General features: G+C 32.5%; 5 protein-coding genes and 1 pseudogene across 9 annotated transcripts; 2 read left to right on the top strand and 4 right to left on the bottom strand.

Moving 5' to 3' along the window:
- Positions 1–5,019: 5,019 nt before the first annotated feature.
- On the top strand, positions 5,020–8,149 carry LOC141525775 (uncharacterized). 3 transcript variants are annotated; one of them, XM_074240398.1, is made up of 3 exons: positions 5,020–5,251; positions 5,398–5,649; positions 6,615–8,149. In XM_074240398.1, exon 3 carries the CDS (start codon positions 7,540–7,542, stop codon positions 8,020–8,022), a length of 483 nt encoding a protein of 160 aa, XP_074096499.1. In that variant the 5' UTR covers positions 5,020–5,251; positions 5,398–5,649; positions 6,615–7,539; the 3' UTR covers positions 8,023–8,149. The 3 variants fall into 2 exon arrangements, with proteins under 3 accessions (XP_074096499.1, XP_074096500.1, XP_074096498.1); XM_074240397.1 differs by having other exon boundaries at positions 5,398–5,547.
- A 9,490-nt stretch (positions 8,150–17,639) lies between these two features.
- LOC141525740 (tyrosine-protein phosphatase non-receptor type 9-like) lies at positions 17,640–18,356 on the bottom strand. The gene has a single exon (XM_074240340.1). The coding sequence runs from the start codon at positions 18,354–18,356 to the stop codon at positions 17,640–17,642; it is 717 nt and encodes a 238-aa protein (XP_074096441.1).
- A 1,429-nt stretch (positions 18,357–19,785) lies between these two features.
- On the bottom strand, positions 19,786–20,769 carry LOC141525716 (tyrosine-protein phosphatase non-receptor type 9-like). The gene is given in 3 exon segments (XM_074240279.1): positions 19,786–19,839; positions 19,841–20,623; positions 20,626–20,769. Coding segments are annotated over 3 exon segments (981 nt in total).
- A 4,026-nt stretch (positions 20,770–24,795) lies between these two features.
- Positions 24,796–25,933, bottom strand: LOC141525661 (tyrosine-protein phosphatase non-receptor type 9-like; annotated as a pseudogene).
- A 7,709-nt stretch (positions 25,934–33,642) lies between these two features.
- On the bottom strand, positions 33,643–92,410 carry LOC141525787 (uncharacterized). 3 transcript variants are annotated; one of them, XM_074240411.1, is made up of 5 exons: positions 92,364–92,410; positions 70,471–70,623; positions 37,940–38,097; positions 35,066–35,340; positions 33,643–33,781 (listed from the first exon to the last, which is right to left on the bottom strand). In XM_074240411.1, exons 3-4 carry the CDS (start codon positions 38,084–38,086, stop codon positions 35,068–35,070), a joined length of 420 nt encoding a protein of 139 aa, XP_074096512.1. In that variant the 5' UTR covers positions 38,087–38,097; positions 70,471–70,623; positions 92,364–92,410; the 3' UTR covers positions 33,643–33,781; positions 35,066–35,067. The 3 variants fall into 3 exon arrangements, with proteins under 3 accessions (XP_074096512.1, XP_074096513.1, XP_074096514.1); XM_074240412.1 differs by lacking the exons at positions 70,471–70,623; positions 92,364–92,410 and having other exon boundaries at positions 37,940–38,345; XM_074240413.1 differs by lacking the exons at positions 37,940–38,097; positions 70,471–70,623; positions 92,364–92,410 and adding an exon at positions 35,434–35,654.
- LOC141525662 (uncharacterized) lies at positions 75,758–76,225 on the top strand. Its single transcript, XM_074240223.1, has one exon. It carries the CDS (start codon positions 75,758–75,760, stop codon positions 76,223–76,225), a length of 468 nt encoding a protein of 155 aa, XP_074096324.1.
- Positions 92,411–107,389: the final 14,979 nt, after the last annotated feature.

Here is a 107,389-nt window from a genome sequence, read left to right on the forward strand (position 1 = left end):
TTTAAATGATTATGAAAAGTTTGAAAATCTAAAATTATTGCTATTATAATTATAAAAAGTTAAATGTTTATTTTATAAAATTTAAAGAGTTTTGTCTATTGCTATTGTATTCTGCGAAAACTTATGTATCAATAACTAATAATACATGTATTGATAATCTATGCTTATTATGAATATTATTATAATAGCTAATAAGAAAAAATCCCTTCATTATCCTTAAAATAAGATCTGATATGCAGGTATACGGTAAGTAAGATTTTCGTTTATCAATGGAATTATTTAAGATTATAAATTATATAATAATTAATTATTTAATGCTAAACGGTTAGTGAATATACATATACAAAATATTTGCAAGCTCAGCGACCTTGCGATAACTTACATTACTACTACTACTACTACTACTACTACTACTACTACTACTAATAAGGCATAAAGTGTAGGTATACGATCAGTAAGATTTTCGTTTATCAATAGAATTATTAATATTACAAATTATATCATAATTAAACTTGATAAGTATAAAGAGTTGTAATCAAGCCCGTTGATAACCTTGGCAAAAAAGAATTTGTAAATTCAGCATTATTTCTATAACGGTTATAACTGTATGTATGTAACATCATCACGCTTATAAAAGCAACCACGTCAGTGACCTTGAGTAAAAAGAATTTGCAAGCTCAACGACCTTGCAATAGTTTATATTACCGTATAATTATTATTATTATTATTTAATAAGTCTCTACTATTATCCCTACTACTACTACTACTACTACTACTACTACTACTACTACTGCGAACAACACAAGTTACCCCCACCTCAAAAGAGTGGGATGCGCCAAAGTTGCACCATACTGCTCCGCACTTACCCCGTTCAGTCGACGGCTCGGCACGATGTGAAGTCCAGGAAGCAGATGTCGGCTGTGCTGACAGGCGGCAGAGGTTCTCGGCGATGGCGTCACAACGGAATTTTTCGTTGTCGGAATGACCAAAAAACTTTGGATATAATTCTTGGTTTCTGGTGTACGGCAATGACACAATAAAATTAACTTTCGGCGGGATCGACACTCAAAATGAACAAAATGAATAAATTCAACACGTAAGCGGCTGAATTTCCAATATAATACGTCTTCGCTTGATTTTAGTGTGGCAACAAAAATTTTTCAGCGTATGAAAAGTGCCTTGAACGGTATCCAAATCAGAATTGAATTGAATTCCTTTCTCTTTCGTTTTCCAGCAACATGTGGTTTTTCTCTAGCGCAGCTAAGAAGCTGCGCGTCCAATCAGCCGTTGTCGGATAAATTTCCATGGTCGATGGTTGGTCGATTTCCCACTTTAGTCCTCCATTCAGCGTTCAGGTGGAGCCTCAATGTGCTCCCATCACTTCAACGTCCAGTCGTTCGTAGAATCCGATTCCGGGTTTTCCTCGTTGATCGTTGTCACTCCCAGATGTCTCCCTGGTCGTTGATTGCGAACTGAACTGCGGGTTCGCCCGATCGCTTTTCTTATTCGCTCTCTCTCTCTCACACTCTATTAAATACATCGTACATTTCTTTCGGACGCATCCATCCATACTTAGTATAATTTATTTGGCGCGGTTCGGCTTAATTTTTACCTCGAGCTTCGCATTCTGATCGGAAACCACTTGGAGCGACACAGGCGCGTCGAATCTCAGCATTCCATCAGCTTGGCCAACACTCTAGACTAAATAATACTCGAAAAAAATAATCTCTATAAATGAAATCTAGATGGGAAAAATTTTCCATGTCTCAATGCATACATACATACATACATACATACATACATACATACATACATACTAGGGTGGGTCAAAAAAATCGAATAATTTATTTTTGACTTTATACTCTGAAAAATAGGTTCGTAGACACCTAAAAAGAATTCTCTCCAAGTATAAGCTCTTAATTATAACGGGAAGGTCCTCCGCTTTGCGGGTTTCTATTTTTTTCGAATAATCAGATAAAAAAATTTATATCTCGCTTCCAACTGCTTGGAAAAATATTCCGTGGCATAGATTTTGTGAGAAATTGAATGCTTTACAAAAAAGGTCTCTTATGACTTTTTCAAAACTCAACCGATTAAAAGATATTCATAGTTGAAGTTTGGCTATTTTAAGGAAAATATTCGTTTTTATTATGAATTTTATAAGTCGATGAAAAAAATTATTTCGGATTGCGGAACTCATGATTTTGTAGGAAATTTACTGCTCTACAAAAATGGTCTCTTATGATTTTTGATTAAGTGAAGCCGTTACGAGATATTCATCGTCAAACATTAACGAATATCAATATTTCCAGTTTTTGATCAATAATTCGATAAATTTTAATTTAAACTATGAGTTTCAGGAAAATTTACATAAATTTGAGTTTCGATCGATAAAGAAATGTTATAATAAGTTAGATAAAGAATTATTGGAATTATCATTGATTTTCCTTGGAGAAATGCCTCAAGAAAAGATTTCTTTCAAACGTCCTGGTGCTGTTCATCATGCTAGATGGATGGCTAAGGCCATTTATAGTTTGAAAATGTATCTATTCAGAGATGAATTCAAACTCTCTCAGAAAGAATTGCATGGTCTTCGTCATTTCTGTATTTTTATAGTCACATTGTATTTAAAAGCTTGGTTTTCATCAACTTCTGCAACAACTGCTGCTTATCATGACTTGCAGTTTATGAAAAATTTATTGGAGTACAAACATATCAATCCTTTGATTTCTTCAGCTACGTGTGACAAAATGATTTCGCACTTATGGTATTTGAGCGATGAACTTGCCATTTTATCACTGTTTGACGATGGCGTTCCATTAGAAGTAAAAAAACGTATTGTTGAAGCTGTTAATACTCGTTAAGGTACAGATTCTAAAGCTAAAAGATTTGTAATTGCTAAAAAGATTTGAATTCATTGGCGCAGAGAACTCTGAGTGACTTTGTGTCTAAAAAGTCATTAAATCTTTTCAAAATCTTCGATCTACCGTATGACTTTCTTGATGTCGATGTTGAATTATGGCCTACTAATGAGAGTTATCTCGAAAATAAAGAATACTTTCAACAACTAAAAGTTGTCAATGATTCAGCAGAGCGAGCTGTTGCATTAGTCAGTGAATATAATCAATGCTTGACAAAAAATGAAGAACAATTCCAGTACTTATTGCAAGTTGTCAAAGAACATCAAAAACATTCCCAAATTGTAATAAAAGAAATTATTTATAGTAATAGCGTACTGTTATGTTAAAAATATAGACAATTATATTGCAATTGATAATTCAATAAAAAATTTATCTATAAAAAAGTTAAATACTGGTTGTTTCTCACTTGATTCAATACTTTTCATATTAAATTTGACAAAGAAATATGTCATTCACTTCAAATTAAACTAATCATTGGCTATATGTCGAAAAAATGCTCTAATTTCTTGTTTTAATGCAATCAAACAAGCTCAAGACTGAAAACAATATTAAAAAAATTGTTTATAACATTTCTTTATCGATCGAAACTCAAATTTATGTAAATTTTCCTGAAACTCATAGTTTAAATTAAAATTTATCGAATTATTGATCAAAAACTGGAAATATTGATATTCGTTAATGTTTGACGATGAATATCTCGTAACGGCTTCACTTAATCAAAAATCATAAGAGACCATTTTTGTAGAGCAGTAAATTTCCTACAAAATCATGAGTTCCGCAATCCGAAATAATTTTTTTCATCGACTTATAAAATTCATAATAAAAACGAATATTTTCCTTAAAATAGCCAAACTTCAACTATGAATATCTTTTAATCGGTTGAGTTTTTGAAAAAGTCATAAGAGACCTTTTTTGTAAAGCATTCAATTTCTCACAAAATCTATGCCACGGAATATTTTTCCAAGCAGTTGGAAGCGAGATATAAATTTTTTTATCTGATTATTCGAAAAAAATAGAAACCCGCAAAGCGGAGGACCTTCCGTTATAATTAAGAGCTTATACTTGGAGAGAATTCTTTTTAGGTGTCTACGAACCTATTTTTCAGAGTATAAAGTCAAAAATAAATTATTCGATTTTTTTGACCCACCCTAATACATACATACATACATACATACATACATACATACATACATACATACATACATACATACATACATTCAGACATACAGACATAGTGACACCCTCGCGGGGGTAGTTAGGGAAGCTTTCTGTGACCTCAGAACGTCGTGATCCGATGAGAATTCGATTTTTGCAAAACGGGGTGAAACCAATAACTACGATTTTTCGAAAATCATTGATTTTCTTAGCGGAAAGTTAAAAATCTTAAAAAATACGCTATTATAAATAAACTAAACTAAAAAGTAGAAAACAAAAAATAGTTTAAGAAAACTAAAAAACACTCATTTTATAGAAAACGGAACTAAAAAATAGTAAATAAATTTTGATAAATTTAAATTAAGAATAGTGTTAAAAATTTTGATACATATAAATTAATTATGTGTAAATAAGAATAAAATATATTATATTTTAATAAAAGCGTAGGGTGCATGGTGTCAATAGTTATAAATATTTTATTGACAGATATGAGTAGGATTATCATTTGGATAACATCTTAATAAGCACCCAACGCTTCTTTTAAAATAAAATATATTTTATTCTTATTTAAACTATGATTAATTTATATTTATCAAAATTTGTAACGCTATTCTTAATTTAAATTTATCAAAATTCATTTTCTATTTTGTAGTTCAATTTTCTGTAAAAAGCGTGTTTTTCAGTTTTTTTAAACTATTATTTTTTTTAATTTGAATTTATAAGAGTTTTACTTTAAGGCTGCTTACATGTGTCATTCAGAAATATTTCTCAACGCCATCTATGATCATCAATTCTATGCAAATATTCCACTGTCAGTATCATAGGAAATTGAACCACGGCTAGGTTGTTTTCTTATCGATCTTACTGCTGTATTCGATGAATCATGAGAGTATGCAAAAAAGCAGTATAGATTAATCCATCATGGATATTGCATCAGCCATCCTCAACTAATTAATTCTGGATGACGAAATTGTAATTTATCTTACTGAAATATATTTATTATCTTATCGATCATCAGAATATAGTTATTAATTATAATCTATGAAAATCGCCATAACATTCAATTAATTAATTGATTGTTTTATAATTCATTTCAATTTGCTTTTTCCTATTGAATAGAAAATTTAGGTAACTTTTATGAAAAATATGTAAAATTGTAAAATTATTGTAAAATTGTAAGTATTTCATAATTTAATTTATTCAATTAAAACTCGAAGCTAGTACGGAATTTTTATTTTTTCGTAAATTTTATTGTGACAAACATCGATAATTTATTTTTTAGAGATTTTTTTAAGATCAATTTTTTTTTTTTTTTTTTCAGATCCAAGATGTACACCTTAGTCGAATTAGCCAATAATTCATATGATATTGTTCTGACTGCAAATGTTAGCAGCCTTAAAAACACCAATACATGCGTTGTCAAATATGAAAAAAAAAAAAAAATACAAATGTAGAAGTGTTCTGTCATCAAGTACGTTATTTTCAGCTGGGTAGAATTTTGAAAATTTCATACTTGTGCTATTGATAAATTTGGCATCAAATGCTATCTTTAATGATATTTAACAATCCTATGGTATTTACAGTGATATATTAATAAATTCGTGAAAGTTTTTCCACAGGGTCATGGGTTATATTTTTGAGTTTATTATTATCATAAATTATAATTATTTGAGTTGATAAACAAAAAAAAATTATATCTTTTCCTTTGTGATTGTAAAATTTTTTTTTTAAGCAAATTGATTAATTTTATATTACTAAAGAAAAATTAAATAGAAATTTATGTGTATAAAAGGTTATGTCGTGTAACTCAAAATCATGTTATAATCATTTATACTGGTGTTCTCAAGAAAATTTGATTTTTCAAATTCTTAAACTAGGAATTGTGGTTTTAGTGGAATTATTGGTGCTGAAATTGATGTTACTAATGTTTATGAGAATCTAAAATTTGATTTGGACGATTTTTTTTTTTGAAAAATTCTCTATTAAAATGACAACTATCAAGCAAATTGATCGATTATGTTTTGGATTCTGACATTTAACGTGAATCAGAAATAATTTTAAAAAATAAGCCTAATTATTGAATATTGTTGAAACATTCCGCTGCTTATATCAATTGATGCGTCATACTAAAAAAGTTTTTCAAATGAAAGTAGTTCAAAATGGAATTTTATAGAAAAAATGTTTCTTGAAATTTTTTCGAGATCAATAAGAAAGCCGCAATTTTAAAATTAATAATTCGATAATACGAAAACATATGCATAAAAGTTCTGGAATTACGGTGAAAATATTGGTCGTATAGGAAAAATTAAGGAAATTAAAGTAAAAAGTACTAATATTTTCGGAAAACATTTTGAGCCTAACATTTATAACTGATATTTCCACCGTGATACCATAATTCTGACACCAATAATTATTGATTTTTATTTTTACATTCCGACAAAAATCCTGGTCCTAGTTATAATTGATGTTCTGAAATCTTAACATAAAATTTTATTTTCTTTTTTTATTAGAAAAACTAACTTGAAGTATTTTTTTCAGAATCTAGAAAAAAGTTGGACGTTCTTCGTAGTAAATTAAAATCTTTCAAACTCGTTTTAAATCAAACGGATATGAATCAGCAGATTAAAAAACAAAATATCATTAGTCTCAGTACGGATAATTACAACAATAGAAATACTTCAGTAATTACGTCTACTCCTAATGAACCATTACCATTACCTAAATTAAATATTAGACTTTCAGAAGTCCAATATCCTCAAGAAATAGTTAAGGATTTGTTTAATCAAGAATATCACCACAATTCTGAATCGTCAATAACCGCCGACAACAATGATTCAAGTTGTAATGCTAATGAGACTGAAAGTACCGTACCTAGTGGAGCTTCTACTGTAGCCAAAATAATTGGAGATAGCTGGTTAAAAGACTCTGGTGAACTTGATGTTGAAGGAGACGGATCAAATAACGACAATGAAAATGAAATGTCTGGTAGCTTTCGTAACAGTTTCGATGATAATGAAATTTAAAAAACACCAGAAGCTTTCCAAAACTTTTCAGATCCCAATGTTAATGGCTCGTTCGGTAATTAAGTTGACACTCAATCTGAAGTTATCCGAACTACTGAAACCAGTAGTGTAATTGACAATTCCAAGAATGACCCTAACTACAGTCAAGGAACGAGTCTTACTAATAACGATACCCTCGCGACTTCTTTTGAGGCTACAAAATCTCCATCTAAGCTTGATGATAAATCAACATCATTTGAAGTTACACCATCTGTTGACATCAGAAATCTAAAAATCTTGTGCTCGAAAAAAAATAAACGACAAAAATCTACAAAAATATATTTTTGTCCGTATTGTAAGACAGTGTAAACAAAATTCGCTCGCCATTTAGAATTGAAAGCATTCGCAATGAAGGAACATTTTTGCACAATATCAACAAGGAATTTAATACAGGTCATTTAATGGTGGCTAGACGTCGTCAAAGAGGAAAGAAATTAAAAAAAAAGACAGCTGATGATTACGTATGTTGTGCTCATTGTAAAGGATTTTATTCTAAAGCAACGATCAGGCTTCATTACGTAAAATATGATAATAAGCATGAGAAAGGTGCACGAGAAATTCTAAAAAAAGGTCGGCGTAAAACAGGTTACATGCACCCACGTGCAAATGAAGTTCTTCGTCGTGATGTATTTCCAGTTTTAAGAGAAGGTGAACTTCAAAGTATCATTGCATTTGATGAACTTTTAGTTCTCTACGGCAACCGCCTTTGTGACAAATACACTGAAGCACGTTTTCATGATTTTATAGGAGCTGAGTTGAGATACCTTCCAAAACATCTGATTGCAGCAAAAAACCTAGAGCCCGAAATTACAGATTATGCATCATTATTGAGACCGAAACACCTGAATACTGTCATAGAGGCTGTCAAGCAGGTAGCTAAATAGAATAAAAAAAAAGAGATTTGACGTGCCTGCAAATGCGAGGAAATTAACTAAATTGATTAAAAAAATGTGCAAAAAAATATAGATCAGAGTGTATATAGAGCGAAAAAAAAAGAAGAAAAAGAAAAAGTTGATAATTTTATTGAATTGTGGACCGATGAAATTCCAACCTTAATAAATAAAAAAGCTGTTAAAGATCAACATACTCTACGTAGACTTATTAACAAAGATCTGCCAACTAAGGAAGATATAACGCTTTTACACGATCACCTGAAAGCTAATTGCATAAAAAACTTTAATATTCTGAAAGATGGGTTCGATCGATTAGTATGGAAGTCCTTGGTGAACTATACAGCAGTGTTTGTACAAATTTTTAACCGCCGTCGGCCAGGTGATGTTGAAAAGATTACACTCGAAGATTTTAAAAATTCAGATCAAGTAAACAAGAAAAACAATCCGGATGTTTATGATCAGTTGTCCGTTTCCTCTCAAAAAATTGCTGGACAATTTACTCGCATAACAACTCAAGGAAAAAGAGATCGAATAGTTCCTGTATTACTTCATCGTTTTGTTGTTAAATGTATAAAAATTATTATTAAGTATCGGCGCGATGCAGGTGTGGAAGCAGATAATCCATATATTTTTGGCCGCCATACGACTAATTCATTTCAAAAACCATACATAAGAATTTGCCCTCTGTTAAGAAAGTATGCTATTGATAGCGGAGCTCAGTATCCGGAAAGATTGCGAGCAACTAAACTACGCAAGCATGTTGCGACTTGCACAGCAATGGTTGGCTTGGAAGACGGTCAAGTGGATCGTCTCGCTAATTTTATGGGTCACCATAAAGAAATCCACAAAAATATAAACCGCGTAGATGTGCCTGTTGCTGAAATGACCCTTATAGCTCAATTATTGAAGTCAGCGATGAAAACTGACAATGGATATGAAAGTAGTGATATTAGTAGTAGCGACGATACCGACGAAGAAGATAGTAATGACGAAAATGTTGATGTCGGTATGAAAACAATTCCTGCTCAAAAGATAAGAAAGCGAAAGAGTCGTCGTGGCGACTTTGACGGGGAAAGTGAGGATGATGTTTTTACAAAAAAGCCATGTAAGTAGTAATTATTGGATTATTAAAGTCAATTTTTACAGTATTAAGGTAGAGAAGTTTATAAACTCTAATATCAGAAGATTCACTATGATCATTTAATGATGAAAAATAGGTAAATAAAAAATTTTATGCTAGAGTACATTGACAATCGATTTATGACATATACAAACTATGCAACTTTTTAAGATATTACCCTCAGTTGTAGAATAGATTCTAGATGTTCGAAAGTTGATGAAATTTGATACACCAGTAAATTATAGTAAGATAATAAGCCCACTGAATTTTTGAAAAACTCAAGAGAACTTTCAAAGAAATATTTAGCTCTTAGAATTTTAGTGTTAGACATTAAGTCATATGAGAAATGAAAGTTTTTAATTTATTTTAAAAGACGCTATGTTCATATTTCAATAAAACTTAAAATGATACAAAAAAATAACATATTAAATATTTTACGCAATTAAAAGTACAGATTCATAACATATGATATTAATATTTAATAAACAACTTTCGAAAATTATCTGTCTTTCTTTACTGCTACTGTTTACAGTAAAATCAACTACATGAATCAAATTAGACTTCGTATGAATCATTCGATAGTTAAAATGTTGAAGATATTAATTTAATCACTTGGTGAAAAAATTTTCGAACCAATTTTTGCAATAGTTCACGGTTATTACACTAAGTCGAATTTTTGAAGCTGAAAAATTTATTATCATTAAATTAACTATCTATGAGTAGGTAGATTATGTTAATGTTGTGTACTCATATAAGTGTAATAATTATAAATAGTCGCAAAAGTAGAAATAGAAACAAAAAAGTTGTTAAAAATATTAAGCTATTAATATGGTTACACAAACTTCTCGTTGTAGCAATTAAAGAGGAATATAAAATGAGTGTGATCAGATTTTCAAACCAATTACGTCAGTCATTCTAAAAAATTAAAAAAAAAAAAAAAAGTAAATGAAACGAAATTTCTCAACATATTTCAATATGAGAATTTTGAGATTTTCTTATTTATGTAAGACTATTTATACACGTTTTACAGTGATCATGTATATTTCAAATTCCTCCAAATATATCGCAGTTTAACAATGTAATGAAAAGATATAGCAAATATATTTTGCTTAGTTTTAAAAATTTTTCGATCCGATCATTCTTAAACACAATAAAAGATAACTTTTTTTCAGTTGTTAATTTTTATAATTAATTTATTATATATAATTTTAATATTTTATTGTTTTTAGCTCCCAAACGGAAAAAAATCGTCCGTACTACTTGGACAGATATTGAAAAAGAAGCTGTTGTTACTGAATTCGGTGAGCTTTCTCGGTTAGACAAAGTACCTTCTGAAAGAGAATGCCAAAAAGCAATCGATAAAAATCCAGCATTAAGTCGTCGATCGGCTTCGAAACTAAGGATTCATATTGATAACAAACGACGTAAAGATGATCGTCGTGCAACTAATGCAAAAAAAAAAACTCAAGGCTCATTCGAGTATAAAATTAAAATGTCAACAAAAACTTAATTTTTATTGCACATTTAATGTTGCAAAATAAGTACTTGCACTATGAAAAAGCAGCTACGTCATAAAATATTTTAATATTTATCAGTAAATAATTTCAAGATTATCAATTCTAAAAATTGATACTATGTTCGAGGACGAATATGCTATGTTAATAACAAAAATAATCATCGAACTCTGATAACAAAATTGAGAGATGAAAATAGAAATTGAGAAGTAAAATTTTGATGAATGTCGCTTAATTTAATTAATAGTCTTGATTATTAAATAACATCTGTATTAAAATAGCTATTTACAATAGATTAGGAAAAACACAGATTTTAGAGACCTCAATCTTATTTTCCAAGAACATAAGAATATTTTCTTATCAAAGTTATGAAAAATGATTACTAAGAGAAAAAAAGATTTATATAATACAATAAACGTATTATCTGTTTTTCCTGTCAACTTGGTTAATACGTTCGGAAAATAATTTATAGAATTCATAAAAAGAATTTACCGTATATATAAATTCGCACATTTAAGATTTTACTTCTTACAATAGCAATTGATGGGACTCAATAATATAAAAGTTCCACATTTATATGAACAAGTTTTATGTTTTATTTTTCTTTATTTTCTTCCAATATTTATGTTTTGTTTTTTTTTTTCCTTTTTTTTGTTTTTTTCTTCAAATATTCATTATAATTTATGAGATTTATTAATATAGAAGTTAATCTTCTATGACAAAGTTTAATAATATTTTTTTTTATATTATATTTAAGTATTATCACTGCAATGTTATTACTAAAAATTTTATTAGAACGCATACAATGAGAAATTTTACATCGTTGCGTCTAAAAATTTTATATAAAATATTAAACACTCCCGTGTAAATTTAACATTTTTTGTGTTATTTTCTACAATCAACATGAAAATGTGTTAAGTATGTGACCAAAAATTCCCTGATGCAATGATGCAAAGTTTGTTACGGTGCACTTAAAAAAAAATATATGTAGTTAAAAATCTCAGATTTTTGTATTAATTAGTTTGTTCCAATAAAAATAATTAATAAAAAGTTAAGTTCATTAAATTTTTTAATTAATATATCGTAAACAAATAACAATAGATAAAATTGAATCTTATAAATCTAACTTATCTTTAGTAAGAATATTTTTATAAAAATGTACGAACTGCACTGATTCTCAGACAAATCAACCGATTCAATTGTGTTCGGGAGCATGTTTGATCTTTCTGTCTGACAATTGGGATTTTGACTGGTCTCTTGCTCTTGAAAAGAGGAAGTTCCGAATAAAAAATCAAACTCTCTACATTGTTTGTTTCTAATATTTTTCTGTGGGACCAGTATAATTTTGGTCATTGAAAAAAAATTATTAAATGTGAAATGTTTTTTTACGTCAATAATCTCTTCCTTAAAATAAAATTTCGACTTTTCCTATCCTTTTTATATCCGATGGAAACATTGGATATGAAAAAGCTAATTTTCTTACTAAAGTTATTAAAAAAAAAGTTTGTAAAATCCAAATATGCATGCCTTAAGCGCTCGTATTGATTGTAAATTTTTCAAAGTAGATGAAATATCAATTAGACTGGAGAAAAAAAAAAAAAAAAAAAAATATTCTGTTAGATTACAGAATAATAAAATTCTCGCGGATAGAATGGAAATTTTTGCTAACGCCATCTAGCACGCTCCGATAGATGAAACAGGTCTTTACTAACTCTGTTTATATATTTTTAACTTCCCGCCAATAAAAAAAATCGAAAATTTTTTTAAATTGGGGCAGTTATTGTTTTTACCCCGTTTTGCAAAAATCGAGGTTTCAACAGATCTCGACGTGTGAAGCCCTAAGAAGCTTTCCTGACTATTTTTACGATGATGTCCGTACGTCTCTATGTGTGTATGTGTGTGTGTATGTAAACCTATTATAACTTCTCAACGGCTTGACTGATTTGATCACAGCTGGTATCATTCGAAAGGGCTTCGCCAAACTTAGATTTTCTGTAAGTTGGAACCAATTCGGACCGGTAGATTTTAATAAATTGCAAAAAAAGTGAAAAAAAAGTAGAAAAAAAGTAGTATTTTCTCAAAATATCTCCGAATTGGCTGAACCGATTGACCTTAAAAACTAATCAGCTCTTCATCTTGAAAACCCGCATCGATCGCCACCAAATGCGTCCGAATCGGTTAATGCGTCCGTAAGATGTTGAAAAAAAACGAAAAAAGTGTTATTTTGTAATAACTCCGAAATGTCTCATCAGATAATTTTTTTCGTAAGAAATTTTTCACAGAGCTCAAAATACTATATCGATTGCCGGCAACCGCATGAAAATCGGTTGATTCGTTCAAAAGTTACAGCAGTTCGAAAATTAAAAAGATCGTGTTTTATCGAACTTCTATCAGATTTTTGAGCTCGAAGAACTCAAAAGCACACAAAAACTATTTTTTTGAGCTCTCAGAGCTCAAAATAACAGATAAATAGTATTTTTGAGCTTTTCGAGCTCAAAAAAGTAATACGTGCAATTATAAGCACTTAGATATGGAATTAGTGGAAAGTCGCTGGGATGGCCTTCAGGGTCAACCGTTATCCTAATTTTTTTTATATATGGCATATAATTTTATACATGGTATATAATTTATTATTTTCCTGCGCGATATCTCTCGAACGAATCGACCGATTTTGACCGGATTAGGGGCGATCGACCGCTATATTGAATTATATTCAAAATTTAAGTTTGGCCAAGCCATTTCGAATAACACCAACCGTGATGAAATCGGTCTAACCGTTCAAAAGTTATAAGAGGTTCACACACACACACACACACACACACACACACACACACACACACACACACACACACACACACACACACACACACACACACACACACACACACACACACACACACACACACACACACACACACACACACACACACACACACACACACACACACACACACACACACACACACACCCACACACACACACACACACACACACACACACACACACACACACACACACACACACACACACACACACACACACACACACACACACACACAGGCATAGTGACACCCTCGCACGGATAGTCAGGGAAGCTTCCTGTGACCCTCAAACGTCGAGATTTGATAAAATCTCGATTTTTGCAAAACGGGGTAAAACCAATAACTTCCCGATTTTTGAAAATGTTCGATTTTCTTAGCGGGAAGTTAAAAAACATAAATGCATATTTTTTAAAGATATTGAAAGCCCTACAGAAGAAAACTTCTAAAATTTTGGGGGAATTTGTCATTTTTCATAATTTTTTTTTAATTTTCTAGCAATATTATCAATTTTTTTAAAAAACTTTACGAGACTTTAAGTGTAAAGCGTCGAGATTCTTGAAAATTATCTTCTCTATATTTTTCACGATATCTTTGTGACCATAATTTCATTTCATTTTAAGGTGAACTATTTTAAAAAAATTGCATCCTAGTTAATTCATGAAGTGCAAATGTAAACAATGACTGCTATGAAATATTGAAAAATTCATCAGAAATAATTTGTAGAAACTTTATAGCTCTAATGTCTAGCTACATTAGTGAAAATGTTTTACAAGATGAGAGTTTGCTTATCAAATTCATAAAATTTCCAATCTCATACTCTCCGCTTTGAAGACATATTATTTGTAGATAATTAATATTGAAATTTCACGAAATGATTATTAGGTAGTTCAAACGGTGAGAATCACATTACCAGTGATTTTAAAATTATACTTGAAGACGAGTTTTAGAAGAGACATAATGACTCTCTTCAAAACGGAATATGTGGTTAGAATCTTTTTTGGAAGCAGTCCCCAAAATATACGATAAGCTAGATGAGGACTTTAAAGACAGTCCCGAAAGTAAGCGATAATAGTAGTGCATAATTTCGGGACAGTATGAGGTAAAAAGTATAAATTTTACAAGTCTCCAAATAATACATTAAGAATAATGAATACTTTAAGGACATTGTCCTTGTAGTATACATTTAGCTGTGCGCATTATTCAAGGACTGACCTCAAACTATGCAATCTATTAAATGTATAGTTCGAGACCAATTTTGAGAAAAAATGAACTGTAAATAAAATTTTTTTTTGGAAGTCCAATCAAAGGCCGAATCATCATTCAAGTCGGATTCGTAATAGTAAGTGGAGGTTATTATCACTATTTCCGAGGTCGATTGTCTATTCCAAGGGGCCCTCTCCGGGGTTTTCACCTTCGCAAATCCATAAATTAAAAACCTAACTATCCTTCGTTAGGGAAATTCATCTGTTATCCGAACCTCCGATAGTCCAGCTACCGAATTCTAAGATTATATTTTTCGGACATAACAACTTTTACAAATTAAATTTTTCTAAAATTATTAACTTTTATTTTTCAAATTAAATCTGATTAACTAATTTGCTGAATCTAAAATTCTCAATTTATTCCTAAACCAAATTCCTAAGGCGATTAACTTCCTTATTAAAATTCTTAACTAATTTACTGCCGTTTTCTTAATCATACAACAATAAATATTTAATACCAACAGGTCTTTGTATCTTGTATTAATAGATTAAAATCTGACGACAGAGGTCTTAATAATCTGCCGACAAAATATTCGCTATGTTCTGGTATTTTACAATTTTATTTTCTCTTCTTTAACTTTTGTTAATTTTTTTTTTTTTTATTTATTTAAAGTCGCATAAACTACTAAGGTCATGAGCGACTTTCTAGGGGGGAACTTTTGAGATTGGAACTCGTTTTAACTTTTTTTTTTATAACTTTTGGGATTGGAACCCGTTCTTAACTTTTTTGGGCTCAACAGAATAATACACTTAAATATTGAAAATATTCATTGGTGTACGTCGGACTCGAACCCGGTCCAATGCATTTTGGAAAGCAAGCGCCGGATCCGATAGGCTACTGCGCGCCCTTGTTAATTTTATTTTGCCGGAATTTTTTAATATGATTCTACTTAACTATTTTAGTCCTCATTGATTTGATTTTATTTTAATAATTGTTTTATGTGAATTCAATTTTGTCGAAATTTTTAAATTATTTATTTTACTTAAATTATTTTCGTTTTGCCCAAAACATTTTGTCAGAGTTAACTAATTAATTTATTTAATTTTTTATATTATATATTTTATATTTTTATATATTTTTTATTTTAAATAAAATAAACTGAGTTTATTTTATTTTTACTAAATTACTTTATTTTACTTTCTTTGTGTTGCTTGTGTTATGTCCACCCGCAAATTTTTCTAGATGGAAGACTTCTCCATGCGCGAAAGCCACAATAAAATATAAGCTACGCGACTGCTGGTTGACTAGCGGGGACTTCTGCAATCTCAGCACCGCGAGTTTTTAAAAAGGCGATCAACAGCCAACGCCTTGTCTTTGTTAATTTATTCGACTTTCGCGTTTAGTTGACGGGCCCGTGCCTTGTAAAAGTCCCTTATCTTAATTTGCACTGCACTTAAGACGAGTTCAGACTCGGGTCAACCGGCAGGCCACGTATTAGTTATTAAATATAACCATAGAGAACCGGAATCTCAAAGTTCTAATTTGCTCTGCACTTAGGCGAGAATCCGGCCAATAAGTTTAAATAAAATATCTTTAAAAGCTAAATTTGCGCACTTTACCCTACGGGGGACTGGAGGACGTTAGCTCAAACAAATAAAATTCATTAATATAATTTCGATTAAATAAACTTTGTGAAAGTGTAAAAGCTTTGGTGTAAAAAAAAAATAAATCTTAAAAAGAAGTGAAATTCCATTCGAGTTCGTCAATTTCATAAGATAAGAAGCCCTTAGAATAAGCAGCCCAAATCCATCCAACTCCATCCGCTGCGAGAACCAACCAAAGGGCCCAATCAAGGAACAGGCGCTAACAGCTGCTCTGAAACCACGGATCTGACCATCAGTAAGTTCCTGTAACAGTAAGTACATCTACTCTCATAAAAATCCGTCAGTCTTAAACGAAGGCGTGGTAAGTTCCTACCTCGAAAACGTCCCACATAAATAATTAAAACAACGGAATTAAAACCTCCGTTGCGTATTCTTTAATTCGTCAGTCCAATCCTCCACCGTTTACGCTACCGCTCTAAAAATGCCCTTGGACATAACATAAAGAACACTGGTGGCAGCGGTGGGGTTTCGAATACGAAATTATTTAACTTTTGTTTGAGAAAATTTTATAATCTTTACATATTTTCTATGTTATTTTTTTTTATTTCAATTTAAATTCCACTATCTAAATAAATTCGAGTCTAATTGTGTTCAATTTTGAAATTGTAAAACTTTTCCTAAATTTTTTTATTATTCTTTATTTTGTCTTATTACCAAATTTTTAATTTTTCTTTAAATTTTTATATAAACTAATAACTCCTGAAATTTTATAAAATTTGCTTGAAAAATTTTTTTTTCTCAAAAAAATTTTTTTTTTCTATAATTTGTAAAAGAACCTTTTCTTTTTTTTTTTTCTTCATCTTTCTATTCAGTATTAGTTTCCATGTCGAAATTTACAAACAAATCGAGTTTGAAAACTCAAAAAGAAATTCTACGTGAAAATTTTACGAATACAATGTATTTTTGCGTATATTCAAACCGCACTAGAATTCAAATTTGCGCGCGCAACTTTGAATTTGAATTTGAGCGCGCAAATTTGAATTTGAATTTGCGCGCCTGAGTTTAGGGTTTACATATATTTTCATGCTTTTGATATATTTGACCAATCACGTTACGAATAGTTTGCTTACATGATATATTTTCATATTTTTCATATAAATTATAAGAGTGGATCTTAACACTACGACAGTACTTAAAATTTTATGTTGTCACTTATGCTACAACGATAATATTATGATGTATCCTTCCTTGTGACAGCGGGATGAAGCCTAATAAGAAACAAATAGTATAGAACTATATAATAACAGAAATAGTATTGTTCAAATGACATAACTTGGGAACATAACTAGCATCGAATGTCTGTCACAATATTCGGTAGCGAAATCCGAGCTATGCGGTTCATTTGGTAGATAGCGAAATCTGACGCACAAAACGTGGCGGCTTTACCACTTCCATCGGTGCTGTGTACGACAATAGGGCCTATAGGAATCTCATGAACTTTGAGCGCTCGTTTGGCGACTTCACTTAGATGGTTTACTTTTAGAACGAATTGAAAGAACTTAGTCACATCACAAGGAACGTCACTCGCAGTCCAGTCGCTGTATGAAAAGTGGCAGAGTTGACGTGAAGGTCCGATTCCATACTTCAGGTGCAATTCAGTTACCACAAAATTATTGATTGTCTTTCTTTTTGCGGTTTTCATCTGGTACAGTCCAGCTTGGAGAACGCCGTCTTCTTCTTTCATCCAATACTGGTAGCACTGGTTAGCATTGTTTGATGTTGGTCTCAATAGCGACACGATGATATAAATGCGTTTCTTCCACAAGGTGTTGAAAAAGTCTTCCACTGAATTCTCCGTTGGGTTTCCAGTGCACAAGAATTTCTTCTCATCTTGGAATCCATTGACGTAGTAGACATTCTCGCTTTTGAATTCGTCTCTGTTTTCAAAAACTTCAGATTTGCTGGCTGTCTGTTCGCATGTTATCTGATAATATTCTTGCTGTACGAGTTGTTGAAAATTTGGATAGCTTGCACTGATGCACAATTGCATAGCGCTGTACATTGTAAACTGCTTTTTTTCTTCCGTTGCTGCTGACACTGAATATTTACTGCAGCGAGCTAGATCTGATCACGGCGGCAAACGTCAACAGAATAAGGCGAGAGCGTCAAATCTAGTGTTTATATATCTGAGCTGAGCGCTAATAAATTTGGAATACGTTAACGCGTACGCACGCGAGAGTGTGCAATGTTAATATCAAGGTCGCGCGCATATCGATCTAGCTATTAACACAGGATGATATTGTTTTAATTACAGTTAAATGAATGCTCGGAACAGTTGAATAACAAGTGAAGACGTGTTTGCAGTCGGAGGAATTTTATATTAAAGATATTGCCTGATTTTGAAATAACATAACTCTATCGCTGGGAATTGAAACAGTAAAAGACGAATCATACTTCATGATATCTTAACTAAAAAAACTCTGCTGAATTCTAAGTATTTGACTTGATGATGACAATTTCTAATCACTGATGCAAAGACGCGCTCACTATTGTTATTATTTCTGGATGTTTAATCAGTTCTGTTAAAAACGTGATTCATTTGTAGTAATCTATTTTCATTTTCTACGATTTCATTTTCGATTGCAATGATCCTTTCTCGAATAAGAGGTGATAATGATTTTCGTTGAAGCTGAAGTTTCGCCCGTTTCAGTGAAATTATGTAACCACGGTGCCAATCTATTTCAAGCTGAATCTGATTAAATAATTGATTCGTATTGAACTGCAACAAAAAATCATGCATTGTGTATCATGGATGACTGTATTCTGTCAATTTTAGAGAATTTTTGACCCAACATTCGCAAATGACATTACATAGGCGTGTAACTTGATTGAAAGTCAAAATGACAATGCTTTTGCCTTGTACACCTGATATCAGGCAACTTTTTTGTCAAGGATTTCCTACTGATGATGTGTTTATATTACGGTCAATTAAAGACTATCTATGATAAAAGGAAATTGTGTACTCACGTGTTGGTTTATTTTTACTTTCGAAAAAAGCACTTCTAAGAACAAGATGACTTGATAAGGAACAGTTTTGAATTGAAGTGATTGTAATCAAATTTAATAATATATGGTGGACGCGTATCCTTGAACTTCAAATTTATTTAAATTCTTAAATCATTAGACATCAAATTTCTTTATTATGATAAGTAATGTATATAGATTCACAGTCACCCATCTTTTGATAAAGAGCGCTATTTATTAGAAGTATAAAATGTAAAATAGAGTTATCTTAATATGACGTTTATGCAAACAGTTTTTCGAATCATAATCATTATGCGCATACAAATGACTATTTTCTTCCTTTTATACTACCAAATCATGAAGGTCAGAAAAAATAGTCTTATCTAAACAGACAAACCTACTTTTGCATAGTTACAAAGACTTGTTGTTAATTAACTAGTTTTTTAAGAGAATCTTATTTGAACGTTTTAATCGGTCAGTAATATTTTTTCAATTTCACCACTGTTCGGTAGAATTTTGTTATCGAGTATTATTTTTTTTCTTTTTCATGATTGTTATGAAATGCAAAACAACGCGATAACAAAAGAAATACTGTTCGGGAACGATAACACTAGAATGTCTCTGCTGTCTTATTCTTCTTACGATTTTTGGTAGAGATATCTGGAGAGTGCTTATCACTTGAAACAAAGCACAATCTACGGTGCAGAAAATCCCAGTTCGTCTGATCCCTGTGGTGCAGTATACAACGATAGGAGCTGGTTGTTGGCGATGAGTTTTCAATCCTCGTGCAACTGCCAAACGTACCTGATTGACTTTTCTTACGAATTCGTAAAACTCAGATGGACTACCAGGTGTGCCGTCGGTCGTCCAGTCAGTGAATGAAAAGTGGAAAATCTGACGTGACTTTCCAGAGTATTTTTTAGTTAAAAACAGATCTGTCATAGTAATATGTGCCAGAGTTAATTTTCTTAACGTTCTAATTTTGTAGTCGCCAATTACGACCATTCCGTTTTCTGCGGGGTGCCAATAAGGATAGCATTGGAGCTCATTGTTAGTTGTCAAGTTGATCAGCATCACTATGATCCGGCTGTTTTCATTCCACACCATCGTCCAGAAGGTTTTGACGGTGTTCATCCTAGGAGCTTGAGTACAAATAAACTTTTTCTCGTCTTCAAAGCCACTAACGTAATTCGCATGGATGTAATCCGAAATCCTCAGATCGTACGACCATGTGAAGACCCTAGAGTGGTCCCAACAGGGGACAAGGCTACTCCAATTTTTATCCCTGTTTTCCAGCTTCGTTTGCGAAGCTTTTGAGCTTTCCATGTGCCTGACTCTTCAGTGGATACAATGCGATGATGTTCATCCCAAACTAAGCTTGAAAAATTTGGCTGATTCGCTTTTGCCCACAAATTTTCCAAGGTAAAACTTTCACAATCGATGAGCTTCATTCCGTCTTCACTAATTATGTTCAACAACACGTCTAGTTCTCACTAGTGATTTCAGAAGTCTGATATAGAACTATAACTCGATTACATATTTATATGACCTTAACTAAATGTTGTTTATACTTCTCCTTATCATGTGTAACCGACGGAAGATGTTGAATGTCAAAAGCATACTACGTTTATTGTTTTTATTATCTATAAGTGAATGATTAATTATCTGGTTCGATAATTAAAACTAGCGATAGTTAGCCTCTATCGAAAGAAACAAATAAGAACAACCACAGCGAGGTTTCAATAACTCGCCACATCTAATCTCTACAGTCATACACTAAAAAAAAAGTATGAGTCCCACACTTATAAATTTCAGTGATATTAAAATACTTAGTATTGCCAATATACTTAAACACTGTTTGAGTCTCAGCGCAATATTTTTAAGCACTACACTGAAACTCGTTTAAGTCATACACATAAACCGAGTTTGAGCGCCCCCGCAAAACTCATATCAGCAATACACTCAAATCCTTATAGTAATAAATTTACAGAATAAAAAAAGAAAGGTTATGTAAATAAATATTGCTATACATTAAAGAAATGATAATAAACCCATTTATTTTAAAATTAAATTTATTTAAAAATTAATAAATAATTAATAATAATCATAATATAAAATACAGAATATTAACATACATGAGACAAGGTATATTAATATTAATATAATTAGTTTTTAGTTTTTAATGTTAAAATAATAATTTTAGTGATGGTTAGATCGTACAATTATAAATGATTGATCGGAATTTTTTGTTATACAATGTGGCCGGGTGTCAAATAAATGATCATACAAAACAATATCATCAGTATTTTATTTTATATTAATTTTTTGAAATTTAATTTAGCAGATATTTGATCATTTTAAGAAATTTTTTAATAAATAAATTATAGCAAAAAAAAATGAGGAAAAAAAATTAACATGTAGAAATGAAAAAAAATTAATAATCCAATTTTTAAAAAATAATTTTTTGGAATAAAGTTGTTTGTTAAATAAAATTAAAAAATTATCAAGTGTCTGCTAACTTTAATGTGATATTAATTTTGTACTTATAAAAAACTAAAAGAGTTGTCAGATATTTATTGATAAAAATTTTTAAAAATTAATATCAAAATTGTTCCTGGTGACTCAAATATGTTAATTTTTTTTATTTTTTAATTATTTATTTTATTCTTTTTTATTTATTAAGAAATAATGATTAAAGATTAATGTTAGGATGTTACATTTATTATAATAAAGGTTAACCTCGGTTGACAATGTGTTTAAATTTTACAATATCATAAAATTACATACCTTCAAACACTTGATGATAGGATGACAAATTCCACTCGGTTAATTTATTTTTCACCCACGGATCCATAAATTATTATTTTTAATGTCAATTATATAAATATTTTTTTAATGCTCTTGAGAACGATGTTTAGGTTAAAGGTATAAACACGGGGAAAAAAAGAGCGAAATACGCGCTGAGTTTTACGCGGGAACTTTTTTTACTATACTCTCTAGACTTGCAATAGTATCGTACGGAAAATATAAGTCACTCACTTAAACAGAGTATTGCGATAATACTTAAACTTTTTTATCATATTCGCAATACCAATCCTCTTCTAAAAAGTTGATAGCCGGATGTCGTATCGTTTTACGTCACTTCTGTGACTATTTTATTCGGTTGTTGATTTGTCGACTGAGATAGTGGCGGGATTTTTAAAATAATGAGGGCGAGCGAAGCGAGCGTGTTAAATCTAGTTCATTAAAAAAGTGTATACCAATAGGACTTAAACTTTTTTTTCAGTGTAGCGTTACAAGATCTTTTCAATGCGTTAGTTATTTTTAACGTGATAATTTACTAAAAAATACTATTTTTCCGCAAAAACTACCAATGCAAACAAGATTTTTTCAGTCTTTTAAACTAAGATATGAAAATTTTGCATGATTTCAAGTTTTTGACTTGGTAAACACTTCTATTGTATCTTCCAACTTTGATTTTGCATTATAGCAATGGTTCTATGAAGCTTTCACCATAATAACATTACTTTTTGAAAACTGGATCAGAATAAATAAAATTCACAATGCAACATAAGATTGTTTAATAGTAACCTTTACAGATGTTGTTTATCCGCACGATTGAACTTTGGTAACTTGCTATTTTACTGTCAATGGTACGTATCTTGGCCCGGATGTCCGAACAATCTGGCTGCCGTTCTAACTCCAACTTAGCGAGTTTCAATGCATTAATTTTATCTTGGTATTCTTGAAGTTCTTGTGAATGACAGCTGTTGACATTTTGGGCTGAAAACAAAGTAATTGTTGTAGGATCACGACTATATCTTCTCAAACTAGTTTCCGCTAGACAATCAAAGGTTTTTAAATTACATTTAAAGCTTCGATCAATTATGACATCTTAGAAGACGTTATTTTTATATCGTAAAAGCTAAACCTTGAATTTTGATTATAGTCTAGGTGAAAATTTGATTTATTGAAATTAAGAAACATATCAGTTTCTGGAGCTAACTACACTGAGAGAAAATTTTATTCAAGAGTAATAAAAAAGTTTATTTGGACTTGAAAAAAAAACTTAGTTAATATTAATAAAATTATATTTCATATAAATAAAATTTTCTTAAAGACTAATAAAATTTTATTAGTATTTAATAAAATTTTATTAAAGACTAATATGTGTTTATTAAAATAACCACGAGTGTCGCGTTCGTTTGCTGTTACAAATTCGCGCAGTTTATACTCGCTCCTGAATTATTACAATAAAATAATAATTCAAACAAAAAATAAATAAATATTTATCGATTTTTTTAATTTATTAAAATACATAAAAATATAGAAGTTAAATGTGCTAAAACACATATAAAAAAGTTGTTAGAGGATTGGCAATTATTATCTTTGTAGTCTATTTTTTCAGGTAAGTTGTTAAAAAAATTATTTTTAATTATTATATACATAATTCATGTTCCATAACAAAATATTAATTTTTATTAATTATAATAAATTTTCACAGTAAAACTTTTTAATAAATAGTAAATAAGATTTTCCAACGAAACATCCTAACCTAACCTATTTGGTTACTCCCGACTTATATCTTGTCTGTATAGAACATGAATTAAACGATTTTGAAACCTTCGACGACTACATCACTTTAAGTAGTCAAGAAGAAATCAAAGAGTTGATTCCAAAAGCTGGACTAAGGGTAAAAATACTAAAAAAATATCAGGAACAAGTGGGTTTAAAATTTTAAAAAATTTTTAATCAATTAGAGTAGCTATGGTTTTCTCAAAATAATTAAAAGCTGTTGAAAATATATTAAAACATTTAATAAGTAAAATGTTGATATCTATTTTTATGGTAAATAAATTTTCACTAAACCAAAGATACTCTAATTGATTTCAATTAAAGTCAGTGAATCAAGTGATATTAATCTCGCTCGTAATGTTGGATGTATATATTATAGCTGAAGTGGTACTTGAGTGTTAATTTCTAATAAATTTTTTTAATCGATTTTATAAAAAATATTATGTCAATTATAAATTTAGAATACGCTAATATTTATAAAACATATTAAAATAGACAACTTCTAATGTATTCGTTAATTAATTATTTAAGTATGATATATATTGAACAAATATCGTAGACATGTGAAAGTTTTTATTATATTTAAATAATAAAAATAAATAAATACTCTATTGAATTTATGAAAACAGTCTTTATTTTTTACAAAAGCTCTTCTAAATTGTCAAGTTTTCTACTTCTCTTTTCATTTTATTTAATAACTTTGAACTCTCATCAGTTCATTTGTTAAATTTTAAAATCTGAGTGAGTAGAAAAGTTTATTGGTATTTAATAAAATTTTATTAGTGTTTAATAAAACGTATATTAGTAGTTAAGAGAATTTTTATTAGTATGTAAGAATATTTAATAAATTTTTATTTGGAATTAGCCAAATAAACGTTTTATTAAATAGTAATAAAATTTTATTACTCTTGAATAAAATTTTCTCTCAGTGTACAGTGCAGAATCGAATTTACTACGCTAGCCCACATCCACACTTTACTCAAAAGCGCTTTTTTCTCTTTGTCACGCAGATGATTATTTATTTCTGCCAAACAATGTAAGATCACACGGTAACAAAACAAATATTGATCTAAAATAACAACACTTGAATGCGTTTGCTGTCGGATGCTTATCAAGATCTTTGATAAAGATATTCTTCCAGTTTTACTCAGTTGATGAAGAGCAAAGTCAATGACACAAAAAACTCCAGTTGTTCCGATTCCCGTGGAACAGTGCACTATGATAGGTGCTATTATTTCACAACAACTCAACATTCTTGTTCGTACAGCCTTGCGCATATGATTAATTGTTAGCACAAACTTGTAAAATTTCCCCACGTCCTTAAAATTGCCGTCTTCCGTCCAGTCAATGTACAAAAAATGGTAGACTCTTCGTTGCCGCTTAATGAATTCATGAGTGACACTTAATTCTGTCACAATGTAATTCGAGAATATCTTTTTCTTCAATCTTCGGATTGTATACTGTGCAACTTGCAGAGTCTCATCGTCTTTGGAAGGCCAATACTGCTAGCAACTGGAAGTCACATTCACCAGCATAATGATGATGTGGCTGTTTTCGTTCCAGACCATCCGGTAGAAGTCGACCAGTGTGTTGGCTTTCGGTGCTTGGGTGCAGATGAACTTCTTCTTATCTTCAAATCCATCGACATTATTAGTGTGGATGTAGTCTGACGGAGATTCATAGGCAGCTAGCTTAACCCTAGTGTGATCCCAACATGGGACTAAGCTGTTTCGGTTCTTCTCCCTGTTTTCTGGCTTCGCAAAAGCTTCCCAGGTCCCAGAAAGTTGTAAGTTGATGATCCCACAGTATTCTTCCAAACAAAGGCTTGCAAAATTTGCTTGACATGCTCTTCTCCACAGACCTTTAGGATTTAGTTCATGCAATTGTTTCAATTCCATTGTACTTTGTGGAAAGTTCTTTCACTTCAAATTGACTTGTCTTAGAAACGATTCACAATGAACTAAGAAGTATTGTTCTTTGATTGACCATTTATATAGTCAACGTCTTTTAATTATTTATTTATACCACTATTGGCATACATCGACTTGCTCTTTGAAATGCCTCCAGAATGTTTATTGTGAAATTATCGCCGGCGCTTCGTGAGTCCAATATAAATAACAGACTCGAACAGTGATCTACGAATTATTTGAATGCAATGCTCATGCTATAGTTTTCTATATTAACTAGTAGACTCAGATCTAGAAGCTTAGGTTCCTTTCAATTACAAGATAAAAGAATGTTAATTTTTCTGAAAGATTTATTGACCAAGATCCTACTAATTCACAACAATTCAATATCTAACGGGTGAAAATTACAGCGATGGTATATTTTTAATATATAATTTTTATGACTCAAAATTACGTTTTTTATTTTACTGATCTCAAACTGGACAGCTGGCGAAAAGGGCAGCCTTACAAGTTGTAACAATATTTCTTTCAAGCCATCGATTTTTTTGAGGTGAAATGTGATTTCTTGCTTCATGCGAACAGTCATTGGATCCATGCATGTCTGTGATAGACAAGACATTCATAAATACACACTTATGAAAAAAGCTATAAACTGAATGAATGAATAAAAAAAAAATAAACTAACATGCTTACTTTTGTTGACATGTTTATTTCCACAAAATAATCATATGCAACTCAAAACCACTCAATTAAAATATCTCTGCGATAAATTGCACTCAACATACGATATATTTTTGAATGAGTCTAGTTCTGACTAAAACGGTTGGCAAACTGGTTGATTTCTGACGAATACATAATCAAAAATATCCCCGACCTATCCAATTGATATTAGAGGGCATGTTTACAGTTCGAACAAGTTTATAAAACCTGAGAGTGATGGACATTAAATCTCGTAGCGGGTAAAATGTGTTTGCGATAAAATAATAGTAAGTCTATGCTATTTTGGTCTCTGATATAATCGTTCTGTGTCGGCAATTTTGAATATTTATTATTTAATCACTTTTTTCTGAAAATTCCTTTATCCTTAATATAAAATTAAGATGAAATGTATGTGGCATCAATTTATTCGTGATGTGATTGGTCGAATATATCATAAGCATGAAAATATATGCAAACTCTATATTCAGGCGCGAAAATTCAAATTCAAATTTGCGCGCGCAAATTCAAATTCTAGTTTGAATATCAAAAGAGAGCTTAACAAATTTGCTTAAGCTTTGTATCATTATCGGTGATGTGATATAGTAAATAAAAAACTTCAATCAAACTTAGGAGTAATTTAATAAGTCACAACATATAAATATCCGTAGGACAAAAATTAGAATTGCTGTACATCCGTAATAATGCATCTTTGTTTGATTTGATTTGTTCGTTGATTCTGTCAATCTCGAGTTTGTTGCTAGGAGAATCTCGTTGTTGCATCAGCCGTGTCTTATTCTGCTTTAATACCCAGATCCTATTACGGTGCACTTCAATCATCCGACGTTGGGCACCAGTAAGATCACGCATAAAAGGCTGCAAAAAGAATTAACATTTTTTAGCTAAGAAGAAATTTCCGAAACTGTTTAGCCTGAGTTGAAAGGCTCAACCCAGCTTCCAAAATGTAGACAGAATATTTGACATATATCCACAGAGAAGCGTATATTCACACTTTGTATCATCTTGATTGGCAAAAATAAAACGGTATAAACTGATATGAATAACAAGCAGCACCTAGGTAGACTATAAGCCAGTAGTACGAGCGTGCGTTATTTATCTAACCCGGCTCGCCTTGAACTGGCAGCGCATATTCTAGTAACGAAAAAACAAAGATGAATTAGTACTGTGTGATAAAATTAATTCATAGCCTAGATATCAGTGATCAGTCGCGCGCATGAAATTCTCTCCGGAGCAAATGAGACGCTACTCAGTTATGCTACTCCATTATACATATCGTGTTTATACTGCAGATGTTGGAGTCATGTGCGTGCTAATCTTCAGAACTTGGAAATTTCTATAACAAACTCAGGTCAAATGAAGAGCATATTGAACGTTTTATCGTATTGCGCAGCGGAATTAAAAGTGAATGAACCAAAGGGCATGTAACGGTCACCTGCACCAAAGTCGCAGTGATTTTGCGCAAAAATACGGCGTAATAAGTAATTAATTATGCATCAGAAACAAACCAATTAAACTTTTTTAGTTGCAGCACTGATAATGTCCATTACGTGGAAATAAAATGTGTAGAAGGGTGCTTGCAGGATATTCTGATTCACCCTTCTCTGACTAGTCACTATTCGAGGATTATCATGACGTTAAAAAGGTGAATTGGCTAATCTGTCTAATTATCGTTAACATACGGGAAATTTGGAAAAAAAAAACAATGCAAAATTGAAAAATATATTTATGCCATAATAATTGTTTTCTATTCACTTTAATTATTATTCACTTAAGCGTAAATTACATTACAATAATCAATTTTATCATACTCTAGGTAATACATTAAACGTTACTTGAGCGTAAGTTCTTGTTTCATTATTGAATGAGTTCCATTATGGTTGTTACACGCCTTAAGTTGGTAAGTCTAGAAGTAAAAGTATTTAAATAATAAGAGAGTTATAAGTTATTACTCAACTTAGTAATTTTGCGGCTTTGGACTTACTTTTTATTCAAGAGAACTATTTTGTACTTTAGAATTGTAATTTCGTTATCAATTGCGATAATTCGGTTTTGGAAGTGGTAAGAATCTATTCATTGCCGTAACTGCTGTTTCACATGACACAATATAATAATTTTATTACGGCAGAATCGAAGTTCTTGTAAGGTAATGGCAATCGGCTGATCCGTGTTTCTCTGCAAGAACACAAAAGTTATTGAATCACAAAGAATCGGAGATTTATCCAATGAACATGGCTAGTTTATTAAAGACAACATAATATTTAAGGGTAAGTTAACTTACATGCTTTTCCATTGCTTTGTCTTGATTTACAACCACTAGGAACGAAGAGTTATGGCAAATGATGCCCGGATACTAATAATGAAGCTTTCTCAACGCAGTTTATATTCAGTCGAAAGATCGTTGAGTCATCGTCTAGTAACTTGACTTTCCAAGCAATAAAAGAATTTAAAAATCAGTCCCGATCTATAAATTTCAATTAATCAAAAACATGTTTAATTTCGAGTTGCGCGATCTAATAGATGTTAGTAGGTGAGAAATAGGTGGGAAAAGCACTTCTTTAGGTGAACTATGCGAACTAGTTCATCGGTTATCTCGCTCTTAGCTCACTCTATCGCTAAATATAAGAACGTTATAATACTAGCTTCTATTCATTAGCAATGTTCGGTTATAATACCGGTACCTTCCCTCAAACTTGGGTAGGTTTTCTTACAAGTAGAATTATTTGTTGGTCTTGAAAAAGACCGTTGTGATCAAGACTACGTAGTAGTCTTGAGATGACTTGTTAGTCACACGCTCTTAAATAAGAGCCTTAACTAGAGTTGATCTTGAAAAAGACCGTGTAACAGGGTAAAATTACCCTTAATCGATAAGTCACCGAATATCGATAATTATTCGACATAGCACTGGCGCGTCTCGATCTTCGGGCCTAAAGGGAGAATAGGAGGGGGTGAGTTTGGGTTAAAATAGGTGAGCCGTGCAGTGGAACAGGGAGAAGTAGTGTGACCGCCAGACTGAGTGCCACGGAGATCAAAAAGGACCGTTCCCGAGAGTACTGACGAGACGAAGGAAGCCAACTACAACTAGGACTTCATCCTCAACGAGTGAGTTAGATCATCGTTTTGTTCGTCAAGGTGTCAATTATTGCTCTGTGGGAAGGAAGTGGACCGGGGTTTATCCAATACCCAGTTACTTCTCCTAGACGAGTAGAACGCTAGTGATAATGTTTTATATCAAGAATTAATTATTAAGAATTCTAATTTGAGAATTAATTATCGAGGATAATATAGAGTGGAAAATTATGGAGAATATTATATTATAAAATTATTCCGTCAAGTATGAATTTAATAATTTTGGGATTAAGTCCGTGAAGTAGTCAAATTGAAATTACTGAAACTTAATAATTATCGGCGTGGACATTAAGTCCTAGAAATTAGTTAATTGAGTCAAAAATTGTCACAGTAAGAGTTTAGTCAGAATTCATTAATTAAACTTGTGTTAATAATTTTGAACGTGATTGAGAATTTTATATTGTGATTTATTTAATTATGAAAAGTTAATTCAAGGTATTAAGCTTCTCGTTCGAAATAATGACTTAAGAATTTTAAACTGTTTAATATTTTAATAGGATTAAAATTAACAAGTGGAATTTGATAATTGGTTGTAAATTGAATATTGGTTGTCGTTTTATTAAATTACTAATGATTGAATAATTTGATTTGGAATATTTAATTGAAATTAGTTACAGTCAATTTTTATTAAAGTAAAATTTATAAAGTAGAGTCAAGTTAGTAGTGTGAGTGTGAGACAAGTGTGGGTTATGTGTGAGTTGCAGAGTATCTAGGTCTATGTTTCGTCGCTGGGCTGTTACTGCTGTAGCTGGTGTGGGTTATGAGAGTGTGCTGCAGAACATCTAGGTCTATGTTTCGTCGCTGGGCTGTTGTTCTGTAGTAAAGTGTGTATAAGCTGCAGGAGTCTCTAGGTCTATGTTTCGTCGCTGGGCTGTTACTCCTGTGAGCCGAGTTAACGATCCTAGTATATGATTCGTCTCTGTGCGGGTGACAGTAGTTAGAAATCGGGTAGACGCCGAAAGGGGCCCGTCACGTGTAGACGCCGAAAGGGGCACGTGTTAGAAATCGACGAGTAGACGCCGAAAGGGGCTCGTCGAGAATAAGTTAGAAATCGACGGGTAGACGCCGAAAGGGGCTCGTCGAGAATAAGGATATTGTTAAGTGTGGGTAGTGTGTGTGTGAATGAAATTTGTTAACTAATTTTAAGCCAACTCTGTTAAGTTTTATTTTTATTGTTAATAAATATCGATCGATCTTGTTAATTAAATTTTTGTTATTTAACAGCAACCTTCCTCCACTCTCTCTACCCTAAGATAGGATTTTCTCAGCTCTGGACCGGTTCCAGGAACCGTGATTAATAATCCTGGTGGCGCCCTGATAATTTTATTGTTGTTAGTTTTGTTGGTAAATTTTAAAATTGATTAGGGGCTAACCTGAGCAGGTAAAACTGTTACAACCGTTATGGTTAAGACTACGTAGTAGTCTTGAGATGACTGGCTATTCACACGCTCTGTAAAAGAGCGATGAATAGTGAGTTCTGAGAAGAACTGTTTAAAATTTAGCTCTTAAAAGAGCTGTTTGGATAGTACTCGAACGTAGCTATCGTTGAAACTGGCTCAGTGTATCTGATATGATCCGAGTTGACCGAAGGAATACCTGGAGTTGAGAATAGACAAGCCTGGCTCGCTTGCTATCCGAAACACTGCACTGTAGTTGTAAGCCTTGCTCGCTTACTGTAGATCTTTGAGTAGTTTCTTCTTTTTCTTCTTCTTCTTCTTCTTCTTCTTAGCTCGATGGTTTGAAGTGGACTGTGAGAGTAGGTCTCCTCGCTTCCTCTTTTAAACAGTCTGGTGATTTGAGAGGGGATTGGCTTATGTGAATGCATTGGCTCGCTAGCTCCGATGGACTGAGTGGGGGTTTCGAAGGTAGCGGCCCAATAACAACTTAGAATAATTTCCCACTATGATTAGAATAATTTTCCACTAGCTCTCTCGTTATAGTCCGTGCTTTTGTTAGTACCATGACTAGCTCTCTAGTTATGGTCCGTGCGATTGTTGATGCCAAATGATAATTTTGAGAGTTTTTTCAACAAGCAAGGTATACAGAGTAGCAATAAGTTATAAATATGTCACTTGATGATCCCATTAAAGAATTTATTTTAAACCAAGGAAAAAGCCTTATTGAATAGAGTTGCTACGAAAAAAATACTTCTAATAACCTGGTCAGAAGATGAATTCAGAGTTATTTTCAGGGTCCATATAGTCTAGAACGTAGAATACATTTTCAACACTCACGCCAGATCTATTTTTGACTCAAACTTGTTTTGATAGCAACGATATCATGTGTTGTTTGACTCACATGCGCAGAATAAGTACAATGATAAAATATGAGCGCCATGGTCAGCTCGTATCATGCATTGATTGCGTGCTGAACGTCTATTGTAGTTGTTTGGGTTGCTTTAGTTCAGTTTATATACAATTTTTAGAACTTAGTGCTTTTGCGCCGTGTCATTAAACAACCTTGTCACGTATGAAGTACCTTAGTATTTTGACTGGAAATATACTATTATACAATTACGTATTTATAAAAGAAAAATAATGTCACTAATAGCACTAGACCACCAAAAAGAAGAAACCAATAAGAAAATAACAATCGGATCGGTATCAACAATCGGAATATTATCGATCATTATAAGTGGATTAGCCATACAAAAACTTATTCGTCGATGCCTCCTAAAAACACAACAAAACAACAAAATCAACGAGAAGCCAGTCGTAATTGAACTAAAAACAGTCGAAGAAAAGACGTCATTACCGTTGAAAGTCAACGAATCACTTCCAGAGCAATCTGAAACCAATGAAGAAGGAAGTCCGCCGAGTGAGCAAACAACGACTGAAGATGCGCCTGAGATCGTTGAGAAACCAAAGAAGTCGAAAACATTCCGACTAAGGGACTTCAAATCACCGATATAGAAGACAATCCGAACATCAACATCGTAAAAGTTAAGATCATTTATAAAATTTTTTCATTACAAACTGATGGCTCCTTTACGGAAAACCGAAAATCAATAATCTAACATTATAATAAATTTTCTTTCCATTAAGAAATTTCATTTTAACAAAATTTAAAATTGCCAAAAATGAGCCAACAGTTTGTATAAATCACCCGATTCAAAATACAGAAATTTTTTTTACAATTACAGTAAATAGTAAAATGAAAATCAGTAAATAAATATAATAATAATAAAAAAAAAAAAAAAATAAGTTTCGTTGCTAAACACTCACAAGACCGAAGATAGGACTATCTCCGGCTTTGGGGGGATGAGTGAGAGTAGAGCAAAACGTCATTTTAAATTTTTTTCCTTGAAAACAAATTTTTTTTCCCCCTTATAATTTTTCATTTTACTATTACTATAATTATATTATATACTATCATACTATATATCACAATCACTATTTACGTATATAACTACTTACCATAAATTTATCATCATATACAAAGAAAAAAATTATATACAAAAACCCTTCTATATATAATAATTAAACTTTATATAATAGTTATACTTTATAAATAATAACTTTAAGAAAATTGAGCTAACGTCAACCAAGAAAAATCGGTTTCGTTTCATAAGATTCTTATTTTAAACATTTAACACCCAATAAGTATAAACATGGTAATTAGAGGTACAGGGAGAGTCATCTAACAAGAGTTATAACGAAGTCACTTAGTCAAGCGGAGTAGTTTACCGACGCTCGCTCAATCGCCTCTCGGCAAGCCACGCCCAGAGCCGTACCGCCTCGGGAGCTCGACGAGACGTACACACACATACGTACAGACGGTATCTCTTACCTACACAAACACGCATACACACCTCTCGCATACTTACTTACCCATACATACTCATCTATAACTCACCTTTCGAAACCCCTGCTGCTTCTTCCCCAATTCCTATTAAACTAAAAAAAAAGGGGGGCGAGGGAGAGAGAGAGAAAAGAAAAGAAAAGAGAAAATTTCATTTTATCAAATTTTATTATATAAAAAAAAAAAAGGAACGTTTTTGTCTCTACAATTCATTATTACTAATTCATTATAAAAAAAAAAAGGCAACTACACACGAAGAGTGGAGAGGCAGAAGCGAAAATCGCTGAGGCAGCCTAATGTCCTCGTCACCGGCCTGCCATCCCACGGAACTCGATGCCTGAAACAAAAAATTTTTTTCATGATTTTTTTCTTTATATTGTTATGTCGGACTCAATGTCCGACATTTTTATTTTATAACAAATAGAATTTAATTATTCATAAACAATTTTATGTTCTTACAACTAATTACATACATTTATTTTATTTTTAAAATTTCGTTATCTTCAAATTTATCAATAGTATTTTCAAAAGAAACTTATTTGAAAAATTTAGTTTTAGTTGGGCCTGACCATACTAAGGGATTTGAGCCTGAACAAATACCCTAATGGAATTTTAAACTTTGTCGAGATCCGAAATAGAAGTTTTCGATAACAAAATAAATGTATATGTAAACAATAGTTTAAATAAAATAAAAGTAAATAAAGATAAAAGAAAAAAATAAAAAGGAATGTTATGATAATTCTAGTATCAACAAAAAAAAATATATGTTGATAATTTAAGGAACAAAATTTAATAACTATAATTTAAGTTTAAACAAAAAAAAATAAATGTTTTCTTTTATTTTCGAATAAAATAACGACTTAAATAAAAAGAAAAATTTAGATCTAAGAAACTAATGATAATTTGTAATCTATGCACAAATTAATTTTTATCTAACTAATTTAATATAAAAATTTGGTCACAGTAAATAATTTAATGTAAAATAGTACACATATATGTCTTTGTCTATGCATAAATGCGCTTACGTATACACAAACACATAGATGTATAATAGAGCATAAGAGTAAAGGAGAAGCTATATAGAAGAAAAATAAAAAAAGGGGAAGCGGAAATAGAAAAATAATTGGATATTATTTCTCCCATCTAGTAGAAATAAGTAACGCCCTAAAATTTGACACCTTTACGATTTTTCAACAAAAATATCTCTCGTTGTCCTGACGTCCTAGTGTTAACATCGAAAAAGTTTTTATAAGTTTCAATGAAACCACGCGTCAGATTAAAAAAAAAACAATTGTTAGTAAAGTAAATTTCAATTATGTAAAGAAACGGTAAGTTTCTTAAGAAACTTACCGTTTCTTTACATAAGTGTTCATTTAAGTAAGTTCTTAATTGAGATTTTTATGTTTGTTTTAATAATTCAAATCTTTGTATGATAATTTTATAATATATTTATTAAATTGAATTCATTTTCTTATATTATAATTTCAACCCCTTCCCATAAAGCTTCAGATTCTTATCTATTAGCCTAACGGCTAGGATAAAAATAATTAAATTTTAGTTGCGTTTTCGACGTAACAATATATAATGTTAATACAAAATTAAACTATTTGTGACAACCTACCATCAGGGCATGTTGACCAAACTGTTGAAGATCGCCTCAATAAGGGCGATCCTCAACCGTTTGAGGTCCTCGAAATTCGGAGCTACCACCTCACAGAACACCGAGGGGTCCTCTACTCGCTCGATGCCTTGAAGGTAGAAAAAGGTGACGGCCTCCACAACTTCCGGCGGAAGACGACCGAACAGGTCCAAAAGCCGCGACGCCAAGCGGAGTGCTCTCCCCGGATTCACCGGACGTGCCACGGCCTCCAGGATTGAAATTCCCGATCTAATATCCTAAAAACAAAAAAAAAAGAGTTTTTATACTTTTCTCCCGTTTCTCTCTCACTCACGCTCTCCTCTAGAAAATACACTAAAATTGAAACTTACCTTCTCCCCGTAAATTCTTACAACCATCTGGTGCCACGTACAGTACCCCTCAAAATTTTTGTTCGTTGGGAACATCTTTTATATATAAAATTTTTTTTGTCTCAAAAGGAAAATATTAAAGTTTTAACTTAATCCGTTCAAGGCTCAGACAATACTGACACTTGAAACGGCTTCGCGAACTCGAGAGGCGAGAAAGATTAGAAAGATCATCCGTCAGCAAATTAATACAATGCGAAGTTAAAATATAAATTTAAATTTAAATACTCGCACCAGATGACTTTCTTCATTACTCTTTTAATAGGTTAAAAATATTATAAACAAAAATTTGTAAGTGGCTTTCGCTTATAGGGAAGGTGGCCATAGGAAAACCGATAAGCTATACTAGCTCCTCGCTTTTCCGGGGGAATGTTATGTCCACCCGCAAATTTTTCTAGATGGAAGACTTCTCCATGCGCGAAAGCCACAATAAAATATAAGCTACGCGACTGCTGGTTGACTAGCGGGGACTTCTGCAATCTCAGCACCGCGAGTATTTAAAAAGGCGATCAACAGCCAACGCCTTGTCTTTGTTAATTTATTCGACTTTCGCGTTTAGTTGACGGGCCCGTGCCTTGTAAAAGTCCCTTATCTTAATTTGCACTGCACTTAAGACGAGTTCAGACTCGGGTCAACCGGCAGGCCACGTATTAGTTATTAAATATAACCATAGAGAACCGGAATCTCAAAGTTCTAATTTGCTCTGCACTTAGGCGAGAATCCGGCCAATAAGTTTAAATAAAATATCTTTAAAAGCTAAATTTGCGCACTTTACCCTACGGGGGACTGGAGGACGTTAGCTCAAACAAATAAAATTCATTAATATAATTTCGATTAAATAAAATTTGTGAAAGTGTAAAAGCTTTGGTGTAAAAAAAAAATAAATCTTAAAAAGAAGTGAAATTCCATTCGAGTTCGTCAATTTCATAAGATAAGAAGCCCTTAGAATAAGCAGCCCAAATCCATCCAACTCCATCCGCTGCGAGAACCAACCAAAGGGCCCAATCAAGGAACAGGCGCTAACAGCTGCTCTGAAACCACGGATCTTATGATTTTAACGATTATTTTATGATTCTAATTTTACTTTTGTTTTATTTTACACAATCAAAATTTGTTCCGAATGATTCATGTTGATTTTAACCAATTTTTACTTCTGATGATTTTATTAAAATATTTTGCTGAAACTATTTCAATGATTTTGAGGGGTTATATCCACTGGTAAGTTCGAAAAAATGTGTTTTTTTGTTAATTTTTTCTGGAGAGGCTTCTTATTGAATATATACATAAAATATATGAACATATAGCGAATTTAACGTATTCAAATAATTCATATTTGATGAATAAAAATATTGGATTCCGTCGTTCCTGTATAAGATCTCCTGAAGGTCCTCCACAAAAAGGTATCTGGCGGTGAGGAAGATATCTTTGATCCAAATTATTTGAAATATAAAAAATCAAAAGGATTACTTTTAGGATAGATAAATACAGGTAATCATCGAAGAAATAGTCAAAATTTTGATTTTAGACAAAATAGCGGCTTCCCAGCAAAAAAAAATCTTTTTCTTGCACGAAAATTTACACTTTAAAATAAATTCAAAAATCGAAATTTTGATCAGAAACTTTACTCCTTTGATCATTACCTGACAAAAGTATCTAAGAAGATCCTGTGAAAATTTCAAGTCAATCGGTCAAGCCGTTTTTGAGATATATTACTCACCGATTTTGAAAACATCGTTTCGAGAAAAACGCATTTGAAGTTTTGGCTATGATTTAAAGTTACGGTTCTGCTTACTTTCAAACGCTCGAAGACGTCTTTACAAATACGCTCATTACTCCGAAACTATTTACCACATTACTTTGAAATTCACAGACAATATTCTCGAATGTATATACATTCAAAGTATGCAAAAAAATTTCGATTTTTTCAAAATTACGAGTGGATATAACCCCTTAATTGACACAAAATCGACTGATTTTACTTGCTCAATTAACAGAGATCTAATTTTCACGTGACACCAAAATCATAAATTAACAAACTGAAATCATTCCTAGTAAGATAAATCCAGACTCTGCCTACGTATTTAATTAATAACCCGAAATAATTCCTGGATTATTAATTATTAATTTGCATTTTATTTCTGACTTGTTCTTAATTTTATTCGTAATTTTAATCTGACTTTTATTCGGACTTTTCTCGAATTATTTTACGAAATTTTGTTCTTAAGCATTTTGTTAAATTGAGTTCTCAAGTATTCGGTTGAATTAATTCTTAGACTTGGTGAAAATAATTACTTAAATTTTGGTTAAACTACGAGTACTTAAATTTTGTCAAAATTAATTCTTGAATTTTGCTTAAATTTTGTTAAAGCTAGCGATTGTGACTGAACGCGAAATGGCAATGACCTTCAGCCGACATAAGGCCTGGCTGATGCCGCTTCACCGAGATATTATTTAGACATGTTAATTGTACCTGGAGTTTCTTTCTAAATTTTGTTCGCAATCCCTCGATGCTGCGACTCCTGGATTTTCGTCTCCTTATAGAATTTCTAATCGGTGAGATGTTCACTTGGCGGCAAAGTCCTGGATCACCACGTCGCGTCGAGTTCTCCTCAGACATATTTTTTTTTCCTAGAACAGCAAATTGGCATTAGAATATGTGTTATATTAAACAAATTCAAGCGAGCTGACTTAGAGCTCTTAATATTAACTTTAAGATAGTCCGCACTCCAACCAAAGTTTCTTATGGAAATAACATGGGAAAAATTCCATTTGTTTTATAAAATTTTATAACTCAGCGACAAATGAATCAAAAGTAACGATTCGCGTCATGTTTTATTGAAAATTTGACGCTCTACAAAAAAGATTTCTTATAATTTCTCGTTAAATCTATTGGCTTAAGAGTTATTCAAGCTCAAAGTTTAATTATTCTATAGTTATTAATATTATCAAGTAAAATTATTAAGTAAATACTTATTTTATAAAATATATCAAATTTTTGTTGGAAAATTTTTATGTATGATTAAAATAAGCGAACACAATGTTAATCTCAAAATTTTGATGAATATGTGTGATTTTACAATTAATAAAACAGATAGCTTTCTGATTTTCAAAATAAAAAAAATGAAAGTACAGGTGAAATATGATACCATTTGGATAATTAGCTTTAATCCTTTTTCATATCTTTAATTTTTGCAGATTTTTGATTATCTGTATAATATTGCTTATATTCTGATAGAAATTGAACTATAAATTGCTGCTGCTTTGGGTTCTTGCTTAGTATACTATGGTATTCTTCAATTAGTTTCACTGCTAGCTCAGCAATGTCATTGACAACTTTCAAACTTCTTACCAATAGCAAACCCTTTTGGTAATATTCATTTTGACACCACACAGACGGATTTAAATTTAAAAAATCTGTATTTATTCCAAACCGTTTGAAAAACTGAAGTAATTTTGATGATACGGATGAAGCAATGTTCCAGTTATATGCATCTCTAATATTTCCAATTTCGAAGTGTTTCAATTTTTCTGAACTTTTGTCAATACTTTTTAACATAATCACCATCTGGTTTTTAATGGTTAGTGATATCCTTTTGTCAAAAAATGCCATAGCTGCAGTTTCTGGATTTAAATACTACAAACGCCAACTCAAATATTTTCGTATCTTTCAATTCATATTCAATAAGTTCTTTTAAAAATGATAAATCATTATTTGGAGCTTCAGATGCGAGAGGGCAAGTAAACCATGCTTCGATATATATTGTAGCAATAACAATACAAATTTCAGAAATTGATTTGATTAATTTCACTGTCATTGTAAATTGTTTACGAGATGAAAATATTTTTATAGTATATATGGCCTTTGACATCCATCTAGCGTGATGGAATGCACCCGGTTTTCTAAATTTTACTTTACTGCACGGAACTTTACTAATAAATATCTGAACAAGCTCCAAAAGTTCCCTGTAGTCTTCTCTTGGTTGTTCAGAATCTAGTTGCTTTTTGATTAATTGATTGATGTCTTCAATGTGATTTTGTATTTTGTCTTGCACGTACTCTTCTTCAATGCCAGTAGAATATTGACTTGTATCGATTTCTGTCCAGTGCTCTCGGAATCTTTTAAACAAAGGTACATCAGGTCCTGAAGTCGCAGGTATTTTAAGTTCAAAAACATCCCTGAGAATAAGTTCAAATATGTGATGCCTACAAGGCAGATATAGTAGTTTTTGTTCAAGCAACTGTTCAAGTAAAACTGAAGCTCCTTTGTTCGATCCTAGATTCGCAGCACTAGTATCACAGCAAAGAGCTTTGATATAATCAAATACCCCAATCATTAATAGAGTCAAACATTGTATCAGCTTGAGACTGTCTGTACCATCATCTAATACTGGTATAACAATAAAAATTTGTCCTTAAAATTAAGGTACAATTATTTTTATAAATCGATTTAACGTTATAAATTATTTTAAACTCAATTTTACCGTATCAAGCTTTTTCTCTCCGATTTTTCACGACGTAGCTGTAGTAGTTCATCCTTCATCATTTGTACTTGTTCATTATCATCAGACTCAATATTAGCTATGCAACCAACTCTACCATCTTTCCATTGATCAGTTGAAAAATGAATTATGTTCGTTAACCGTTTGTGCCACATTTGCATGGACAACGTCGAACAAATTCAATAATGAAATTCTAAATTCGTCCTCTTTAATTTTATTAGAGTCTCTGTTTACACTTTTTTTAAGGAGCTGATATTGCTCATATAATTTTAACAACTGATCTATACAATGATCTTTTCTTTTAATTGGCATCTGAGCTGTTTGCCAAAATATTTCAACTTCATCTATACAAATTTCAGCACTTTCACGTAATTTTAATTTGAGTGTACGTATGTGATAAAAAAAAATTTTAGCCCTTGTAATTTTGATGGCAATTTATTACCGTGATTTTAAGTGTCAACATCACGAATTAAATAAATATTTTGCCGCAAAATTAATCTTGATGCCATGATGAATAAATATATCGTTAGACAGCTCACATGGATTGTTTATTTTAATTAAAGGTTAAGTGATGTTATGTCCAAGGGCGTTTGAGTGGTAGCGTAAACGGTGGAGGCTTAGACTAACGTCTTAAAGAATACGCAACGGAGTTTTTAATTCCGTTGTTTATTTATTTATGTTGGACGTTTTCGATGGACGAATTCACCACGCCTTCATTTAAGACTGATTGCGGATTTTATTGAGAATAGATGTACTTACTTTTTGCAGGATTTTTAGCTGTTACCGGATCCGTGATTCCGGGGCTGCTGTTAGCGTTTTTTCCTGGATTAGGCTCTCTGATTGGTCCTTGCAGCAGATGGATTAGGGTGGAATTGGGCTGCTTATTTTACGGGCTTCTTATTTTGTGAAATGAACTGATTTAAAGATGTTTTCACTTTTGTTTAGATTTATTTTTGTAAACGCCAAAACTTACATATACAAGAATTTGATTTTAACGTAATTTAATTTAATGAATTTTTGAATAAACTTAATGACTGAGTTCTCGCCTAAGTGCAGAGCAAATTAGAACTTTGAGATTCCGGTTCTCTATGATTATCATTAAATAATTAACAACTAATATGTGGCCTGTCGGTTAGACCGCGTCCAAACTTCCTTTGAGTGCAAATTAAAGGAAAGGACTCTACAAGGCACAGGCCCGTCAACTAAACGCGGAAGTCAAATTAATTAACAAAGACCGAGAGTGGTCTCCGTTTCTCGTTTTTAAATGCTCGCGGTGCTGAGTTTGCAGAAGTCTCCGCTAGTGAACCAGCAGTCACGTAACTTATATTTTATTGTGGCTTTCGCGCATGGAGAAGTCTTCCATCTGTGTGGATGATTTAAATTTAAAAGAACAAAAATTTACAGGTGGATATAACATTCCCCCGGAAAAGCGAGGAACTAGTATAGCTTATCGGTTTTCCTATGTCCACCTTCCCCATAAGCGAGAGCCACTTACAAATTTTATTTAATGTATTTTAACCTATTAAAAGAGTGGTGAGTAAAGTCATCTGGCGCGAATATTTAGATTTAAATTTATTATTTTAATCTCGCGCGGTATAATATGCTGACGGATGGTTAATCTTCCTCGCCTTTCGATTTCACAAAGCAGTGTCGAGTGTTAGTATTGTCTCAGCAGTGAGCACCTTAAGTTCTTTGGCAGTGTTTTTTTTTTGACGACCAAAGAAGATATACCCCGACGATACAAATTCCCAGGGCTACGGGACTTGGTTCCAGATGACCATTGCCATCTATGCACAAAAGGGTAAGTGAGAAAATGGAAATTCGTAATATATAAAAAAAATATGTGCGGAAGACAATAGAGAAAGACGGGAGAGGGAGAGAGAGAGAGAAAGAAAAAAATGTGAGAGGGGAATAATAAAAAACGAATTTTTTTTTTGTTTCTGGATTTAAGAGAATGCGTCCGCCTGCTCAATCTGTTTGTGCATCTGATGACGGCTAGGGCCGCGATAGGGCTAATAGCCCAATTAGTGGAGCGTTTTGAGGTTTTGCCTCCGGAGTTCATGAGGGCCTCTTTTTATTTCCTCCTCGTCGTCGCGAACGAGCCAAGGGAAGATGAGGAATTCATCTGTCCCCATTACGATGAGGTAAACCGGTTGAGGGTCGCCCTTATGGAGGCGATCTTCAACGGTTTGGTCACTGCTCCGTAAAGGTAAGTTATGGCAAAATGCTCATTGGTATGTCTTCTTATTTTTCTTTAGAGATTATTTTATCTTTTTCTTTGTTGCAGGCTTGGCATATCAGGTATCATCGAGCATGATGGGTTTGCTGATGTGTGGTCTCTTCAGCATTCTAAGAGGAAAAAAAATGTTTTTTTTTATATACTGGATAAAAAATAAAATCCAAATATTATAAAAAAAATCATATATTCACTCTTTTTCATATTTATTGAAAACTCTAATTTGGTTTCTCATTTTATTTTTCTATACCAATATTGGAATAATAATGATAGAGGTAGTCGTAGTAGTTATGACTGAAAAACAAGAAGGTAAGTAGAATTTGAATTATTAGGAATAAAATAAATAGATAACAAGAATTAAGAGAGAAAAATTTAAAACATAAAATAAAGGCAAATGAGGGGAAGAATTTTTGTTTTTTTTTTTTTTTTTTTGAAATAGATAGAAAACATTAATATTTAGATAGGAAAAAAAATTTTTTTCTTTGAGTTAAATCATGAAAGGGGCTAAGAGAGGAGTGTAACTATAGGTATATGTATATACGTGCATACAGCATGCGTTGGAGGCGGCACTTCTCGGTGTAGTAGGCGTGGCTTACCGAGAGGCGGTCGCGATCGAGCGGGCGTTGGTAAGCTATTGTAACTGACTGTTATAATTACCGCTAGATGACTCCATCTGTCCTCTTTATTACTTACATTTACTCTTATTGAATATTAAGTGTTTGAAATAAGAAATGTTTTCGAAGAGAAACAAACTTTTATGATTCGATAATTTAAAACGATTTATATGAGTGATGTTAGCTTGATTTTCTAAAAGTTATTATAAAATATAATTTATATTAAAGTATTATATAAAGTATAATAAATATATAAAAAAATTTTTGTTCGGTGTTTTGCGTTATTCTTACTCGTCCCCACAAGGCCGGAGATATTACTATTTTCGGTCTTGTGAGTCATAAAGCAGAAAAACTTTTTATAATTTAGATAAATTTACTGATTTTCATTATACTATCTACTATGTATGAAAGTAAAAATTTTATTTAAGTATTTTAGATCAGGTTGTTTGTTCAAACTGTTGACTTGTTTTTGGCATAAAAATTACTTTTTTTTTTGTTCAACGAAATTATAGAGAAGAGAAAGGATTCTATTATAATTTTAAAGTTGTTTCTTACTTTTTCCGCAAAGAAGTCATCAGTTTGTTTATGTAATAATTCTTTAATTAATGAGCTTAAGTTCTACGATGTTGATGCTAGGTTTGTCTAAATTGGTTATTTGCAGTCTCTCAGTCGGTATGTTTTCGGTTTCTTTGGTGCTTTGACGATCTCTGGAGCTTTTTTGGTTGTTATTTTAGTTGTCATGGAGACGTTCTTCTCGTTGTCGGTATCGGTTCTTGTCGGAAGGGGTTTGTTGACTTCTGGCAGGCTTCATGTTTTTTCTTCGATTGTTTTCAGCTCGATTACGACTAGATTTTCATCTTTTCTGCCGGCCTGGTGAGGTTTCAATAGAAATTGGCGGATAGTTTTATGTATGGCTATCCCCCCAATTATAAGTGATATTATTCCAATAGTTGATACCGTTCCGATAGTTATTTTCCGACTAGTTTCTCCTTTTTGATGATCCAGGGCTGTTAATGACATTTTCTCTTTGTTTTCTTTCAGTCCTTGGCCCCAAGGTTCAAATTTGTCGATAATCATACCTGGGTCTTGACTTTTTGTGAACGAATTTGGAGCTGCGTTGTGGATTTTCAGGCTTGAGTTTAACATTTCCAAGGATAGGTTAAAACTCGGGGCAATGAGGTCTATTCTCGTCGACTCTCTGACGATCCCTCGGATAGTGTATTCATTACACGTCACTTGACATCCCTGATGGATATGTATCAGGCCAGTTCCGTTAATTACTTGATTATCGGCAGTTTGTCCTGGACATCTCCATTGAATATTTTCCTGCTTGCACGTCGAATATGTCCAGGTGTTTTTCTCGTTCATTTTTATCCAAGTTAATTTGCATTTTGGAATTATCCTTATATTACAATCCCGTAGATTTTCGGATTCATTAATAATTCCATCTCGCAATCGACCTCGTTCACCAACTTAGTTGTTTTGGACGGGAGGTCCGGTGGACATGTCATGTCTGGTCCGATGGGCTTGCAGCTGTTGATATGAGCTTGTTCAGCGATGAGATATTCATCAAACGATGGTTCTGACACAAGGTATTTCGATGTAGGTTGAATTGTCAATTGTCAATTGAGCTGTTATGATTTTTTTCAATTATTTTTGTTTGAAGGGATTCGTCTGGTACCTCGACGTTCCCTTCGCACAACGTAATTTCTCAATCCTTTGATCAGATCGATTCGGTCTAATTTTTCAAAATGTTATGTTTTACAACGACGTGAAGATTTTACAACGACCTAATTTGGTGACAAATACGTCCCCCTTTGTAGGTTTTAAGGCATGAAGGTCGTCAGCATTTATAAATTTTAAGTCCCGGAGCAGCTTCGCTACGGGTTTTATTATCTCGCAATCAGCTGCTAAGAAGTGTACTAAGTGGTCTCGAGCATAAGTGAACCCGTCTCAGCTGGTTGAAAATTTGATTTTTATTTCGGACCCTTTTGGCGGCATACTTTCATCTGAACTCGAGAGTGAAGATATTCTTGGTCGATGGTGCCTTTCGGCAAAGATATCTTCCGCTTTTTCGAAGGTTGGAGGGTCATAGGCGACGAAGAGTGGTCCGAATCGGCGGTTCCCTACATCATCCCTCACTGTTATAATCCCGCTTGTTGCTGACTTATTTTTGTTTTTATCCGGATCGTTGGATTTTTCGGAATTATTATTCGATTTGTGGTTATTATTATTTTGTTAATTTGTCGATTCAGTTATATTTGATAATGTTTCGTTTGATCCTTCCTGTTCTGGTTCGATAAGGGTGTTATTCACGTCGGCCGTTTCGGTTTCGACAATTTCGTTTATTTCCTTGCCGTTTTCGTCTACAATTTGGCGGCTTGCGTGATCATAACGAATACCCATAGCTGCCAGTTCGTCGGGTATGAGGACTCTTCCGAATATTGGGGTTCGGGGTTCTGGACCGTCTCCTAAGTGTCCTGTGAAACGAGATCTAGTTATGCTCCGGAGAGTGAGAGTATTTATGTTTGACTCGGTCTTATCGTATGTATCGATGACGTTTCTGGAATTGATGTCGTCCGCTGAGGTCGATGGCGCTGGCTCTATGATGGTTGGATGCTCCGCTTCGCTGGGATCTTCGCTTTTTCCTGTGTCTTCTGGACTAATATCGCTACTTGATCCTTCTTCAGGGTTTTCACTGCTGTCTCTGAGAAATTCGTCGACATTAATTTCGGTTGCGGTGTCGTTGTCTAACGAGTCTTCTTCATTATGCCAGAGTGGAGGCATTTTGCTTAATGATTGGCGAATCGTTTTCGCTGTCTCAGAACTTGTTCGTTTTATTTCAGCTAACTCTTGGGGAGTATAGTTGAATATCGCTTCTTCTCGACGGATTGCCTCTAGAGCTCGCTCTCGATACGTGTTTTCCTGTGGTGGCCGTCTTTTGAGGTGTTCATTGAACATTTCTACTAATTCTTGAGTTGACCGTCGTTGTTTTTGTGGAACCCTCATTTCGCTGTCCTTTTCAGCTACTTCATCCTTCTCTGCCTCGTCGTCCCCCTCTTGGCCAATATCTGGTGTTTGATTACTTGTACTTGGTCTCGGAAGGAAAACTTCGTCATCCCCCTGTTCATCATTTCTGACTTCTTGAGTCTTCGGATCTTCTGAAGTTATATCTAGATCGCTGGTTTCGTGATAATTTACTTTTGACGGGACTCGTGTTTTTCCAATTTCGCTTTTCCTAAGTCGAGAGGCAATTGTCTCTCTTACCTCGGGAGCGCTGCTGACTCTTGGTCTGCTTTTAGATTCGAAAGGGTGACCGGCGCGTTTGACCGATTGGATCGCCTCTTCGTCTGAGAGCATTTTGTTTGACCCTTTTGGGTTCGTTAAAGCAGAAATCGGTAACGCTAGAGAATTACTTTCGGTATTATTATTTATTGCGAGTTCTGGAGATTCTGGACGCACTTCTGGATTATCAGAGAGCCCTTCCGCGTATTGCTCGGTGATTTTATGGCGGACTACGACATTAAATTTGTATCTACTCAATTTGGAGCGCCATTTAGCTTGTCTTTTGGTGACAGTTGCACTATCCCTTAGCCAGATAACTCAAGGGCTACTGGTTATTAGAGTAAAATGTTTTTTGAGATACGGTCGGAATTGTTGGATTGCGTAAACTACCGCAAGGTATTGTTTTTCTACGTCCGTACATCAAGTTTCAGTGTCGTGAAATACACTTTTTTTATCGTCCCTTTCCGGATCGTCCCCCACTGTCGTTCCATATCATAAATTGGAATTTTTTAAATTTGAAAATTACGCCTTGATTTAAACGATCGATTATCAATGGATCGATTCTTTCAGACTCGATTTTATCGAGAATCGATTCTTTCGATAAAATTTATCGCGATTCTCGAGATCGATTTTTTTTTGGAATCGTGCATCCCTAATATAAAGATGTTACGACCTCCAGAGTCGTAAGTAGAGGTTCTCGAATTAATTCCGAAATAACTAACTTCGATGGATTTAATTAACAAATGAGTTTATTTAATAATTCAAAATACACTATGAATTTGTATGATTTGACAACTGCCGTGAAGTACGTAATGGTATTTCGTAATCGGAATTAATAGTCTGACGGCAAGTATAAACTCCAGAGTCCAGGACACGCAGGCGTTCGTTATCATTATTTATTTAGAACATTCCTCGAACGTTCTCGAATACACTTATGTACTCAACGCTAGTTGTCTTACAATGAATCATTTTCCATTAACATTCTTCGTGAGAAAATGTTAATGTAAACTTAAAGATATTTTGTTTACTCAGGTTGTTTTGGTATAAATGCCGGTACTTTCCCTCAAACTTGGGTAGGTTTTCTTACTAATGAAATTATTTGGTGGCCTTGAAAGAGACCGTTGTGGTTAAGGCTACGTAGTAGTCTTGAGATGACTTGTTAGTCACACGCTGTTGAAAAATAGATTTGAATTGTAAGCTCTGAAAAGAGCTGTTGAGATGACCAAATGCAAGTTAATCTTGTACACTTGACCTTGATGAAAAGAGCTCTTTAAAAGTAACTCGATTATGAACTGATGAGACGATGTACTAAAAGTCAAGCCTTGCTCGCTTCACCTTGATAACAAATCTTCTTCTTATATGCAAGCCTTGCTCGCTTGCTGTAGACTAGTTAAATTCTTCTTTTTTTGTGATCCTCGTAACTCGATGAATGAAAGTGGACTGTGTTGGTAGCTCTCCTCGCTGCCTCTTTTAAACGGTCTGGTGATTTGAGAGGGGGTTGAATTGTATGAATGCATTGGCTCGCTAGCACCGATGGACTGAATGGGGGTATCGAAGGTAGCGGCTCAATTACAACTTGGAATACTTTCTCACTATGACTGGCTCTCTCGTCATGGTCCGTGCGTTGGTTAGTACCTAATGAAGATCTTAACTATGATTGGCTCTCTAGTCATGATCAGTACGATTGTTGGTACCTAATGAAGATCTTGACCATGACTAGCTCTCTAGTCATGGTCCTTGCGATTGTTAGTACCATGACTAGCTCTCTATTCATGGTCCGTGCGATTGTTAGTACCGAATAAGGATCTTGAGGGTTTTTTCAACACAGGTGTTGGCTGAGTTTCACTTTTCTTATCATTTTCTATTTCTATATTTAGTATTTAATATTTGACATTTGGAATTCTTTACTTATCATTTAACATTATATTTATAAAAAATGAATATTTATGAAATTATTGTACAATTGTTAGAGTTTAAATTAGCGCGCGTATTCGCTATCAGCGACATCTGCGAATGCAGGTGGGGACGTAACACAACTATGATCGATACATATCCTGATGGGAAATTGAATGCTTTACAAAAAACTTCTCTTATAGTTTTTCGATAAAATCATTCCTTTAAAAGTTATTTGTGGTTCAAGTTGTGTTTATAGTTATTATCATAGTTTTTCAGTCTTGCTATAAAGCTTCATGTGTTATAATAATTTATTCCATTTATCGATGTTCCAAAAATTATATTTAAAAGATTAATAGTTACAGTAACGTTAACAATACAATATATTGAGTAAATTCTTAGTAATATGGCCACTTATTTGTATTTTTTCTCTGTCTCTATTCCCATTTATTTGTTAAGCAATTTTTAGTCGCATCATGATAAGTATTTTAGTTTTAATGAACAATTTGCACTAAATATTGTTTTTGTTCTTTTGTATGAGTTAAAATGTTGATGTATTCTTGAGTTAATAGAAGCACTCTTTCGGCTACATCGTTAACAATTGTAAATTATTAGCGATGTCTAATTCTTCCAAACAATCATTATTGGTGGTCCATGTCTCAAAGTTAATTTCTAGAAAATTTTAATTTACGTTTAGAATCTAACAAAAAATTTAATTGAAATTGAATTAATAAAAATTAATTTATTTAATGAAAAATCAATATCTTTAATCTTTTTAATAAAATTCTTGGAACATTTATAGATGAAATAAATGATTATAACACATGAAACCTTATAGCAAGACTGAAAAACTATGATAATAACTATAAACACAAACTATAAATAACTTTTAAAGGAAGTATTTTATCGAAAAATTATAAGAGAACTTTTTTGTAAAGTATTCAATTTACCATCAGAATATGTATCGATTATAGTCGTAGTGACATTTTTTTCGAAGGAGAAAAATTAATAACCAAAAGTTCCAAAGTCCCATGTTATTTAAATGGAAAATGTAACTCGATTTCGGCACGGTTTAATTCGGTAATTAAGAGCTTACTTTTGTAAGATATATTTTTTTAGGTCAAGAACTAAAAATCCAGGGGGCGTCGGCGAAAAAAAAATCAACTTGAGAAATAATGAACACCCTATTGTACATGGATCCTTTGTTAAAAGTTCGGAATGTTTATAATTCATGAGAAATATTGAAAATAAGATCATATTTTATTAAAAAGTGTAATTAAAGGAGACATATATGCTGCTAAAATTTCTTTGGTAGATTTTTGCAAAAGAAACTTAAACTCCACGTATTTCAATTATATAGGCGCATAACATGTATAAAAAACAGAAAGTCAGCATGTCAAAGCATTTTTGACAAATAATAAAAGACAAATATGAAAATAAATGATGAGCACAAGTTTTTGGAAAATGCGGTATCTGGGTAGCCAAATTTCCCCTGTTTCTAATTAAATGACGGTTCCGTTGACATCTTGTTATAATAAAATATCTCAATCGTTAGAATTTTTTTTACACTTATAAATGCTTTAAACTATTTCTTCGAAGGGTCTTAAAATTTTAATTTTTGATTGGCATTATAACCACGGGTCAGTTACAAAATATACACAAGCTATTAGAAAATTATACGATTGATATCATATTATAATTGTAACCAGATAATATCTACTTAATTTTTTTTTTTTTTTTTTAATATAGTATCATGGTTTTGTGATAGTATTTCCATTGAATTTAATATAAGTTCTAATGTATTTTTTTTACTAATTGTAGATATCTGCTTATCCTTGCAAAGAAGAAAAGAGATTGATTTTCTTGAAGGTTGACCTGACGATATTACTATTAATTTAAGAGAATGGATAAGTGTTCTGTTCCGGCAGGGTCGTCTTCAAATGAAAAAGGAAGAGGAACAACCAGTTCAATGATTTTATTCCTCTCGAACAGAAATTTTGGTTCTATTGTTTTTCAAGAACTGTTATTTTACTGACATTATATCTGATATCTTTTTTATGTTTTATGAAAAAAAAATATTTTATTTTTTATACTATTTTTTATACTCTATTCACATAAGTCAATATATCTGAAGTTATATTGTTATCATTTTTTCAACAAAGTTTACGTCAATAATTCCAGATACCATGATCATAATTAATGATCATATTATTTATAACCATCTTTGTTATTTGAAAAAAAAATTAATTAATATTCACTATTATTGGTGTATATATGTTGGTCAGTATTATTCGTTGCCATAGTTAACATTAATATCAACATATTTTATAACTAAATATATCGTTTTTATTCAAAAACAAAATTATTTTTAAGCTCAGCATAGAAAGTACACAAAAAATAGTATCATTATATAAATTCAAAATAAGTTTGAAACAGTATTGTTATAATTAATATCAATGATACTATTTTTAAAAATTCATTATAATCGTTATTAATATTATTATTATTATCATTATCGTTATTATAGATTAAGCATGCAATAAAATTTTTTATATTATTATGAAAAACTTATGATATTTCTTACCATGTTTATTTAATTATTTATTTATTTATTTATTAATAATCAAACCCAACAGCCAAGGTCATTTACAGGATTAATAATACATATATAAAGTACTTATAAGTAGATAAATTTAATTTTTAAGTACAAGATAGCTATTTGGCTCATGATCATATTTGACTAGGTTTTGAGCTTATAGTTGACTTAAATTTTCATATTGAAAAATTTTAAATTTTTGTAAGGATATAAGAATATATAGTAAAATAAATGTTTGTTACATGGCAGTAAGTAACAAAAAATGGACATTACATTCTTGTTGATTGATTATTCGATATAACTTTTATAAATATAATTTTAATAAATCCTGAATTTAATATTTTTTTAATGTGAAAGTGCTGTGGATATAGCGTATATTTTTTCAAACTTACACCATCTGTTAACTGCGAATTTACCATTTGATAACCGTGAATTCACCGTAAATAAACTGTGAGAAAATAGTGAAAAAACCATAGATATACTATGAAAATATCGTAAGAATACTGTGAATATACGATGAAAATGTATAAATGTAAAATGTATAAATATGGAGTATTCACCGTGAAAACACCGTTTATGAATGGCACAATTAGATGGTATATAGACTGAGAATACACTGTCAGTATACGGTATATTCACTGTGTTTTTACAGTGATTTCATCGTAAAAGCACCGTGATCTCAAGGCCGCAAGGGTATTAATGAAAATATCGTTCCATTATTTGTTAAGATTATATGTTTATTGCCATATTGACAAATAACACACACTTGACATATGCCCGTTAATTTCTTAAATGTTATAAAATAAGTACATTGAATTGACTCGCGATTGGTTTACCGCAAGTATATAAAAATTACGTATAAAATTAAATTTATATTTTATACCAAATAAATGAGTTACTCAAATAAATTGTGAATAAAACGTTTAGTTCACAATTTATAAAATGCAAGACTAAAGATAGATGTTGCATTAAGTAAAAACCAATGAGGTTTAAATTTAACTTTAATTTATTTAACGTACAAACAAAAAATGCGACTGTGCGCTACAATTGTTTGAGAATAACTAACTTAGAGAAAATACAAAAATTGTTAAGAGTAGAGTAAGAACTAGGCGTTACAATTACAAGCAGGAAAAATTGGGAGTAGGAATATTTGGTGACAAATAGTCGACCAGGAAATAATTTGGAGGCGGGATAATTGCAAGCTATGCAGTTTGGAAAAATAGGCAGGAAAGGGAATGTGGGTACTAAGATTTTACCTGGATGGGCGATAGGTTTACAAAATATTTCTAAACTTAGTGAGCAATAAAAAGATTAAAAAATACAAAATTTCCCAAAAGTAAAATAAACTCAGAGTAATAAAACCCAAATATTAAGTTTATGAGTATAAGCAGCTAAAAAAAAAAAAACTATTTAAGAAATATCAAAAAATTACCATTAAAAATGCATTTTCTACTCTAGAGCTAGGAAAAAACTGAAATATAAAAAAAGTGACAAATTGCCTAGATTGCTATCGCAGTACATAAGCTGGGAAATTTTACTCATAAATAAAATTGAACAAATAAATGAACCTTTTTCTAGGTAACATAATTAAAAGCATTTAACAAAAACTACGGATTTAAATTTCAGATTTTAAAAACTAAAATATATTATTTTTCAAAAAGTGCAGCAATTTTCGGCTATGACAAAATATAAATTATTTAAATTAATTAAAAATGTTATATTAAAATATATGTGTACGACGGAACATACATAAAGCTATAACACTTTTAAATTATAACATTTCATGTCCTGGAATCTACCTAAAAGTAGGTTACAGGACATGAGTTTTCATAATTTTTCCGTTATCTTATCACATTTATTTGAAGGATCTCATGAATTTCTCATATCATACTATTATTGTCATTCAAATGATTAATTATTAATTAATTACAGTAAACAAATTTTAATTGCGTTTCTTTAATATTTCAACCGAAAAATGTTAAATTCTTAATGACATTTGGCAGATTTCAGGATCAACGATGTACAGTCAAATCTCATAAATTTTTATGAATTTATAAAAAACGAATCGATGATTAAATATGAAATCAATTTCTATAAGACGCTAGTAGTAGTAGTAGTAGTAGTAGTAATATTTTATTGTTTCAAAATACATCCAGTATTTGTACAATCGGAGTAGAATATTATGTGAACTTAAATAACTTAAGGCAAACGCCCAAATAGAATCAGTCTAAAATTAATAAAAACATTTCCAATAAAGTTTATAGTAAAAACAAAAAAACGAGCTAACTTTAATATATACAAGTTACATCTAAATTAATGCAAAAACTAAACTGAATTATGTTATTCACATAGAAGAAAAGCTTTCAGTCGGCAACAGTATTTAGTAAACAAAAAGAAACATCTGATAGTTTGGAGGTCGTTGCTATTCAGGATTTCAGACGCCGTCGGTGGGTTCAAATTATCTTTCAGCAGGTAGAAATCCCGGTATGGCTTGAGGATTGGGCAAACATTGATAAAGTGCTCCAGATTGTCCAACTCGCCTGTGTTGCAAATAGGACAAGGCTGCGTTGGGTTATTTTTGTAGCATACTTGGTCGACAGTGAAATGTTGATAATATTTATTGGCTAAACGAGCTTGGAGTAGCACCTTTAGGGCTTGGAAGTGTACTTTTTTATTTAAAAACGAAGCTCTAGATCCGTCTAATGGCCTCATGATTTGCAGCTGATGGTAGTTGGCGTTGGCTAGTTTTCTAAGATCTTGCTCGAGTAAATATTTTTTATATTTATCCAAGAAATAAGTTTTAAACGCTTTCCAGCAATCCACGTCGAGTGTTTCAAGTCTTGCGGTAAGTTCAGGGGTGACAGTATTTATTATACCGAGCACACGACTTAGCCAGTTATGCTTATCATTTTTTGTATTAATTCTCAAAACCTGTAGACGTCTGAGACAGATTAAGGGTAGAAGGTTATTATCCATTTCCAGTATTCTGATAATCCACTGCCAGGTTGATTTAATTACCTGAAGAGCAAGGGGGGACCGGCCCAGTTCCACTCTGATTAAAGCTCCATCTGTACACCTGGACAGGCAGAAGATTCGCTTGAAGAAGCTCAATTGTACCTGCTCTATCAGATCGAGATAATTGATTGCCCAGATTGGAGCCGCATAAAGGAGAGTAGCCGCAACGATGCTGTCGAATATTTTAGTTATACAATCAAATGAGTCAGTTCTGGACCTAATGAGTAGCGGGTGGGCTGCATTTACGGCCATCTTAGCTTTTAGTATTGCTTCATTAGCTGTAGTGCGGTTGAATCCAGATGTAGAGATGTTTAGACCTAGGTAGTCATACTTGTTAGTTATTTCTAGTTCATTATTGCCGTAAAAGAAGTGAGGATCTCCAGGAAGTTTACCGCCACGTCTGCATACTAGTACTTTAGTTTTTGCTGTGTTAACTTGCAGTTTATTCTGCTTGCAGTATTTGTTGAGCAGGTCAATCTTGCTTTGTAGATCAGCCTCTGATGAGGCCATGATCACAAGATCATCAGCATATAGTAGCAGTAAGATATCCGTGTATCCATCAATATTTGCGCCTTCGCAGTCATTTTCCCTCAGAAATTTTTCTAGGTCAGCAATAAAAATTATGAATAAGAGTGGGCTGAGTAATTCACCCTGCAGTACACCTTCATTGATCTTGAACTCCTTTGACAGTTGCCCGTTGACTTGCAATTTTAGATGTGCCGTGCTGTAGATGTTTTTAAGAAGTCGCACCATTTTTGCACTAGGTCCTACTTCAAAGAGCTTTTGCCACAAGAGCTTGTGGTTAACCGTGTCAAAAGCTCTCTTGAAGTCCACAAACAGGAGAAATTGTGTCGCTTTTTTCTGTCTTAGACGACAGTTTAGGACAGCCACTAGAGAGAACAGGTTATCCAAGCATCCACGCCCCGGTCTGAAGCCAGCTTGAGCTTCTGGGACGATCACGTTGTCTTCCACCCACTTAGAGAGCCGAGCGTTTATCATACTAGTAAGCAATTTGGCTATATGATTCACTAGCGCTATGCCTCTGTAGTTCTGATGATCCATCTTATCCCCTTTCTTGTGGATGAGGGTTATAAGAGTGGAGAACCAGTTATTCGGCATGATTTCTACCTTAAGGACTTTGTTGAGTAGACATAGTACATAGAGCTTCCAGTTGAATGGTAGATTTTTTATGAATTCATTTTGAATGCTGTCTGGCCCTGGAGCTTTGTTATTTTTGGCCCTCGCGATGGCTCTATCCAGCTCCTTCATAGTAAACTCTGCGTCCATCGTGGGATGGGCAACCCCGTATCGTCCTTCTCTTCTGGTGGTAGGTTTAAGTTGTAGAATTGTTCCCACGAGTCCAGCGTAATGGGGTTTTCGTTGCCATGGGCTGATCTAAATCCTCGAATAGTGTACCAGAATTCACAGGTATTTTTAACATTTGCTAACTTATTCCTAATCTTCTCTTGGTTTTTACTTTTCTTGTGCTTAATCAATTTCTTATACTCAGTTTTGGCAGACTTGTATTTTTCCATCTCTGCTTTCTCGAAGGCTGCCTCTTTGCAGTTTTTAAAAAGTTGTTTGACTTTGAGCTGTTTTTCTCTGCATTCCTTGTCGTACCAATCCTGAGAATTTTTGTGATGTTGACGGGTTCTAGCAATCATTTCTGAGGATTGTGCTGCTTCCTTGATAGCTGTCAATAATTTAGAGCTAAGTTGATTTGTACTTTCTTCTGCGTAGTTAGCAGCAATTTTTTCAGAGTGTCTTAGAGCGTTTTTGTAAGTTTCTTTCTGGTTAGGGTTCCAGCGGAGGGAGCGTACTTGTGAATACCAAATAGGCGTTTCAAAAGAGTTAGCTTGTGCATAAAATAGCCAGATTAAAAATGGAAAGTGATCTGAGGGGTTTTCTTCTTGTATAACTTTTAGGTCTTTGACATCGGCAACGGAGCTTGAGTTTATCCATCCAAGATCGACAGTACTGCGACCAGTGTGTGTACATGTATACTGGGCTGGAAAGTCGCTCGTAGTTCTACCGTTTAAAAGTACGAAGCCATTGTTTTGCATAAAATCAGCCAGCTTGCGGCCCCTGGAGGTAATAAGTATATCCAGTGATTTTCTTACTTGGCACATTGAAGTTTCAATGAGTACTTCGTCTGGTATATTGTTTAGAGTCCCCAGCCGAGCGTTAAAGTCACCAAGTAGTAATATTGGAAGATGACCATAGGAGTCATTAACTATATCTAGCGCAAGTTGAAGTAACTCAAGAGAGATATCGATATTCCTTGTTGGTCTAAGATAGATATTGGCGATGACTCCCTTAAAATTCAGCGACTTTACACAGCAAAAAATCCAGCTATCTGTTGCCTCTATAATATTTACCTGATAAACTTTTCTAGTAATTATTGCCAGGCCTCCACTAGCCCGACCAGTGCTTTTTTCCTTTAGAGCGTGGGCGCAAAAGGCCTGATAATTATTCCAGCTAGGAGGGAGTTTTATGTCCGAAGTTGCCCAAGTCTCACAGATGCAATATATATCAGATTTTGGAGCAGTGATGTGATTAAAGAGATTACTGCTACCGCTGGAATTCCATGAGAATATATCTAGTTTTTTGGGTCCTGTAGGGGTGATACAGAAGGTACTTGGGTGGATTTAGGTTTATCCATGTGCTCATATTTCAGTTGCTTCAATGTATTGTTTCGAGTGTCCCAGGTATACCAATCATCCTTGATTTTGAGCTTATTACCTTTCATCACAGTTTTTATACCTTGCTTGTTTTTTTCTTCTGCTGCTTTCCTCAAATTTGACCTCTGAATTAGTTCCTGATGTGTGAGATCACCAGTGATCGTGATTTTACTATCTTTTAATATTTTAGCTTTATTGGATAAAATTTTTTCTTTGGCTTCTAGTGAGCTCAATTTGACCTGGATGACTCTGCCTAATTTATCGGCAGCCTGGATACCAGAAACGTCGGTATCTGTATTAAAGCTGGTGCGTAGGAAATTTTGTGCCTGCGAGTGTAAGTTATCTTGAGTCCAGTTATGATTTTTAATAATAATATTAAGCCGTTTGGCTTCCTTGTCCTGCAAATCAATAATCTGCTCAATTTTCCTGATCTTGCTTTCCAGTAGATTAGTATCCAAACTGGGAGAGCTTACTCGTGGGTTGGTGTTGGTGGCACTTTGTGTATTTAAATTAGCTTTAATTGTAGCTAACTCACCTTCGAGTTCTTCTTGTTTTGTTTTTAGCTCCTTCCACCTAGAGTCCCAGGTAGATTCAATGTACTTAAGTTCTTCTTTAATTCCATTTATTGCATGAAGGTTATCAGATTGGGCAGTGGAGATCCTAGACTCAAGGTTCTTAGTATTTGTTACAGCTTCAGCCCTTAACAATTTAATTTCATTAGTTAAAGATGCTAAAATGCGGTTAATACTAACCTCATTGTCATTATTCCCTTGGGCCATCGACATATCTGAACCAGCATCTTCTCCGTTGACCATTTTTTTGGGAGGTGGTATAACACTATCAGGATCGCCCTCAGAAGAATCCAACTCTTTAGTTACCTCCCTTTTTCTTTTCAAAAGATCCCTGATGTCTCCTTCTGAACTAACTCTGTCCCTGGTGAAAGTCAGGTGTTTTGGCTTCCTTCCAGGTCTGTTTTTATCCAGCGGTGGTGAGATTTGAAAACTGCCGTGGTCTGATGCTTGTCCAGCTTCTGATATTGTGATGCGAGGAGGATTGGCAGCTATAATTTCCTTGACGTCATTACTACTAATCATTCTAACCTCAAACGATTGTGACATACAGAGTCGAACTTATACACAGCACTGTTTGGAGATAATTGTGGTCACTTTTTCATAATTATAAAGAGAAAATTATTAAGACTATTATTTCACAGCTATCAATAACTTTTAATGTAAAATAAATAAATTCTAACGAAAAGATAATGGAGTGATCGAGCGTCACGTGTTTACCTTTCGGCCATTTTTTCTACTCTATAAGACGCTAGATACATAACAATCTAATGCTAAGCCTCATTTTAATTTGCGAGCTTGGTTTCACAGCGTATTATTTCACTAATATATTGAGCAGTTTCATACATAGCTAGTCATTAAGACATTTTCTGTAAGAATTTATTTTTGGAAGTTGTAGAATTCAATTAATTTTAATTTTGATGAACATAAAATTTTTTAAATGATATTTAACCTTTTGATTGATCAACAGATGACATGTATGAATTACAACCATAGAAAAAACCTTGTCGTTATGCAAGTGATTTAGAACCAATATTTTAGAAAAAAATATAATTGATTTTATTGAACTTAAAAATCAATACTGCTGAATTAATAAGTAATATATAATTTATATTTATGGATAGATGATTATTATTATTATTAGTTTATTTAATTCTATAAAACATATACATTATGCTATTGAAATGTCAAGTGACGTATGACAGGTTTCAGGACTCAAATATACTGGTGTTTTTATTAGAACTAAATATTTTAATAATTTAATCACTGAATCTAAAAAATTAACATCACAAGTGCGATACAGCATATGTTTTAGAAGATGATCAACTTTTTTTCACGATTCGTCATATCAAAAATTTAATAAAACAATGGTCCATCAGAAAATTGACGAGTTTTTTCTTCAGCCAAAGAATTTTTATAAAAAATTCTAATAAAAAAGGCTATTCGTATTCAAACTTCACATGTAGGAACGATAAAACCACGCAGAGCCGAAAAAAAACGTTAATATTACCTCTCAATAAGTACGAATATTAATAACACTATAAATTCAAATCAATGATGTCAAATTACTCAGTTAAGCTCATCATTCAAGATAAACCTGTTTTTTACAGCATGGAATTTTGAGCATCAAATTTCCTAGGGAGTGTAAGATTTTGTTATCAAATCAAAATTATCAATAAACTGAAATTTTCTTGTCAAAATTGTAGATAATATATTTTCTTTTTTATGAAAATCCAATGCAGAACTTTTATAGACACATGGTAGACTTTTATTCTCTTATGATTTAAATTTTAACAAATTTAGGCATATGACAAATTTTTCAGGTAGAAATATTTAATGAGTTAATTGAATTATTTTACAAGTGACATTAACAAACATTGTCAAAACTAACCTAAAAATAAATATGTACTAATTATCATTATAATTATTATTTCATTGAAGAACTTCTGTTACCAACTAAAATCAATCTTACCAACAATGGGTTAAATTTTAGCTACAGCACTATAGTGAGAGTATTGCGAATCAACTTTAGAAATTATAGTTAACATAAAAAAAAATACAGACATTTTTCTCATATCAAATTGTTTAGAAAAATAGAAAAAATCAATAAGTCTAAATATCTCGTCTTTCCAGCTATTTTAATAATCTCCAATATTTCAAGTTATCGGATCGTTTATTAATTTTATTAAATTAGAGCGAATGAATTAATACTAAGAACGATGACAGTATGTATGCTCCTTTAAGATGAAAGGAAACAATAAAGTGTTCATTAAGAAGCATATGTTGATGTGCATATTCGAAAGAATAATATGTGCAGAATAAGAATTAAAAAAATTTGTAAACATAGTAGCACACCCGATGAATTTCGAAATTTCAGTTTTCATGCGGTTTTTTACAAAATAATAATAATCAAACAGATAGGACTTAAATTTAAATTAAAGTTTTGTACTAAGTTCTAAATATGAATTCGGACAGTTAAAAAAAAACGTATGATAGGATGAGACTAAAATTCACATTCAAAGTCTTAAACCACGTTTTGAATTTCAATTTTTCCGTGGCTTTGAAATAATGATGAAGATATTGTTTTAATTTTAATTCAGTTCTTTTTGAGCAAAAATTTGAATTTAAATTTTTGTAAAATTTTAGAAAATTAAGATAAAATCATACAATGATACTAAATTAAAAATTTAAGTTTTACGTAAGCTCTTGAATCCGAAATTTATCGCGGATTTTAGAATAACATAAGGGAAATAAGTACAAATTAAATTTTTTATGGAGGTTTGTGTACATTCACTTTTGTGAAAATTTATTTTGTTCATATATATCATTTTGTTCGTATTTTCCTTAATAATAATAACGACAATACTAACATTTTAATTTAGCATTTTAGTGTTAATTCTTGAGTTTGAAATTTCGCACAGTTTTTAAAAAAATTATAATAATTATACGGAAATTGTTATTAAATCTTGTTAACAAATTTTCAAATTCCAATTTTCGTGGGATTTTCGGAAAAAATAATAATAACGATACTACTGAAGTTCAAATTAAGTTTTGTACTTATTTTAAAATATCAATTTTTGCACGTATTATATTAATAATAAAGAAATTATTAAAATTTAAATTAAAGATTTGTATTAAGTTCTGAGTTTGAATTTTTGCGTCATTTTCAAATAACAATAACAATAATAATATTAATTAAAAAATGTTTATTCAAACTTTCATAAAAATTTAGAAGCTTAAATTTAACGCGATTTTTTGAAAGATTCAAATTTTGAATTAGAATGTTTGAATTAATACAATAGCTTGAAAAAATAATACTACGAATTCAATTGATATTTTTCTACTAATATTTAAATATCAATTTTTACACGTTCTTCAAAATTATAATTTTGTAAGTACAAAAGTTGATGTTAAAGTTCTGAACCAAATTTTCAGTGTGAATTTTCACGTGAGATGAATATAATCTGGGACGCCATAACTTGGGCTGATCAAATCAATTAATTTTCAACAAATTTATTATTATCGATTATGATCAGCAATGTAAGATACACACTTTTATTTCATAACACTTTTTAAGGACATTTATTCCTAGCAATAAAAAAATATTTTACTGCTTACAAATAATTAAAGCCCAGGGACCAGATTCTACCTCATCTATGGATAAGCAATTAATTATATATATTCATAGTCTACATTGCGAGTAAATAAAAATTCATTGGTTTATTTCTATATTTTATAAAATACGATTTTTTTTTTTTTTAACATATTTGGTGGATTTCAGGACCATGACTAATGTCCCTCAAGTTACAAAATTTTGACCAATTTCTTAAAGAAAATTTATGAAGAATTAATATAATTAAATGATACCGAATGATTTACATTAGTCTTACGTGTGAACTTCATGGGCAGCTCTAACAGATCTTATGAGACATGAAATTCTTAGAAATATAATAACCAACTAAGTCACTGTCAGGATGTATGAAAAAATTTATATTTAAATTATGATGAACTCAATTTTGAACTGAAACTCTTATATGCGTATAATTAAAAAAAAAAATACATTTTAGCGCTATTTTTTACAATTAATTTTCAAACAATGATATTGTTAAAAATTTTATTGTTATGAGTACTTTTAACCCAAAAACATTCTAGTTCCACGAGTAAATGAAATTATTGAATTTATAAAGTAATCACTATGATAAATCGATAACAGAAAATTTATAATTGTATATACATTTATAAATCATCCTTAACTTATTAAATATTAGATAACATATGCATTATTCATATAATAGCTTATATATAACTGAAGCTCTAAATTTTACACGGCAGATTTCAGGATTCAGATATATTTTTGTTGTTGTCTTTTCAATATTAATTTCTCTCGAACTTACAAATTAATGTAAGTATAAGACATTGAGAGTAAGATAAATATCTCAGAACATGAATAAAATTATATTTTTTTACAAGCATCATTTTGTTCATTATTTCACGTGTCGTGAGGTTCTATAAAACCGTAGTTATCAGGACATAATTTTTTTTTTTTAAACCAATAATGTTAATCCTAACGTTCCATTCGTTGCTTGACTGAGAATTCCGGATATTCCCGAGTCCGACGCATAGACAGCTAGGATGAAGGATTTGTCAAAATATGGGTACTTAAGAAATGAGTCCTTCGATAAGAAATGAGAATCTTCGATAATACACTAGTCACAAAAATTAAGGGATATAAAAAAAATTCCAAATTTTTTGGTGATTTTCAGCGAGCTGTAACTCCGAGGAAAATGATCGCACAGAAAAAAAAAAAAGCAAATTGTAGCTCCAAGTGTCTAGTTTTTAGATATGACCATGAAAATTTTTGTCATCGTCAGGTCTGGAGAAATCCTAAGAAAACTACTGAAAAAAATTTTTCGAAATTTTTTTCGTCTTAAAAAGGTCTACGGGCTTCAAAAAAATTTTTCGATTGTTTCGTTTAAAAGCTCTTTTAGTAAATTTAATACCCTTTAATTTGACGTAATCAAAAGCCTGTACGATAATTTGCCGCGGAGTTATCGTCAATCAAAGCAAAAAGTTTTTTTGACTTTGGAAATCAATAACTCTGGAAATAATGACCGTATAGGAAATCGAAGGAGGGTTTTGAAAACTACACAATATTCTCTATAAGAAAACGTAAACCGCTTTTGAAGAAAAAATTTTTTTGAATTGAAAACTCGGACTGAAAAAAAGACAAAAATTCGCATAATTAAGGATATTTGGATAACTTGGTATAACTTTGGATAAAATGGATGAACGAAGGATATCGTTGGTAATTTTTAACTTCAAAGTGTCCCCTAAAATCCATAAGAAATTCAAAGCGCTGCGATTTTTTGTTCATAGTGCCCAGAAGCTTCAAATTCTGTGTTTTCGCAAAAATCACCATTATGAGCAATTTTGTGATTTTTATTCATTTTTCCATTGAAAAAAATTTTTTTTTTCAAAATTCTTTATTTTTTCGATCAAAGAGATTGATTTTCAAGAAATTTGAAAAAAAAAATTTCAATTTTTTTCGAAAATTTTTTTCGAAATTTTCTCAATTTTTTTCGACTGTTGTTTTACCGCCGGCATTAGCGTTACCCAAAGCGTACCACGTGGAGGTTGCTCGGTCGGATTTACGCTTCTCACACACACACACGCGCGCGCGCGCGCGCGCGTGTGTGTGTGTGTGTGTGTGTCTTTGTCTGCGTGTTTGTCTGTTTGCAGCTGCCGAATGACCTCTGTACGCACGGCAGTAACTGCTCAGTACCGTGTATTGCCACCTCTGTTCCGAATCACAGCTCGTAAACGCTCTTGCATGTTGATGCATCGTCGAATATCACGTTGCGAAATTCCTTGCCAACAACGTAACAACGCTTGAGTCAACTGATGAAGATTGTGCAGTTGCGGATAGTCTCGCCGCAATCGACGCCCAAGCATGTCCCAAACATGCTCAATTGGGTTCAAATCAGGACTCATCGCTGGATGATTAAGCGTTGTTACGTTGTTGGCGCGGAGAAAAGTTCGCGTACGAACTGCAGTGTGAGGACGAGCATTATCCTGCATCAAAATGAACCGTCTTGCCCCCATGCGTGTGCGCATAGGCAGGACGTGTGGCTCCAGAATTTCGTCGACGTACCTATCGGCAGTCAACGTCCCACGAACGATGACCAACGGGGTTCTGGTATTGAAGGACACGCCTGCCCACACCATGACTGATCCACCATTGAAAGCTGTAACTGGTCTCGTAAAACCATCCCGATCTCGTTCTCCACGACGGCGCCAAACGAGAGATCGTCTATCGCTGCCATGAAGACAAAATCGAGATTCGTCAGTCCATAATACACTGGTCCACTGTCTACGACCCCAATGGTGATGATCATGAGCATAGGCCAATCGGGCTCGGCGATGTCGTGGAGTGAGCATAGGCACGCGATTTGCGCGTCTAGCGCGTAGTCCTTGCTCTCGAAAGCGATTTCGAACCGTCGATGCCGATATGTGTTGTTGGGGAGGACGTTGTCGACGATTGCGAAATTGATGAGCGATCGTGTGGGCATGCGCAGTAGGGTTTCGACGAGCTTCTCGAATGATAGCTCGATCATCACGCTCGGTAGTGATTCGTAGTCTACCTTGACCCGGACGACGATCGTAACTTTGAGTCGCGTTAAATCGGGCATAGGCCCGACTGATAACGAACTGGCTCACTCCCATAGAAGCTGCTACTTCCACCTGACTGTAGCCCTCTTGAAGGAGGGTAACAATGCGAGCCACATCTGTGGCAGCTAAATGTCGACGAGGCATATCAAAAGGTGCTTATCAAAGAAAAGCTTACATAAAATTCACGTAAGGAATTTAGGCTAAAAAGAAAACGTAAAATTCAAATTTTGTGTGAGGAAAAGCCGAACTCCGCGGGGGTATATCAATTTGTTTTTATTGAATTTTTAAAATGAGATTTAAAACTAAGGCAGTTGTAGAGGACAGAAAAAATTGAGTTAATTTTTTTGATAATAGTGAAGCATTCTGAAGACGATAAAAAAAAATTAAAAAAAAATTTTTGATAAAAAAATTTCGAAAAAATTTTCGAAAAAATTGAAAATTTTTTTTTTTTTTTTTCAAATTTCTTGAAAAATCAATCTCTTTGATCGAAAAATAAAGAATTTTGAAAAAAATTTTTTCAATGGAAAAATGAATAAAAATCACAAAATTGCTCATAATGGTGATTTTTGCGAAAACACAGAATTTGAAGCTTCTGGGCACTATGAACAAAAAATCGCAGCGCTTTGAATTTCTTAGGGATTTTAGGGGACACTTTGAAGTTAAAAATTACCAACGATATCCTTCGTTCATCCATTTTATCCAAAGTTATACCAAGTTATCCAAATATCCTTAATTATGCGAATTTTTGTCTTTTTTCAGTCCGAGTTTTCAATTCAAAAAAATTTTTTCTTCAAAAGCGGTTTACGTTTTCTTATAGAGAATATTGTGTAGTTTTCAAAACCCTCCTTCGATTTCCTATACGGTCATTATTTCCAGAGTTATTGATTTCCAAAGTCAAAAAAACTTTTTGCTTTGATTGACGATAACTCCGCGGCAAATTATCGTACAGGCTTTTTGATTACGTCAAATTAAAGGGTATTAAATTTACTAAAAGAGCTTTTAAACGAAACAATCGAAAAAATTTTTTTGAAGCCCGTAGACCTTTTTAAGACGAAAAAAATTTCGAAAAATTTTTTTTCAGTAGTTTTCTTAGGATTTCTCCAGACCTGACGATGACAAAAATTTTCATGATCATATCTAAAAACTAGACACTTGGAGCTACAATTTGCTTTTTTTTTTTTCTGTGCGATCATTTTCCTCGGAGTTACAGCTCGCTGAAAATCACCAAAAAATTTGGAATTTTTTTTATATCCCTTAATTTTTGTGACTAGTGTAATTGGCAAGTCCCATGAACTTTCTGGCTTCCGTATGATTTCTAGGTCGTGAGGCATTTTTAAGTGATGAAATATTTTTCTGGTCTATTTTTATGCCCTCTTTCATTATTACGTGGCCTAAATAACCTACTTCCGGATAGAGAAATTTAAATTTTTCAGGTTGGAGAGTGAGACCCGCTTCCCTCGATCTATTGAATAATCTTTGAACTCTCACTCCATGTTCTTCTAGGGTTTTACCATAGCTCACTGAATCGTCGATGTAAATAAATAATTCCGTCCCTTTTAACCCGCTTATGGTGGAATCCATCAGTCGTTGGAAGATAGACGGATCGCATTCTAGGCCAAAAGACATGCAACAATATTTCCAGTGGCCATCTGGGGTAGAAAGTGCCATTGTTGGCGCATCTACGGGATGCATTTTGGACCTGATGGAAACCCATGGGGAAATTGAAGACGCTGAAGAAATTATCGTCGCCTAACTGGTCTAAAATATCGATAATTAGGGGTAAAGGATAGGCATCCCCTCTAGTGATTTTATTTAATTGCCTAAAGTCGATAACCATTCTATATTTTTTTATAGAAGGGTCATTAGATTTTTTTGGTACAATCCACAAAGGTGAATTGTACGGAGAGTTAGATTTTCTAATTATTCCCTGTTTCTCAAAATTTTCGACCTGCTTGACGATTTCTTCTCGATGTTCTGGGGGAAATCGATACTGTTTTATTCTCACCGGTTCGTTGGTGTATAGTTTCAATCCGGCAGGTAAAATTTTTTGAGCAACTCAGCTGGTCTCCAGAAAGATGAAAGACATCGTGGTTGTTTTTTATAAGGCTTTGAACTTGTTCTTTTTCTTCTTTATTTAGATGACCTAGGGGTATTTTCTGGACTATGGTCCTAATACGTACTTCCAGATTGGCTATACGATTAGAATTTTCGATGGAAGGGCCATCGGACTCGTCCCCGTCTGAACTAGGGTTACTGAACTCGAAATCTTCGAGTGCTTGGGGTCCGACCATACACGTGGCGTACCCATTCTTTACCTTGACAACGGCCTCTCCTCCAAGGACCGTCCGGAAGGTTCATTCGAGAGAGATATCCCTCATTCTTCTCGAAGTCTTGGACTGGTATTGCCACTACCATTTTCATATGAGGTGGTATTGTATAGCTTAAAGAAGGCTTTGTTTCAAGGCTAAAAGAGGTTGTTTTTGTTGGAGAAGATAATAGAACCAAAGTTTGATTATCATAAGATGTAACGGGTTGGTACCGTCCCTTGGTCACCCCTTCATTTAAATTCAATAATTAAGGGTGCCACTGGAATTTTTATCGCGGTTTCCAGAACCGGTCCAAGCAAGAGAGATATCACAGGGTCGAGAGAAATCATAAAAATTTGACATAAATAAAAACAATCAAAATTGGCATTAATTATAAATTTATTTTAACAATATGACGACAATTAATCTTATTCTAATACTTACACACACTCTCATACTTATAAAAGTTGCTTATTCCTAACGATACCCTCGTATGGAGCGTCTATATCGTAGTTTCTATCAAATTTCCTATTCCTAACGATACCCTCATATGGAGCGTCTATATCACAGTTTCTATCAAAATTACATATTCCTAACGATACCCTCATATGGAGCGTCTATATCGCAGTTTCTACCTAAATCGCGCTGTCCACAGGACCCTCACGCTCTATGACTCTAGATATGACCCTGGGTGGTCGCCCGGACCCCTGCCCAAGGTTCATACCGTTTTTAGCCCTTTCGCTGTCGCCCGGACTCTTACTACGGGACTAAGGAACCTGAAGTCGCTAGGACAGAGGAGGATACCATGATACTAGTCGACAACCTGCTAATGCTAACCTCCTCGACAGCCCGTGAACGAGAAGTATATACTGTAAATTATTCTTCCACACATACACACACAATTCTCAATGAAAACAATTATCCAAATACATACTTGAATCTAATTTACAATTATTTTAAAATCCAAAATACTTTTTACAACATAACTTCCTGGGCATCAAATCTCCTCGTCCCTAACTAGACTTGGATAAATAATTTTATTTAATTCTGGTTGCTTAGTTATTAGTAGATTTCATAGAAATCTAACTATTGCATTGGTCCTCATGACCCTGATTAAAAATATTGATTGAAAAGTATTGGGAATCAGTCACCCTATGTGAACTGTATATCTATATATACATGAAAAAGAATTGAAATTATTCAAAAGTATTCTAATTTCATCATTTTCAATCCTTTTCAATCAATATTTTTAACCAGGGGACGGAACTTTTGAAAAATTTTGCTATATTTCGACTATACTCGTCGAGTTGAGTCGAAAAATGCATATGGTTCAAAAGTTTATATATATATATATATATATATATATATATATATATATATATATATATATATATATATATATATATATCAGATATAACGCGGCTTGTCACGACGATAGCGTCGCCAATTTACGTCGGATCTTTACCAAACTCAACATAATTATTCTACAGATAGATACCGAAGTCAAGTTCGTAGATGAGCTTAATCGGTCAAGTAATTTAGAAATGCCAGGATTTTGAAATTTTCAAAATCATAAAAATTTATATTTCTTCACTTTTTTGCTCGAATAACTCTTGAATGAAATAACTTGTCGAAATTCTGTTAATTGCATCTGAAAGCTCTTCAAATACGCTTTAATTTGAGTACCATTTCATATGTGTAGACTTGAAATTATTCAGAAATGCTAGGATTATAAAATTTTCAAAATTATAAAAATTTACATTTTTTTACTTTCTTACTCGAATAACTTTTGAATGGGATAACTTATTGAAATTCTGTAGAATGAATCTGAAAGCTCTTTAAATAAGCTTTAATTTGAGTACCATACTATATGTTTTGTCTCAAAAGTAGGTCCTATTCCGCTATACCAAATATGAAATTTGCTGTTGCACTCGTTTTATCAAACGTCATCCAAAACTTATCGTTGTGGTTTGAAAATTTAAAAAGTCGTTCTCTGTGAAACCTTCATCAGACTTATGAGCTCGAAGAGCTCAAAAAGATAGAAAAGTTATCTCTTTCAGCTCCAAGAAATATTTTCAGTTTCTCAATTAAATTGATCGTACGCAGATTTCCACATCACCCATGAGGTACTGTGCAAGTGAATGCGTTCCCATTCTTTTACATGGCGGGTCCCCTTTAGGCCTAAACCATGGCAAATCATCAAGATAAATTTGTAATTCTACTTTGATGTAATAGTTCACAATTCCTGATTAAGAATACCGATTGATAAGAATTTACTAGTGATCACTATATGCAAAGTGTATATCTGTATATACAAACAAATGATTTGACAATATTTTTAGAGAGGGATATTTTAAATGTTTCTATGTTTCCTAAAAAAAATATTGTCAAATCATTTGTTTGTATATTGAGACAAAGAAAAAAGTATTAAAAAGTATTGGTTTTCTAGTCAATCTAATACTTTTAAATACTTTTTTCTTTGTCTTAATACTTTTTTTTTTATTTAGGGTTATTATTATTACTTCTTAATTTCTATTAAGCTAAATTTAGAAAATTTCAAACACATGTAAGTTTATTTTTCATGTAAAACTGATAGTTTTCTCTCTTTATGTTGATGATTTTAATTCAAAATTTGTATCTTTTATTCATTATCTATTTTTTTTCATCATATTTTTTCTTATTTTTTTTTTTTTAATTTTTTTCTAATATTTCTTTATTTCTGCAATTTTATTTTTTTTGGTATGATATAATCTCAATATAAGACATATTTAACGAAAAAAATAATAAAAAATTGATTATAAACATATAACGATAATAATAAACAATAGAAAATACAAATAGACAAAAAATAAGAAAAAATGTATAAAAGTTCATAAATATAAAGATTTTACTGTTGAAAGAATTTACTGATTTCAGAAAAAAGATGATTTATGATATATTCTTCGCAAAAAACTTAGAATTTCGAGAAACAATTAAAAAATATAAGCAAAAAAATCGTGTTAATAAATATATTCAAGAAAATAATTCAAATATATGTCATGTATAATTTATAAATACTAGAAATATAACAATAATAATTTTAAAATTATATGAAAATAAATTATTTTTCCCTGATTAATAAAAAGAATTAAAAAGTATTGAAAATCAAGAAATTTAAATTCTTTTGAATACTTCTGAATACTCTTAATACTTTTGAATTTTCTACTCTTATAGAGATTTAACGTTGTCAATTCTTTTGATAATCTTTTTTAACCAGGGTTAAATGATGGCGGCTGTTAATAAAAGTTTTTAAAAAATTAAACAAGTATTGTTATTCTGATTATACTTTAAAATCTCTATGTATTTATATTTGTTAGCTTAAAATCAAGATAAAAAATTCGTATACACAGCTCTGAAATATATGTATGTCGTTTTTTTTTTATTATTTATTTTTTTGTAGATATCTTCTCTAGTACCAAGACAATATAGTTAAAATTCAATTAATTAATTAATTAACTAACGCTTAATTAATATTATTTTTCATTGAATATTTTAAATTTCTAAGTATGCTGGTACACAAGAAAAGACTTATGATCCTAAGATGGAAATTGAACAATAACGCTCATCTTAGAATATGACCGTCGTATTTATCTGTAGAATAAGTACGTTAAGTTTAAAAATGATCCATAATGAGTTAGAAACGATAATTTCGTATTCAATCCAAGTAATTTGTAGATTTTTACATTCATTTTCATGATATCTACTTCCATTTCGGCTGCCGAATGGCCTTTTCTAATATCACAGCAGCGTTGTATTCAACCAAAATTTTAGATTAATTAAAATTTACTCGAATTCAAACTGCCTGAATAATCGGCTTAAGTCTATTATGAATCCCAGTATGAATTTGAGACTTAGTCGCCAACTTGGTAAAAATTTCCCAAGGCTAAATTTTTATGTTAATTAATTTTGAAATCATCATACTGGAATTTGACAATTTTATTTATCGAAGTTTATTGAGCAAATTTTCTTTTAGTGATAATTTTACTCTTGTAAATTTTGTTTTATTAATTAATTTACTACTAAACAATTTTAATATTCTAATTCAAGGAATTTATGTCCATGATAATTTTATTTTAAAATTTATGATATTTTTCCAAAAGTAAATTTTAATTATTAGTTTCCATTTTAAATTTTAATTTATTTTTTACGTGTTGATTTTATTGGTCAATCTTAATCTAATTTGGACAAACTCCTAATTTTAATTCCCTTTCTTTTTCTTTTAATTTCTAATTTCTAATAAATTTAATCGACAGAATTTTGCTTAGATAAATGACGCAGTTTAACTCAAATTTGTCGATATTAAAATTTCTGATTCGTAAATTTTAATTTAATTTAATTTGACCAATTTTATAGCAATATCAATTCTAAATTTAACCTCTTTTATTTTAAAATTTGAAATTTTTCTACTTATTAAATTTTCTATTTGTTCAAATTTTATTTTAACTAATTTTAACTTCGACTTATAATTTAGATATTTTAATTAAATTCGAATAATTAATTAAATAATAAAGTAGGGTGATTGGAAGACGGAACCTGGCCTGTGCCTAGAGTTTCCGGGGACGACGCAATAATTTTCCGAAGTTAAGCTATATTTCGTACCTGAGAACTTTTGACGACTTCTTCTCTTTATTCAGGTCTCTTTGTCGTTCTCGTCGACTTCTAATCGAGGCATCTTTGTCAGCCAAATTTCACGACTTCCTCGGTATTCCGGTTTACTTGCGTCGCAGCTCGGGATTTTCAACAATAATTTATCTGGAATTTCAGGATAGTTAGTATTGTTATTATTGGATATTTAAGCTGGCCAAATGCCTAGCAATAAATATCAGATTTCCGTACGCCAACTTCACTTGTCCCTCGTGTGGGATTATCTCCACCCGCGGAACGCTTATTTCCTAGGTCCCGGAACTTATGTAAATTTTTATTACTACTGCGCGAGCATCCTAGACCACAGTGCCTGTGGTCCGTCGATAACTAACTGCGGCTAGGGTGAGGACCTTCAACGGGTAATGAAGGAGCCCCGTGACAAAGAGATTTCAGCTTTTTCGGTTTCAAGGAAATTGTTTCCGAGGATTCCCACTCCGGGACATGGTAAATCCTCCCGACAAACTTAAAATTCGACTTCGATATTGAGAATTTTTAATTTAACTACTCCTAGGGTCTCAAAGGTACTGTCGCTGAGATCTCGGAATTTTCTAGCTTGTAACAGTTTTACCTGCTCAGGTTGGCCCCTAATCAATTTTATAAATAACTAAACAAAACTGACAACAATAAAAATTATCAGGGCGCCACCAGGATTATTAATCACGGTTCCTGAAACCGGTCCAGAGCTGAGAAAACTTATCTTAGGGTAGAGAGAGTGGAGGAAGGTGCTGTTGAATAATAAAAATTTAATTAACAAAATTGATCAATATTTATTAACAATAAAAGAAAAAAAACTTAACAGAGTTGGCTTAAAATTAGTTAACAAATTTCATTCCCACATACACTAACCACACTTAACAATATCGATATAATCTCGACGAGCCCCTCCCGGCGTCTACCCGTCGATTTCTAACTTATTCTCAACGAGCCCCTCCCGGCGTCTACCCGTTGATTTCTAACACGTGCCCCTCCCGGCGTCTACACGTGACGGGCCCCTCACGGCGTCTACCCGATTTCTAACTACTGTCACCTGCACAGAGACGAATCATATACTAGGATCGTTAACTCAGCTCACAGGAGTAACAGCTCAGCGACGAAACATAGACCTAGATACTCCTGCAGCTTATACACACTTTACTACAGAACAACAGCCCAGAGACGAAACATAGACCTAGATGTTCTGCAGCATACTCTCATAACCCGCTCCAGCTACAGCAGTAACGGCCCAGCGACGAAACATAGACCTAATCACTCTGCAACTCACACATAACCCACACTTGTCTCACACTCACACTACTAACTTGACTTTACTTTATAAATTTTACTTTAATAAAATTGACTGTAACTAATTCTAATTAAATATTCTAAATCAATTATTCAATCATTAGTAAATTAATAAAACGACAAACAATATTCAATTTACAACCAATTCTCAAATTCCAATTGTTAATTTTAATTCCGTTAAAATATTAGATGGCTTAAAATTCCTCAGTAACTTATAATCATGGTATTAACAATATACAATAACTATTTAAAACAAAAGGTCTTAATACCTTGAATTAACTTTTGATAATTAAATAAATCACAATATAAAATTCTCAATCACGTTCAAAATTATTAACACAAGTTTAATTAATTAATTCTCACTAAATTTTTGCTGCGACAATTTTTGACTCAATTAACTAATTCCTAGGACTTAATGTCCACGCCGATAATTATCAAGTATCAGTAATCTTAATTTGACTACTTCACGGACTTAATCCCAAAATTATTAAATTCACACTTGACGGAATAATTTTATAATATAATATTCTCAATAAATAATTCCTAATATAATATTCTTAATAATTTTCCACTCTATAATATTCTCAATTAATAATTTTCCTAACATAAAATATTCTTACTAATTAATTCTTAATATAAAATATTATCAATAATTTTCTATTAGTTTTATCTATTATAAAAAATTTGACACAATTCGAAATATTCAATTTTTATTTGCTAGAACATTCGCTAGCTAAGTTTTGCATGACCTTGGGTATTGGAATTTAGTGCGACACAAAAACTGACGCTTGACCAAAATTCCACGAATAAAAATTTGTCGATTTTTTTCAATGACAAAAATCAATCAATTTTACTAAGTTAATTATTATAAAAATAAATTTAACGAATTTTCAGATGTTAATTAATTGATTGATAATTTTTAGTTATTAAAATTTTCCCGCAAGGTCGATTGAGTGATCATCGGGTATAAACCCCCATGAAAATCACTAAATCCAAAACTAGCAAATGTTTCACTATTAATTTATTAATAATCGTCGATTAAACGATCCATAATAATTAAATAGAAGAAGTAACTGGGTATTCGGTAAACCGCGGTCCACTTCTTTCCCACAGAGTAATAATTGATACCTTGACGAACAAAACGATGATCTAACTCACTCGTCGAGGATAAAGTCCTAGTTGTAGTTGGCTTCCTTCGTCTCGTCACTACTCCGGGGATCGGTCCTTCTTGATTTCCGTGGCACTCAGTCTGGCGGTCACACTACTTCTCCCTTTTCCACTGCACGGCTCACCTATTTTAACCCAAACTCACCCCTTCCTATTCTCCCTTTAGGCCCGAAGATCGAGACACGCCAGTGCTATGTCGAATAATTATCGATATCCGGTGACTTATCGGTTAAGGGTAATTTTACCCTGTTACAAGCTTTTCCAGTGTCGATAATCGTTTCAGGTTTTAAAGCGGATACATTGATGAGGCATACATCTCCGCCTGCATCGATGAGGAATTGCTGGTAATTACCTAGAAGTAGATTACACGTGATATATACCTTTGGTCCGGTTCCTAGATCGAGGATATTTTGCTCGGGGAACCTTCGTGGATTGATGATCGGTATTGGTTGAATAGGTCTGTTTGTCATTACTAGAGTATTCCAGTAAAACGAGATGGTTACACGATTATGAATAAAAAAATCATTTCCAAGAATAGCTCTATAACCGCCGGGTGGTTTTGGTACGAGATGGAATGTGATTTTAACTCCGAATATTTTTAGACTGATAGAACCGGTTGTAGGCATTGAACTCGTAGCAATACCTCCAACTACTCCTGTATTTTCGATGTTACAGAGGACCTCGTTGCATAGTTTTTCAATGCAGAGTAAGTAAAGGTTGGAGCCGGTGTCGAGAAGGGCGTTTACTCCGACTTTTCGAAGTACTGGACGTCGTAGATGGACTGTAGGGCCTCTTCCTGTAGTTAGACACTTTGGTTCGTCCTCGCCTGGGCTCATAGCTCTCCTGGGGTCATCAATTGAGGGCTCTTCTGCCCTGCTGATGACATCGTGTTGTTCTGGATTGATTGTTGTTCCGGTCTTGGTAGAGACATTGGATCCGTCATAGTCGATTGGTGTTCGAAGACTTGCTTCTGGGAATTTTGCAGAATTGATCGAGGGTATTGATTCTGATAATTCCGATATTGACTCTTTGGATACTGCTGGTAATTGCTGGGAGTCCTTGTTGAAGTAGACGGAGACTGGACGGGCATACTCGCCATTGCCTCCGGTTGACGAGCGCCCGATCCGTTTAAAGGATCGTAGGCGTCTCGACGTTCTCCCTTTGAGCAGAGTGGGCAGTTGCAGATAATCGAAGGGTCCGATTTGTGCCGTAATTTTGCCTCTTCCAACAATAACTACAAACGTCATCAGTTACCAGTTTAAGCCTAGTATCAAAGGAACCGGAGGCAGATAAAAATACTACTGTTTTAAGTTCATCATCAAAATCGTTTGTGCATCTTAATTATGATGTAAATGATCCAGACTTCAATCCAAACGAAGTTCAGTACTCATCGACGGTGTTGGAAAATTCTACAAGCAAAACTGATTATGAGACAACTAATAGTCTGGTGCCTGATTTATCAAGTTCTGAAAATCGTACACAGGAGCTAAGTGAATTTGAAAATCATGAGGCAGAAAATCAAGATAAAGATAAAAGCTTGCATGAAGCTAGCAGTAGTTCAGAAGAACAACCATTGAGTTACATACATTTAGAATCAAAACTACACTTCTCACAAAAATTAAGGGAGCAGAAAAAAAATCCAAATTTTTGGGGGATTTTCAACATGCTGTAACTTATACAAAAATGGTCGTACAGCAAAAAAAAAGCAAATTGTAGCTATAAGTGTTTTGTTTTTGGATCTGAGTTTGAAAATTTTTTTTTGAAAATATTTTTCGAGTAATCATAAGAAAACCACCGAAAAAAAAATTTTCGAAATTTTTTTGGTTTTTTTTTTTAATCTACGGACGTGGAAAAATTTTTTCGACTCAACCTCCATATGGACCGGATAGCTTGTTTATTCAGATTTAATTTCGTTTTTTTAAATCTCGATACGAGCATTTCTCGCTGAGATATCGATGTTTGAATGGAAAAAGATCATTTTGTCTTTGATTACCAATATCTCAGCAACCAATGATTGCACAGAAATTTTGAGGTTGGTTTTAAAAACTTGAATAAATTCTCTACAAGGATTGGCAATTGAATTTTGAAAAAAAAATTTTTTTTCAATCATTACATGAATTTGAAAAAGCATCCAAAAAAGGGCTTTTTGTCGTTTTTTGGAAAATCAAGCGCCCATTCAAAAATATTGCGGAAACCACTGACGTTAAGTATGCCTCTTACTGTTCAATATACCCACAAAAACCCTACAAAGTTTCAATTCAATCCAGCCAACCGTTTTTATTTCCCACTTGATCGAATTTTTGAAAAAATTAAAGGAGCAAGAACTTTGCTCTGAAAATGTCATAATTTTTATCAAAAATGAAAAAAAATTTTTTTTTTCATTTTTCTCTCAATTCTGTATTAGTGACTTGAAAAATTTAAGGAAAAAAAAAAAAATCGAAAATTTTTTTTTAATTTTTTTCAATTGGCCCAAATCAAAAAAAATGTAGCGACTCACTTTCTCACCGATTTTACTCTTCCGCACTTTAAGTTTCCTAGTCACAAATTAATTGAATAAATTAAAAGTTGATACCCCCAAGGCAAGTCGAATATTCGTTCTACGAATATTGGGACAATAATTTTTCGTGCGAATTCCAACAGTGTCTAAAAAAACAGTTTTTCTTAAAACTAACCTGCTTTCTTGGTAATCGAGCCAATCAACAGTTTTTCTCAAAACTACCGTATTTTTTAATTTTTAGAAAAGCAAATTAACTGAGTTTTTGCAAACTTTAGTTTTCTTTTTATTTTTTTCATAATGCCTAGGCGGCATTTATCCGCGCCACAAGTCGCTCAGATAGTGACTCTAGTGGAAGAAGGGTACAATTACCGACAAGTCGGGGATCGTATGGACGTTAGTTCATCTGTCGTATCTCGCGCATACAATCGGTATTTGGAAACCGGTGGTTATCAACGACGAGTTGGCCAAGGTCGTCGTCGCGCAACAAATCCTCGTGATGACCGAGCGATCGTTCGGCGCGTTCGTCAAGAACCTTTCGTTCCTGCGAACGTTGTCGCCCGAAATTTTCCGAACCGTCGACAACAACAACAACAACAGCAACAACAACGACGACGACAACAACAACCGCGGAACATTTCAGTTCAAACGGTTCGAAATCGTCTCCGTGAGACTGGAGTGCGATCAAGAAGTGCCGCCCGAGTACCAATGTTATCACCCATACATCGCCGAAACCGTCTGGCTTACGCTCGTCAACATGTTCATTGAACCGTAAAGCAATGGAACAATGTTTTGTTTTCTGATGAGTGTCGGGTATGCCTGTTTAGAAATGACCGAAGACCCCGAGTTTGGCGCCGTCAGGGAGAGCGTTTTTCACGTAACTTCACTCGACCGGTAGCTGCTTACAACGGAGGGTCGGTGATGGTTTGGGGAGGAGTTTCGAGATTTTCACGAACTCCTTTGGTAATCGTCCACGAAAATCTAAACGCTACGCGTTACATTAATCAGATCTTACGACCTGTTGTCTTGCCTCTACGGCAGCAAGCTAGAGGTTTTATTTTTATGCAAGACAATGCCCGGCCTCACACAGCAAACGTCACCCGTCGGTTTTTCCAAAGACACGACATAACGTTGTTAAGGCATCCAGCGGTAAGCCCTGATCTTAACCCTATCGAGCACGTCTGGGATATCCTGAAGCGCCGATTGCGCCAGAATTATCCCAATTTACGAACGTTAGCTCGTAACGAAAATTTTTTTCATTTTTGATAAAAATTATGACATTTTCAGAGCGAAATTCTTGCTCCTTTAATTTTTTTCAAAAATTCGATCAAGTGGGAAAAAAACGGTTGGCTGGATTGAATTGAAACTTTGTAGGGTTTTTGTGGGTATATTGAACAGTAAGAGGCATACTTAACGTCAGTGGTTTCCGCAATATTTTTGATTGGGCGCTTGATTTTCCAAAAAACGACAAAAGCCCTTTTTGGATGCTTTTTCAAATTCATGTAATGATTGAAAAAAATTTTTTTCAAAATTCAATTGCCAATCCTTGTAGAGAATTTATTCAAGTTTTTAAAACCAACCTCAAAATTTCTGTGCAATCATTGGTTGCTGAGATATTGGTAATCAAAGACAAGATGATCTTTTTCCATTCAAACATCGATATCTCAGCGAGAAATGCTCGTATCGAGATTTAAAAAAAACGAAATTAAATCTGAATAAACAAGCTATCCGGTCCATATGGAGGTTGAGTCGAAAAAATTTTTTCCACGTCCGTAGATTAAAAAAAAAAACCAAGAAAATTTAGAAAATTTTTTTTTCGGTGGTTTTCTTATGATTACTCGGAAAATATTTTCAAAAAAAAATTTTCAAACTCAGATCCAAAAACAAAATACTTAGAGCTACAATTTGCTTTTTTTTTTTTGCTGTACGACCATTTTTGTATAAGTTACAGCATGTTGAAAATCCCCCAAAAATTTGGATTTTTTTTCTGCTCCCTTAATTTTTGTGAGAAGTGTACGTAAGATTCCATTTGCGCGTGTTGGATCAATTGATAACAACGAGCTAAAAGTACAAACAAATAGTACTGTTCCGAGATGGAAAAAAAATATCACTGTATGATTTGTCATAAGCAAGTTGTAAAATTGCCACGGCATCTTGAAACCGTACACAAAACCTATGATGACGTAAAAATACTAAAAGCCACTAAGTCAGGTAAGGTCTTTTTGAAAAAAAAAAAAAAAAAATTATTTGCGACTTATTCCGGAATGAGCACGGAAAATTTATTGTTTTTTTCTCCTTAATTACATTTAAAATATTTATAGAGATGGAAAAATAATTTATATTTTTTTCATAACTAGAATATTTTTTCCTCCTTAACTTTTCAAAAAAAGTTTGGTTACAATATTTTGTCTGATAAGGCCTTCCCTAAAAATTTTTGTTTTGATATTCATTTTTTTTTTAAGTATAATCATTAAATTTTGACTATAATTTGCAGCTATTAACAAATCGAAAATAAATTATTTTATTTACTTCAAGTTATCTCAAATTCATTATTCGAAATTTTTAAATAATTGATAATTACTGGTGATTCTTGTAAGTAAATTAAAAAATATTTCGAAAGATTATGATATCAAAGAAAAATACTTAATTTATGATAATAAAACAAGAATAATAGATTCCACTTGTGGATTGAAAAATTATAGAAATCTATCTCAAACTCAACTTTGAGCTTGTACGTTTTTTGAAGTAAAGAATTGATTTAAAAATGGTAAATATTTTTCTGTGGAACATTAAATTTAAAAAAAAACTTATGTATATTTAATTTTCGTTAATTCAATATTAAATCCTCAACTAATTGCAAAATCTATGGATTAAAAGATAATATTTCTTAAATTAATTAATAAGGCCTATCTGACAATAATGTACAATCAAATGATTTTTAAGAAACGTTAAATTTTTGTAAGTATATATTCATCAGTTTAGCAAGCACATTGGTTAAGGAGCCTAGAGAAATAATTTCTTCAAAAAATTTTATTGTTCTTTTTAATGATACATCTTTATATTAGTAAAATAGAATTATTTTTTCTCTTGTTTAATTTGAAGTATCCATATGACCAATAAATTATTTTGTACAGGTACGAAAGAAAGAAAAAAAGTAATTAGCATTTTCCGAAATAACGGCAACCACATGTACAACACCATTGCTAATTATAATAAGGAAAACTACTTATTTGTACCTCGGAGACCGAAAAATAACAAATCCGCAACTGACTATACAACATGTCCTAATTGTTTATTAACAGTGACAAAATCGAATTCCCGGAAACACATTGCCAAATGTTTTCAAGAAAGTAATATTATTAAGGGAACTCGTACGTACAAAGTACTTGAAACGATGGTTGAGGGACGATTACATGCTACTGCTTGTGATAAGCTAAGGTTAGTTATATTTCCAGTCCTAAGGGAAGACCATATTGTAAGACTCATAAGATATGATTGGTTGATCATTTTATAGGGAAACACACTATGTGTAAAACATGGACCCCATTTCCAACATAATCATATACTTGCAAAGCTCAGACTACTAGGTCGATTTTTAGGAGCAGCAAAACATGTTAATAATACAATTACCGATCTTTTATCTATTTTTACGCCTAAATATATTGATACCATGATCGAAGCCATCGACATTGTCGCTAGAATTGACCGGCTGAATATTACTTGCGAAGCTCCTGCTAATGCCCTTAATCTTGTGACGTATCTCAAACAAATTGGTGTCATACTTGAAGCAGAGTACGTTAAAAAAGAGGATGAAGAAAAACAAAAACAAGTTCAAAATTTTTTGAAAGTTTTTCTCATTGAAACTCCCGACGCAGTGAATAAAATTGGAATGGAGTCACAAGCACAAATAAAGCAACAAAAAGTTGTTGTTCTTCCTCTCACGGAAGATATCCAGAGAATGATTAGATACTTGAAATCAGAACGAGCAAAGTGTTTTGTTATCTTACAAAAACATTTTAACTTCGGCGCATGGTTGCAAGGCTTGAAATTAGTCGCTGTATATCTACTTGTTTTTAACCGACGACGTGTTGGAGATATCCAGAATATATTAGTAAGTGATCTCAGTAAATTAGAAAAAATTGATCAAATACAGGACAAAGAAGAGTTTAATACCTTAGATGATGCTGGAAAAAAAATCGCTGATAACTTTTATAGATTTCAAATTAGAGGAAAAGTAAACCGTACCGTAGCGGTTATAGCGAATTCCGATCTGATTGAAGAATTAAAGATATTGATAAATTATCGGTCCCAAGCATACATCCTAGCTCATAATAATTTTTTATTTGGTTTATCAAATCCTATCACTGACAGGATCGGAGTGTTGAATTTGTGCAAAGAAATGAGAGTAATCTCTAAAGAGTGTGGTGCAAAAGAGCCACAATTATTGAGAGGTACCGGCTTACGCAAGCATGGTGCTACAAAGTGCGTTGAACTCGATTTAAAAGCTTCAGCTCTTGGAGATGTTTTTGGTCATTTAGGGCACTCTGAGCAAATTCATAAAAATATCTACCAACAGAAGCTAAAATCGAAAACTATCGTCCAAGTTACTAAAGTTCTAGAAGCCGCTCAGGGTTATTTAGAAGATTTAGAAAAGGAAGAGGAAGAAAATGACGACCGCAGGTGACTTCATTGAAGTACCTTCTAACGAATCTAACATTTCATCGACTTCCAGTTGCAATCAGTCTGCGTTATTTGAGCCAAAACCATCTACGTCTGCTGATGTCAAACATTATTTTTCACAGCCAAGGGAAAATCCGCACACTTCTGCAAATACGAGCACAGAGATTTGTATACTTTTTTATTTTGTTTTTTATTAAATATTATTCCATATTCTTTAATTTATCTTAATTTTAATAGTTCATTTTTTTTCCAGCTGATAATTTTGCAAGAAATCGCGCATGGAGTGAAAAAGAAAAAAAAATAATTATGACAGAATTTAAGAGTTACTTTGATGAGAAGAAATTGCCATCATTGATGTTAATCGATAAATTAAAATCACGTTATCCGTGTCTAAATAACCGCCGGCGGGATGTAATTAAGACTTGGATTTCAAATCAATTTAAACATCAATCAAAAGCAGCATCGACACAAAAAAAAAACCTAAGCTGAAAATCACAAAACCCAGCATTCGTAAATGTGAAAAAATTGATTTCAATTTAAAAAAAATCAAATGCACTGATAGCGATTCTGAAAATGAAAGTTTTTAGGTTGGCAGTTAAGCTTTTATAGTCAGTATAGTTATTAATTGCTTTCTTGCCTCTCGCTGTTGATAGAATACTACGATATTATATTCAAAGATATTATTAAAACTAGAATAACTCTAAATTTATGAGTATTATGTAGAACTTGCAATGCATAATAAGATAATATATTTTTAATTACTTGTTTCAGAGTGATAAATAAATAATTCTGTCTTATAATTCATCATTAAATCAACATTTTAGAATTTAATGTTACTCACTTCTTCACATGCTATAATGTGAAGATTATTGTGTTCTTATTATTAGCTTAAGAATGTTGCATTAAAAAATTTTATTTTTGGGTTAAGTCAATATCGTAGTATTATATATGATGCAAAAAATTTCTTTAGTACTTTTCTTACCAAATACACATTTATTGCTATTTCTCAATAATTTAATAATACGTTTGTTTTTCTTTTCTATAACTTAGGCAAAGATTTAACAAAAAATTTCCTTTGAATATTACTATTTTGGTTCTATTTTAATTTAATCAAAAATATTTTTATTAGCAAAATATATATGCAATAGAAATTTGTTTTGAATCATTTATTAAAAATTTTGAAAATGAGAAAGTGTTTCAAATCTAGAATAGAGTCTCTCTTTTGTAGAACATCAAAAATCATAAATGTTAACGTTTATGTATTTTATTTTGTTGTTTCAACATAAAAATTTTTTTATACTATCTATTTGTAAGAAGATTTAAAAAATAGTATTAATAGTTGGTCTGACAAGTTTTTTATTTTATATCAATACCTGAGAATAAAATGAGTAAATTTAGAATAGTTTATGACTTTAGATTAAAAAAAATTTTTTTTTCATAAATTACCCATCGGTTTATAAAATTGAGTTAAGGTTACTATCGCTCTCAAAAAGTAATGCTTATACTGTTGCAGAGGTTTGCTAATTTTTTTCTTACGTCTATATTACATCCCAATGAAGCAAATGCTTTGCATCAAGAACAATAGTTATTGTTCAGTAAATATTTATAATTTTCAAACGGCCCGTTATCTGACAACTTTTTGTTTTAATTGATAAAAATTAAATATTTACGATGTAAAATTAAAAAAAAAAAAAGATTTTAGTTTGCTCGTTTTATTTTAAATTATTATATAGCTCGTTTTTTAATTTTTTAATTTTTTAAGGTTTTCAGTTTGCATTTTAATGGAAAGCAGTTCAATTGATACCAGAAAAATTTCTGAAAAAATGAAGTTCTAGAATTTAATAAATATTCCGTAACGAAAGAAAATTTTACTTGATTGACGAAAAAATCTTTTTCTCCAATAAGTTTTTTACGTACGATAATTGGTTTCCTACCAATGAATGTTCTGTTTTTATGAATCGAGCTTATCTCGTCACAAGAATTTTGTGATGGAGCATAGTATTTTCTACCAAGTATGTGTCTGGAATTTTTGACCGAACCTTAGTAGTGGTGAAATATTTGCATTTTATCGCGGACTATTAGACAAAAAAAAGAATTGACACATAGAGCCATCTGCAACTAGAACTTCTTGTCAATTCTTTATATATATCTAATAAGAGTTTATGCGGACTGTTTACATTCTATAAATCTGTTATATGTAACTTTTGCGGACTTTTCAAATAAATAAATAACATACTAAGATTGGCGCGGACTGTCCGCATTAAGTTCTAATACTCTACGTACGTTTTAAAAACTAAGTTTCAAACAAAGAAGAAATTGCTTAGTGAGCCACCTGGGAGTAAATAGTAGCATTAAAATTTTATTACAGACTCCATAGCACTGCTTCTTAAACGCAAAGATGACTCGAATATTGTTTTATTTTGATAATGGTCGTTACGACTTTTGATTGATACTGTTCTGTAACGGGTTTGAGCCGTCCCTTGGTCACCCCTTGATTTAAATTTAATAATTAGGGCGCCACTGGAATTTTTATCATGGTTTCCAGAACCGGTCCAAGCAAGAGAGATATCACAGGGTCGAGAGAAATTATAATATTTGACACAAATAACAACAATTAAAATTGACTTGAATTATCAATTTATTTAAAGAATATGACAATAGTTAAACCCTGATTCAATTCTCACACACACACTCATACTTACAAAAGTTGCTTATTCCTACGATACCCTCTTATGGAGCGTCTATATCATAGTTTCTATCATAGTGCCTATTCCTGCGATACCCTCATATGGAGCGTCTATACCGCAGTTTCTATCATAGTTTCTTATTCCTGACAGTACCCTCATATGGAGCGTCTATACCGCAGTTTCTATAAAAGTTTCTTATTCCTACGATACCCTCATATGGAGCGTCTATATCGTAGTTTCTAACTAAGTCGCGCTGTCCACAGGACCCTCACGCTCTAAGACTCTAGATATGCCCTGGGTGGTCGCCCGGACCCCTGCCCAAGGTTCATACCGTCCTTAGCCCTTTCGCTGTCCACAGGACCCTCACTACGGGACTAAGGACTAGGAAGTCGACTAGGACAGAGGAGGATACATGACGCTAGTCGACAATCTGCTAATTCTAACCTCCTCGACAGCCCGTGAACGAGGAGTATATAATGTAAATTATTTACACACACACACACACACACACACACACACACACACACACACACACACACACACACACACACACACACACACACACACACACACACACACACACACACACACACACACACACACACACACACACACACACACACACACACACACACACACACACACACACACACACACACACATCCAATAAAACAATTTATCTAAATACACACTTGACTCTAATTTACAATTATTTTAAAATCCAAGATACTCTTTACAACATAACTTCCTGGGAATCAAATCTCCCGGTCCCTAACTTGAATTCGATAAATAATTTTATTTAAATTTTGGTTGCTTAATTATTAATATCACAGTAGCGTTTATTCAACCAAAATTTTAGATTAATTAAAACGTACTCGAATTCAAACTGCCTGAATAATCGGCTTATGTCTATTTTGAATTCCAGTCAAGATTTGAGACTTAGTCTTCAAGTTGGTAAAAATTTCCCAAGGCTAAATTTTATGTTGATTAATTTTGAAATCATCGTACTGGAATTTGACAAATTTATTTATCGAAGTTTATTGAACAAATTTTCTTTTGTCGATAATTTTCTATTGTAATTTTGTTTTATAAATTAATTTACTATTTAACATTTTAATATTTTAATATTCTAATTTAAGGAATTTGTGTCTATGATAATTTTATTTTATAATTTTTGATAATTTTCTAAAAGTAAATTATAATTATTAATTTTAATTTTCCATTTTAATTTAAATTTTAATTCATTTTTACTTGTTAATTTTATTGACCAATTTTAATCTAACTCGGACAATTTTCTAAATTTAGTTTCCTTTAGTTTTATTTTAATTTCTAATTTGTAATAATTTAATCGACAGAATATCGCTTATATAAAGGACGCAGTTAACTCAAAATTGTCGATATCAAAATTTCTGATTTGAAAATTTTAATCTAAATTTAATTGACCAATTTTATAATAATATTAATTCTAAATTTAACCTCTTTTATTTTTAATTTTGAAATTCTTCCAACTTATTGAGTTTTCTATTTGTTCAAATTTTGATTTAACTAATTTTAACCTCGATTTATAATTTAGATATTTTAATTAAATTCGAATAATTAATTAATTAATCAAGTAGGGTGATTGGAAGACGGAACCTGGCCTGTGCCTAGAGTTTCCGGGGACGACGCAATAATTTTCCGAGGTTAAACTTTATTTTGTACCTGAGAACTTTTTGACGAATTCTTCACTTGAGTTCAGCTCTCTTTGTTTTCGTTGACTTCTAATAGAGGTAACCTTGTCCGCCAAAATCACGGTGTTCTCGGTACACGGGTTCACTGCGTCGCAACTCGGGATATTTAGCAATATTTTATCTGGAAATTCAGGATAGTTAGAACGGTTTTATTGGATAATGAGGCTGGCTAATTGCCTAGCAGTAATTATCAAATTTACAAGTTAAAAATAATCGCTCTAAAGGTTCCACAGGAATCTCAGAGGAATATTAATATTTACCTGGTATTTCCAAAATTTCGTGTTGGTTGCTCGGGCTCCGGCTTCACAATGTCGCTTTTCCGTTCGGCAACTTCACTCGTCCCTCGTGTGGGATTATCCCCACCCACGGAACACTTATCTTCTAGGCCCCGGAACTTATGTAAATTTTATTTCTACTGCGCGAGCATCCTAGACCACAGCGCTCTGTGATCCGTCGATAACTAACCGCGGCTAGGGTGAGGACCTTCAACGGGTAATGAAGGAGCCCCGTGACAGTTCATAGAACGATTTTAATTAATTCGAATACACTTCAATCAACAAGTTTAATTTGTTACTGCCAGCTTAAAGTCAGTGTACACCGAGTAACTCTTGATTGATTAGACGTAATGATGTATGGAAATAAAATATGCTCGTCATTTGACATCAACTTATAAAATACAAAAAAATTGACCAGTGAACGTTTTAAGATTTTAATAGCAATTCCAGCTAAAAATCAATCAAAAATTGATCAACAATATAAATATAATTACAAATAATTTTGATTGGCTGGAAGAAAATGACGTCAATTGATGAAAAATCTCATATTTGGAAACATCAAGCTTATGTTTATAACAGGAGTACATGCACGGAAAATAAGCTGGAAGAATTTTTCAATTTAAATATAGTAATTGAAACTATTCAGATTCATAACGGTGAACCATACTCATAGAATATGAATCACTATCGTCAATTTTTCCTCAACAATCAATGCTGTCTAAAGACTTAAAATGACCAATACTATGAAGCGCATTATTTGTCTATTTGACATACACAGATTCAGGATTGAAAATAATGCATTTCCGAAAGAAATATGTCCAACTTAAAAGAGTCGGCCATGGCCTCATACACAGTCGATATTTATTTCGGGCAGTCCGCGAAAACACCGTTATAAAAATAAAACCAGTCTGCAAAAACCCCGGAAGGCATATTAAATTACTAAAAATAGTCCGCAATAACCTCATATCAAAAAAAACTTTATTAAAGCGTCCGCGTAATTCCTTAATGATATCCATAAAGAAATAAGGCAGTCCGCAAAAATCACGTACAGGAACAGAAGTCAATGCGGACAGTCCGCGAAGTGGAATAAAATATCTGTATTCATCGAAGACCGTCCGCAATAGTAACAAAAGTCTGCAATAGTACCAAGTTATGACAAAAACGGTCCGCAAAAAATACGTAGAATATATATACAGGGTGTCTCAGAAGTCGTGAGCCACCGGACAGGGTGTGGTAGAAAATTGGATTCTGAATAGAAAAGTCCTTTACCATTTTTCGATCAGACCCATAGAAAAATTACTACAAATTTATGAAAATAGACCAATGAGGAGCGCGGTTTAGCGGCAGAACGGTAGGCGCAAGAGCGAGCGAGTGGAAGCGCGACAGGCAATGAGTGCGCGCTCGCTTGCACACGTGTGATATCATTGCTCAGTTATAGCGGGATGCCCGCATGCAATAATAATGATCAATGATACTCCTGTAAATAAAAAAAAATTAATATTAGAAAAATCATCCCATAGACAGCCCCATAAAATAAAAAATGTGCGATTTTTTGATAATTAAAACTCAAATTTTCGGTGTCACCGAAAAATGAAAAAAAAAAAAAAAGCCAACAGTCATATTCAATGATACCCCTGTAATTAAAAAAAAAAAAAAAAAAAAAAAATTATAAAAGTACCCCATACACTCTGAGATACAGCCCCATAAAGCCAAAAATTTGCGATTATTTAATGATGAAATTCAAATGATCAGTGTGCACTTGAAGTTAAAAAAAAAAAGCAATAAAAATAATCAGTGACACTACTGTAGACCAAAAAAATTGAAAAAAATAAAAAACTACCCCATAGACAGGGAGATACAGCCCCGTAAAGCCGAAAATTCGCGATTATTTAATAATGAAATTCAAATGATCAGAGTGCACTTGAAGTGAAAAAAAAAAAAGCAATAAAAATAATCAGTGACACTACAGTAGGTGAAGAAAATTTTTAAAAATAAAAAACTACCCCATAGACAGGGAGATACAGTCCCATAAAGCCAAAAATTGTGCGATATTTCAATAATTAAAATAGAAATTTTCGACGACTACTCAAAATTTCAAATAAAAATCTAGGACTAATAGTTAACTATACCCATAACAATCAGAAAAAAATTAAAAATTACAAAAACCACCCCATAGACACTAAGATACAGCCTAATAAAGCCGAGTATTTCGGGATTATTTAACATAAAAATTAAAATATTCACAGTGCATTCGAAATAGAAAAAAATACCAATCAAAATTATCAGTGGTACTTTTGACCATCAGACAAATTTAAAAAATTGTAAAAACACCCCATAGATACCGAAATATGACTTGATAACGCACAAAAATCGGGATTGCTTAGAAATTAAAATTCAAATTATTGGTGCCCATTGAAAATCAACAAAAGAAACCTTTTGTACTTATCGATTAAACTCCTGTGTATCGAAAAAATTATTATTTAAAAAACCACCCCGCAAACTCCGAATTATGATCCCATTAAGCTGAAAATTTCTGATTTTTTAGTAATTAAAATGCTACTTCTCGGTGTCCGTTGAAAATAAATGAAAAGTATGAAAACTCATTTTCAGATATACTCTTGTAAGCAAAAAAAAAATAAGATTTGAAAAAAACACCCCATTAACGGCGAGACTCCTGGCAGACTCCTAATCGATCAATCAACCCCATGGACACCGAGAAACAGCCGCATAAAAGGATTTTTTCGTCTAAATTGACAGTAATTTGACGTTTCAAAAATCATTCCTCGGTGTCCACGAAAGATTAAGGAAGAAAACTCATAAAAATCATAGAGTATACCCTACTGAAGATTTTAAGACCCAGAATTGATAGATTCACCGCATGGACACCGAGTAACAGCCTCATAAAAGAATTTTTCCGTCTAAATTGACAAGCATTTGAACATTTAAAAATTCAATTCTCAGTGTCCACTGGAGATTAAGGAATAACACTCGTAAAAATCATAGGGTACACCCTACAGGAGATTTTTCGAGTCGTAATCGATTAATCAACCCCATGGACACCGAGTAACAGCCTCATAAAATGTGTTGTTTTTCGTCTAAATTGACAGCAATTTGACTTTTAAAAAATCATTCCTCGGTGTCCACTGGAGATTGAGGAAGAAAACTCTTTGATATCATAAATAAGACCTTACAAAAGAGTTTTAAACTCCTAATCGATCAATCAACCCCATAGACACCGAGTAACAGCCCCAAACACGGCGTTTCTCAACTAAATTGCCACAAATTCGACTGTTAAAATTTAATTCTCGGTGTCCACTAGAGATTAAGGAAGAAAACTTATAGAAATCATAGAAAACACTTTTCAGAATATTTCTAGATTCATAATCAATCGATTCACCCTATGTACAGCGAGATATACCCCCACAAAGCCGCGATTTGTCGGTTATTCATGAATTTATTTTGAAATCCTCGGTGTCAACTTGAAATAAATCAAAGAAAATAATTTAACTATTCGATTTAACCTTAGTTATTAATTAAATTATCAAAATTTGAGAATTCACCCCATAGACACCGAGATACGGCCCCATAAAACCGGGATTGCTCGATTTTTTTTTGGATTGTTATTGAAATTCTCGGTGTCCACTCAAAATAAGTCAAAGAAAATTATTGTACTTTTTGATGTTATCTTTGTTATGAAATAAAAAATCGAAATTTTAGGAACCACCCAGGAGTCACCGAGATACACTCCCATACACTCGCGATTTGTCGATTTTTATTTGACGTAAATTGAAATTCTCGGTGTCCACTTAAAATAACAGAATTACAATAATCTTCCTATCTAATGTAACCTCGGTCATACACAAAGATATCAAAATTATGGAATCCACCCTATAAACACCGAGATACACCCCCATAAACTGGCGATAAGTCGATGTTTAATTTACTTTCAATGAAATTCTCGGTGTCCACTGAAAATAACAAAAAGAAAATAATCCTTCTATTCAATTTAACGTCAGTCATACATAAAAATATCAAAATTATGGAGTCCACCCCATAGACACTGAGATGCGCCCCCATAAAGCCGCGATTTGTCAATTTTTCATTTATTTAATTTGAAATTTTCGGTATCCACTGAAAATAAGCCAAAGAAAACTATCCCACTTTCCAGTTCAATCTTCGTCATGAATTAAAAAAGAAAATTTCGGAATCCACCCTATAAACATCAGGAGACAACCCTATAAAGCCGCGATTTTTCGATTTTCCATTGATTTAAATGAAAATTCTCGGTGTCCACTGAAAATAACTTAAAAAAAATTATCGTACTTTCCAATGTAACCTTTGTAAAGAATTGAAAAATCAAAATTTAAGAATCCACCTCATAGACACTGAGATACACCCCCATAAAGCTGCGATTTCTCCATTATTTGTGAAGTTAAGTTGAAATTCTCGGTGTCAACTCGGAATAACTCAAAGAAAATTATCTTTCTTTCCAGTTTAACCTTTTTATGAATTAAAAATCAAAATTTTGGAATCCACCCCATAAACACCGAGAGGCAACCCCACAATGCCACAATTGTTCGATTTTTATTGATTTAAATTGAAATTCTCGGTGTCTACTCAAAATAAGTAAAAGAAAATTATTGTACTTTTTAATGTTATCTCTGTTATAAAATAATAAATCAAAATTTTAGAATCCACGCCACAGACACCGAGATACATCCCCATACAGTCGCTATTTGTCGATTTTTAATTGACTTAAATTGAAATTCTCGGTGTCCACTTAAAATAAAGAGCATAAATTCATTCCACTTTCCAATTTACTCTTTTTAATAAATGAAAATATCAAAATTCAAGAATTCACCCCATAGACCCCAAGATACGCCTCCATAAAGCCGCGATTTATCGATTTTTTGTGGATTGATATCGAAATTTTCGGTGTCATATGAAAATTTGAATTTTAATTATTGAAAAATCGCGAATTGTTGGCTTTATTTGGATGTTTGTTAGTGTCTATGCGGTGGATTTTCAAGAGTTAATTTTTTTATGTTTTTAAGGGTGTAATTTGAAAGTACAATAGGTTTCTCTTGTTGTTGTTAAATGGACACCAAGAATTTCAATTTCAATTACTAACAAATCACAAATTAGCGGATTTATGGGGTCCTATCTCGCCGTTAATGGGGTGTTTTTTCAAATCTTATTTTTTTCGCTTACAAGAGTATATCTGAAAATGAGTTTTCATACTTTTCATTTATTTTCAACGGACACCGAGAAGTAGCATTTTAATTACTAAAAAATCAGAAATTTTCAGCTTAATGGGATCATAATTCGGAGTTTGCGGGGTGGTTTTTAAATAATAATTTTTTCGATACACAGGAGTTTAATCGATAAGTACAAAAGGTTTCTTTTGTTGATTTTCAATGGGCACCAATAATTTGAATTTTAATTTCTAAGCAATCCCGATTTTTGTGCGTTATCAAGTCATATTTCGGTATCTATGGGGTGTTTTTACAATTTTTTAAATTTGTCTGATGGTCAAAAGTACCACTGATAATTTTGATTGGTATTTTTTTCTATTTCGAATGCACTGTGAATATTTTAATTTTTATGTTAAATAATCCCGAAATACTCGGCTTTATTAGGCTGTATCTTAGTGTCTATGGGGTGGTTTTTGTAATTTTTAATTTTTTCTGATTGTTATGGGTATAGTTAACTATTAGTCCTAGATTTTTATTTGAAATTTTGAGTAGTCGTCGAAAATTTCTATTTTAATTATTGAAATATCGCACAATTTTTGGCTTTATGGGACTGTATCTCCCTGTCTATGGGGTAGTTTTTATTTTTAAAAATTTTCTTCACCTACTGTAGTGTCACTGATTATTTTTATTGCTTTTTTTCACTTTTTTTTTTTCACTTCAAGTGCACTCTGATCATTTGAATTTCATTATTAAATAATCGCGAATTTTCGGCTTTACGGGGCTGTATCTCCCTGTCTATGGGGTAGTTTTTATTTTTTTCAATTTTTTTGGTCTACAGTAGTGTCACTGATTATTTTTATTGCTTTTTTTTTTTAACTTCAAGTGCACACTGATCATTTGAATTTCATCATTAAATAATCGCAAATTTTTGGCTTTATGGGGCTGTATCTCAGAGTGTATGGGGTACTTTTATAACTTTTCTTTTTTTTTTTAATTACAGGGGTATCATTGAATATGACTGTTGGCTTTTTTTTTTTTTCATTTTTCGGTGACACCGAAAATTTGAGTTTTAATTATCAAAAAATCGCACATTTTTTATTTTATGGGGCTGTCTATGGGATGATTTTTCTAATATTAATTTTTTTTTATTTACAGGAGTATCATTGATCATTATTATTGCATGCGGGCATCCCGCTATAACTGAGCAATGATATCACACGTGTGCAAGCGAGCGCGCACTCATTGCCTGTCGCGCTTCCACTCGCTCGCTCTTGCGCCTACCGTTCTGCCGCTAAACCGCGCTCCTCATTGGTCTATTTTCATAAATTTGTAGTAATTTTTCTATGGGTCTGATCGAAAAATGGTAAAGGACTTTTCTATTCAGAATCCAATTTTCTACCACACCCTGTCCGGTGGCTCACGACTTCTGAGACACCCTGTATATATGAATATATTATTAACCGACACTGGATAATTTTTTTATATGAATTTAAATTTTATAAAATATAAAAATACTTACGTACTAAATAACACTTCATTTTAATTAATATTAATCAAACAATATAAAATTGTAACAAAATTTTACTATTTCTATACACGACTCGACGGTGGATACGTCGAGTAAAGTAGAAATTTTGTCCAGGTCGCCTAAAATAATATAAACAAACAAATAGGAAGCTTAGGAGATGCTCTTAATCTCCTAAGCAACACCGCAGCAGCCACCCAGGCTGGGTTAGTGCACGTTTGGACGCCAGTTATTTTTTTCAAACAGGGAAAATTAACAAACCCTGTATTTCCAGGGCCGGTCTGCAGGTATTCCAGGGAAATAAATAATATAAAGGTGTCAGGAAAAGGAGAAACAATAATTTTGTATATTACGAAAAATTAACAATAATATAAACAGATATTTATTCAAACAAATTACTTAAAGTTAAGTCCAGAGCCGAATTCATTAGCCGGATGGTCTGTATAATCAAAATAATAATGATAATGTCGCGTATAATTGTTGATAATTTGTCTCGATTCTCGATACACCGTTCGGTTATTTCACTATGACGTTTATTGATGAATAGAAATTTTATCTACGCAATAATTTTGAACTAAGATACCCCGAACTCCTCAGTCGGGTTATCTCAAAAATACAATTATAAATTTTAAATCAATAGTGGCTGATTCGAGGACCCAAACGCGTGGCTTTCGGGACAGATATTTCACTATAAACCCCCTTACTAACGACGGGATCGACTCGACCATTAATAATAACTTTTAATACAAATTATTTGAGCCAGGAGACAACGCGACGTGCGGATAATAATTTAGCTCAACTTGTGAGTACTCACCAAAAGATAAGGGACTCAAACCAAGGCGCTAGATCCACACTCCTCACACTGTGCGGGCTCCCGCGTGTCTGCCAATTTTATATTTTCGAAAAACTATGAGGCCTCGTGTCCGATCACGAGGGCCTCTCCAGCCGTTTACCAAAATCTGCAAGTCCTACTCGCGACCGATATTACAGGGTACCACCCATGCGAGTAAGAGCTTTGATTCATTACCAAAAATCAATATTATGCTTTTGCATTTCCCTTATCATCTGTCCCGATACCCATCGTTGGACCTTGATATTAAATGCTGAAACAAGCTTATAATATGATTAAGTACATTATGGCAAAGATTTACGGCAATAAATATATATAAATAATGAAATAATGATACTATAAATAATTCAATGCAGTTTTCTGAAACAAAGTCAAATTAGTACTTAAGAACTTGTAACAGGGTAATTTGCTCTTGATCGGCAAAATCGATCACACGTGGTCATAATTCGACGCAGCACTGGCACGTCTCGATCTTCGGGACCCGACTAGTATTAAGCAGGAGGGGGTAATTTTGGGACTGTTATATAGACGAGCCACGAGTGATGTCGGTAGAAGTAGTGAAGTTTACTAACTAGTGACATCGTCTGCGGAGCAACCAAGAAGGAAGATAAATCCCATACCAGAGTTATCTCTACTTTCATTAAAATTATCAAGGTATTGAAATTTTATCTCTTCGTTGAGCCCTGAGGTTTATACCCGGCTCATTAATTCCACTATGTCTTAATTATTAATTTAATAAATGATAATTCAAATTGTTTATAAAATCTTGCTTAATAATAATTAATTAATTTAATTGATTTGGTTCGTTAACAGTTTGAGCATTCTTCTTGGGGATTTTATACCCGGGGAATGTTCTAGACCTCTTGGGTTTGCAAGTAGTCAATAATTAATTTGTTAATACAGCTGGTTAATAATTGTTAACACCTTAGATTGGTTTAATTAAATTTATTTTTATTAATTAAATTCTGAACATCGAGAAGGTTCCAGTCGACACGACAAGACTATTTGGTACCCGAGGTCAAAACTTGCTACACAGTTACGAACAACGGCGTCCAATTTTTAAGCGCGCAAATTCCTTGTGAATTTTATCACGCAGTAAATTCTAAAGTTAACAACCGGACATTAGTATAACTTAAAACAATTGAATTATCATTTATTAATATAATTTGTATTGAAAATTTAATTATATTATTTATTTGAACGTATTTTATTTACTGGAAATTAAGTTCCGGAAAAATTATCGTGTTAATTTCGTCATTATGAAAAATTCTTAAGAATCTAGTTAGTAACGGGGATTATAAGTTCGAGATTCGTTAAATTAAAATTGAAAAAAAATCTAGAAGAAAATGGAATTATTTTACGTTGAGAATTAAACTCGTGACTAATTTTTGAGTCAAAATTATAAGTCGGATTAAATTCGGATTTTAGTGATAAAATTGTTAATAGAAAATAATTTATTAAATGAAAAAGATTCGGAAAATTTTAATTACTAGCTAATGACTGAATAGTCGAGTCCATGTAATAATTTGCCAAAGTAAATTTTTGTCAATTTCTTTTAATATTCTAACAAATAAATTAAAGTAATTGAGTGTGCGTGTGGAGAAGTGTGGGGTATGTGTGTAAAGATCGTGAGGGGTAAGGGTGTGTGAGTGTACGGGTTCTCTACTTGTTGATGAATTGCCGAGTAGAGGACTAGCCCTAAGTCGGAGTAGCCGGTTTAGCCCGAAATCCTCCAGTAGTTATAAGTCATAGTATTAAGTGAGTTGTTGCAAGTGAGTGGTGTACGCGCAAGTGCGCGAATTGTTAATTCATTTTTGTTGTTAAATAAATATCAGTTATAATTGTTAATAAAAATTTATTCATTTCAGTAGACCTTCTTCCACTCTCTCTCCCTGTAGATTATAAGCTCAACTCTGGTTTCCCGGTTCCAGAAACCGCGTTGAAAATCCTGGTGGCGCCCTGACAATTTAGAATCGTTTTTATTTATTGTGTCTCATTTTTATTTAAAATTAATAAGGGGCCGAATGAACGGGAAATAAACCACCCGTTACAAACTAATAACAATAATATGTAAATTCTGAAATATAAGTGATAAAGAGTCAAATACAATAAATAAATTAGTCAAAATAATAGAAGATAGTCAAACTCTACAGACACACCGAGTGTGGATCTGTTGCCAACACTAGGCGCAGAGAGGGACGCACACAAGAATAAAATTCGTGTGACAAAATTATTACTGAAAACTGAACATTTATTGACAGAAAACAAAAGACAACTTTGAATATCTATAGTAGCGCCAGTGATCTGTACAATGGTCCCAGAAAAAGAATTACACCAGGTACACTCGTTTTCATAAATGCTGGAGCCCCAAAATATAGTATAATATAGGTAATTGACTATAATATAACTATACTTATGGGAGTCCAGCATTTATGAAAGTGAGTGTACTAGAATAGGCATTTGATGTTATCGCTGGGGTTGATAAGAAGCAGTAAGAGTAAATGTAAAAACGTATAAAATAAAAGAAGCGCGAAACTATTACTTATTGTTGCTCTTTCGTACTAATACAAACATTTACTATTTCTATTGTTTATTGTTTTATAATTTTTATCAGCGACAATGGCTGCTGCTACGCTTAATAACGAAATTAGTATTACCTTGGCTTTTTGTAAGTACATATTAATATTTATTACTTTTTAAAAATAATTATGAATGAGGAATCATTAGACAACTGACAATTTTTTGATTTTTTTTTCCGTGAATGAATTTTTATCATGTAATTAAAAAAAAATTTCATCTATAGTTTTTTAGAATTCCCGCATGTGGAATTTTATTTATAAATATTTAGTCACTGCAAATAAAATTCTAAAATTTGTCACCTGTCTGCTGATTTCAGAAACACAAATCATTTTCATTAAAGAAATGGCAATGACAATTGCTTATATATTTACAGATAATTCTGGTAGTCGACGATATGTATTTTATTTTCAAATAGATGATCAACCTGCATATCGAGTAGAAAATCTAGATTTTCAAACCTACTTGAAAATTAAACGTATGTATGAAAAATAAATTAAAATTTTTTGCCATGATTAATTTTCTTTATGTTATAGATGATAATAATGAAGCCTTTGCATTCATCACAAGATTAATTGAGTTTCAAAAATATCCACTTCATTCTCAAGAATTTACCAGGGTCTATAAAAGCATCGACTGCATTGACTTTGAGCTGATTAATTAATTAGTAACTTAATGAGTTGTACTTGATATAAAAATAATTATTATAACTTAATGAATAAAATTAATTAATTATAGAATAATTTAATTATTAACCCTTTCTAATACCAATATAAAAATTTTCAATGACCTAGAATTTATTAGATATTTCACCATTAGGGTATGCCAAAATGTAACTTCCTTGATGGACCTTATAAAATTGGAATTTTCAGTTCCGCTTTTGAAATCAGCTGTGTTTAGGCCTTTCCTAAGATATTTTGGGGTAAGACGATAAATTTGATTTTCAAAGAATTTTTTAACTGGAGCTTAGTTAGGGCATTTCCGCTGAAAATTCAAATTTTCGCCGGAAGTGCCCAATTAAACCTCGGTCGTAAAAATCAGAAATTTTTTTTTATTCTCAAACGAGTGAGTAATCTACAAAAGTGAAAACAAGTGCTTGCAAAACGACTCTAAAATAACCAAATTTTTTTTAAAAATACACTTAATTCAAAAATTAATTAAACAGTGATTTTATTCCAAAAACGCAAAATTTTTTTTTTGAATAAAAAAAAAGAGAAGATCTGTTCAAAATTAAAAATTAAAAAGTTTAATGAAAAATTAATTAACAAAATTTTTAATAAATTAACAAATTTTTTTTATCGCAAACACATAAAAACGATAAAATAACATAAAAAGTGCAACTAAATACATCGAACATAAATAAAGCATCAAGAAGAAGCCATCAACATCACAGTACAGCCTTGACCAAGTACAACATCAACACCAGCCAGCACCCAAGGACACAGAATATTAGCCGACAACCATCAGCCCGACCGCAGACGAGAACTTCAATAGATAATTACTTCTAAGTAGTAAGTCATTTATTTTTCTGAATATTTGTTTCTCGTCAAATCAAAAGTAGTATTGTTCTTTAAAATTTTGTTTACTTGATTATCGTTCAAAATTTTTTTTCTTTTCTCTTCCTCTCGTAAATTTTTTTTCTTTTAAATTTTCAAAATGACTAACGGTACCGAAGCTATGGAAACAACTATAGCAGAAACAACGGGTAAAATACAGGCCCTTGAACAATAAATTCAAGAACTATTAACAGAAAGAGAAGAAATGAAAAATAATTTTGAACAAAATTGTCAAAGATTAATTAATGATAGTATAAGAACCCTTCAAAATAATTTAAACACCCAAAACCCAAATCAACAAATACCAAATCCTCAAAATTTTCAAAATAACGGTAATTTAAATAGATTCGATTATTTCCTTAAAACTATTCCCGAATTTGACGGATCAACAGTTCCAATAGAATCATTTACAAAAGTATGCACCGACGCGAAAGCTTATATTCGCGAAGTAGACGAAAAAGTATTAGTTAGGTTATTAATTTCAAAATGTAAAGGAGGACCTTTAGCTAGACTATTAAACGCAGATATAAATACAGTAGATCAATTAGTTACGTTCCTAAATTTAAATTATCGACGTAGCAAACAAGTTTCCATTTGGCTAAATGAATTTAACCAAATTAAACAAAAACCTAACGAACGCGTCATGGATTTTCATTTTAGAGTAGATGAACACTTGAGAAAAACAGTAGCAGAAATCGAACGGAAATTGCCGTTCAAACATTTTTAGCCGGATTATTCCCTCCGATAGCAATATACCTGCGTCAGGTAGATTACATAGACCTTCAAATCGCTGCTAAAGCAGCATCAGATACAAAAAAAACATTAGAATCGATGAGCAATATAAATAATATGTTTAAGACTATTAACAATACGGACTGTCATGCCATACAAAATAATCAAAATACAAACACAATAAATGACTTACAAAATAATAACCAAAATTCTCAAATAAATTCAAACGGGACAAATAAATATTGCGATTTTTGCATATGAAATAATCATAATAGAGAAGACTGTATATTATTAAAGAACCAGAAAACTGGAAACAACAATAACAATAATAATAATAACAAAAATAGTGACCGAAAAAATACTAAATATAACGGTAATTATAATAAAAATGGCATACCAAATAATAATAATAATAATAATAATAATAATAATAATAATAATAATAATAATAATAATAACATTCATAACAATAACAAAAATAACGATATTAATCAAACACAATGTAATTACTGTAAGAAATTTGGGCACATAGAAGAGGCTTGTAGTAAAAAGAACTATGACATAGGTAAACAGGCTGGATTACAGGCAGCACAAGCAAACCAGGGAAACGGACAAACGTTTCCCCCTCCAGGCACTTCAGGGGGAAACGCGTTGCCCCAGGAGTGCCGGAACCGAAACTAAAAATAAGAAAACCTTCAAAAACATATTTCGTAGGCGCAATGTCATCGGACTACAAGCCTACATCCATTATGATCAAATCAAAAGATTTAATTTCATGTTACGGAAAAATTTTATTAGATACTGGGTGTAATGTAAATTTAATCAAATATAGCGAAGTCAAAAATACGAATTGAATTGATGATTCATTTTGTTATAATTTAAACGGAGTTTCAGAAGCAATTACACTCGGTAGAATACAAGTCCAAATTTTTAATAAAAATACATATTTTCATGTTATCCCAGATGACTTTCCTTTAGATTACACAGGCATACTCGGTATGGAATTTTTACGCGAACAAGGCGGCATAATCGATTTGGTTCAAAATACAGTTACTTTCACAAAATTAAATAACTTAGAAATCCCATTAACAGAAGGACAGTATTTTGTCTTAAAACCTCGAACTAAAACAGCAATGTTTGCCCGAGTAGATAACAATCTCAATGAAGGATACGTGTCTCGTATAGATTTAGGTGACGGTATTTTTGCTGGAGAAGCAATAGTTAGTAATCGTAATGGTATAGCTCATTTGTATGCAATAAATACTCTTAGTAAAAGTGTCAAAGTAAAAGTGCCAGTAATCTCCTTGTATCCTTTTGAAACAAGCGAAGAAGGTAGCACTTGCTTATCGCAAGACGAAACAGATCAACAAGATAATAAAAGTACCAGGGCCCGGGTAAATCGAGTTGATAATGTATTAAGTCTCTTGCGTTTAGAACATTTGAATGACGAAGAGCGTAAAGAAATAATTTCACTCATTGAAAAATATGCTGACCTCTTTAACATTCCACGAGAAAATTTGCAAGCAACATCAGTAGCTTCACATACCATACCTACTAAAGATGATATACCGGTAAACACTAAACAATATAGGCATCCTCCTTCACACAGAGAGGAAATCGAAAGACAAATTACTGAACTTTTGTCAATGGATGTTATCGAACTATCTACCTCTCCATACAATTCACCTCTATTTATCATACCTAAGAAAAAAGACTCTCAAGGCAAAATAAAATACAGACTAGAAATTGACTATCGTAAATTAAACGAGAAAACTATTGGCGATGCATATCCACTACCCCTAATTAATGATATACTTGATCAATTAAGTGGTGCAATTTATTTTTCAATTTTCGACTTAAAATCAGGTTTTTATCAGATAAAAGTAGATGAAAAAGATAAACATAAAACTGCATTTACAACTCCTCCTGGTCATTATCACTTTAACAGAATGCCATTTGGACTTAAAAATGCACCTGCAACATTTCAAAGATTAATGGATTTAGTATTACGCGGTTTACAAGGCGTAGATTTATTTGTTTATTTAGATGATATAGTTATTTATGCTCGTTCTCTTGAAGAGCACACTTCTAAATTCGAAAGATTAGCAGAACGTTTATGTAAAGCCAATTTAAGTTTTCAACCCGATAAATGCGAATTTCTAAGAAAAGAAGTCATTTACTTAGGTCATCTCATTTCTGTCGATGGTGTCAAACCCGACCCCGAGAAAATTAAAGCGATTAGAGAATACAAAAGACCTATTAGTACCACACAAGTAAGAGAATTTCTCGGACTTGCTGGTTATTATCGATGTTTCATAAAAGACTTTGCAAAAATAGTTAAGCCACTATCAGATCTTACAAGTAAAAACGCGAAATTTATCTGGACTCCTGAACACCAGGAAGTTTTCGAAACCTTACGCGATAAACTGTGTACAGCTCCGATACTACAATATCCGGATTTTTCAAAACCTTTTATCTTAACGACCGACGCATCTAACTACGCAGTTGGTGTAATTCTCTCACAGGGTAAAATAGGTGAAGATAAAATAGTAGCAGCAGCCTCTCGTGTACTAAATAAACACGAGAAAAATTACTCTACAACAGAAAAAGAGATGGTCGCAGCTCTATTTGGTATGAAAACTTTTAGGCCTTATATTTACGGTAAAGAATTCACTCTCGTCACCGACCACAGACCTTTAGTATGGATAAACTCAATGAATGACCCAACATCTCGTGTAATGAGATGGCGAGAACGTCTTAAAAAATTCGAATATACTGTACTATACAAAGCAGGTAGGAAAAACACAAATGCCGATTGTCTCGTAATCCTGTAACAGAAAAACGCGAAGCCTATCCTATAAAATTTAAATGGCGACCCACGGGCAAACCAGGGATCGCGAGACTCAGAACAACCGATACATCAGGTTCTGAGATCAAAATTACAAAAAAAACCGAAAGTGGCTATCCACTCAGAAACAAATAATTCAGACAAAAATTCTAAAATAAATTCAAAAATTAAAAATAAATTTTCTAAAATCGTTACTAATTCAGTCGACGGTATTAGCAATACAAATCCAAAAATTTTATCAGAGGCTGGTACTCTGGCGGCGGAGCCAAACGACTCTGTCGAAAGGCAAAAATCTGACGATACGAAGCAGATAGCTAATAAATTCGTTCATAAAAATTCAAATAAAAATTATTCTCCTGAAACAGATAGTCAGGCGGTTGAGCCGTGGACCTCAGTCGAAATACCTTCGGAAATACGCAATGAAAATAGGAGTAGCTACCCTATTAATCAGCGGTCATTTTTAAGGGGAACAAATAAAATTATGATAAGGGGAAATACCGACCAAAACGATAAACGGTTTATCCCATACCCTATCAATAAGTCAAAAATTAGAGACAAAAATACAGATTCAGGTTCGAATCTAACAAATACAAATAAAAATATAAATCCAAATAAAAATCAGAACCCCTCAGATAACGTTAATCAAAAAGAAGGGGCAAGTAAACATAACAATGACACAAAGTCATCAAATAAAGAACATAAGTTAAGCACAGTAGGTAATGAAAGTAATTTACCCGACTATTCTGACGAATCATCATCATCAGTATCAGGTAATGTTATCGATGCATTAACGTTAAGAAAGAAACTTATTAAAAATAATAAAGTTTTGTTAACGGACGAAGAATCAGACATGACCGATTTTGATCTATCATTTGTAAATAAAGACCCAAATAAATCTCCAAATAAAAATGATTCACGAAATCAAAATCCATCATCTAAAAATTCCCAAAACCAAAAATCCCAAAGCCCAAAAATCAAAGAATCTACATTACCATCGACAGAAAACGTAACGATACCAATAACATCTATACAAAACACTCCGAATGTAAAGATAAAAATCAGAAATAATAAATTCAAAAGTAGATTCATTCCTCTCCAATATAAGAGAACACATAGGTACGCGGATTTTACACCTTCTCCAATATTTCGTGCGAGTAAGAAAATTAATAAAAATATTAGTAAAACAACGTTTAGAATTATCGACAGATCAGATGATAAATCAAATACCGAAAGATCAGAAATAATAGACTCAAAAATATATTCAAATAACTCTAATGACATTAGTTCAGAATCCCCTATAGAAACAATCCCAATTACTCAAAGGTCGCCCTCAAAGGTCGCCAAACAAAATAAAGAAACAAAAAGTAGAAGATATGGGAAATGCTGTACCGGGGTCTTCAGACGAAGGCGACGGTCACCCTCAACAAATAACAGTCGAAGCTTTTATTCATAATGATAATGATAATAACATGTCTATAGAAAATATAAACGAAATTTGTAACAATACTTTCCCCGTAACGAAGTCTTGAAACCGGAGGCGGAGATACCGGCCGGGTAGAGTAATGTATGCTCGCCCTGAGAACGAATGAATAGGCCCGATGACCCTCAGGCTGGGTTAGTGCACGGTTTGGACGCCAGATAATTTTACTTAAAATTACCAAAATTATTAGTCAGAGGCTGCGCCAAGCGATCAATCAGTGATTCAGGTCCTCCTATAACGACGGAATATCGAGCAAAGAGACGCAACGTAGATAACTTCTTAAAGAGAGCGGCCTCGCGCGCTCATGAACAATAGATATCCCCCTAGCTATCGGAAAAACGAAAAAGGAAAATCAGGTAGGATAGGCAAGCGAGAACAAAGAATCAGTTACAGTAATTAGTTATAGAAGTAGATAGAAAAATATGAAATAATAAGAAAGGAATTTCTGAATATAAAATTTATTTAATTGGAGGCCTAAGAGGTATAGATTACTGAGATCCTCCGACGGCCAACTTAGTCGTATATTCATTTAACAAATAAATCCTTTGTGGAATTCTTGATTTGCTTATAATCTTCTTTCCGATTTAATTAATAGTAGTGGTGTGCTACGCAATAACGACAATCGTATCATAAATAACTATGTGGGCAATAACCAAAATTTAACAACATGAAATATAAATTAACATATGTAATAACAATTATAATAATAAAACATTTCAATTATTAACCATGCTTGCAGCGATAATCTCCGAGATAATTTAATTTATAACAATTTCTTAGCAATGATATTCTTGGACTAGGTAAAATTAATAGATATTTGTTAAGCGATGAATGAGAAAATTAAACAATAATAACATTCAGGATATTAATTATAAAGATCGACATCCGCTAGTATCAATTGTGGTCAACACCTGACTAGAACGGCCGTATTCACGACAATGCATAGAGATAATAATCATAATATTCTTAAACGCAATACAATTTTTCTTTTACGCAAATGCGCAATAATTGACACGAGTCACAGGATGCACGTGGGATGCCAACCGCCGCAAGATTTCCTTGAGAGGTTATCCTTAATAAGCAACAAATTAACCAACACTCAATTCAAATTTAATTTAATTTCGGTAATAAACTTTTCAACAAAAATTCACCGCGTGCTAATGACGTGGTAAAATGGCTGCCTCTCACTGAAACCGGCGCCGGTTCGCGCCCGGGAGGTTCTCAATAATCTTCCTCGGTGGAATAACACTAAAGGACTTACCAAAACGAAGTCAATAAATTATCAATGAGTTTCCTCAAAAATTAATCAGTCGCAAATGGACAGCAACGACAAAAATATTCAAAAGCGATTAACTTAAGCACACTGGTGCTTGCACGTGCTGTTCTCATCCGTGACTCCCTGTATATTTTTCTGCCGGCAGCATGCTGCCAGCTGGAGCTACCGAGCCGCCCTCATGAGGGACTTTCCGTCGCCTCGGGTCGCCCGCGGTGCTATTTGAAAAATTCCAATTTCCACAACAGTTGAGAAATATCCTCCCCGGGACGTGAATCGGACCGGCATTCACAAGTAATAGAGATTCCGATAATAAATATAGACATTATTCAAATAATTAATTAGCAGTCGAGAGTTAAATACAAGTTCTTTGTACAATAAATTTGAGCCGAGCGTCAGGCTCGTCTCCTCCGGACTGGGAGCTTCGGGTATTCTCAGGCTCGTCGGCCGCTCGCTCGGGCCTCGTCCGGTTAAAATGAAATCATAAACTTAAAACAAAATACATTGAACTTTCTGTAATGAATCTTGCATTGCACTCTCGCAGACTTTAATCGGCGGCGGGCATCTCAACTGCATCCCGGACTGGTAATAAAATAAATCGAATAATATAACTTAAAACTAAATAACTTAACTATACTAGGTTTCTATTTTGCTCGGGAGGTGCCGCCACCTGGCGGAGCCCCCGACATCAATGTATTTAAGTCCGGCGGGAAATACCACAGTGAATAAACACTGTGACAAATTTCTAAATCCATACAATCGATGACAGTAGATTCATCCGACGAACAAATATCTCCAACAACAGCTACACAGATAGAAAATAAAAGTACAGAACAACCTAAAAACGTTAACAAAGACGATAAAAGAGAGATAATTCAAGCGATAAAACCTAATGACCCTCCACCATTACGCAGATCTACAAGGCAACGAAAACTCAAAACATGTACGTATGGATCAGATAATACAAGCACACATGCACACACACATAAACACATACCACAGAAAATACAGACACTCAAAAAAAATCCAAAACAAAAAATTTGACAAAAAAATTGCAAAGAAGACTAAAAATATTAAATTACCAGATATAATGGTAACGTTAAAAGCACCTAAAAATTTTAATAATTACAATAATTCTAATAAAAGTAAAATTCCTAAAACAAAAAGAAAATTGTCAACAATAGCTGAAAATAATATTACTAATAATAAAAACATAAATTCCATAATCCTACTAACTCCCAAGAAGATTCAAATTCACAAAGAACGAGACAAGCTCAAAATAAAATAAATATCGATATTACTGACGTACAAACAGAACCCAAAATTCCTAATTTACCCACCCCAGATATAGAAAATCCCGAAAAAGAAAATATAACTGTAAACGAAACTAAAAATAATCAAAATTTGACAACGAACGCTTCATACATAGACGAGTCCGATGATGATATATGAAATGACGATAGTAATAACCAAATACACTCACAACAGTTAGATTCAATTTCAGAAGAGACTAATAATATAAATAAATTAGTAACACATGGTGGTGATATCAACAACGATCACCCTAATGACGACAATAATGAGCAACCTAGTGACAACAATAACGATCCACCTGACGACGATAACGACGACTCGCCCGAAGATGATAATGACTCGGATAATAATTCAACGAATTCAGATTTTTCAAATATTTCAGACGATTTTAGTAACGAAAATATAATAGAACCAAAAGACAATCTAGAAATGCAGAAAAATAGTTATTTATGTTTTATAAATGCGGATGGTACAGTACATAGCGATATCGGTAAGAAACTTATAGAAATGGGATATTTAAATAAATTACAACCAAATAATGCACATAAATTAGGTGATATGATTAAAATGGGTACTTCTCGAAAAAAGGTAATCGCTTTAGTAACACAAAGTAATAGTAAAGATAATCCGACAGAGGGTGATTATTTAAAATCTTTCAAAAATTTAAAAACTTATCTATTAAATAACAATATTAAATCAATTAGCGTATCACAAGACCGAAGTAACCAAAGTGAAACCGTTTGGTCTAAAATAAAAAGTATTATCACAAAAACTTTTTCCGGAACAGAAATTAAATTTACAATTTGTAGAGATTTAATTATAATTCCTCTGGTAGAAGACAGATATAAAATCATGTTAGAAAATCACGAAACTCCAATGGCAGGTCATAAAGGAGTGACAGAAACATGAAATAGGATTAGACAGAGATATTTTTGGGATAATATAAAAATCCAGGTAGAAGATTTTGTACAAAAATGCATAAGTTGTCAGCAAAAAAAACTAGTTAGAATAAAAACTAAACAACCGATGGTAATTACGGATACATCAGCACAAATTTGGGATAAATTAGCATTAGATATAGTAGTCCCAAATAGAACATCAGCTAATGGTTACTCTTATATTTTAACTATGCAAGACGATCTCTCAAAATTTTGTTTCGCAATACCGTTAGTAATAATGACTGCTAAAGATATTGCAGAAGCCTTAGTAGAACATTTTATTTGCAAATTTGGATGTCCAAAAGTTATTTTAACCTATCAAGGTCAAGCTTTTATAGGAAAAGTTATGACTTGTTTAGCAAAAACATTTAAAATTAAACAAATAAAAACAACGGCGTTTAGACCACAAGCAAACGGCGGTTTAGAACGTAGTCATCAAGTTCTAACAGACTACATTAAACACTATACGACTAAAAATGATTGGGACCGATGGTTACCACAAGCGACATTAGCATACAATACTAGTGTACACGAAGGTACAAAATTTACACCTTATAAATTAGTATTTGGCAAAGAAGCTCGTTTACCATCAGAGTTCTCCTACTTAGACGACATACCGACATTAGGGTGGGTCAAAAAAATCGAATAATTTATTTTTGACTTTATACTCTGAAAAATAGGTTCGTAGACACCTAAAAAGAATTCTCTCCAAGTATAAGCTCTTAATTATAACGGGAAGGTCCTCCGCTTTGCGGGTTTCTATTTTTTTCGAATAATCAGATAAAAAAATTTATATCTCGCTTCCAACTGCTTGGAAAAATATTCCGTGGCATAGATTTTGTGAGAAATTGAATGCTTTACAAAAAGGTCTCTTATGACTTTTTCAAAAACTCAACCGATTAAAAGATATTCATAGTTGAAGTTTGGCTATTTTAAGGAAAATATTCGTTTTTATTATGAATTTTATAAGTCGATGAAAAAAATTATTTCGGATTGCGGAACTCATGATTTTGTAGGAAATTTACTGCTCTACAAAAATGGTCTCTTATGATTTTTTTGATTAAGTGAAGCCGTTACGAGATATTCATCGTCAAACATTAACGAATATCAATATTTCCAGTTTTTGATCAATAATTCGATAAATTTTAATTTAAACTATGAGTTTCAGGAAAATTTACATAAATTTGAGTTTCGATCGATAAAGAAATGTTATAAACAATTTTTTTAATATTGTTTTCAGTCTTGAGCTTGTTTGATTGCATTAAAACAAGAAATTAGAGCATTTTTTCGACATATAGCCAATGATTAGTTTAATTTGAAGTGAATGACATATTTCTTCGTCAAATTTAATATGAAAAGTATTGAATCAAGTGAGAAACAACCAGTATTTAACTTTTTTATAGATAAATTTTTTATTGAATTATCAATTGCAATATAATTGTCTATATTTTTAACATAACAGTACGCTATTACTATAAATAATTTCTTTTATTACAATTTGGGAATGTTTTTTGATGTTCTTTGACAACTTGCAATAAGTACTGGAATTGTTCTTCATTTTTGTCAAGCATTGATTATATTCACTGACTAATGCAACAGCTCGCTCTGCTGAATCATTGACAACTTTTAGTTGTTGAAAGTATTCTTTATTTTCGAGATAACTCTCAGTAGTAGGCCATAATTCAACATCGACATCAAGAAAGTCATACGGTAGATCGAAGATTTTGAAAAGATTTAATGACTTTTTAGACACAAAGTCACTCAGAGTTCTCTGCGCCAATGAATTCAAATCTTTTTAGCAATTACAAATCTTTTAGCTTTAGAATCTGTACCTTCACGAGTATTAACAGCTTCAACAATACGTTTTTTTACTTCTAATGGAACGCCATCGTCAAACAGTGATAAAATGGCAAGTTCATCGCTCAAATACCATAAGTGCGAAATCATTTTTTCACACGTAGCTGAAGAAATCAAAGGATTGATATGTTTGTACTCCAATAAATTTTTCAGAAACTGCAAGTCATGATAAGCAGCAGTTGTTGCAGAAGTTGATGAAAACCAAGCTTTTAAATACAATGTGACTATAAAAATACAGAAATGACGAAGACCATGCAATTCTTTCTGAGAGAGTTTGAATTCATCTCTGAATAGATACATTTTCAAACTATAAATGGCCTTAGCCATCCATCTAGCATGATGAACAGCACCAGGACGTTTGAAAGAAATCTTTTCTTGAGGCATTTCTCCAAGGAAAATCAATGATAATTCCAAT

This window comes from Cotesia typhae, unplaced genomic scaffold (assembly GCF_013202065.1).
Source record: "Cotesia typhae breed Kobodo isofemale line unplaced genomic scaffold, CoteBio_Ctyphae contig_27, whole genome shotgun sequence".
NCBI lineage: Eukaryota > Metazoa > Arthropoda > Insecta > Hymenoptera > Braconidae > Cotesia > Cotesia typhae.

Bases quoted from the DNA above. Each gene is read 5' to 3' on its own strand.
- LOC141525775 (XM_074240397.1), top strand. From the start codon at position 5,460: ATGTTAGCAGCCTTAAAAACACCAATACATGCGTTGTCAAATATGAAA. The intron at 5,548-6,614 runs GTACGTTATTTT...TATTTTTTTCAG, and splicing joins TAGAAGTGTTCTGTCATCAA to AATCTAGAAAAAAGTTGGAC.
- LOC141525740 (XM_074240340.1), bottom strand. From the start codon at position 18,356: ATGTACAGCGCTATGCAATTGTGCATCAGTGCAAGCTATCCAAATTTT.
- LOC141525787 (XM_074240411.1), bottom strand. From the start codon at position 38,086: ATGTCTGAGGAGAACTCGACGCGACGTGGTGATCCAGGACTTTGCCGC. The intron at 35,341-37,939 runs GTACAATTAACA...TTTTGTTTTTAG, and splicing joins AATTTAGAAAGAAACTCCAG to GATATTAGATCGGGAATTTC.
- LOC141525662 (XM_074240223.1), top strand. From the start codon at position 75,758: ATGCCTAGGCGGCATTTATCCGCGCCACAAGTCGCTCAGATAGTGACT.